Here is a 144,179-nt window from a genome sequence, read left to right on the forward strand (position 1 = left end):
GACAGTAGCTAAACTTAAAGGTCTAGAATTGTATCACCGAGGGCAAGAGTAAAAATAAAGAGGATAAGTTTCAGAGAGAATTGCAGGATAGTTTGCAAACCAGCCCAATCCAGTCACGGAATGACTATTAGCCTGGCAGTTTCTCTCAGGCTCTTTGTGGACACTGAAGCAAAAGATCTGACCTCAAAGAGTTCATGTTCTAGTGGAAGAGATAATTAATGAACAAGATATGTACACTAAAGAGGTACACAATGTAACTAGGTGATACCAGCAAGGAAGGGGAGGTCTTTACACTGAGGCAGGTGCTGGGGGTGCATTTCCAGCCCGGATCAGATGGCACTCTCAGAGTGTAACTTGAGGACTTGTGAGAATAGTGTATGTAGCAAAGTGAGAAACTATGCAGCAATGCAGCTGAGCCAGGCAAAGTCTAGCAAACCAACCAATGAAGCTAGAGTCCTGGCAAGGAGAGGGGAGCAATGGGAACGTAGCTGGAAAGTCCAGAGTACAGAATAAGAGAGACAGGAGAAGATTCTGGCAAGTTCTTTTAGCCAAGACCTACACATCAAGGACTTTGACTTGCTCTCTAAGGGAAATGTCCATGACAGCCCTTGCGGAATGACTGTCCCTTCATAACTATCCCAGAGATCTTTGCAGAAGCATTCACACCATGTACATAGTCATAAGAATTTGATTTAAGAAGGGGTGCGCAAGGCTGCCAGGCTAGGGCAATAAAGACAAACTGTGCTTCCTCCACCTCTCTCTGCCTCATTCCTTGTCCTTCACGTTGAAGTGCTTGACAGAAGAACTTCAGACTTCACCCACACCAGACTTCAGCTGAGTGACACTTAAGGCTTGGTTTTCAGAAGTCGCTGAGATAGTCAGGGCACTTTTGTTGTTGCAGCAGAGCTTGACCTGCCTGACTGATACCCAGAGTCAAAGGGATCAGAAAAGTCGGGACAAGAGACAGATGTTACCCATCTTCTGTTTTAACAAACTGAGTCCTACTGCCACGACTAGCCCATGAGATGATGGAAAGAAGAGGGGCAAATGGTGGAGAGAGCCCAGTGTGAAATAGTGCATAGGTTCAAGTAGGAAATAATGGTGTTTGATTGACATTGTGACGGAGATGAGATACGGGGAAATTCCATGTCCAGAACTATTGCTGAGAAACTGAAAGTCTGTGTGTGTAAGAGAGAGAGGGGAGGGCAGGGTGATGGGGGAGAGAGAGAGATGAAGGTTTTTAACTTGAGAAACAGACCTAGAAGGATGGTATTGTCACTTATTTAGAAGAGAAAGTCTGGGAGGCAGTTCCAGCTTTATCTGCAAGCAGGTACCTATTCTAAATAGTCCGCTGGAAATATCTGCTTGCAGTCCAGGACAGGGGCCTGAACTGGAGGGGAGTTTTCAGACCAACAGTACAACAATTATTTTAATCGTAAGACTAAGTAAGATTTCATTATTCTAAATAGTTACAGAATAAGAGGGAAACCTATGACTTTGGTGTCTAATGCAAAGAGACTAGCTTCAAGGTCAGTTTATGCTGATGGATTAAGTCTGAGTAGAAGCAGACAAATGCTGTGGAGAATACCTGCTGCTTCTTCCCAGTGTTCTGACACAGACGGGGTGCAGAGGGGCAGTGGAGTCAGGGTAATGAGCTTGAATCTGTCAACTAGAACTAGAGAAGAAGAAGAAGAAGAAGAGGAAGAGGAAGAGGAAGAGGAAGAGGAAGAGGAGGAGGAGGAGGAGGAGGAGGAGGAGGAGGAGGAGGAGGGGGAAGGGGAAGGGGCAGGGGAAGGAGAAGGGGAAGGGGAAGAAGAAGAAGGAGAAAAAGGAGAAGGAGAAGGGGAAGGGGAAGGAGAAAAGAAGAGAAGCAAGAATACTTGAATCCAACCTCGGTCTGATGGTGCAGGCCTGTAATCCCAGCTACTCAGGAGGTTGAAGCAGGAGACATGTGGGATTCCTCTTTGTATGCAATGATATGTTTTATTACCATTGGTTAATAAAGATGTTAATTTGGCTTATTTCAGAGCAGAATATAGCCAGACTGGAAAGATATAGAAAGAGAGTCGGTAGAGTCAGAGAGGTGCTATGTAGCTGCTGAAGGAGATATGCACCAGAACCTTGCCTGTAGGCCATAGCCTCGTGGTGATACACAGATTAATAGAAATGGGTTAATTTAAGATGTAAGAGTTTGCCAGGAATATACTTGAGCTATTGGCTAAACAGTGTTGTAATTAATATAGTTTCTGTGTGATTATTTGGATCTGAGGGGCCAGGAAATGAATGAGCAGTTTCCAATTATATAGGAGGATTACGAATTCATGGTTTGCCTGGGTGACTTAGTGTGACACTATGTCAAAATAACAAATTTCAAATCTTAAAAGAATTTGGAATATTGTTTGGTGGTAGAGCCTCAGTAGCTCCTGAACTCACAAAGTAGTCATTTCTGTAGGGAAAGAAAACATTTATTGAATGATACTGTCACTCACATCAGGAGTCTTAGCTCCTGGGTGCATACTCCTAGCCATCTTGTACTGAACACTCGGCTGTGTAGAGAAAAGGCCCATCAAAGGTGAACTTCTAAGAGAAGGGGCCAGGAGGAAGCAGGTAATTGTGAAATTGGGGAGGCATTAACTGCTAGGTGATGGAATTTCAATGTCATTCCATGAACCAAAAGGACCTGTGTGTTAGTTACTTTCGTGTCCTGGGGACAAAACACCTGCAATACACAATGTAAGGGACGAGGGATTTATTTTGACTTACGGCTTCGGCAATTTTTATTTATCACAGTGAGACAGAAAAGTGGAGTTCGTGAGAGTGGCGGAATGGAACACAAACCGGGAGGCAGAGCTAGCTAGTTTAGAACCGAAAGTGGGTAACTCCTTCGAAGGGCTGTCCCAGCGCCCTAATTCCACCAGCAAGCCCAGCTCTTCCCAGTTCCACAGTTTACCCAAGCAGTACCAGCAGCCTGGGTATGAGTGTTAAAACATGAGCCTGTGAGGGACCTTCCCGATTCAAACCACAGGATGGCTGGAGATGGAAAAGGGTTGCCTCTAGCGCCTTAGAAAGATTGCCTAAATAAAGGGGAACTGGAGATTGGAGACGGAAGGCACAGGGCACAGGCAGACAGTTAAGAAGCTACTGTGAGCACACGTGTGAAGATGAAGAAAAGGCGGGCATAATAAGTTTCTACCGTGAAATATAAAATCAATAGGCCTTAAAAATTGTCAAGGGAGGGGAGGGGGAGGCAATGGGAGTTTAGAGCTCATCACACTTACTTGGGTGTCCCTAATCCTTGGCGGGGTGCCTAGAATTTAGCAAGCATTGCTTTGTTGTTTCTGCCCAAGGGAAGTGGTTTTAGAAGAATTGAGAAGGTTTTTAGATATAACATAAATTCTTTTCTCCAAAGAGCTCTAAGCCTGGAAATTTGTTTAATAAGGATTAAGAGTCTTTCATTATAATACATTTTGTTGTCCAGGCAGTAAGGAAATGGGCACTCCCATACATCACCCGCGGGAGGGTAAATGGTTTCAGGACTCTTGGCGGGTGATTTGGCAGTATCTATTAGAATTACGAATGCATATACTCTTGGACCCCATGATTCTGCTTCTGGGAAAAATTCTCAAAGATAGATGTGCACATGTTCAAAATGGCTCCTGAATGTGTTCTTAGAATTCTTGCTTTAAAACTGAAGGCTGGAGTACGTCAAATGTCCATAAAGAGAAAAGCCAGTGGATAATTTATGTATGGTCATGAAATGGAATTCAATGTGGGTGTTAAAATGCAAGAGAATATAAGTGTATTTCCCATACATTCATAAAGACCTTCAAGATGCATAAGTAAAGGTGGTAAAATGTGAACAGCAGCCTCAGCGTGCTCTCTCGGGAAGGAAAGTGGAGATCAGAATCTATATCTATTCTTATGTTGTATAGTTATATTTTCTTTTATGAAAATCATTAAGTGATACCAAAAGGTTGGAGAATAATATGGATGCATTAACCTACTCAAAATATCAAATTAAAAATACTATCTCCACTATTGTTTAAAATGTAAGGCACCAAAGGGTTTCCCCACTCCGTCTTTGTCCCCCACCCTCTATTCCCAGGTGACATATTCATTTAAATTTGCACCATGATACACGTAGTAGCAGACTCTTCAACTGGATAACCATTCAGAGGAGAAACTTAAGCCACAGGGAGCAGAGAGGATGAGTCTTGAGGATTCGGAAAGTTTAAGGGACTAAGCTAAGGGGTTTTCATGCTTGGGATGGGAAGAGGAATACCTACCAAGAGGCTTACCAGTGTCACAATGGGGCACACGTGCGGTTTATTAGGATGTGTCTCAGGGATGCTCCTATTTAGGGCCCTGTTACTGATCACATTGCCATTAGCTAGTCAGAAACATTGACAGTTCTCTGGAAGAGAAGTATTAATAAAATCACGGTTTGTGGTTCTTTGAATTTTTCTTCTAGGTGTTTCATAAAAATTGGATTACTCGTAAAAAGTAATGCAGATTTTGTCTGAATTCTCTGGCAGTACACCAACAAGGGAAGGCTCCATTTGTGAAATTTTGATAGACAATGTACATTTGAACACGATATTTTCCCACTATCTTTGGACTCAATATAATGAACAATTTACACCAGACTGCAACCCATCAAGCCACAAGAGTCTTCATATTGCCCTTATTATATGGTCTACATTCCCAAAAGTCCCTCTATGATTCAAGAAGACATTGGACAGTCAGCCCGCCTCATCCCGTCATAGCCACAGGTACATTCTATATCAACAACTCAAAAGATGCTTATTTCCTAAACACTAAATTTCTCACTTTACTCATTAATAAAACTTAATGAGTAACAGCGTGGAATATATTCAAAAAGAGAAGGAAAATCAGTAAGAAAATGAGGGGTTTTTATTTTTACTCTTCTTATTCTTTATTTTGATTTTGAGATTAGAATATAATTACCCCATTCCCCCTTCTTTTACCTTCCTCTAAACCCTCACTTACACCAACCTTGCTATCTTTAAAATCCATGATCTCTTCTTTCATTAATTATTATTGCATGCAAAAATGAATATGTTCCTAAAAATTAATGAACATAATCTGTTCAGTCTATGTAATGTTACTTGCATGTATGTTTTCAGGACTGATCAGTTGGCACTGGATAACCAAACAACATGCTCTTACCTGGGAAAGTCTATTTCTCCCACTCGCAGCTTTCCTCAGGTGCCTGGCGTTCTCTGTGTAGAGCTGAGGCTTCCTGGGCCTTCCTTCATCTACTTTCACATGTCAGTTGTTGTGGTCTTGTTCAGCTCATATTTAGGAAGTTATGTTGGTGAGACTTTATGGATGTAGCTTCTGGAATTCCTAGGAGACACACTCTCACAGAAAACTACATGATCCCAGGGCCCTTACAATTTTTCTGCCCCTCTTCCGTTATGTTCCCTGAGCCTTGGGTGTTGGGGTTGTTTTGTAGATGTATTCATTGAGACTTGTCTCCCTAATTCTACATGTTGATTGCTTGGGGTTTCCTACAGTGATCTCTGTTAGCAAAAGAAGTTTTTGTGATGAGAAGTAAGGCCTATAGTTAGCTGTGGTTGTAAAGGTAAGTATTTAGAATATAGTTAGGGATTATGCTGCTTAAGTCAAAAGACACTTTAGGTGCTTCTCCAAGACTCATGACTTCACTAGCCTTGGGTAACTGGCGAGGTTTCCAATACCAGATACAATTTTCCTCTTGTTAAGCATGTTTTAAGTTCTGTTGGAAAGCTATTAGTTACCCCCAATGTATGAACATCACTTCTGCACTCTTAGGGTATCATGCCATTCTGGTCATTGTTGTGGTTCGTGGACAGCATAGCTTTCTAGGATTGTTGGTTACTTCTCTCCTTTGAAAGCTTGGTACCTTCTGGAACCATGAAAGCTAGTCTTTAGGGAGGAGGCATTCAGGTCAGTTCCATTCAGGAGCCTCTGGGTCCCATGTCTAAAGTACATGGTGTCTCAGTAATAGAGACTTACCCTACATTTCTGGGAGGCAGTGAAGAGCAATGAATAGTCAGGAAAGTTTTAAGAGTTTTTTTTGATGTAGTCTTTGACTCTTGGAAGACCTATTGTTATCTCAGATGAGAAGATTTTATTTAAACTATATGTGTGTTGTTGGGGTTTCTGTCCTGACCAGTTCCCTCAGTTGTTAAATTCAAAGAAATCACACAGAGGTCTGCATTAGTTATAAACTGATTGGCCCGTTAGCTCAGGTTTCTTATTAACTCTTATAAATTGTATTAGCCCATTATTCATATCTGTGTTAGCCACATGGCTCGGTACCTTATTCAATGGGGCAGTCACATCTTGCTCCTTCTGTGGCTGGGCCAGGACTCAGAGGAATGAGCTTCCTTCTTCCCAGAATTCTCCTGTTCTTATTGACCCACCTCTACTTCCTGTTTGGTTGTCCCACCTATGCTTCCTGCCTGGCTACTGGCCAATCAGCATTTATTTAAAATATAATTGACAGATTACAGACCATTGTCCCACACCATATGTATACATTTATATACAGACTTGTGTATATTATGAAGTATTTTAAGGAAGATAATTGCATGTATTATGACATAGTAATATATTAAGTATTAATATATCACTGTACTATAAAATATTAAGACAGGCTTATGTGTATTATGAAATATTCTAAGTTAGATAGTTAATAGTATGAGTCCTTATGAGTTTTTTAGATATCCTTACTACTATTTTACCCTCCTCCCTAATGGAGGTATTTTTTTAATAACTTAATTTATTAATTGATTCTTTGGAAATTTCACATCATGCACTCCAATTCCTCTCATTTCTCAGTCCCTCCATATCTGCCCTTTACCCTTGCAGTGCCCCCCTCCCCGAGGAAGGGTGAATATGGGAGCAGGGAAGAAGATATCTTAATTAAGGAAGCCATTTTAGGGTTGGCAAGAGACTTGACTCTAGAGGGGTTCCCAGGTGTCCATGGAGATGTCCTCAGATAGTTCCTTGGGCAGCCAAGGAGAGAGGGCCTGAAGTGGCCCACACTGATGAATATCTTGCCCTTCACCATAGAACCTTCATCTGGCGATGGATGGAGATAGAGACAGAGACCCACATTGGAGCACTGGACTTGGCTCCCAAGACCCAAATGAGGAGCAGAAGGAGGGAGAAGATGAGCAAGGAAGTCAGGACCACGAGGGATGTGCCCACCCACTGAGACGGTGGGACTGATCTAATGGGAGCTCACCAAGGCCAGTTGGAGTGGAACTGAAAATGCATGGAATCAAACCAGACTCTCTGAACGTGGCAGACAATGAGGGCTGACTGAGAAGTCAAGGACAATGACACTGGCTTTGTGGGAGCCTAGTCTGTTTGGTTGCGCACCTTCCTGGACCTGGATGAAGAAGGGAGGACCTTGGACTTCCCACAGGGCAGGGAACCCTGACTGTTCTTTGGACTGGAGAGGGAGGGGGAGGGGCATGGGGGGAAAGGGGAGGGAAATGGGAGGTAGGGAGGAGGAGGAAATTTTTTAATAATAATAAATAAAAAAATTAAAAGCAAACTAAACCAACCAAACAAAAACTAATTTGCTCCTCAGTCTTTCCCACATCTCCATCACCTCTTTATTTACTTTAGTGGCATTGGGAGCTACAGTGTGTCACGTAATATACCTTTTTGTCCTATCATCTTCACTTGCACATGTTCATTGCCGTGAGTTATTGATTGGTTCAAGAACTCTGATTTCTGTCACACCATTATCACTGGACCCTCAGCAAAAGTCCTCTCGTATATCCTGCAGCCGTCCCAAGTCATTGGAGATCCTGTGGGTATTCTTCCACAGGACCAGTACGGAGAAGTTCTTAATTTCACTCCTAGCTTACTAATCTTTACAGAATAATGGGGGAGACAAAAGATAATGACCCTAGAGTGACATTCAACACCGTAGTTCCCTGGATCCCGGTTTCTGTCACACAGCTCGGCTTTCCCATCATCACTGGCCTTCCTTCTGGAATTACAAAAGGCATCTTTGCCATTTCCCATCCATCCAGCACAACTTGGGCTCTCCTTGTCAATAGGACTTCTCAAATCTGTTTCCCTCACAAACAGCTTCCTTGCCATTTGTCTTGAGTTTCAGGAGGGATACACTTATCAACCGATAGGTGAGTAGAATCTGGCGTGTCTCCTCAAAACATACTCTCATACCACAGAGAGGGAGACAATGAGTGTCAGTTCCACAGAAGGGCTGGACGAACCCCTGGGCCTCACAAACACCTGCACCCATGACGTTCTGACAAGTTTTGAAGCCTGAGTTTTCCCTTGATATTTCAGTGTAGAAGCTCCCGCCACCCATCTGCCCGTCCCTCAGCCTTTGCCTCAGTTAGGAGGCTCTGCTGATCTAGGGGGAAAATATCGTTTCAGCATTATTATCTTTCTCCTAGAAAAGAATTTGATTCTGACCTTGAGGAAGGGCAGAACTGGGAAGAACAGCCTTTTTAGGCTGATGGCTTCTCTTTCCTGAGCTCCTGAGACTAGGACTCAAACCAGTGTCTACATGTGGGATTCTCAAGTAAGCTAAGTAGACTCGGTGGCTGCTGTTGACCACTGAGTAGCTCAGAAATCTCTTAAGTCTCTCTAATGGGGTCACATCTCTCATGCTCCCTAATTGACTTGGTCCTGTGTCGCTCTACCTTATAAACATTATTATATTCCAACCCGTCTCATTGACTGGATGGTGCTTTGCTTAACTGAGGCTTACTCCCCACAGCTCCCTCCACGTCAATGCAGTAGGCAGGCAAGGGGTCCTAATAAAACACCCACACACATTTCCATGCCTTCCTGCCAAGATCTTTCCTCTGGTACCAGCACTGAGATCTGAGAATGAATCCAGAGAGCATCATGCCTCTTAAAATCTGTCTAGTTTTGATTCAGATATTTCTGCTGTAAGTACCTACCTCACTTGCCAGCACTTTTGTGGCTTTAAACATGATTACATTGGCTTGTCATATTTACTTATGACATAGTTGTTAGCACTGGGGAGATGTTTGACACTGTTTCAAAAGCGAAAACCTCAGAGTTGGCAGACTACCCTTAACTGTTAGCCTTCTTGGTGGAAATGGGAAAGTTAACATTTCTCCCCCCTCCACTTGAGGCTGCTCTGACTGCTCCAAAACCTCTTGCCTTTATCCTGGAATTACTAGACTATCGCTAATGGCTCAGAAAATGACACCCCAAAGCATGAAGCTCTGGCAAGCCAACAGCTCTCAAACAAAGGCTTCTGGGAAAACTCTGCCAGCTGTCTGCGGACCTCCTCTTGTCATCATGTCTCCTGGTTGTCTTTCTCCCTAAAAGCAACACACAGAAACCAGACTTCTTCCTCCTCTGTGTGAGTCCCAGAACTGGAAACGCTACTCTAAATGCCCCTCTCTTTTCTGTGTAAGAGAAGGCTACGAAGAAAGTTCCCATTCCATCCTGTCTGTAAATAGCTATAAAACCCCTGTTCTAGAAAGTCTCCTAAATCATGGAGACAGGCACACTACACAGAAAACAGGAGGCGTGAAGCAGGCAGGCCTGGCTGAGTTCCCCATCTCAGTCTGGGACTCTTGAAGTCAGGAAGGAACTCTTGACAGGTAGACAAAATTCACCTGGATGCTCGGGAGATCTAGCAACCTCTGAGTCCATCATTTGAAGAATTTTAATAGAAATCTCTTTAAATAGATTGTCCAATCATGTTTAGACACAGCCATTTATTCTCCACCAAATCTAATACTAAACAATCTCTGGGTCTTGAGCCTTCTAACGTCTCCCGAGTCACATAAAACTGTGATTAAGTAAACCTTCTGTGCTTTTCCCTTAGACTGGTTCTTGTTGTAGGGATACATCGGGAACAGGAAGCTGGAAGGGCAGTATGTGTTTAGACAACATAGATGATACAGATGCCCAGTATGAGTCAGCTAAATCATGGCTGTCATCAGATATTTGGGAGTCAATGAGTCAGCACAAAATGGCTGACACCAGATGTGTAGGGAACCCCCAAGTAAATGGTGTCGTAATCTGTTCTACAACTATTTTTGGCAAAATGCTTCCTTCTTGTGTATTCTCTACATATGTGGCTTTGAGGTCAGAGACCTTAGCTTTCACCTCTGCCAGCTTATCTATGTTTGTCTATGGCCGTGCCTTTCTGCTCGACTCCAATCAGCTTGTGTGCCAGTCTGTGTGCCTGTCTTTGCCCACCTATGCTCTCTCTCTCTCTCTCTCTCTCTCTCTCTCTCTCTCTCTCTCTCTCTCTCTTCTCTCTCTCTCTCTCTCTCTGTGTGTGTGTGTGTGTGTGTGTGTGTGTGTGTGTGTGTGTGTGTTGGCATGTGCCTGGGTGCCTGCCTACTATCTAGGGTGCTTTTGAGCAAAGTCTATTTTATTTTCTTGTGACTCCCTTCATTTTCTTTCATCTCCCAGCCTCCCATGGCCCCCTTCTTTCCTGGCATCAGACCTCAGACCTCACAGGTTGTCACTCGTGATTTTTACAGAGACAAAAGATATAAAAGAAATGACCAGCAGAAGCATAGACCAGAGAGAGAACTCTGCCTGGAGGAAGCCAGGCATCATTCCAACGGGTTATTAGTGAGACGTATTATTTGCAAGAACTGTTTTTGCCTCAAAGAAACTTTGTACTGGCAAAAGAAATTGGCATTAATACGATATTAAACACATCCAAGCAAAGAAGGCATCCTCTCAAGTACAGCTCCCTGATAGTGAAAGGGTTAAACATGATCTACCCACTTGATACACTTCTGGCTGGTGCTCAGGGTCTGCTGGTCACCCTTTTCCAGGATCCTTGACTCCTTTGTTTTCAGAAAATATTTTGCAACCCTCGTCTTTGTTCTCAAACCCACAGAGGCCAGTTATGTAATTTATTGCAATTTAATAACTTAGATACATAACTCCACAAACCATGGGTGTGGAAAGGCTGTGTCTGTGAAAATGGCACGCATGCTACTTGAGGGCACAGCGAAGACAAGCTACTCAACTTGGTGCAGGCAAGGAAACTGCACAGAACTGGAGAGAGAAACGTCAAATAGAAAGGGTTCTGAGTTCAGGTGGGCTCCATGACATGTTTTATTATTCTTTACTTAAAAAAATAAAACCTTTTGTATGATAATATCAAGATGCAGGAAGATTCTATCATCAGACCTCAAACTCAAGCAAAGGGCTTGGGTCTACATCACAGCTTGGAAAACGGATGCAGATTTATGTTTGAACTAAAAATAGAGTTTATGCTTTATTTCCTCCTCTCATTTTCTGCTTTAAAAAAATCCTATTAGCTAAGTTCTAGAGTCAGACCTGACTCGGTGGGCTCTCATTAGGTTAGGTAAGCTGCATCAGTGGGTATCCTCTTCCCTATCGTGACCCCTTTGTTCTTATCCTCGCTTCTCCCTCTTTGACTGGACGTTGAGAGCTCAGCCCAATGCTCTTCTGTGGATCTCTGCACCTGCTTCTACCAGTTGCTGGCACCCAGTACTTTCGTAAACGGCCATCCATACAAAGCTGGGCTTTCTGTGACATAGTTGCCTTTGGGTTAACCATGGTTCTGTATAAACTCACAGGCTCAGCAAATTGGAGTTTAGTAAGTACTGTTACTTTGGTCTTTCATAGGTTTCCTCTCTTGGGGGTGGGGTGGTAGGCATTTGTTCACATATGCCCAGGATTAATGTCATAATGTTCTCAGGGGAATTTCCTGAGATGGCAGGATTAGGCTGTGGCTTCAAAGATGCATAGGAACCCCTGGTCCCATGTGGAAGAAGTAGGGGTTGGGGATGGCAGCATGTGCCAGTAGACTAAGGCGAGAAGAAACTGGTTGAAACTTTCCCATTTGGACCCTTTTTCTTTTATTTTAAATTTAATTTTTGTATGCAATGTATTTTGGTCATATTTTCCCCTAACCAACTCCTCTCAGATCTGTGTCATTTATGTACCTACCCAATATCATGTCCTCTCTCTTTTCTCTCTCTCTCAAGATATGCCATACATATGTCTTCCCAAACAAAAATCAGAACAAAGAAACTAAAAAAAATCAATAAGTAAAAAAAAAAATCAAAACAAGAAACACACACACACACACACACACACACACACATACACACACACAAATCCCATGGTGTCCATTTTGTGTTGGTTAACTCTGGGCATGGAGTTGCCTTGGAGTGGGGTTGATGCATATAACAGTGGTTCTTCATTTGAGAAACTGATTTTCCCTTACCCACAAGTATCAGTTGTAAATAGTGTCTTGTTAGAAATGGGACTTTGTGTGTCCACTTCTTTGCAGTGCTGGGATGGTGTCTGACTTCAGCCTGTGCAGGTCTTGTCTGTGCTGCCGTAGACTCCGTGAGGTCCTATGTGTATCCATCCTATCGTGCTGGGAAACAGTATTTCCTTGCAGTCATCCACCACCTCTGGCTCTTAGAACCTTTCTTCCTCCTCTTCCACATAGATCCCCGAGCCTGTTTAGGGCTGGGTGCTTTGAGTGCTCTGAAGTTTTTCGTTCTCTGCATTTTGCCACTTGGCCCCCTTTCCACCCGTGTTATTTTTACGCAACACCATACATCCATGTATCTACCAGAGGCACACAGGTCAAACATTAACGAATAAATCATAAAAACCTTTATTTTAAGCCCACTGTTTGGTAAGTGTATAATTTTACCACTTATTAAAGATGAAATCAAATTTGCATACACAGGTGAGCACTTCCCAAAGCACCTTGGATTCATCACAGCTTTGATTTTCAATCAGTTTTTTGATTGTTGTATGATCTAAAACCTCTACTCTTGCCAACTTTTTGGCAGCCCCCACATTTGTTACAGAACCCCACCATGGGGGCTATGATCTGGCAGTGAAGAAACTGGTTTAAGTGACCCGAATAGGCTGCGTGAGTACAAGTGGGAGCAGGAGGGGGATGAATGTTAATATCCGGAGGGATAAAGACTAAAGATAGAGGGGGAAAAAGAATGTTTCTCAATACTGTCACAAGGAGCAGTGGGGAGAGAGAAAACACCAGGCAGGAGTTGCCCTTTGCCGGTTGGGTTATAGACAATGTAATCATGTGATCAGCTCCACTAAATACAGTGAACCAGCAAGAGAAAGCCAGGAACTTCCTGCAAATGAGCTGACTCTGTTTAACCTTATTTCCTGAACTACCGGAAGTACGGTGCCAGTGCCGCCGTCAGTCAGTCCCACGTTTGAACAAGATTCTCCTGCCTGGAATTGAGAATTAACAAAACTGTTTAAAAAAAAATTCCAAAGCAAAATGCCAAATAAATAAATATCTCATGAAAAGCAAGGCAGCAGAAACAGTATTACCATTGTGCTAGGGATTACGGATGATCTAGCAATGACTGGAAATACACAGGAGGGGATGGTATGTGTAGGTGGGTTATAAGCCGATAGAGCGCTGCTTTGTATGTATGTGGGCCTCTGCAGATCTGGGCGTCCACAGGGGTCGTGGCAGCCGATCCCCCGCAGATGCTGCAATAGAGCCTCTCCGCAGAGAAGCTCTTCCTGTGGCTTCCCAATCTCCCCGCCGCTCTCCCACTTCCCACCCACACGAGCAGCGCCATTCTTTCAGCTACATCAGTGACTGCGTCAGCCCCACACAGCCCCTGCCTTCACCAAAACAAACCCATTTCACTGCCTCCGCTCAGTTCTCTACCCCATCCCTTCCTGGGTTCTGAGATCCTGCTGCTTAAGATTAAACACACACGTGCATGCGCGTGCACGTGCGCGCGCGCACACTCACACACACACACACACGCACACATGCACAAATTAATTTTTAAAATCATTTTTAAAAAGGAAGGAAAGAATCAGGCTGTCAGCCAGGAAAAGTTGTTAAACCCTGTCCACTGGAACTTCGCAGCACATTTGCTTTCTTACCAAAAGAGGATTCATCTTGGCCAATGAGAAACAAATGAATATGTAGTGATTCGTCACTTGCTATAAAGCCTTGCCAACAATTCCCACTGCTGTGTTCTCTTCTGTTTTTATAATCAATTAAAAAGGCTCAATCCGTTAGGGGCCCTTTCTCCCTCCTGGAAGTGGGGAGCGAAAGCGAGAGGCTCTCAGCAAAGACCCAGGCTCTTCTGAGAACTGTCTAGCAGGCGGCCTTCTTACAGTAACACTCCATTTTAACGGTTCTGTAATGTGAAATTGACAATGGAACCCCCACCGAAGCCCTCTCAGCAGCCTCACGCGCCCTATATAAAAACGATGCTACTGCCAGGGATAGGTCACAACAGAGATATGAGCCTCAGCAGCTGCTCCGGGGCTGAGAGCAGTGCTCCCCAGTTTCAGGAAGAAATCCACTCCTCATCCTTGCCACAGGCTATCCAGTTCTCCAGTTCCTCGTTTAGGTGAGCCTCAGTCAGGTATCGAGGGAATGATTCCTCCACAGAGAGCCGCGGTAGGTGTCAGCTTTCTGAGAGCTGAATTGTTCTTCCCAGAAGCCAAAGGAAGTCTCGAGTTGGTTTGAATGCTCCCTTGTGGGTGAGCCAGGGACATGGGGGAGGCAGCTCCAACTCACCAGCGTGACACCATTCACATAAGTACCCAGCATCCCCTCTTCGCTTGCAGCAGATTGAAGGTAATGTTTTAAGAGGGTTTTCAAGCTGCTGGGAAATTGCGGGCTTGAGAAATGTTCTTTAAACCTTTTGAAATTCAAATTCCATGTCAGCAGAGATGTTGAAATGGGAACCAGAGGAAGGGACAGGAGATTGACAGTTCACCCATTCACCACAGGCGCCCCTTGCTACCCCTGCCACCCACCAAGCCCTTCAGAAGGGCAGTTGGGTTGCTTTGCTATGCCCCTCCCCGGGCAGGGTGTGGGAAGAAGTCACAAGAGGCAGAGAGAATTGATGTCAGGAATAGCCTCACTCAGGGTCTGCTGATGGGGTTGCATGGCCCGCTAGGTCATGGGGGTGGGGTGCCAGGCTGCTTGGTAGCTGAAGCCAGAAACAAATATGGGTCTAAACCATGGTCTATGCAGTCTTGTAGAGACAGTCTAGGTAGACGCTATTCACTTAATTATGAGAGACCCATTCTACAGGTGTGGTTGCCATCCAAATGGTGATGACACTGGGAAATAAGGTAATAAAGATGACCGAGGAACTCACAAAGCTGTAAAAATGTCTTTTAGCCCAAATAAGTAGATGATAGCTAAATATGGAAATTCTGAAGGACAAAAGCAGACAAAGGGGTCACCCTACATGGAAGAGGCTGTGTGTTCCCTCGAACAGCAAGGCACGGTTCATAATCTTTTCCCATAAGTGAGTTACTTCTCTATTAACTGGAACCAATCACAGTAACATGTAGCTCATAAGGCTGCCTATTATATTAGATAAGACAACCATTGAAAATGCAAATCCAGTGCCTACTATAAATACTTAAAAGCATGTCAGAAATTATTGCTAGATAAAGAGCAATGTATAATCCCTCCCTGTCAGGTACATTGGTCCTCACTACCCCCTTGCCTTCTTTATTACTCCAGAGAGAGTGGGTTAATGATGCATGGGTTTTCCCCACTACACATGTGTGGAAGTTTCTGAACAGGCCCATTAGCATTCCTATGTACCTGCAAGGATTACATAGATTCCTTACTTTCTATCATTGATTTTTTTTTCCATTTAATTTATCACCCTCCAAATCCTTCTCAGTCTAGATGTCATCTGATATTAGCTGCTGATTGGAGAGAAAGTGGCTGCTCCAGATAAGCTGGCATTAACTTTTGGACTGAAACGACTGATGGATGGTCTGGGTTTGAGTCCAGTCAAGTACACCGTTCCATGATGAGGTAGCAATGCACCAGATCTAGGCTTATCCTGTCTCTGATTAAGCAGTCTGAGAATGGAGTTCATGGACTGAGAAATATAGTGTCTCTTTTTAGAGGGGAAAGGAGAAATAAGGAGACCATCTTCAACACATAAACTTTGAGTTCGTGTTTCAGAAAGGGCGTTCACATGAACACTACAGCGGAAAGCAATGTACAGGGCAAGTTTGCTTTACTTTAGTAACAACATCGCTAAAGTAAAAGTCATATTGTCTAATACCAACCTGGGAGAAATGCCAGTTTCAACAGCAAAGTATGTCATAATTATGTAATTATTTAACACTTTTCTTTGACTAACTCAAGTTGTTTATAAACAGACTGAAAACACCAAGGGAAATAGTTTACTCAAGTAAAGCCAAGTGCTGAATGGCTAACTCTTGACCCATCTCACCGATTTAGTATAGCAGTGCCTAGAATAAATCAATACTACCTGTCATCATAGGCTCCATTGAATCCTTTATCAAAGTCCCAACCCATTTGCTATGTGTGAATTTCCCACTCCATAAATAGAGTGCTCACATCGCTTTTCATTAGCCCTCTCAGTAGTGGTCGCCAAACATTCTTTTGTCCACTGCTGCATTTTCTAGAGGACAACTTAGAAAGAAATTCCAAGAGGGAAAGGAATGAGGCCAAATGCCAATTCTTAAGGCAGAGCTCAAAGAAACTGAGGTGTAAAGGAATGGTATTTATACATCTCGAGATACTCAGCTGTCCTCTGCAGAGGTGGACAGAGGGGTGAGAAACTGCCTCAGTCGGTGAAGCACTGGCTGTGCAGTCGTGAGACCTGAGTGCTATTCCTAGCACCAGAGATGCTAAGTGGCAGCCATGATGGCATGAATCCGCAATCATTGTAATGGGGGAAAAGACAGGTAGATCCTTGGGCTTACTGTGCAGGTGGCATAAATAAACTGATGAGTTCCTGGTTCCATGCAAGACCCTGCCTCAAATACAAACGTGGAAAGCAGCTAAGGAAGATACTTGACATTGACTGCTGGTCTCCATATGCAGGTTTCTACATGCCCATGTCCCACATTATCACATATATAAGTCATTATATACAAAACACACTCACCTGTACATACATGTGCACACACACATGCACACACAGCACATGTACATGCACACACACACACACACACACACACACACACACACACGGATGCACTTGAAGTGGGCAAGGCAGGATGTAAGAATCTAGATGGCAATTGAAGGTAGGGTTTGCCATATGGATTGATGAGATGTAAAGGACCCATACAAGTCATTCCTATAAAACATGGGATGATGATCTGAAATAATTTACCTCCTGATAATGACCCTGTGTACCTTGCTTAATGCTCAAGGCATTGTACCTCAGCAGACAAAGCACCCCCAGTGACTCCCCCACCCTCTACTTTTCTCTGTAGGACACAAACACTTTCTCTGCTTAGAGTAGTATTTCTCAACTTTCTTGTAGTTGGAGGCTGTTTGTTTGTTTCCTGGCCACTCACTCAGACCTGAAATAAATACACAGAAACTATATTAATTATAATACTGTTTGACCAATAGCTTAAAAGTATTTCTGGCTAACTCATATCTTAAATTAACCCATTTTTATTATTTTATATTTTACCATGAGGCTCATGATTTGCCAGCAAGGTTCTGATGGGTTTCCTGCAGTGTCTACATGGCTTCCCACTGATTCTACCTTCTTTCTCCCAGCATTCAGTTTAGTTTTCCCATGTAGCTCTACTCTGCCTTACCACAGGCCAAAGCACCTTCTTTATTCATTAACTAATAAAAGCAACACATAGACAGAGGGACTTCCCACACCATTTCCCCTTTTCTGTTTAAATTAAAAGGAAAGTTTTAACTAGAGCATAGTAAAATTACATATAACAAAACAGGTGTCAAGCAAGAATTACAGTTACAATATTTATATCTGCTTTATCTTTTATCATAACTAAGGAAAACTATAACTATCTGTTTTTCAACTCCATCAAAGACTCCAGAAGGTATAATATTGCCTAAGTAAACAGGAAGTGCATTGTAAGCAACTTCCAAAACTCTAGAATTGACAGAGACATCTCCCTGCATGGACAGTCACCCAAAGGCTCTGTAACATTGGGGCACCCATCTTTAGTCTACAGGCCCATAGAATCTGGCAGACTTTTCCAAAAAGCAAGAAATTTGAAGATCTCTTATGCCTTGTACTGGAAAAGTTCATCAGTTTCTTTCTTTTTTGTCCTGCAAAATGGCTGGCAGCTCTCTCATGAAGCAGTAACCCCAAGGATTATCTCACCTTCTTTAGGCAACTTTAGCAGTCATTTTTCTGTGGATCCTGCATGTCCAGTTCATATAGTATAACATCAAGCAGTCCAGGCAAGAACAATTTCTTGCCCAAATGGCTAGCAAACTCCATAAGGAGCCTCTTCAATGCCCATCTTTCTCGAACTGGTGCTTGGTGCTGTCAGGAGTAGATGTGCCTCATTGTCATGGGAAGTCCTAAGTTCTTAAAACATTTTAGATTTTATATTCTGTTAGTCTTTGAAAGGTTTGAAGAATAACTATCCATCTGAAATATATCTTTGTTCATCTAGAAAACCTAATTAATATGACTACAAACTTGACTATTTTAGATGACTATCTATTAAGTTGTATTTAATTACACATTACATTTTTAAATGAGTGGCACAACACAACACATTTTTAGGGCAGAAATATACATACAACAAAATTAACCTAAAATTTGTATCAATAGATCAAGATTCATACCAATGCAAAGTATTTATCTCTACAGCATATTCCTCTTTAAATGTAAATAAACATTTATAAATAATATTTCGGAATTTGGGCGTAGTTCTCTTCAAACTACTTCCTGCTGTTTATTCGGTGAATCATTTCTAGGGTTCACAGAGACCTCTGGGTGGGGATTGTTCCATCAAACCATGTTAGACTGGAAGGAATCCACAGGTTTCCATCTTCTATGAAAACAAAAGCAGAACTTCTTTTCTAAAGCAACATAATTTAGACCCAAATTTTGAAGTCAAGATATCTTTAAAAGTATATATGTTGGTTTAACTTAGCAATCCATACAATGAAATGTCTCTCTGTACTTAGCTCATTCACAGTTAAAAAATTTAAAGAAAGCATAATAAAATACACAATCCAGACTCTGTGTATATTCCATCTTTATGTGGTTTTTATTTTTATTTTTTTTACTTCTCTAATCTGTGACTGTCTATACTCCTTTACAACTGTCTAAACTCTTTTTCTTCTCTCTTAAGCCTATGTACATTTATCCAACAGCGTGACCCATTTGGAGGTCTTTTCCATCTGAATTTTTCTTTATTGTGTGAGTATGTGCAATGACTTTTTGATCAGGAATCATGTGTGAAGTGAGCATGGCTAAGACCAAAAGTTCTGCCTGCTTGCTCTGCCCAATTCAACGTGGCCAAGGCATCTTTCCTGCCTCTGAGAAACATCATTTCTGCTCCAGATCCAGGGCCATAGTATGTCTGTATCACCAGTAAGCAATATGTAACATGTTGCTCACAGACCCCATTTAAGTGATTGGCCTCCTGAAAGAGCCAGAGTTCATGCTGGCAACATAAACCAGAAAGCCGCTGGTTCAAAAATGCACTTTTTTTCCTTCTACTGCTAAATCAGGAAGACCTCTCTTAAAGGAGCTGTGGCACTCCTTGCTGCCAACAAACAGAGCCCATTCGGAAAGAAAAAAAATCTGCTAAACTTTGTTTTTGTTTTTTTCCATGTGTCTAGAATTCCTTTCCAAGCTCTCTCAGGTTTTATGTGGATTTAGCTGCACATGTTGGTGTGCCAATCTGTAGTTGGAAGCTGTTCCTTTGAAGGACTTCCCACACCACCTTCGTAATGTTGCAACCCTTTAATAAAGTTCCTCATGTTGTGGTGACTCCCCTAACCATAAAATTATTTTCTTTGTTACTTCACAAAGATAATTTTGTATTAATATGAATCCTAAATATCGGTGTGACTATGTAAATATCTGTGTTTTACAATGGTCTTGTGCGAACCCTATGAAAGAGTCTTTAGACCCCCAGAAGGGTCATGAACTACAGGTTGAAAGCAGCTAGTTAGAGCGATGGTATGTCCTCTTCTTACTTATGTTGTTCCTACTGATTCTCCCAACCCCAGTTTCTTCTTTGGCCCACTAATTCAGTGACACCATGTCTTTCTTACATGATTCTGTGCAAAGCTTGTAATCCCCATCTTAGTGTTTATCATAAACCTGTTAGTGGCCATCTAGTGAAACAAGCTCAAGGGCACATCAGTGAGACAGAAACATGGTGCTGCTTTACATGCTCCAAGGATAAGACTGAAATTGGGGCTCAGGAAAGTGCTAGAGCTGATAACTGGAAGTCTATAGTTCTGCTCACTTCTGCACATCTGCTTCATTCTCATCTGTTACTGTAAAGCACACATGGGCATATGGGAGAATGAGACAATCCACAGCTCCATCCATTTGCATGAAGCTAAATGTCCCTGGATGACATCCCCACATTTCTACCATAATCTTATCGACTCCATTTAAGTTAGGCGTCTGATAGAGGGATAAATTTAGAGATGAGATCAAGGACTAGGAGATGGGGTTTTATTCCCACAGATGAACAGGACAATGGGGTTTGTCATTTCTCATTCATGTGACTATAGGCTCCACTATAAGTAGGCTTTCTAAAAGTAGGTCACTCTGCCATGCCTATTGTATTACCATTGTAGTCTCACAAAATTGTGCCAGACACATAAAAATGCTCAATTTGTGATATAAAAATAGCTTGTATAATTCCCTCTACATCAATGACATCTTCCTAACTACCAGTCCATTTCTCTGTCTCTGTCTCTCTCCTTCCTTTCCTCCCTCCATTCCCACTCCACCTCCCACACACTAAGCCCTACCAGTGCCAAGTGCATTGGCTTTAATACTTTGTCCATATTAACCGCTACAAAAATCTCCTTTATCCTCCATAAACACCCCCAGAGACTTTGCACTTTGTCAGTCTTTCCATGTGGACTAGAAACAAGAAACATCAATTATTTCTAACTTGCAGGGTTGCGCATGGTGATAAGCATGTTACATATTTTATCTCTAATCTTCATGGCACTCAATATTTCCTCCTAGAGTTCAGACATATCTGAATAACTTGTTTGGGGTCGCAACTAATAAATATCGCTCCACCATCCGAAAGCAAACTCTTATCTCTTTCTGTTCTTTAACCTCTCCACATATGTGACTCAGTAGTCTATAAACCTCTCAATCTAAATGCTGTAGTTTAATTTATGTCTATCATCTCAGAATGTAGCACACTGCATATTTCATATGAGCGTACTAAGTATACTCAATAAATACTTGTGGAAGAAATAACAAATTGAGCAAATAAATAGAAGAATCCTACTTAAGGAAAGCAGGAGCAGTCAATAGAACTGAGGTTTCCCTCTATCCCAACAACTTTGTGGTCCTAAATCTATGTCAACAGAATGATTCATGGGAAGAAAAAAGTCAACTCCACATAAGCTGTAGACCTAAAAAGTGAACTGTTAGATAGTAAATGCTTCTAGAAAGATCCAACATTGTGGTATATACCTGTAACCTAAGCATTGGAAAGACTGAGGAAGAATGATCATAAATTCTAGGCTAATCTTGATCGTATAGTAAGTTCTAGATCAGCATGAGATATATAACATGATGTTGCCTCAAAACAAAGAAATGCCCAAACAAACTTAAAGACCTCTAGTAAAAAAATATCGACAACTCTTTGACCTTTGGAAAAAGCAAAATATTCAAAAAGGCTCTAAATAAAGAAAAAAAAGATTGGGAAAGTTTGCTGTTATATATAAAGGAGCCCCAAAAGACAACCCCCCCCAAGAAAAACCACAGGCTACAGCTATTACTTTTGGTTGTCTAATATAACTAGATGTTATCGCTGAAGTCAACACACTATTTTTAAAATATTTTTTGATTCATTTATGGGTGCAAATGTTTTACCTACATGCATGTGTATACACCATTTGCAAGTCTGGTGTTTGTGGAGTCCAGAAGGTGATACTGAATCTCCTAGAATCAGAATTAAAAATAATTATTAGCCATGCTGGAACAAAACTCTGGTTCTGGACAAGAATAACAAGCATTCTGAACAACTGAGCCATCACTCCAGCTTCCAAACACACTCTGATTGCAGAACATACAGAAATTAATTTTGAACTCACCAAGAGGCTTTCTCTTTGCTAGCTATCTTTCATAGGACTAGAAGGTACTATGTGGGTTGCTGAGGGAGAGAAGACATTAGTGGCCATATCTAGCACTGAACCTGCATGTTATAATCCCAATTTATGATGCAAAATCTGCCCACTGGTGCAATGATGGCAAAACCGTTTATGTGAGCAATCAACTGCTCTCTTAATTGAACTTGAGGCCTGCTTCACAGGGGAGAATTTATGCTGATACTACAAACACAGTCAAAATGCAATAAATTGAGAAGTCAGAGGTCCAAATGGGGAACTGACAGATGTTGTTTGGCTAAGTGGTTATGGTGCTAAGCTTCCTTTTAAATGTTTATGTTGACAGATTTGTGAAGTTCTCAACTTTAATCTGAGAAGTTTCTTAGTTCAGTGGGTAGTGGTCAATGAAGGGACTCCTTGCTGTTTGAAGTGATGAAAAATATGGGCATTTGAGTGTTCAGTCATAGATTGACGTCACTCAAAGCTCAACGATTGTGAGTGAAGTCTGCAGAATGGCAGACTCAGCCAGAGGGTAAAGGAGAAAACTATTAAATGCTATCCTCTGGATATGACAGGATTGTTACATGCGTTGAACACAAGAAACTCCTGTATAAGACCTGTACAAGAGCAATCCAATCAAAAGTTCCAGTACACAAAGAGAAGGAACTCCCAAGACCCCTCACCTAGTCAAGGAGCTACTAATAGTTGATGTGTGCATGGACAAAAGTTACTGGACTCAAGCAGTGATTCTTTTAAATGACATGACATAGAGAGGGAATATTTTGGGGGAAAGGTTGTCCCAAGGGGAGTTAGAGGCAGAGAGTAGAACAATGAATACGATTAAGAGACATTATATACATTTGTGAAAATTTTCAAAGAATAAACAGGTTTTTTTAATTAGGACTTTGTATATCTAAGTTCTCATTAAGGATGACCAAACACATGGGAGAGTAGAGAATAGTATTCAGGACTTACATCCAAAGAAAAAAAAAGTCAATCAATGTATTTAAAGATATGCTACACCAGAGAAATTCAAAGGCTATGGGAAGGTACACGGGATGGCTGAAGCTTTTGTGTCATATTGGTGACAATGTCAGCTGGTGCGCTTGCTCAGGTAGAGTGATCTTTCTGCAACCACACAGAAGAATATCTGCAAAAGATGGAAAATGTCTCAATAGTGCAGAAGATAAGTACATTGTGGTAGAACCGAATAGCATGCTGTAATACCCTCTCCTAAGCAAAATGGTCAAAGGAGTTAAGAGTCCAAGATATTTATTGAGAGTAATGGCTATGAGATGAATGGATCTGGTCAAGGCTTCAAACCACACTTCAGATATGATATTTGTGAAAAAAGGGAAAATGGCCCCATGCTATGTATGTGTCCTGAGAAATCTGACTTGGGCTAGTAGGAGCATTCAATACAAACATTGTCCATGGAGGAGCCCCAAATGTAACCAAAGGGCTAGGCCTCAATTATCCTTCCCAAACACATCATTGTGGGCTAGTTTTTTCTCATACAGATGATGTCCTGCACTTGAATGTTCTAGCAGACCCCAGAGTCCTCATAGTTAGAGTCTCCCGTGTAGTAGAACGTGGTAAAATCAACTCAGGAAAACACATTACTACAGAACATGGCAGCATGGAAAGACCATGCAATTACAACCCTGACAAAAGAACCCAGACTCCAAAGATTATAGAGGTCCATGCATATAGAACTCAAAAAAAATTTACAAATAATTTATGCATTAAAAGGAATACATAACACATAAACTCAGAGAACAAAAGCCTGGGAGAATAAAGACTTTGGAGGCATTTGCGGAAAGTTGTGAAAAGAACAAAATACATTTGGCACAAAAGACACAAATACATTTATCAAAATATTTCTATTATTAGTAAACTTCTATTGTTCATAGGAAGCAGGTAACAGGGTTCTTTCGTTTATTTGTATAAATAACTTTTGATGGGTTAATAACTATCATATTTCTAACCCAGAAAGTCCTGGGCAGACTAATAATAGCCTAACACAGCACTTCTCAACTTCTAGGTGACACAAGGAAAACCAAGAGAAATGCCAATTAAGATGTTCCTTTTAATTGGGCTTGCATTCTGCTTTGCATAATAATCCTTGCCTGTGTTTTTAAATATAATCTCCCTGTAGCTCGTCCCCACACAATGCTTGTCATTCTCCCTTTTTCCCTTGGTTGAGCCCAGCCTGCAAATATCCTCAGAATAATGGCGTAGTGGAGAGAAACCTGGGAAATGTTTAGACCACAGCACTGCAGTAAGGCAACGTGTTGGGGAACAGAAGGGAGTTGTCGAGGCTCGGAGAATCTAGGTGCTACTCCCACAATCAGCAAACAAAAGCTGGAAGAGTATTCACGCTGCTCACGGATGCTTTCCTCCGTGCACTGCGACACACAGCTACACATAAGCTAACACACACAGAAGGGAGCAGAGTGTCATAATGGAATCGGATGTGTATGGACTGAGTTTGATCTGAACGCTACTACTAGTTGGATCTTTGAAGTGTTTAAATGTTCTGGGCTTAGGTTTCAAGGTTAGAAGCTGAAGAAACTCAGCCACTTGATCTCAGAGCCCTTTCTGATGGTTTTTGCATTCTGATTATGAGCCCTGCGTATGTGTCTTGTGATTTTTTTTAAGCAAATTAACTCCTTTAAAGAAAAGATTTAATGAGGCAGTCATGGAAGACATTCTGCCAGGACATTTTCTTTCCTTTTTACCTGTTCCTTCTCTAACAGAAATCCAATTTTAGTCTCCACTATCTGTTCCTTGAAAGAGAAAAAAAAAGTCTCTCTATCCTAGCTTTGATTATGCTGCCTATTTAAACTATAGCCCATAAAATAGGTCCCTCACTTGCATTTGCTTTTAAACATGGACCCCTAGCAGATCCTGGGTGAGGGGAATGCATGGGGAAGGCACATAACAGATGGAGCCTTCTATGCTCCAGGTTGTGTTCTAAGTATGACTCCTGGAGCTGTGGAAGCTGATATGGGGCCCTCAGGGAGTCAATCTAAGATGAGGACAGTGCTGGTACCCTGTGGATGACAGGAGCTTGGTACCAAGTACTTGGTACTTGATGACATTCAAAGTCACAGATAGTACTGTTCCCTGAGCCTGTATTGTAAACTTCATATTACGTGAGATATATTTGTTCATTGTTGAGTCCAGCTTGACCCATTATTTTCTTACTTTCTGCCAAAGACATCCTGATCCAAGAGGCATGCTAATATTTACCATGCAGAAGGATTGTGAATACGCCTTGTGCCAGAACTTATGATTAACATTATATTTGTAGCAAAATACATAAAGACATTAATTATATTACTTGACACACACACACATTCTCACTCACACACACACACATATATATAGATAGAAAGATAGATAGATTAGTCTTTAAATCTACAAAGTTTTATTATATAGTTTAGAGTATCCAATACCCTATTAAATTCTGCCTTCTCCCTCCCCCATACCAAGGACAATGGTACTAAGGATGTTGAAAAGTCATTTACATATTAGAAATTCATAACCTACTGTATTTTTAGGTATCGAGAAAAGATAAAAGAAATGGGCAACTTTGGAAACGTATGAGCATGTGCAGTGATGAGGCACACCTGCTGGTAGCAGTCAAGTGACAAAGAAATCCCCAAACCCTGAGAAAGCACACCAGGCTGTATAGACTACACTCACTCCCAAAGGTGTTACAGTTTCTACCAGCTTCTAGATCACCAGAGAAATGACTATAGAGCACCAGAGAAACTCTAATGTGGCGTTAGATTCCTTTAGTCCTGGGACATGTTATCTCCTTCCTATCGGCTCTGCTGAGTGTCAGGTAGTTAGTTTATGTCAAGTATGATCCTCTGATAGTTCGGGCAGTGTAGATAAATGGCTAAGAGGACTTACCCTGGGCAGGGACATTTTCATCACCTGGTCTGTGCTGGCTCAGTGAGTGAACTGTGGCAGATATTGAATAGTAATGAGCGCTTCAATCGGCCATTAGATCACTGAGCTCTGAGACTACAAAGAATCCAGAGAAGAATCTAAACAGAAAAACACGGCTTTCCTGCTGATTTTAGCAAAGCCAAAGCCTTTCTGGCAGTGACTAAAGTCGAGATTATGAAAATGGTTAGGAAAAGAGATGGCTGTCTGCGACTGACGTGCCTCAACATCGGGAGTTATAGGAGAGACCGGAAGTCCTTCAAGATACACCTGCTACTACTAGCCTTTCACTTTCTCTTCAAAGGAAGTGGGTGGAATTTCTTTCTAATTCTCCCTTCTCTGTGGAAGTGTGGCTCTTAATTGGCTTACACTTTTTGAAGTCAGCATTGCCACAGTAAAAACTGAAAGCACGGAACGGGATATTTGGTGTCCTACAGTCTCACTTTCACATCATAAAAGACCGAATTATTCTAAGTATAACTGAGTGCCAAGTCTAAGTCACATCATTCCACAGTGGGGAAAATCAACTGATGATTAGTGATACCCATGCTGTGTCTTATAGAAGAGCTGAAATAAGGAGGTAGATGTGTAGGAAGAAGGAGGAGTCGGGAGAGTGGTAGAGAAGGGGGTAAGAGAGAGTTTCCGGAGTATGTGGCGGGGTGGGAGAGGTAGGGAGATCAGAATACATTGAACATATCTTAAATTGTCTCATACATTTTTTTTTAGTTCTAAAGAGATGCTGTAGTTGAGAGAGTAACCAATCAATATCTGATTTGATTTTAGGTCAACTCCATGAAACTGAACCCATATCCAAGGCTGTTTGGATGACCAAGAACCTGAGACTAGATAACCCAGGGACCTAAGGTAAAACCAAATACTTCTCTTCTAAATAATAATAATGATGATGATAATTTTAAAAGTAGCAATTATATGACTTCTAATGTCATTCTGCTATGTCCATAGATGAGTGCCTTGTTCCGCCATTACCAGAGAAGCTCCCTGTGCAGCAGATGGGAGCTAATGGTGAGACTCCCAGTCAGACAACCCACTTAGGACCGAGAGTTCCCTTCATTTTCTGCACATTGTCTGACTGAAGGGATCCTGGAACTCTCAGCCTTAAATGGGATGTCTCCATCAAATCCCTCTCTTTATGGCTCATTGAATCGTGCAAAAAGGGAGGTAGAAAGAACATATGAGCCAGAAATGGAAGACATTAAGGACACAAGGCCCTCCAAATTAACAAGACTGATGCAAACAGGAACTCACAGAGATGAAGACAGGCACAGGGCCTGCACAGGTCTGAGCTAGATGGAGTCTTAGAGCTGAAAGGAGAAAAAGGAGATGAGGACACAAATCCCCACCCCTAGTCCAGAAGCTCTCCCCAATTGATAACTGCATGCGAATGAAACTTTAGTTTTCTCCAAGTGAGTCTTACTGGGGAAACAAACTACACCACTTAAGGATAGGCCACATGTCCTGCAGTAGAGGCCAACAGAAAATAAACTCAACGGCATCTTTGGAGGTTCCTTTTTTTTAAATAATGTTGTGTCAACACTGTATTTTCATTTTGCTTATTTTGTTTATAAATTATATATATAACGTCGGATGAAGGTTTCCTCTGCTCTTGCCTTCTTTGTTCACGTTCTCCTTCCTTCTGCCTCTCCTTTGGACCTAGGGAGCTAGGTCCAGTGTTTCGACGTGGGTCTCCACCTCCATCTCCCTCCATCGCCAGATGAGGGTTCTATGGTGATATGCAAAATGTTCATCAGTATGGTTGTGGGCCAAGGCCGGTTCAGGCACCCTCTCCTCTGTCCAGAGAACAATCTGGGGATCTCTCCCTGGACCTGGGATCCCCTTTATACTCAAGTCTCTTGTAAACCCTATAATGACTCCCTTAGTTGAGGTATAATGGCTGGCCCGGAGTCTTTCTGAAAAGCCATTGACAATGACACTGGGACTTGTTTCCTCTGCATATACTGGATTTTTGGGATCCAGTCTGTTTGGATACTCACCTTCCTGGACCTGGAGGGAGGGGGGAGGAACTTGAACTTCCCACAGGGCAGGAAACCCTGACTACTCTTAGGGATGGAGAGGGAGGAGGAGAGGGAGTGGGGGGAGTGGGAGGGTGTTGGGAGGAGGGGCGGAAATGGAAACTTTTATAATTTAATAAACTTGAATATATATATATATATATATATATATATATATATATATATATATATAATATGGCTAATATAGCTTCCAGTTTTGAGTTTTTCTTGGGTTCCTGAGTGTGGTGGTTTGAATAGGAATGCCCCATCGGCTCACATATTTGAATGCTTGGCCATTCCTGACACTACCTGACAAAGATTAGGAGGTGTGGACTTGTTAAAGGACCTACGTCACTGCGGGTGGCCTTTGAGGTTTCAAATGCTCAAGCCAGGCTCAGTGTCTCTTTCCTTTCTGCTGCCTGCAGATACGGATGTAGAATGCTCAGTTTCTCCAGCGCCACGTCCCTGTGTGCAGCTATGCTGCCTGTCGTGACGACGCTGGACTAGACCTCTGAGCCTGTGCGTCAACCCCAAGGAAATGCTTTCCTTTGTAAGAGTTGCCTTGGTCATGGTGTTTCTTCACAGCAGGAGAACAAAGACAAAGATACCGGGTAGTTGAATGAGTGGGTCTCTGCATCTCTATTGGCTTCTGGTGCCTTTTCTTGAGATCTTTTCTTTGTCCTCTTCCACTGTGTTTGTTTTTGTTTTTTGTTTTTGTTTCGTTTCATTTTATTATTATTATCCCTCAGAAGCCTGTTTACTTTCAAATGAGAGACAGAAAGGAAGCGGATCCAGATGGAAGGGGAAGTGGCGAGAAACTCAGAGGAGAAGAGGGATAGGAAGTCATAATCAAGTAATACTATATGAGAAAAAAATGATTTCAATAAAAGAAAAAAAAATGATGTGTCAACTTCAGTGGTTCACAATGTGACCAGTTGAAAAAGTTGTCCTGGCTATGTCTGAAAAGGCATTTCTAAATGAGATTGGTATTTGAATCTGAAGACTTCGTAATACAGATTTCCCTTCCTTATGGGAGTGGGCATTAATCTGAATGTCTGAAGAGACCAAAGGACTGGGGAAGCCATGCTCAGTCCCTTCCTTCCAACCTCAGTGTAAGACCTGGGGCATCTTATGCCATTTTCTCCTTTCTTCCAGTTGAGATTTAAACCATGGGTTCTTCTGTCCTTAGGCCCATCTCCAGCATGAGAATAAAGACTGTGTACTTTCTGAGCCTCTAGGACAGCATGAAAGTCGACCTGCATGCATACAGTCATATCCCCCCTTTCCTTCTCCTCTCCCGTTTTCTCTCATCGCTCTTCTTCGCTTCCTTCCTCTCTCCCGGATATAGATTGCACTGGACTCAACCCAATAATTTTTTTTAAATATGTACAATTAAAGACCATTAGAATTCAAACATTGGTTCAATTATTACTTATAGTAAGCAACTATTTTCATGTTTCAGGTGTGATAATGACAGTTAACTACGTTAAAAATCTGTTCTCCTTGTAAGATAAAAGTTGATATATTTACAGATCAAATAGTTTATGAATGGGGAGCTATCAAAAATTAACGGGGGGCAAAAATAGAAGAGTGAGATCAAAGAAGACTAGTGTGAGCTGATCCATTATTGAGGCAGAAAACAGGTATATGAAGATTTTCCGCATATATCTTCCTATGCTTAAAGTTCCCCAAAAGAAAACATCTTTTTAAAAATGTATGTAGAACTTTAAAATTTAGTTAAAAATGATTTTATCTAGAATTTTGATATGCATCACAAACTTGGGTCCTGGTCTTAATCTTAGTCAGACAAACTAGAGCAATCTACAGGACCATCAACTTCTTGAAAAAGTAGATAAGAGAATGCTAGTCTCTCAAAACCTTACACCTACCAGAATTTATATGTTTAATAAGAGTACCAAAGTAATTATACGTTCTTAATACAAATGCATTTTCTTGTTTAGTCCTTTATGCTATGGAGAATGAATACTGGGGTGGAAGTAGGAACTAAAATGGGGAAGTTAAAAAAAATGTTGAAAAGCAAAACAAAATTATAAATTTTCTGAAAGGGGAATTTGCTCTTTGAATTGAATTGTTTTAGTATTGACAACAAGCAAGAGAATAGATGTGTGTAGAATCTCCCACATAAAATTATTTGACAGCATATTTTACGTTTGATGTAACTATTCATCAGAACAATAAAAATGGGTAAAATAATCACTGTTATTAGGCCCTCAATTTGAATTAGTATAACTAGGTCCTTGCCTGCTGCCACCCATGGTCTCTGAACACTGGTGACTTGTTCATCTGATCGTGAGTGTATGAGGGCTCAAAGTGACTCTCTGCCTGTGCCATGTTGGCAGAAACTGATGAGGACAGTTGCCAGGAGACAGGCAGTGACAATTGTCTTCAAACAGTTTATTACCCCTTTCAGAAGACAATCACCAAAAAAGGCTTACAATTTATTGTTTAATATGACAGAAGTTCATAGCATAAGAGAATTCTGTAGCTGTGATAATTTTAAAATTCAGAGAGTCTTGGGAAAGAAAGGGTGATCTTGGTGTGAGTATTCAATGGGCTGGAATGAAAGGCCAGTCATTCCAGATTTGGGGATACCCGGAATGATGCCCACAAGAATGGAGAGTCCACATAGTCAGTAGGAGCCTAATTAATGGAGTCAGGCTACAGTCAATGTTGGCTTTGAGTGAAAACCTACACTGGATTCTTCTCATCCTGTTAAGTGCCTTGTTCAAAAGCTGAAACATTAAGGCCACAACACGGCTAGCAGAGGAAACGAAATGGAAGCCCATAAACCACAGAGTGCGAACCAGGAAAGCAAATTCAGAGGATAAGAGGAGTTTAACTTTGGGCTTGTACAGTAAAGGAGCCTTAGGTAGACCCAAAGGCCAGGGATCTGTGTGTCTGTGTGCGGGCCTCTAGTGATCATTAACTTTTGAGAGGGAAAATATGTTACACAGCCCTGCGAGTAAAAAAATGATTACAGTATTCCTTGTAGCTATTTCTGTATGTCGTAAAACCAGCAGGATTTTTTCAGAATGGGCTGATATGTTTTATCCCAGTCCTCCCTGAAGGGAATTAAAAGGCCCGGACCTGTAGAGATTTATTGGCTTGACAGAATGAAAACAATACCAAAAAAAAAAAAACAAAAACAAAAACAAAAACGTGCATTCTCAGTGAGTTACTTCAATGCCTGGGCTTGCTGTTTTGAAGCCAGCTTCTGGCAGACTGTTTCCAAGGTAAAGGATTAGAAGAACCAGTCATTGATCTCTCGTTTCCAAGGCTAACAAAGAATTCCCCACTGCCACACCCAGAAGCTGCTTGCTACACCCACAGCATTTTAGCAGCAGGCTGGGGGGGGGGGGGCGCTTTGTTTTCTTTTTGATAATCTGAAAACCTCATGATGTCCTAAGTAGGGGAAGAGTGGGGAAACAAAATCTCTGCAAACATTTCCTTATGATCCCCTCGAAACTGGGCAAGTTAGAAATCGCTTTGGATGGTATGGAAAGCAGAACACAACCAGGGCTCTTTGAGGAGTGTCCTGTCCTCAAGTCAAGGGGTGTGACTTACTACACAGGGCAACAAAAACGCTGGCCCCAGACTGAACAGTTCCAGGTTCAGGATGAGGTATCTCCATGGCTCTGTCTGTGACGCCAAGTTGAATAAGCATTTCACAGCCTTTTGGGATGAAAGTTATGATTACAGGAATTACAGATCAAGGAAATGTGATGTTAACGAAGGGGAGGTATTTTGATATAAAGTCACCGAAATCATAAACAAATATGCCGACATCTCAAGGAGTGTGCATCTTGAGAAGCGGGAAGCATAAACAAGGTTGCTGCAATTCCTAAGAAGAGTTTCTGTCCCTTTTGTTCAGTCCCTAGGGATGGCAGTCTACTATTTTGAATATCCTTAAGAATCCAAATGCTTTGACACATGAAAACAGACTTTTTTGAAATATAAAATGAAAAATAAAAGTTTGTTGAAAGCAAATCTAAAGACTGTTCTAGTGAATTAAGCTGAATAATGCCCGTTTTCTTTAAAAATAGGTTGTAAACTAAGTGATAGCAGCACATGCTTTTATTCCCAGCACGTTGGAGGCAGAGGTAGGCTAGTCTCTGTGAGTTCAAGGCCAGCCTGGTGAGCAAAATGAATTTCAGGACAACCGGGGCTGTGCAGAGAAACCCTGTCTCAAAAAGTCAAGAATAGATAATATGTAGTAAACTGACTATTAAAAAACCTGATATAGTCAGTTTCGTAGGAGTGTTGCAGGGACGTGTTTTCTCACCATTACTCTTCAATATATTCTTGGAATTAATGATTGCAATAGCCCTGGAGGATGAGGAGATAGGCATGCAGATAGGTGGTGTGCGAATCAATAACTGCTCTTCACCAACGACACAGCACTACTTGCTGAAAGTCCAAATGAGCTGTAGATCATGGCAAATAGAGTGGTGGAAGTCAGTGACAACCTTGGTGTGAAAGTAAACATTGAGAAGACTGAGATGTAACACATATGGGAAGGGCACACAGGATTTTAGCATTGTAATAAAGAATCAGAACCTCAAGCAAACAGCCAACTTTGTCTATCTGGGAGGAAATCTCAGTTCAAAGATGGGAATTATTTCAGATGTCAAGAGGCAGACAGGGATAGTGAGGGATGCACTCCAGGTGTTAGGAAAGGTTTAGACAGCAAGAGACATAATGACAACAGCAAATTACAATATACGAGACACTTGCTTTGAGCTGCCTTCTTTTCAACCCTGAAACCTGGACAATGAAATGTTCCTCAGACCAGTGGCTGAAGGTGTTTGAGATGAATGTCTCAGGAGGATTCTAAGTGTCACCCAAAGGGATAGGCTATGTAACGAGGATATTAATGAACATCTCCACCTACAGAAGGATGTAAACTACAGGATATGGCAACAGCGCTTGAGATGCTTCTGCCATGTTATGAGAACGAATGGTGGCAGATACCCAAAGATAGCCCTGCTTGGAGGAGTGCATGGGGTGAGAAGAAGAGGACGGCTCAAATCCACTGGAGATACAGCATAAAGGAAGACTGCGGAACCTTGGGTATGACAATAACACAAGCATCTAGGACCTCTCAAAATAGGAACAACTGGAGAGCTGTCATAATATAAATAACTGTCCATGCATGCTTAATCATTGCTTGGGTGGTGTGGGATTCCCCTCTGTAAGCTATGAATATGTTTTATCGCCATTGGTTAATAAAGAAGCTACTTTGGCCCATTGCAGGGCAGAATATAGACAGGCTGGAAGAGATAGAGGGAGAGAGTAGGCTGAGTCAAGGGGGACACCATGTAGCTGCCAAAGGAGTAACATGCTGGCACCAGTAAGCCACAGCCTAGTATTGCCACAGCCTAGGCAATACACTAGTGGAATAGACATGGGTTAATTTAGGAGGTAAGCATTAGCTAGATATACGCTTAAGCTATTGGTCGAACAGTGTGGTAATTAAAATAGTTTCTGTGTTATTATTCAGGTCTGGGCAGCTGGGAAACGAATGATCAGTGGCTGCCTACAGCGGGGCGTAAATAATAATACTAATGAGATTCACTATAACAGGGTGAACTTTAGGTCCTTTGAATCTTGGTCTGGAGACAAATTTCAAAGAATTAAAAAAAATAATTTGGTGGAATTAGAATAAGGATTGTCTGTCACTTTGAAGGCAAAACAGATTGGCCTCACATTATTACAAAAATGTTTTATATGTAAACACACTAATATTGTATACCCACTGTCAAATGACAACATATACTAGAATACAAAATTTTATTTTATAGACCTATGTTAGTTTAGACACTAACTAAGATAGACAAGCAAAACTTTTCACTGATGAATCGATGAGAAATTAAAAACATATTTATTAGTTAGTACTTTGATTTAATATTCTTGGATAAGCAAGAATTTTCTCTATCAAATTTAACTTTTTACTGATTCTTTGTGGGTTTCGCATCTTGCATCTCAATCCCTCCCACTCCTTTCCCAGTCCCTTCCCATCTGTCCTCTACCCTTGCAACCCCGCCCCCAGTATAAAACAAGATAAAATTTAAAAGAAAAGAGAAAGAAAGGGAAAAATCTCTTTGTGGAAGCTGTAGTGTGACACAGTGAGTCACACAGTCCTTTAATCTATATTGTTACTTGCCCGTGTACATTGCATTGAGTAGTTGATCTGGTTGGAGGTCTCTGGTTTTTGCTACGTCATCAATACAGGGCCCTCACTGGGACTCCTCTTGGACATCCTTTTGTTGTTGTGTGTCATGGAGATCCTGTATCTTTGAGTCTGCAGGACCAGCCCCTTCACATGCTTCAGCAGCTCGTAGATGGGGTGGATGATGCTCTGGTTCTAGGTCTGGGTGGTTGCTGGGTTGCTCAGGCTGCCCGCTGTCCTCCACCCGCATTGGAAGGGTAAGCTCTTCAGTACTGCCCCAGCTAGCTCCCCTTATGTAGTAAGCAACAAGGGGAGGGACCAGTTCTTCTGTTCTCATATCCCTGTGGTCAAGTCACCCATACCTACACCGCCAGGGCCAGCTCTACTGTGTTACCTAGTTGAGGGGTAGGGGCCACTCTGCCTAATGCTGCAGCTGGGAGGTAGGGGCAGATCTCTTGCTTTGGTGACCTCAGGGATGGCTCTCCCACCTTTCACAGGCCCCTAGGGACATGGGGATTTCTCTTTCTTGCCCACAGCACCATATAGTAGGTAAAGGATGGTGCGCAGTCACTCACACTCACGTCCTCAGGTCGAGTTCCCCAACACCTCCATCAATAAAGTCAGCTCGACTCTGTGGCCCAGGCGAGGTGTACGGCCCACTCCTCCTAGTTCTGTATCTGGTGAGGGGCGGGATAAGCTCTCTCAAGAGGTGGCAAGGAGCAAGGGAGGAGGTCGTTTATCATTCTCCCCCACCCCTACATGGCAGAAAAGGGGTGTAGGATCAGCTTTCCCACCCTCACAACTTCAGGGCAGGCTCGCCCGTGTCCTCACCAGCAGGCACAACACTACTATGGTGCCCAGGTAAATGTCAGGGCCTGCTCTTCGGAGTGCTGCAAGCAGTGAGTGGCGAGGGGCAAAGAGGGGCATCTCTCCCCTGCCCATGCTGCATGAGAGATGAGAAGTGATGCCCCTAATCTGCTATATGATGGTGTGAACAAGGGGGAGATGTCCTCCCCTCACCCACCTCTCCCCATCTGTGGCTGGTGGGAGAGCTGGCCCCGAGAACGAGTGAGCTGACCCACCATCTCACCAGCTGTAGCACTTGGGAAAGCAGGTACTACATCTCATCTGGGCAACTCAGTAGCACCAGTCCTGCTGGTGATGGTGCATCTGAGCCTCCCCAGATGACGTAAGTGTGGGATAAGCAAGTCTTTATTTCATTTGTTGCTTAAAAAAATACACAGGCCGTGGAACAGCTTTTTGAACTTCCGTCTGGGAATGAAGGCCTGCTTACAGAACCAATAGCTACAGCTTATTATTTCTGATCATTGGGGAATGTTTCAAGAGACATTCAGCTGTAAATTCAATCTTGTCGAGTCATGGGGAGAAAGTATAGGGGGAGAATTAAGGGAGCAGACCTCTGGGTATCGGGGAGGCCTTTGAGGACACTGTGAAATAGTGTCAGAAAACGAGGGAAGTCTGGTGCTTGTCTCTAAGTTTGGGTGAGGAATAAAAGTAAAAACTGAAAAATAACTCCTTTCAGAAGAAAACAAGCAAAGGAAGCCATGGGATGCCATTGTGGTCACCACCAGAAGAGGGGTGTGGCTTTATGCTTGCCCACAAGTGCTGGGCCAGAATCCGTTCTGGAGTGGGCCAGGGGAGTTGGCCCAACAGTGGTTCATGATAGTTTTGTTTTGTTTTCCCCCAAGGTCTGCAAGTAATGGCAATTATTTAGGAAGACTAATGCCTGGCACACCACATTTTAACCCCATCTTTGCTTCCTGTCTCCTGCTCTTCGTTACATCAGGATATTGTTGAAGAAAGCCTCTAGATGCCCTGGATGACTGAGTAGGCCCAATGAGAAAATAATGCATAGTCTCCATATTTCAGTGGGTTTAATAACTGAAAATCGGTGATTTATAAGTAGTTTTCTTTTTTTTTTAAAGAAAGCTTCAGATGCTGGATAAATGATTGTTCAAAAGCCAATTTCTGCTCAAAGCTTCTCGATTAATGAATTATTATCAAGAATTTGAAATCCACTACTCTCAGCTTTTGAAGGGGCTTGAAGATTTATACATATCAGAATAGCCTCTGTTTTTATAACGCTTCAAGAAAACCCATTTAGGAGACAATCATGCTTTTCCTTTTTCTGTCATTTCTTTTTTTAAAATGCCCCGAGAGACATTGCTATGTAGGAAGAAAATGATACTTGATGCTAAATTGTGTTGAAGCAATCTTCAAATGAGTGGCTCACTCTGTATCTCTTCCTTAGCAAAGAAGGTGGAAACAGGGGGGAAAATTTTCCTCAGCTCTCTGAGTTCACCTATTGAATGGAACCTTCCGCAAGTCAACAAGAAAATTCTTTGGAGTTGAGAGCAGACAGCGTATGGCTGCTTTGGTTAATTTCCCATGGTCGAGCCCAGGAACAGAACCCTAATCTGTGTTTACTTGTTCTTCTCACAGGGCAATATTAGCCCCCACTCTTTCCTTGTTAATGCACACATGCATCCCACCGGGTACGTCCCAGTTTCCCTCACCCTCCTTACGGCACCTCAGACAAGCCTGCCTTCCTCTGAGCTCTGCCTTCCTGCCCTTATCACCCACCGGCAGTTGGTTCAGCTGCTGGGGCATGAGACTGAGTGACAAAGAGCCATAAACACGATGCTTTCTTTGGAAGGTATCAGTGAAATGTTACATTATTACCCCGATTAGGGACAGAAAAGGGAGATTCTTGAAAGGGTGTCAGATTATCTTCTTTTGTCAGAGGTTAAATGGATAATTAATTTGCATCTCTGCCTTTTCTGCAGCCATTTTACACCTGTCTGGTGAAATAAATTAGAGACCATGAAAAACCATCAGCTCCTTTGTTTGGCTTGTGCTCAGCAAAGTCTTAGAAAATGCCCGTGTTTTAAAAGAATTTAGCATAACAGATATCAGGTTCCTGCCACCAACGCTTTCAGACTCCACGTCGGTTTTATCGTGGAGGCTTGAGTGGTTCCCAAGGAGCCAGCTGAATGTGGCTTGTGAAGATGCTGAGCAGACAGGGATGTGAAGCAGAGAGAAAGCTAGAGAATTTCAAACCAAAGAAAGTAGGAGAAAGAGAAGGGTGTAAGTTAGCCGGGGGGGGGGGCGCGTTGGGAAGAACAAGCGGCCCCCTTCTCCAACAGTTACTATTAACAAGATGTCCAGAGATGGCCTTTGTCCAAATAAAATCTAAGCGTTTCAGCTGTTCTTTGAATTAGGAGTCGATATTCCAGTGTGGTAGGGAAAGAAAGGCAAGGCTAATGACCGGATGAATAAAGGGTAGAAAAGAGAGAGAAAAGTCAAAAAACAAGTCTGTGGATATATTGCAAAAGACTCTCAAAGGCTTCAAATATGGTTAGGAAGATGCTCCCGTAGGACAAATGCTTGTGTCATATATGGAGGCCCGAAGATGTCAAGTCATAGTGTGAGGGTCCGAGTATGATCCCCAGAATTTCTATGTAGAAGCCAGGATTGGTGGTGCACACTTAAAATCCCAATACTGAGATGGGGAGACAGGCAGAGCTCTGAGGCTCACCCACCAGCCAGTCTAGCCTACTCTATGAGCTCTAGACCAGTGAGGATTTCCGAGAAGATAATGTGAACGGCTCTTCAGGAACAGCACAGAAGGTTGACCTCTGCCCTCTCCATGTACACACACACACACAAACACGCACGCAAGTTTGCACAGGAATGCACACACCCACCCACATGTGCATCCACAAGAACATGCACCCCCCCCATGCACACACATGCACAAAGGCATAAAAATGTGTTTAAGAAGACTCTATAGAGAGAGCAGTACACATGTGCTTAAGCATGGAGGCATGACAGCATGGCAACTGAGCTGAACACAGAAAATTTCATAACCATATGGAGAACAAATTGTGAGGGCAGATACTCACAGTCAGAATCCAGTGAGGAGGACTGGGATGCCAGAGCTATGGGATGGTTCGGCTGGAGCTGAGGCAGCAGGGATGCCCAAGCAGAGGCAGGAACAAACAGAGGGTGGGCAGAATCTGGGGTCTTTGGAGCACGGTCATCACTGACAACGTCAGAGACAGGAGGAAGAGGAAGGCAACACTAAGTTTTAATGATGAGTTGTGAAGATGCTACTGCTATATCAGGAAGGACGAAATCAGCAAGGGGCTTTGAGAAGAGGAACGTTTAAAATGGAGCTGGAATATCACCTGCCAGACACGCAGAAGGTACCATGAGAATTCTGAACAGGGCCTTGGAGCCTTGGAGAGAAGATGGGGTTGAGGTGTGGTGAGGGACAGTCTTTTTGCTGCTGTTATTTGAGGGAGGGGGCTTCTCTGTGTAACCTTGGCTGAAATGTGTCTATGGCAGTGCTATTAGAAATGTTTAACGGAGAAAGGAAGACCCACTCTGAATATGGGCAGCTGAGATCTTAGATGACTCCAAAAAGAAAGGGAGTTAGGCGCCAGCATTTATCTGTTTGCTCTCTGGCTACAGACACAAAGTGACTAGAAGCCTCACGCTCCTGCCACCATGATGGATCCAGACCATATCCTAGTACCATGAACCACAATAAAGGCTTCTATGGGTAAGTGAGTCTGTTGGTATTCTGTCACAAGCAATGAGAAGCCACCAACACAAATGTGGATTTTGTGGCCCACTGATGTAAGGGTGTTAGTTTAAATACAGGAATGAAATAAACCCTCAAGATATCCAACTGGTTAGTCATATGGAATGTCTGCCCTTAAAGAAGGGGAGAAGAATATAGAAAGCTTGAGAAGATTCCTTTGAGTGGAGGAGGAGAAAAAAAAGTGCTCATAAGCCCACGGAGCATCCTTCTGCCACTGTGTAAGGCTTTGCAGGAGGAATGAGGGGTGGAAGGCAGAGGAATCCAATTGAAAACTCATAGTTCAGAAATGTAGCTGTGGAAGACGAATGAGGTGGTCAGTTGGATATGAAAGGCAGGCACGGTGTTTAAGGTATGCAATTGGAAAGGAAGAATTCCATAAAGATGAAGCCAGAGGAGAGATGTCAGAGGGAAGACCAGTCCGCAGCCGGCAGCTCAGCTCCACATTGCACAGTGCCTGCAAGGAGACAGAGTCAGGTCCCAGCACAGGTGTCGGCACACCCTGCGGGCTCACTTGCAACAAGTAACGTTCTGAGCCTGTCTCACCACTAGATTCACGGATCCTAGAAAACAACGTTACTCGGGCCGAGATGGTGCAGTCAAGCTGCGCAGAAGAAAGCAGGCACCTGGCAAAGATCCAAACACGATGCACCCGGAGAGCCAAACAAACTGACTTCGGGTCTTAGGAACCTGCGAAGATGTAAAGGCACTCGTGGAAGGTCTTGCCCGGAAGAAAGGACTCTCTGGGGAGGAAGCTGCAGCTAGAGCAAGCCTCAAAAGGAATTGTTCAAAGCAGTCCCGGTCCACAGTAGCCAGAGGCGGGGTGGGAGTGGGGGATCAGATGAATAACAGTTTCTGAGCAGTACTGAGACCGCAGTTTAGATCAGAGAGCCCTGATTTGTAGCGCATCCATTTATATATAAAACTTAGACCGTGTACACGAGGACTGGCTGTCTAGCCAAGAGTTAATGCACATATGCAATATTTTGTCTCCAGTAATGGTACTTACATATATATTTTTTAGTAAACTCCAACAGTCAAACACAATTTTAAATTGACCTCCCTCCTGGTGCTGGAACATTTAGCAAATGTGTTTAACTCACTCAGCGTTTCTTGTTAGCTCCTAAAAACTCAACAGAATTGATTTGTTTTCCTCGGCCACTCCAGAATCACTCCATTTAGGAAGCTGTGTTGGGAAGAAAAGAAATGGGGAGTAAAATGAGTTTTCATCATGAACTAGCTTTGATTTGGGGTCAAGAAAAATAACCTTTGAGAGATAGACTCTTGGATGCCATGGGTAGAAAGTAACTCGCTCTGTCTTCGTGAGTGGCACACGTAGGATCACGGGAACCAGGCTGGCACTGGGCCTCGGGAAGCACCTTCATTTGTCCTACGTCTGTGAGGGCTGTCAAACACCTACCTGCCTCTGAGCCCCTGCCCTCCTGTTGGAACTGGCTGGCATCCTATTGAAGAGCAACACACACAGAAAGGAGCATAACCAGATGGTGATTTGGAAAACATTTTTTCCCTAGAGGGAGTTTACAAAAAAAAAGATAGAAAGGAAAGAGAAAGAAAGAAAGAGAGGGGGAGAGAGAGAGAGAGAGAGAGAGAGAGAGAGAGAGAAGATTCTATTCTCTCCTACTCTTATATCCTATTCCCATATAATCAGCTAGGAACCTCCTGAGGTATTATATATAAGATAAATTGGTGGGAGATGGAGACCATTATTTGGGAGAAGGGGACGCTTTTTTTAAACAGTTTCCATTTCCATATATCTCTTTATAGAATGCTTAACAAGCATTTCCCAGTGAGCCTTCACTGCAGGCCCCAAATGACAAGCATCCCTTTGTATTAATGGCCCATTAGGGAAGGACCATTGGTTTCTAGTACCAAGATATTTGTCTTCAGGCCTCTGGTATTAAGCCCCGAGGCTCCGGCTCGAGAGGTTAGAGCAGTCACCAGTGAGGCTAATGTTGTTGAATCCAGTCCCAAAAACACATCTGACTTCTCGCTTTGCCTTTTCAGTCTTCATAATGCCAGCAATCGTAGTTCATATTCCTGGGCTCTGGGTCTGACCCCATCGCACGCTTATCCAACAGATCCTCCTGGCATTCAGGGGGAGGAGGTATCATTCCGGTATTCATGGGAGGCCATGAAACCACACAAGCATTAAATCACAATGCCTACCAGTGGCACTGAAAGAGAGAATCCAGACTTCAGGTCAAATTGGAGCCAGAATTGGAAGCAGAGAGTAAGGCCTCTTTTCCACATCACCCCAACCCCATTTTCTTTATCCTACTCCCAAGAATTGCCTTTTCCTACCTCTGTCCTAAAGGTTCCAATTTCTAAACTATAGTTACTACTATTATGTCTTTTTTTATTGATTTTGTTGCAATACAAGACGCTCCTGGTGCTATACTGTATCAAATGCGTTAGAGCTGATGTCTTATTCAATTTTCACTTACCCTGTGAACATGTGGATGTGTGGAGCAGTCTGCTAATGCAGTTTGAATGCAAGACAAGCCTTCATTCACACAAAAACTACAATGGGGTCATCATTAACTTCCTAGCCTTCACTCTACAGAACTGGTGGTTAGAACAAGAATATGTTTTTGGCTTCTGGCCACCAAAAGCTATCAGGCATACCTTAGACAGTGAAATACAAGAGGCTCTGGTATCTGTCTCCCAGATCACTATGTAGATACATCCTAACTTCCTCCTTAGCTTATTCTGCCATGGTTCAAAGGAAATAGCCAAATCCAATCCTTCTTTGAGGCCCACAAAATAAGAAGACTGACCAAGGGGTAATTCAGATTTCATTGTGGATGAGAGCCTTTTAATTATACAAATGTAGCATCCAAAATGCACCATATACATCAAAAATGGTATGAGTCATTCATATCCATGAAGGGTCTTTAGCTGAGAGCAGTCTATGCCTGACCCTCCTCTCAGCTGCTCCCTAATTGTCAGATTCTGCACTGATACCCACAATACTCATCAGCTGAAGAGAGTTCCGGATCAGTGAGTGTTAGACTATCATTCCTGAGGCTGGGGGTTCTTATATAGCATATTTGAGGCTCAGAATTTGAGTCCTTAGCACTGTACAAAACTAGGCAAGTCCAGATATACACTTGCAACTGGGATGTGTTGATAGAGGGATCAGTAGCTCACATGCATCTTTGGCCAGAACTTCAGGGTTTAATATAAAGACAAACACCTTGGTACCAAGAAGTAATATAAAATAAGGCTTAATAGCCAAAGAAAAAAAATTTAGGAAACATAGGAAAGGGAATCTTGTTTTGTTTTATTTTTGTTTGATAGGGTTTTGCTGCACTGTCCAGGTTAGACTAGAGCTCACTATGTAGCCCAGGCTAGCTTTGAACTCATTAGCCTCTTAAAGTAGGTATCTTAATGCAACTCTACCTCTCTAAATCAGCATCACATTTCTTATCTAATAAAAAAATAATACCCTGTTTTCTTATCAAATATTTTTTAATGCAAGTATAGCTAATAAGGTGATTCATTGAGTAAAGGTTCCTGATGTTAAACCTGATAACACAAATTAGATCCCCATAATCAACCTGATGGAAAAGAACCAACTCATGAAAGCTCCTCTGACATACACATGTACACACACACACACACACACACACACACACACACACACACACACCCCAAATAAATACAATAAAATCTGAAACTAAAAATAAAATCCTGAAAACTAAAATACCAGTGTCTTAAAATTTGGTATGCTACCTAAATGCAAATTATTGCTATCAATCTTTTTATGATATTATAATCCATACATTCTTATATAAAACATATCAATTATGCATTTAAGATTGTTCTTCTTAATGTCTGACTGAAAAAAGCAACATTTCCTGGTATGGGAGGTCCTTCTGTCTATGTGTTGCTTTTATTGGTTAATGAATAAAGAATTACTTTGAGCCTATGACAAGGGTAGAACAGAACTCAGCAGGGAAAGCTAGGCTGTATGCTGGGAGAAAGAAGGGCAGAGTCAGAGGAGAAGCTTTGGAGCCGTTAGAGATGGACGCTGGGAACTTTAGCCAGTAAGACACAGCCATGTAGTGATACACTGATGAATAGAAATGTGTTAAATTAAGATGTAAGAGTTAGCCAATAAGAAGCTAGAGCTAATGGGCCAAGCAGTGATTTAATTAATACAGTTTCTGTGTGATTATTTCAGGTTTAAGCTAGCCAGGCAGCCAGGAATTGACAAGTGTATTTCTTCTCCAATAATTTCCCTTTAGCAAACACATTAATTTTTTCCTTCTCTGCTATAACAATGGAGTACTGGACAGATGATATATGAGCATTGTGTCCTGACAAATTGGTTCATAGGGTGAAGGTATTTGAAAACTATGTGATCAGGTCAACTGTCCACTCTCAGCAGAAGAGTGTATTTAAAAAAAAAAGCTATCCTTTTATAAAGAATATGGACAGTGGCCAAGGATGTAGATCAATTGGTAGAGTGCTTGTGTAGCATAGACACAAAGCCCTGTGCTAGCTCTCCAGATCCTCATAAACCAGGCTTACACATCTGTAAGCCCAGAACTTGGGATATAGAAGTGGCAGGATCAGAAGTTCAAGTTTGTTATCATTACATAGCAAATTAAAGGATGTCTTGGGATACATGAGACTTTATCAAAAACCAGCCAAACTAAACAAGAATATGAACAAAGGCTGCCATAAATTATTCTTCTATATTCAACCTGGACATTGTATAGCCGGCTAGAGTCATGGAATACTCAATATGCTTGATTTTTTTTTAAACAATACTCTAAAGCCAAGAAAACAATACTCTAAAGTCAAGTCAGCTACAAGATGCTGCATTCTGTCTTCAAGGTCACACTGGTAGATTTTTGGTAGCTGCCAGGCTAGAGTGCTCCCACTCACAGGTCACTGTCTGGTACAGTCCTTACTTTATTGGACTGTAATTGAACATTCCAGTTTAGATGTTTCTAATGGCAGTCTGTCTTAAAAAGCATCAGTAAGACTCTGCTGATAAAGAAGGTTAATGTAGCTACAAATGGGTTGTTATTATTATTTTAGCTTAGGCTAAAGACACACATACATTGTGAACAAATCTCATTTCATCTCCTGAAAAACCAAGCCTCCCTCATCAGAGGCAAATGCTGGGAAGTCTGGAAACGTAAATACATTTATACAATAGACAATCACCCAAAGAGATGGGCTGCAAGGAAATTAGCATGTCTTCAATGACATTTATTTCTGAAATGTCAGTCAGTCATTACAGCATTTTCTCCTCTGGTCATATTCTCAAAATGGATTATTGTCTCTGAATTTTTAATAACAATTTGGTGGTTTAGAATACTGACAGTGATATATGACAACAGCTCGAAAGAAGTCTTCTGCTTTCTATATTACATAAATAGAATACAATTCTATCTCTGTAGGCAGTGTCAGAATCATTCCCAATGAAGACAATGTTGAATCCATCTGCCAAGAGAAGGTCAAAAACATATATAGAAAATAAATCACAGCTAACAAAGCATTGGCTAAAGGCTACAGATTTAAAGGACAAACACATATTTAGAAGCACAAATAACCCCTCCTAAGATAATAATTTAAACATCCCTACCTCTGGAGTGGTGAACAGCTAACTCAGATTGCTACCTACATTTCTGAAAATACTATAATGTTGAATAGAGCAATGATTGAAAATGTAACTGGTAAAGATGTTGGGAATTGAAAGTTCTATTGGAGTTTTAATTATTTTGATGGTGCCTCAAGGCTAGGTATTAAACCTGTTCATTTGCATTAGCAAAATCTAATCAGTTCTTCAGTTGAAGAGCATCTAGGTTGTTTCCAGGTTCTGGGTATTATCAATAATACAGTTGTGAGCATAGTTGAGCAGATGTGCTTGTGGTATGAGTGTGCACCCATTGAGTATATGTCAAAGAGTGGTATTGCTAGGTCCCTAGGTAGGTTGATGGTGTGGAAGAATTGTCATATTCTGTCAATTATGTTTTAAATAAATGCTGATTAGGCAATAGCCAGGCAGGAAGTATAGGCGGGACAACCAGACAGGAAGTAGAGGTGGAGAAATGAGAACAGGAGTATTCTGGGAAGAAGGAAGCTCTTCCCCCAATCTTGCCCAGATCATGTATGGAAGAAGCAGGATGTGAACTGCCTCGCTAAAAAAGGTACTGAGCCACATGGCTAACACAAATAATAATTATGGGTTAATAATGGATTGATGTAAGTTATAAGAGTTAATACAAAGCCTGAGCTAATGGGCCAATCAGTTTATATCTAATGAGTATATAGACGCTCTGTGTGATTTTTCTCTGGGAATAAATAACTAGGGGACTGGGTAGGACAGAAACCCCAATAAGCAGGCCCTCATGTTACAAAATGGCACCAATGTGTGGACAAGTGTATCCACATAAAGCCTGACAGAACTTGGGAAGTAATTTTAGACAGAAAAAAATAGAGTAAAGCATGACTTCTTGCTAGCAGCAATTTCTCAGATCTATTCTGCTTTCTAGAGGGAAGCAAGCACTCTCATTTAAGAGAGACTTCCTGACTCAGCTTTAGCTGCAAAGCCTTGTAACTCATTTATGAGGTCCGGCTATGAAACACTTAAACAGTGCTGATTAAAAGCTGACCACATGCTTTTTGGTTTTCAGCCATAGCAGAAAAAAAAGCTATGCCATTTTAAAATGTTGGCTTTCTGGGTCATCCTGCCAGGGCAAACTCTGACTCTTTCAGGCAGGCAGTCCAACTATGGATTATTTGAGTGTGGTCTGTGAGCACACTGTTGCAGCTTGCTTGCTGGCAGGGACCTTGAAACACCATAGAGTTGTAGCAATAAACATGGCTTCAGCTAGTACCTCAGTCATGAGGCTGAAATCTCAGAAAGCTAAGAAATGGCCTGGATCTAGCTGTCAAAGCCACGACTTTAATCCTCTCCATATTGCTTAGCAAATTAAAGACTTATATTGTCAGAAAAAGAGAGAGAGATACAGTAAAGATAGATTCAAAGATAAAAAACCCTCTAAATGGTTTACTATGTGTTAAAATATATGCTGGCTTGGGAGAGAAAAGAAAAAAGTTAAAGTCCTTAAAATAAAAAAGAAAGAAAGAAAATAGTTGCATGTGGTGGTACACACCTTTAATCCCAACACTTTGGAGATAGAGTTAGATATCTAACTCTATCTGACACAGAGATAGGTCAGCCTCTGTGAGTTCAAGGTGTGGTGGCACATGCCTTTAATCCCAATGCCTGGGAGGCAGAGGCAGACTGATCTCTGTGAGTTCAAGGTAAGGTAGCACACGCCTTTAATCTCAGCACTTGGGAGGCTCTCTATGAGTTCAAGGACAGCCTGGTCTACAAAGGGAGTTCCAGGACATCTCAGCCAAAGATATACAGAGATGCTGTCTCAAAAAGTAAAGTAAAAATAAAAGAAATAGAGGTTAAAATAAAGCCACGTAAGGATGAAAAATAGAGAAAGAATCTTGATACTGTATGTTATTTTGCTCTCTTTGAATTGTTTTAATGCTGAGGAAGGAGCAACCACTGCTAAAAGATATTTGCTTATAAATGCTGCTGAATTAATCCAAGATAGGTATTTTGAAAATATCTTGACTTCAGAACTGAAGTCAAAAGGTGTGCTACTTTGGAGAAGAGATTTTGCTTTTGTTTCCACAGGAAATAAGAGGCTGTAGATTCATTCTGAGTTAAGAAAACTCAGGTTTGATCAAGGAAGATCACCTGAGAAATCTCCAGTAGGAACAGATGGCCTGGATGTCTGAGTTCTACATCTAGAACAGGTTCAAGACTGTTGTCTGAGATGATCAAGACTCACAGGATACTCCAGTCAGGACTTAATCATAATCCAAAATTGTCTTTAGGTCTCCATAAGATTATCAGCTCCCTCAACCAGCAGTAAGTATCCTGAAATACTACACCCACATTTCCAAAAAAATGGACTATGGATATTTTCCTTTGTTTAAAAAAAAGGAGGGGGAAGTGGTGTGGGAGAATTGTCTATATTCTGTCAACTGTGTAAATAAATGCTGATTGGGCAGTAACCAGACAGGAAGTAGAGGTGGGGCAATGAGAACAGGAGTATTCTGGGAAGAAGGAAGCTCTTCGCCCAGTCCTGTCCAGACCACGGAAGAAGCAGGATGTGACCTGCCCCACTGAAAAAGGTACTGAGCCATGTGGCTAACATAGATAAGAATAATGGGCTAATATAAGTTATAAGAGCTAATACAAAGCCTGAACTAATGGGCCAATCAGTTTTATAACTTATGTAGACCTTTTGTGTGATGCTTTGGGACCTAACAACTGTGGGAACTGGACAGGACAGAAACCCCAACAAAGCAGGAAAAGGGAAACAGACAAGAAAATTGGGAGCATGGTGAGGAGGATGGTTGAAGGTGAGGGTGAGGGAGAAAAGGAGAGGAAGGAAAAGAACATGTGAGTCCAGAGTCAGTGAGCTTGCACTAGCTCAGGTCAGCTGTTTCTCTGGGTATCCCAACATGGTCTTGACCTCTTTGATCATATTCTCACTCCTCCCTCTCTTCAATTGGTTTCCAAAAGCTCGGCCCAGTGCTTATCTGTGTATCACTGTAACTGCTTCCGTCAGTTGCTGAAAGAAGGTTCTATGATGACAATTAAGGTAATCATCAATACGATTACAGGGAAGGCCAGTTCAGGCACCTTCTCTGCTATTGCTTAGGGTCTTAACTAGAGTCATCCTTGTGAATTTCTGGGAATTTCCCTGGTGCCAAGTTTCTTGCTAGGCCTATGATAGCTCCCAAAATCAAGATATCTCTTTCCTTGCTCTCCCTCTCTTCTTCCCCCATCATGTTCTTTTCCTTCCATGTGGGGATACCCAGAGAAACAGCTGACCTGAGCTAGTGCAAGCTCACTGACTCTGGACTCACAGTGGGAGAACCTGCATAGGATCGAACTAGGCACTCTGAATGTGGGTGACAGATGTGTGGTTGGGGCAGTCTGTGGGGTCACTGGCAGTGGGACCAGGATTTATCACTAGTACTTGAACTAGCTTTTTGGAACCTATTCTCCATGAAGTGATACCTTGCTCAGCCTAAGTATAGAGAGGAGGATCTTGGTCCTGCCTCAAAGTGATGTGTCAGACTTTGTTGACTCCTCATGGGAAGCCTTATCCTCACTGAGGAGTGGCTGGGAGTTGGGTGTGGGGTAGGTGGGGGAAGCAGGAGGAGGGGGGAAGTAGGACTGCAATAGGTAATTAAAATGAGAAAAGATTGTTTTAAAAAATAAATTTATAAAAAATAATCTAATCAGTGTGTATGTTGACTTTAGCGTCATTCTAGTGCAGTTCTAGAGAGTCACAGACAAATTAGTTATAACCACGTAGGCAGCTGTATTAGTTACTGTTGCACCACTGGGAATAAAATGTATATAATGCAATAGCTTGAGGTGTGGAAGAATATGTACTACAGATCAGTTTCAGAGGGTTCTGCCCATAGGTGCTTGCTCCCATACACTTGGTAGGAACGTATTGATGGTAGGAGCAGATGCAGGAGGAGAACAGATTCTTTCTCAATGAGACCAGCAGCCAGGGATTGTATTCTCCTAAGAATCCATGTGATTTACTTTCTCTAGCTTTGTTCCACTACTAAGTTCCCAGAACATTCCAAAACAGTACCACCTACCAAATACCAAACATTCAGAACACTAAATCTGTGGGGGCATTTCAAATTCAAACCATACACTGGCACATAAGATAGAAGCTAGTCATAATGATCGATTCTGGACCATGAGGACCAGAAAGATCCTTAAGACTTCATGGGCCAGTGTATTGCCTGGTCCTCTCACCAGCCACTCCATCTTCACAGCCTGCTGACACTCTCCTATGCAAAACCATCCCGTTAAGTAAACCACTAAGCCTGTGTGCTCATAGACAAGAGGAGGCTTAGGAAATCCTTTTCAGACAGTACTCGGAGAACGCCAAGTAACCATGACATAAACAAGGAAGACAAAAGCAAAGGGCAGCATTCTTTGCTTTGTATTCAAAGTCCCTTCCAGAGAGCTCTATGTTTATAAGAGCCACATCTCCTGAAGGACAACTTCACAAAAGCAGACCGTTAACACACAGCATGGTGTAAATGAACTTGGCACATTCCTTTTCTTGATCTCCATCTCTGTTGTACCCTCAGTCACACACAACCTAGGGGACATTTGCTGTGCAGCGCACATGCTCGCCACTCAGCTGTGAATTTGGTGAAGACAGAGGACTTACTGCTCACTCATACACCACACACGGGGCTTCTCCTTGTCACAAAACATTCTCAGTACCCTTGGTTTGTGCTATCCATTATCCACCTCGGGAAGATAATGTGCCTTGACCTCTGTGGGAACCAATTGCCCCCACAGAGCCAGGTACACTATAGTTATCTAGTAAATGATTGCTAAGTGAATAAATCAAGGAGTAAACCTGTCCCCCAAGCCACCTTCCATCTATCCATTCAGTATTTATAAATAAAAACAGAGGCATTTAGCATGAAAAAAGTTCTCTTTTCCTCCATACTTCCTACCTTATGTTCATAAGGTGAGTGGGCAAAATAAAATCTTGTTAGGGAATAATTTAATGCCAAGTTGTCTATCATTTGTAATCTCAGCACTTGGGAGGTAGAAGCAGGAGGATGGGGGGTTCAAGGTCAGCTTCATTATGTAGTGAGTTTGGGGTTACCCTGGGCTACTTGAGATGCGGTCTCCAAACAAAACAAAAGCAAAACTGTCTTGCTTAGAAAACAGACACTAAATGTGTAGTGCAGGCACAATATTCCATCTGTCTCTTCTTTGGTAGGAGTATCTTCCAAGAGTATTAAACTAAGCTAAAGTGCCCAAGAGCAAGCCCCATGATATCTATGCTTTGCCAAAAGGACACCAGTCTCAGAGAATTGACAAGGGTCTGAAACAGCACAAAAGCTATGGAAGAATGTATCCCCCAACAATTTCTAACAGGTTGCCAGCTACACTGGCTAATTAAGTTCCACTGGAGTGTGGTACTGTCTCAACCTGGGGGTGGGGAAGGGTGGGGGGGGTCTTCTCAGCTGCTATCTCCAATGGAGGTAGGAAGAAGAGGGCTTGATAGCTTTTGACAGCCTCTCCCAAAACTCCAGGCCCTGTGATACCCCTTGGTTACAATGAATGTCAGCAGGGAGATAGAAAAGTGGTGTCCATGCTTATTGCCTTCGTAATTTCCAACTTTGGCGCGTATTCTTGGGTTTTTCAACTGTCATATCTGGGTGAAATCATCTAGTCAGAGATTAGGTGCGTTGTCTGAAAAGGACTCAGGTTTTCATCCTGAGTGTCTTAATCCTGAAAGTGGCTGAGATTGTTTGCTGTCAAGGGCATCTCGATCTCTCTAACAGTAGTGTGCATTCCTTCTCTGGTGCTGTTGGTGATGGCCTATGATACAGCATTCTCTTCTGGTCTCTAGGCACTGGGCACATATGTGGTGCACATGCACACATGGTGGCAAAAATGCTCATATACGTACCATGAAATTGAGTAAATCTTTAAGCACTGGGTGCTTAATAGCAGCAGCTCCTCCAGATCACCCTTGGTATGTCTACATTTTATCATGAGTTTGAAATCCAGTGCTCCAGGATTTGAGTAGAGAATTGAGGATGGAAGGGGAGAATATGAATCACATCCATTGAACCTTGATATATTTGTATAATGTTGATCACACTGACTATTAACTGGATACCCATAACCAATCAAATTTTAAAACACATGGATTCTCTTCTGGTCGGTCATAACATCTTATAGAGGTCTCAGGTTAGGACAGACACCACGTCTGGAGACAATAAACTGTATGTGAGTCTGTCTCCGGAATATCACCAGCTCTGTGTCTCCTAATAATACCTGCCATGTGAGATGATTTCTGCTAGAGTAGGGAAGCAAATTGTGCATTATCCTAATAGATTAAAAAAATAATAGCCCATTTGGATCATTTCCTGGGCCTCTATCCAAACCTTGAGATAGCTTTGCTAGTCATTAAATGTAGAGGAGAAAGGTGGGCTTTTTGTTCATAGCTATATTGCATTTCCAAAGGGCACTGTATTCATTTCTTTATGAGTATAATCTAATCAAGAAAATAATTGATTCATAGGAGGATTGCTCCCTTGACAAGCCTGCCATTGTTTTAGACTGTGGTAGTAATCCAAGGCTTTAGTTTACACATGGACACTGATAAACAGTTATTTTCAGGAAATAACTACTTACATTTGCTCTTTTATCCATCCATCAGCGTTGGATCACATTGCACCATGTGTCAGGCTCATATGAATGAGGCCAACTAAGAGTAACTAAGGTTTGGAATGAGCAGGCACGCAACTTACAACAAAAGGAACACTCTTCAGGTCCAAGAGCAACAGAAGATAAAATGACTCCCATTGACGTGACATTAATTTAGTCTGTCCATCACTAAACAATCATGACAATCTTGTAGTGACTCATGAGCATGTATTGTGGTTTACTGTACCACTTTAATTTTATGTCCATGTGACAGCCAGTCCGGTGACAATAAGAGATAGATCCACCGGCAATGATACCAATGTTTAGCATGGAGATTTTTATATAATCAAATTCCTAACCAGAAGACCCTTGACTTCAGGCAGAATCATGCCTAATTCATCTATTTTGTTTGTTGCTTATATTTGTAGGTTTTCTTTTCATTATTAGTAAGAGTTTGTCAAAGGCCATGAACTTCAATTTCTACTTACTAGCTTTTCCAAAATGATACAGTATCTGCGGTAAACATCAAATTATGCTGACTTAATGTGTTTGTGAATTCATTATCCCAAACAAATGATTACTGCTTAAGAGGTCACTGAAAAACTGTTTTATATCATATTTTCAAGAGGGAAAGCTTTCTTCATCTTAACATGCAATTTTTAGATTCATTCAAACTCAGATTTTCAGACTTTGCAGCAAGCGCCTTTACCCATAAACCACATAAATGTCCCTTACATCATTTTAATTTTTGCTGCTAGTTTTTTCTGATTTACTTACTCTTCTGCCAGATATTACATCCAGACTGCAGTCACCTCTCCCTCCTCTCCTCCCAGTGCCCACCCCCACCTGCCCTGTGTCACAGTTTGACTCCTCCTCCTTTTCCTTCAGAAAAGGGCCAGCCTCTCAGGGACGACAACCAAACATGGATTGGGGGCTTCCTCTGACTCTTTTGTCTTAAATACATCTTTTAAAGATAAATTTTATACACGGTTTGATCTTTTGCAGTGCGTATCAAGTGGTGAGTCTCTGAATTGTTTTGCTGAGTCTTCAAAACAACCAGTGTATTAAGTATCATCCCTATGTTATACATGAAAAAGGTGAGGTCCAAATAGAAAGAAAACATGTTCAAAACCATTCAGTTAAAATGTGTGGAGCACTCAGGCTGTCAGATAGCAAACGATATGGGAGACATCACTATGAAGCAACGTACTGGTTAAGTTCTCAGTCAGGAGACAATTAGCATAGCACCCTTCCTCATCTAGAAAATGGTGGTTGCAAACTTGAGGCTCTTATTTCTTATTTTATTTTTATTTTCTGTTTCTGCATCTTGGCCACTAAACTAGCCTAGATTCTCCTTAAAATTACAAACTTCTACTTTTTCTTTTTTTTTGCTTTTTTCTTTAAATCTACTTCATAGTATCCAGTGTAAGCACTCAGTGAATGTTTTGGTTGTTTGGTTTGTCTCTGTTTCGTTTTGGTTTTTGCTGTTGTTATTTACTTTTTTTTCTGTTTTGAGATGTTGTCTTAGTAGGTACCCCAAGATGACTTTTAGTTAGTAGTGGCAACCCTCAGACTTCAGCCTCCCAAGTACTGGTATTACTGGTGTTTGCTACTAAATATTTACATACACACATGCATACACACACACACACGAAATCCCACACAAGCATGCACTAAATACTTCAAAAACATATTATAAGGTAAAGAGCTGCTTCTCTCAGTATTAAACACTTTCTTCCAGGTAACCCTGACTACCAGCAGCAATATTAGGAGTAGCGACTCAAGCTGGGTATGGTGAAACATGCCTGCAATCCCAGCACTTGGGAGGCAGAGACAGGTGGATTTTTAAGTTTGAGGCCAGGCTAGTCTACAAATCCAGTTCCAGGATAGACAGGGCTACACAGAGAAACCCTATCTCAAATCCCATCCTCCAAAAAAACTGTGACTCAAGGAACATCATTGGAAGAGGAGATGGGAAGAGTGTAAGGACCAGAGGTCAGGGAAGACTGGGATGCAGCGGTCTTCTGGACCAGACAGCTCTGCGTCACTCATGAACTCAGAGCAATTGCACATGTCTGTATAAGACTAACATAAGATCCAGACAGTCAACATACTAGCACGGAGAAAAGAATGGCTCACAAGCCTTCTTCACACATAGATGAAGAGCTACTGGCATTTGATGGTTTCTGGGGGAGGGAGAATAAGTTTTCCTTAGGAGTGTGGCCCCTAGAGGGTTGACCATGCTCTACATGATCCTACATCGTGTGTACATAGTAGCAATAACTGAACTCGTGGGTTATATTTTTTAAAGACATTAAGTTTGGAGAGGTTCATGGGAGGGGATCCAGGAAAAGTTGGAGGTGGCAGTGAATATAATTGAAATTTGTTGTATCTATGCACAAAATTCTCAAAGAATACAAAATACTATATTTTTTAAAAGGTATCTTTCTTCAGCAGAGAAACCCTAGTGGCATATGGCACTAGCCTTGATAGCTTGGATTCCCTAACTTAAGTCATGTACCCATTTCTTAATGGATGGCCCGCCCCAGAAATAAAGGGTATTTCAATCATGTGTGCTCCTTGAAATTAAGATATCAACTCTGAAACTCCAAGGAAAACTAGTTGCCACAGATAAGGAACAATGGCACCAATAAAATGAGCAGAGCCTGTGCAACAACAACAACAACAAAATTGGGAAAAAAAACATTTTACTATTGTGTGCGCTGAACTTTCAATGGAAGTTTGAGACATTTATTACAATAAATCATCAAGTCTGACTTGTTCCCCATGCAGACAACTTGCCTGAGTTCCAGAGAGAAAGTGATTTCCCCGTGGCCACACAACTTGATAGGGTCAGAGATACACAGTACATTATGCTGAACTAGCTCTGCTTTTATTGGATTTGAGACAGTGATTGCCAGAGAAAACGAAGATGATCATAGCCTTTATATAAGTCAACACTCTCAGCTGCTTCACGGAATTTAGTTTCTCTATATTGCTGAAAAAAGGAGACCGTCTCAAGGGAAAGCAAATTGCTAGATAAAAAGGAAAGCTACCATGTTCTCCAAAGACCATACCCTTCAAAGCAAATTGAGTCTGACACTAAGGTGGCCATCATAAAAAGGAAGATGATAACAAGGGGTAAGAAAATGGGAAAACTGAAATGTTCAGACCTTGCTGATGCAAATGTGAAATGATATGATATGCTCTGTTTGCATATGAATGGCCACAGGAGGATTATTCAAATAGTCAAAGACTATAACAACCCAAATGCCCACCAACTGAGGATTGGACAAACAAACCATGATATGTCCATATAAAGGAATACTATTCAGCTAAAATGGCTGTGAGGTACTAACACATGTTGCAACATGGGCAGACCTGGAAAATACTGCGCTAAGTGAAAGAAGTCAGTCATAAGAGGCCACATAGTACATGTTTTATTTTACATAAAGAGTCTAAAGTATCCAGAAAGCAAATGGGTGGTTGCTGGGGCCTGAGGGGAAAAGATCAGAAAAGCATGTTTGCTTGCTTGTTTGTTTGTTTATAATTTCATGCATCTTTTCAATGTGTTCTGAATATATCCACCACCCACCACCCCATTTTACCCCTTCCCATTCCTGCAGACCTTCCCATTCCTTTTCTACTTTTGAGTCTTTTGTTTTGATTTACTCCACTGAGTCTAATTAGGGTTGCTTGTATGAGCAAGTATGACACATGTTTAGAGGAAGGAACACAGGGGACTTGGTGACTTATCAGTTGGTACACTGCTGAAGAAAATGATAACGCCTTACTTGGTAACTATTAACTGCCAATAGCTCCTCATGAGGGGTAGGGCTATAAGCCCCTCCCCCACCCTTGACAGAAGGTTGAAGTGACCAGTCTTGTGCAGATTTTGTGAAGCATTCACAGCCGACGTGTGCTCATGATTGCAATGGCCAGACCATGTTCAGAAAACACCGCTTCACGGCACTTCTTCTTAAATGTTCTGGAATTTTTAAATAATGATAATGGCTCCATATTTAACTTTATTGTGTGTTAAGTAGATGGTTAAATACAAGCTGATTGACAGATGTTGAATGTTGAGTAGAGGACAGACAGGTAGATAGATGATAGATAGATAGATAGATAGACAGACAGACAGACAGACAGATAGATAGATAGAGAGACAGATAGATAAATGGATGGATGGATGGATGGATGAATAGAGAGAAAGAGATAGATAGATAGATAGATAGATAGATAGATAGATAGATAGATAGATAGATAGATAGATAGACAGACAGACAGACAAATAGACAGATATATGGAATTGCAGTATTAAGATCCCTTCAAGTACTACGTCTTAGATTGCCTTTGACTCTTGGAAATACAGACACATGAAAAACAGTTATAGGCCCTGCCATTGTGAAGCAAATCGTCCTAGGAAGGCAAAGAGTTTTCTCCACCCAAAAGAGAAGGCAAAGAGTAATAGAAACAAAAAGTAAAGTGGCATCCTTAGTTGAGAGACAGTTACCACCACTTCCTTTAGAGATACACCAAAGGTCTACTTCTGGTTTGTGTATTAGCTACCGTTTTGTCGAATCTTTAAGAGAGAGAGAGAGAGAGAGAGAGAGAGAGAGAGAGAGAGAGAGAGAGAGAGAGAATACTAAGCCAGAGGTGCAGTGGGAGTGCAACACAGCTGCAGGGAAGGGATGCTCAGAAGGACCCAGCATCGTACTGCACATTGTACCCTGTGGTATAGGGCAAGTCCTCGGAGGCACACTGCCTCTCACCCTCACCAGTATCACTCTTTCACTAGCAGGGAAACTCCTGTTGCTCTGTAAGAACATACATTAATTCTCCATAAGGACATATACTATGGATGCAGGAATACATAGGACCCACCCACTGGGCTTCAAGCAAACTGAGCCATGGGTTGAAAGAATATGAGACGGGCCTTAGTAATGACTATTACAGCAAATATCCAACAGAACCCATTCTAGACTCTCTTCCACCTATAGGTTCAGCCTATAGAACAACCCTATCTTTACCAGGAACTTCCATATGAACAACTCAATGGCAGCAAAAAATGACAGCCTAAGTAGAGATTGTTGATACAAATATTTGCTTCACAAACCCCAAATCTCCAGGCCAAAGCAAATAAGCATTGGCCTCTTCATATTCTAGTTTTCAATTCACATGCAGGAGCCGATTTCCCTTTCTACCCACTGTGCCAAACTCTCATGGGGATGAGGGTGCAACATGGAATTTTCTTGACGCAGCAAACCTCCCACTTTGTGCATCACTTTGCACATACCTGGCACATCTTTTCGGGGCTCCCTTCACTTATGAGAATTGTGTCATGATTTACTTAAAAGTCGAGTGAACCAAAGAAATGGGTGCCTTTGACATTTGAATTCAGAGAGCCTGCTCAAGTGGTGCCTGTGAAACTCGGTACTGTGGTTGGCAGTGAAGGATGGAGGCTCAAGTTACGAGACATGGGATGCTAAAGGAAGGAGTAAAGTGTGATAAAATGCTTTGCAGATAGACACATTTTTTTTAATCTGGAGATTTATATATTACGGTTTTGAAAGCTTATGGTATTTGGATGCCAAGTGCAAACACAAGACCCTAGTAAATAAATTAGGCACTTTGGGCTTTAGTGGCTGGCTTCCTGTTCAAAGTTTGTCTATGACAACTATTCAGAGTGGAATTGTCAGTTGTGACACGACTGTGCATTGTTAGAGACGGGTGAATGGTGGCATCAAAGTAAGGAGCATAGCTGACCAGTTCCTGGATCCCTTACAGGGGATCAAACATAAGCTGTCCGATTAAGAGGATTTAGCTAGCATCTGTTGTGCACTTACTATTTAAAAGTTTTGCTGCCAGCTAAGGACATTCCTGGGGAAGTTCACACTGAATCACAGTTCTGGGTCTTGAAGAGCTTGCTGTCTAGCTGGAGATGTGGAATGTGCATGATTCAAGCTGAGTGGAAGGCAGGCTTATTCTTGTTAAGTAAAAACCCAAGTCTGTTCTCAGCTTTGCAGCTTGGGAAACTGGTTTGAACAGCATCGAGAGTGACTTAGTCACTCAGAAAAATAAAGGATCCAAGAATAACCACGGCAGCTTTCCATCTGAAATTCTGATTTTCTCTACTTTGCTGCTGACTCATAGTTCCTCCGATCCCCCTACCCCTTCTTGGGTATCTGTGGTACCCAACACTCTTATATAACAACTTGAAGGGGAACTTTGTGCTTGGGGTCCAGTTTCAGTCATGGCCACTTGACTTTTTTTTTTTCTGGACTAGGGTTAAAGAGAATACTATGGCAAGAGGCATCTGGTGGGGAAAGCGGCTCACCCCCTCCTACCCCTGCAGGCAAGGATCAGAGAGGGCAGGAGAAGAGAGTCAGGAACAAGATGTATCCTTGAAGCCATGCTATGGTGACCTGCTTGCTTCAGCTAGGGTCTCCTTCTAGTGTCCACCACAATAAAATAATGTTATTAATGGACCCAATTGCCTCTCAGTGATTAACCTCTTGACATCAAGACTTAAACACATAATCACATAAGACTTAAACACATAAACTTTTTTTGGGGGGGTGGGGGGTCATTTCATGTCCAAGTCAGAACAGTAGAACAGAATTGTTTTGTGCAAGTCAGAACTGCATCAAGTAGAACAGAATTGTGACCACAGGTGATAAAGTCCAAGGAATTTGGGTTTATAGAGTTATTATAACAGATTCAATAGTGTTACAATTATTAGAACTGTTACCCCTAATAAACATAGATTAAAAAATTCTCACCAGGCGGTGATGGTGCATGCCTTTAATCCTAGCACTTGAAGGGCAAAAGCAGGTGAATCTCTGTGAATCTGAGGCCAGCCTGGTCTTCACAGCAAGATCCAGGACAGTCATGGATACACAGAGAAATCTGTCTCAACAAACAAAAAGCATAAACAAGCAAACAAACAAAAGACCAAGAAAAGTCTCAATTAAATACAAACTGAATACAAGCATACATATCAAAAAAGATCATCCACCATGATCAACATAAGTCAATAAAATAATAAATCTTACAAACTGACTCAAATTAGAAATAACATGATCATTTCATTATGCAGAAACGGTCTTTGGCAAAAATCCAACATGCCTTCATGGTAAAATTCTTAGAGAGGAAAGACCTGAGGGTGGGGGGAGAGAGATAGCACTACTTAGTAAAAACTGTCGGTATATGACAAACTCACAGCCAACAGTATCCAAAGTGATAAAAAGTTTCAGGCATTCCCATTAAAATCAGGAACGAGATAGCACAGTCCTCTGTCTACATATCTACACTCCTTTTCATAATAGTGCTGCAGGTACTGATTAGAGCAGTGAGAGAAGGGGGGAAAGTAAAGAGACACAAAAGGAAAAAAGGTCAAATTATCCCTATGCCATAATTAGGGTTTGCATTGCTGTGACGAGACACCATGATCACAACAACTCTTGTAAAAATAAATTATTTAATTATGGTGGCTCACTTACACTGAAGAGCCACATGGCAAAATATAGACTAATAGAAGCATGTTCATTTAAGTTTTGGAGATAGTTGAGGACAAGCCTAAGCTAAGGTCAAGCTTTTGTAATTAATAAGAAGTCTCCATGACATTATTTGGGAGCTGATGATCCAAAGAAAGTCTGACTACATATCCACTGCATGACCTAGCTATGTGATTCCCTAGCAGACACCCAGAGGACATCCCTCTCCAGAGATACTTGCTCGCCGATGTTCCTTGATGCTCTAGTCACAATAGCTAGGAAATAGAAAAAAAATCTAAATATTCTTCAACTGATGAATAGATAGTGAAAATGTGGTACATGAAAAAGGAACTGGGTGATTCTATAAAGTGACCTTCATTGACTGCACCAAGAACACTGCTGTAGAGAGGTCAGTCAATGTGCTGTTCCAATTCTTTCTTGTTTGGGCAGACTACAAGTTAAAAAAAAACACCAAGATTATCAAGCACACATCAAGAAGTAGAGCGCAATCAGACCCCCAAAAGTCCCATAATCTCCACGCAGATGCCCCAAGCAATGAGCCCTGTAGTGTGAGCTGCAGCAACACAGACAAAGAAACTAGGATACACTGCTTGGTGAGCTGCTTTGCCAATGTGCACAACGATTCTCACGTTCCAGCCTCAGCCTTACAGATGGAGCAGTTACACTTTTTTCAACAACTCCCATTACCTAAGACTTCTCTGAGGAGGGGTACTTATATTCCAAGAGATATAAAACAAAGGCAGGGATTATTCATGTGGTCAATAAAAGTGCGTTAAACCCCTGATGTAGCTCTAGCAATAAATAAAGCAAAGATTTCCTGTGCTCCTGAATTTTATATACAACCTGAGGAGATGTTCAATAAATAACTATATAAAAATGCATTCTGTTAGAGCTGAGGAGGAAGAGTGGAATATGTATAAGAATGTGGAATGGAATATTTTCTTAAAGTGGAGATTTTAGCTGTGTGAGAATTTTAATATGAGAACTAAAGGATATATTAATAATGATAGTCACTGTTTAGGGTATTTTTAAGGGAGGGTACGGAAAGTCTAACACTCTCCAAAAGCATGATTTCCAAATCCCTAAGGAAACACATTTATCTTCCTCTATAATTAATAGTAATTTGATGGGAATTTTTTGGAAAACATTGAGTAGAAATATCTTTGATCTGTTCAATCAGAGAAACCTGAAACAAAATGAGCAATCACTTTATTGACTGCAACCTATCTGTTTTGTCCTGTGTTACTACTGCAACCTTGACTTTTTGTTTGACTTGGTCCTCCAAACACACAAACATTTAACCAGTGCCTTATTTTGTGCTACCCGGCCCCTCAAAGTGTGTATGATTTTCAACTACCATCTTTTACATCTTGTGGGAAGCGCACAGTTCTCTCTGGGAATATTTAGACTCTTGAGGTTTCTATGACTCTAGTTACTTCTGGCTCCAATTTTCAGCTTCCACTGAAGTTTTTCCTCTTGCATTTTGTGTCTTTGGATCATGCCTCTGTTCTTTTTACTGGTGTCTCCTCGTTACCACATTTCCAACCTCTCTCTATACAAACATACACACCACCCCACTCACATAAAGCATCTTTTAAATAAACATTTACTGACCAAGATGGCACTTAGCTAGATAATTTTTCAGTAGATAGTCTAAAATTAGGAATTACCTTCTCTACCTTTGAGCTAGTTCTCTACGAGCTGTTGTCAAGTTAGAATCCAATTTTTATTTAAAGTTTTATTAATTTATAAAAGTTTCCATTTCCACCCCTCCTCCCAACACCCTCTCACTCCCCCCACTCACTCTCCTCCTCCCTCTCCATCCCTAAGAGCAGTCAGAATTTCCTGCTCTGTGGGAAGTTCAAGTTCTTCCCCCCTCCTCCAGGTCCAGGAAGGTGAGCATCCAAACAGACTGGATCCCAAAATCCAGTATATGCAGAGGAAATAAGTCCCAGTGTCATTGTCAATGGCTTCTCAGAAAGACCCCATGCCAGCCACATTCAGAGAATCTGGTTGGATCACGTGCTCATTCAGTCCCAGTCCAACTGGCCTTGGTGAACTCTCATTAGATCAGTCCACTTGTATCAGTGGGTGAACGCACTCCTCACGGTCCTGCCTTTCTTGTTCATGCTCTCCCTCCTTCTGTTCCTCATTTAGACCTTGGGGGCTCAGTCCAGTGCTCCAATGTGGGTCTCTGTCTCAATCTCCATCCATCAACGGGTAAAGGTTCCCTCTGATCTTGCCTTCTTTGCTCACATTCTCTTTCCTTCTGCTTCTTGTTTGGACCTAGGGAGTTAAGTCCAGTGTTCCAATGTGGGTCTCTGTCTCTATCTCCATCCATCACCAGATGAAAGTTCTATGGTGATATGCAAAATATTCATCAGTATGGTTATGGGCCAAGGCCGGTTCAGGCATCCTCTCCTCTGTTCAGCGAACAATCTGGGGATCTCTCCTTGGACCTGGGATCCCCTCTATAATCAAGTCTCTTGTAAACCCTAAAATGACACCCTTAGTTGAGATATATACTTCCCTGCTCCCATATCCATTCTTCCTCCCTACCCCCCCATCTCAATCCCCTGAGGTTTCCCCATTCCTCCCCTACTCCCTTCTCTCTAACCCTCTCCCCTTCCAACAACCCCCCCCACCCCCCCATGAACCCAAGGTTGCCTGGTACTCTTGTCTACTTCTCAACAGAAGAACTTCGAATGGCCAAAAGACACTTAAGGTCATGCTCAACATCCTTAGCGATCAGGGGAATGCAAATCAAAACAACTATGAGATACCATTTTACACCGGTCAGATTAGCTAAAGTCAAAAACACCAATGATAGCCTATGCTGGAGAGGATGTGGAGAGAGGGGAACTCTCATCCATTGTTGGTGGGAATGCAAATTTGTGCAGCCACTGTGGAAATCAGTGTGGCGGGTTCTCAGGAAACTGGGAATCAACCTCCCTCAAGACCCAGCAATTCCACTCTTGGGAATATACCCAAGAGATGCCCTATCATACCACAAAAGCATTTGTTCAACTATGTGCATAGCAGCACTATTTGTAATAGCCAGAACCTGGAAACAACCTAGGTGCCCCTCAATAGAAGAATGGTTAAAGAAGGTGTGGAACATATATACACTAGAGTTTTACTCAGCGGTAAAAAACAATGACATCTTGAATTTTGCATGCAAATGGATGGACATAGAAAACGCTTTACTGAGTGAGGTAACCCAGACCCAAAAAGAAGAATATGGTATGTACTCACTCATAAGTGGTTTCTAGCCATAGCTAAAGGTCTTTGAGCCTATTGTTTGTGATCCCAGAGAAGCTAAATAAGAAGGTGAACCTGTAGAATCCAAATTTTTTAAATTGGCCACAAACCCTTACTTCACCTCCCTATCTCATTATTCGTCCTTTGGTCTTCACTACTCATTCTCTCCATGAATTTTGTTCAGTTAGTTGAGGAAACACTTACCTATATCTCTTTCTTTTCCTCCTCTCAAAATTGTGCCAATGCATTATCTTTATTTCATAGTAGTCTATCAAACGATCCCTCCAGCAAGAAAATACAATTTATTCCCTTGATGGAAAAAATTAATAGTAAATTTTCCTTTCTATTTCCCTGTATCAAGGAGCTCTGAAAAACAAACCTCTAAGATGGTTTTGAATGAAATTTTGTGACCATCTCAGTATAAACCTCTCATTTTCCTGCTCAAGTGAAAAAGCACTGTGGCCATCCCATCACCGTCACCACTGCCACCACCATGGTGTTTGAAAACCAGACAGTCATCTATTCATATATCATGTTCCCCTGGTTAACTGGAAAATGGAATGGCAATGCATTTTCTTTAACTTGCATTTGGCCTAGCTTAAAACAAGGGCAAATTCAAAGGCAGGTCTGTGTGCTGAGTGGCATCTTCTGTGGGAAAGCAGTCAAGGCCAACCACAATCACAGCTAGTCGCCACTCTCAGGAAGTGCAGTGGCAGTGTGAAATTGGAAATGGGGTCTCTGCAACTGTTCTGTATTGTGTGTAAACACTTGGCATCATTAGTGGATAGAGCTGCGGTATGGAACAAGCTAGGAAAATGCCATTTCCATATGGGTTTAGCTTTCACTGTCTCTGAGAATTAAGCTCTTCCCTGACAAGGACACAAGTATGTGCTCGTGTGTTTATATGCATGAGCCAATGGTTACCCACACAAACTCAAGAAGAATTAGAGCTGTCTGCAACTCATACTGCTGGAAAACCCTTAAAGGAACTAAATTTAAATGCCCAGTCTATCTGAACCATGGAGAAAAGCTTAGAGCATCAAAGATCAAGAATCCTGTTCTATGAAAGTTTCCAAGACATCATGTCAGACTTATCAGCCCTAACTTAAGGATCTAGGATGATGAGAAAGGAGCTGATGAGGAAGGTAAGATGAAGAAAACACAAGTTAGTAAGAGGCATAATAAAAACATGTATGAAATTAAAGGATGCTATTATATATTAGAAAATAGACCCACCCATCCCCTGCAACCTCGCTGGCTCTCTGAGGCACAGACTACAGCTGCAGAGAGTAGAAGAAGAGGTGACTGACCAGCCTCCCAACTGGACAGCCCAGTCTCTAGGACCTAGACCCCCCCCGGGGGCATGCAAAACCCAAGGCCCCTCCCCAACCTGCCTCAGTTGCACAAGCCAGTCAGCAGGGAAGCCTCCTGCAGGCAGGTGACTTCAATTCCACCCTCCATTGGATTCTGTAATCTACAAGTAGTCACACTCCACTTCCGAAATCCACTCATTCCTGGATACCTCGATGGCTCCCTGAGACAAAAACAGCAACTGCAACTATCGGTTCAAGAAAAAGTCCCTGAGACAGACACTGACTGCAAGGTTTGGACCAAGAGACATAGATACTGCCAGCCAACACTAATTAGAGGAAGAGATGGGTAGGTGCTAATGCAAGACTACATTTAACAACCTAAAAAGCAACATGGTAGCACCAGAACCTAATGGTCCTACAAGAGAAAGACCTGAACATGCTAACCCAGAAGAAAAGAAGAAAACAACCTTAAATTAAAATTTATGAAGATGATAGTGACCCTCAAATAGGAAATAAAAAATTTCCTTAAAGGAAAGAAGGAAAAAACAAACAAAAAATTGGAAGAGATCAATAAATATCTTAAAGAAACTCAAGAAAAAACAATCAAACAGGTAAAACAGTTTAAACAATTTCAATCTTGAGAACTGAAATAGAGGCAATAAAGAAAACACAAACCAAGGGAATTCTGAAAATGAAAAGTCTGGGTAAATGAACAGGAACTACAAATGCAAGTATAACCAACAGAATACAAGAGATGGAAGAGAGAATCTTAGGCATTGAAGATATAGTAGAAAAAAATAGATCCATCAGACAAAGAAAATGTTAATTTCAACAAATTCTTAACACAAACATCCAGGAAATCTGGGACACCATGAAAAGACCAAGCCTAAGAATAATAGAGATAGAAGGAAAAGAACTACAGCTCAAAGGCACAGAAAAAACATATTTAACAAAATTGTTGTAAGGGGGGCTGCTTGTTTGTCCTGGCTGCCTGGCTAGCTTACACCCAAAATAACCACACAGAAAATTGTATTAATTAAAACACTGCTTGGCCATTAGTTCTAACTTTTTATTGACTAACTCTTGCATATTAGTTTAACCAATCTCCATTACTCTGTGTATCACCACGTGGCAGTGACTTACAGGAGATTCTAACTGGTGTCCATCTCTGGCGGAGGATCCACAGCTTCTCTAACTTTGACTCTGCTTTCTTTCTCCCAGAATTCAGTTCTGTATTCTCCACCTACCTAAGTTTTGTCCTACTAGGACAAGCAGTTTTCTTATTCATTAACCAATGAAAGCAACATATGAACAGAAGAACCTCCTACACCACAAAATCATAGAAGAAAACTTTCCCATTCTAAAAAAAAATATGAAAAAAAGATATGCCTATGAAGGTCTAAGAAGATTACAAAACATCAAATAGACTGGGCCAAAAAAAAACCCTTGCCAAATAATAATCAAAACACTAAACATACAGAATGAAAGAATATTAAGAACTGCAAAGGAAAAGTGTCAAGTAACATATAAAGGCAGACTTAGCAGAATTGCACCCAACTTCACCGTGAAAATCCTGAAAGTGAGAAGGTCCAAGATAGATGTGTTGCAGACACTAAGAGACCACAGATGCAAGCCCAAACTACTATATCCAGCAAAGTATTTAATCACCATAGATGGAGAAAACAAAATATTCCATGATAAAACCAGATTTAAGCTATATCTATCCACAAATCCAGCCTTAAAGAAAGTATTAGAAAAAAAAAACCTCCAACCCAAGGAAGTTAGCTGTACCCACAAAAACATGGGCAACAGATAACCTCACACCAATGAACCCCAAAGAAGGAAAACACACAAACACTACCACTGAAAAATAACAGGAATTAACAATCACTAGAAATTAATATCAATGGACTCAATTCACCTATAAAAAGACATATGCTAACAAAATGGATCCAAAATGAATACAAAAGCAGGATCCATCCTTCTGCTACCTACAAGAAACACACCTCAACTTCAAAGACAGACATTACCTCAGAGTAAAGAGTTCAGAAACGATATCCCAATCAAATGTACCTAAGAAACAAGGTGGTGTAGCTGTCCTAATATCTAATAGAAATAGACTTCAAACTAAAATCAATCAAAAAAGATGGAGGACACTTCATACTCATCACAGGAAAAAATCAATAAAAATAAAATCTCAGTTCTTGAAATCTATTCCCCAAATACAAGAGCACCCACATATGTAAAAGAAACATTACTAAACCTTAAATCGCACATCAAACCCCACACACTAAGAGTAGGAGACTTCAACATTCCCACTCTCACCAATGGACAAGTCTGACAGATGGAAACTTAACAGAGAAATAAGAGAACTAACAGATGTCATGACTCAAATGGACTTAACAGCTATCTATAGAACATTTCACCTAAACACAAAAGAGTACACTTTCCTCTCAGCACCTCATGGAACCTTCTCTAAAATTGACCACATACTTGGTAACAAAGCAAACCTCAACAGATTTTTAAAAAATGGAATAATCCCCTAGATTTTATCAGATCACCATGGCTTAAAGTTAGAATGCAACAACAACACTAATTGTCAAAAGCCCACAAACTCATGGAAATTGAACAAAGCTCAGTTGAATCACCCCTGGGTCAAGGAAGAAATAAAGAAATCAAAAACTTCCTAGAATTCACTGAAAACGAAAGTACAACATACTCAAACCTATGGGACACTATGATAGCAGGGCTAAGAGTAAAGTTCATAGCACTAAGTGCCTGCATAAAGAAAGTGGAGAAATCTCACACTAGCATCTTTAACAGCACACCTAAAAGCTTTAGAACAAAAAGGAGAAGACTCACCCAGGAGGAGTAGACAACAGAAAATAATCAAATTGAAGGCTGAAATAAATAAAATAGAAACAAAATAATACAAATAATCAATGAAACAAAGACTAGGTTCTTTGAGAAAATCAACAAGATAGACAAACCATTATCCAAACTAACCAAAAAGCAGAGAAAGAACGTCCAAATTAACAAAATTAGAAATGAAAAGGGGGACATAACAACAGACACTGAAGAAATTCAGAGAATCATTAGGTCATATTTCAGAAACCTATACTCCACAAAACTGGAAAATCTAAAAGAAATAGACAACTTTCTGAATGGGCACTACATACCAAAATAAAATCAAAACAAGATGACCAATTTAAATAGACCTATAATCTCTAAGGAAATAGAAGCAGTCATCAAAATTCTCCTATCCAAAAAAAGGCCCAGGGCCAAATGGTTTCAACACACAATTCTACCAGAACCTCAAAGCAGAGCTAACACCTATATTTCTCAAACTGTTCCACACAATAGAAACAAAAAGAACATTGCCAAACTCTTTTTACAAGGCTACAGTTACTCTGATACCCAAACCACACAAAAACTCAAGAAAGAGAATTACAAACCAATCACCTTAATGAATGTTGATGCAAAAATACTCAATAAAATACTGGCAAACCAAATCAAGAACATAAAAAAAAATCATCTACCATGATCAAGTCAGCTTCATCCCAGAGATGCAAGGATGGTTCCACATATGAAAATCTGTCAATGTAATCCAACATATAAATAAACTAAAAGAAAAAACCTTATGATCATCTCATTAGATGCTGAAAAAGCATTTTAGGAAATTTAACATCCCTTAATGATAAATGTCTTGGAGAGAGCAGGGATAGAAGGAATGTATCTAAACATAATAAAAGAAATATACAGCAAGCTAAGAGCCAACATCAAATTAAATGGAAAGAAATTCCAGAACAAAAATAGACTGTCCACTTTCTCCATATTTATTCAGTATAGTACTCAAAGTTCTAACTAGAATAATAAGACAACAAAAGGAGATCAAAAGGATACAAGTTGGAAAGAAATAAGTCAAATTTTTGCTATTCAAAGATGATATGATAGTATGTGACTCCAAAAATTCTACAAGGGAGCTCCTACAGCTGATAAATACCTTCAGTAATGTAGCAGGATACAAGATCAACTCAAAGAAATCAGTAGCCGCCTTTTATTCAAATGATAAAAGGACTGAGAAAGAAACCATAGAAACATCACTCTTTACAGTAGACACAAATAACATAAAATATATTGAGGTAACACTAACCAAAAAAATGAAAGACTTGTACAAAAAAACTTTAAGTCTTTGAAGAAAGAAATTGAAGATCTCAGAAATTGGAAAGATCTCCCATGTTCTTCGGTGGGTAGGATCAACATAATAAAAATGGCAATCTTACCAAAAGCAATCTACAGATTCAGTGCAATCCCCAACAAAATCCCAACACAATTCTTCATGGACCTTGAAAGAAAAATACTTAACTTCATATAGAAAAACAAAAAACCCAGAATAGCCAAAACAATCCCGTACAAGAAAGGAACTTCTGGAGGCATCACCATCCCTGACTTCAAGCTCTACTATAGAGCTACAGTAATGAAAACAACTTGGTATTGGCATAAAAACAGGTTGACCAATGGAATTGAATCAAAGACCTTAATAGTAATCCACACAAACACCTGATTTTTGACAAAGAAGCCAAAATTATACGTTGGAAAAAAGAAAGCCTCTTCAACAAGTGGTATTGACATAACTGGATGTCAACATGCAGAAGAATGCGAATAGATCGATATCTATCCTCATGCACAAAATACCAGTCCAAATGAATCAAAGACCTCAATATAAATCCAGCCACACTGAACGTCATAGAAGAGAACGTGGTAAGTAGCCTTGAACACATAGGCACAGGAGTCCACCTCCTAAATATAACCCCAGTAGCAAAGACACTGAGAACAACAATAAATACATGGGGCCTCTGGAAACAGAAGCTTCTGTAAGGCAAAGGATACAGTGCTCTGAACTCCTGAACCATCTCTCCAACCCTAAGACTTCTTTCTTTAATATATATCTATAGACTCATCCAATTTAAGGAGTGGGAATAAGATTCCTTTGGGAGCTGCAATCTCAGAGTTGAATTCTTAAGGACACAATAATTCTATCCCCTAATGTAGCAGAGAACATGAGCATGGATGAGAGTGAGATGCTGAGACTCAGCCTATTTCTGGTAGAAGATTCCAATGTCATTTAGCACATCATATGTCTCAGCAATGACAATGGGTGCTACAGGACACTGCATTATAATGAGTAGGATTAAAGAAAGAAAAGCCTTGTTTTATATGTATAGGTGATTTGCCTACATATACGTCTGCTTACCAGATGTGTGGGTGGTGATTAAAGAGCCCAGAAGGGTCTCCTGGGAATGAAGTTATAGACAGCTGTGAGCTGCCATGTGGGCACTAGAATCATACCAGGTTCTCTGAAAGAGAAACCAGTGCTCTGAACAGCTGAGACATCTTTATAGCCCCAAGACTTCTTTCTTTAGTACATATCTATAGGCTCACCCAATTTAAGGAGTTGGAATAAGAATACTTTGGGAGCTGTACTCTTGGAGTTGAATTCTTAAGGACATCTTGAGAGTCCATGCTGGCTATCACTTTTAATATTAATTTCGTAGAACAGTCAAGTGTTCTCCAACTAAGAAAACTAACATTCACAAGAGGCATTGTTGGATCTGGTGAGAGGGACAATGATAGCTTTTCAGACTGGGGATGAACTTGAGGGACAACTGGGGACAAACTTCTACCTGGTGTCATCTGCTGCTATTTTCTTGATGTGAAAATGCACAGGAGCAGGAGTCCAGTCAAACACTCTTGGGAACTCTGTTAGAGACAACATAGCTGACACTTTTGTTCTCAATGGTGAGTTCATGGCTTCAGTAATGAGAGCTTATTTCAGTATTCTCCATAAAGCGTTGACAGGACGTGATATTTCTACTATAGTACAGACAGATGCCCAGGAGGCACCTGGGAAAATGTCCAGGGTACAGTAGTGTTCATTAAACAGACCAAGAGTAGAGGTATCCAGGGCTCCACGAAAGTGGTTAACTTTTTGTGTCAAGGCCATGGTACCCAGGTATTTGACCCGCCAATATTCTAGATGTCCCCAGGAAGGATAAGATTAATGTTTCATTCTGAGTAAAGATGATCACCTCTCATAATGACAATGCATCTTCTGCCAAAACTGAAGCCTCTTCTGGGGGAAGAGGAGTTTGCCAGCAGACTGAAGTAATGCTCTAGCTCGGTGGTTCTCAACCACTGCTGCGACCTTTTAATGACATTCATCAAGATGCCATGACCCCAACCATAAAATTATTTTTCATTGTTACTTCATAACTGTACTTTTGCTACTGTTCTGAATTGTAATGTTAAATATCTATATTATCCGATAGGATTGGGTGAACCCTGTGAAAGGGTCATTTGACCCCCAATGGGGTTGAAACTCACAGGTTTAGAACTTCTGCTCTAGCTGTAACACTGCTTCGTCAGGGAGCCAACCTGCAGGTGGACTGTAGACATGAGGGCTGCTAGAGCCTCATCTGCCTCCGGCAACCATTTAAGTCTCTCCTCTCCTTTCCTCCCTTCCCATCCCCTCTTCCCTCCCTATTCCTCTCTTTCCTTCTTCCTACCTTCACCCCCACCCCATAATATCATTCTTTGTTCAGTTTTTATAAGATAATGCTGACTAATACTGTTAAGATCTTAAGAATGAGGCTGGAGAGAGGGCTTAGCAGTTAAGAGCATCTACAGCTCTTGCAGAAGACCCAACTGCAATTTCCAGAACCCACATCAGGCAGTTCATAATTTCCTCAACTCCAGATCCAGGAGATCTAACAACTCTGCCCATTGTGAGTATCTGCACTCCTATTGACAAACCCACATGCACACATGAATGCAATTTTAAATAGTGAAAGTAAATCTTTAAAAAGATATCTATATCTGTATTATGGTTATTCCAGTGAAACAATTCTAGACGTTTTATAAATCAAAAGAATGTGCCAATGTATACCTGCTATGAGTTTTCAAAATGCCTGCCTGAAAGAATACCCTTGAAATAAGAGAAATCTCCATGCCAGCCATGAGTCACACCATCACAGAGATTCCCCTGATCAAAACCAAATGTCATATTGCTGCTCCAGAAATGTCACATAATTAGATGGGGGCTGGATAAGAGTCATCCACCTGCCACAGCATGAGGGAGGGGATACGATAGAGAATGAATGGGAAGACAAAGCTGGTGACACACAGTGACACAGTTTACCTGGTGCAGGGCTTGGCCCTGGGGGCACAGCATGCCCCACAGCATTCATCCAGCACAATAGCAAGAAGCGCTGTGAGCAACTCATCCCATCAAAGCCACTTTACTGCCCAGAAATCATAGAGACACCACGGCATTCCTAAGAGTCAAAGAAAGCCCTCATCCCTTCCCACTCTTTCCCCACATGGGGACCCCCATGGCTCAGCTTAAAGACTAGACACATGAAGAAGGGCTATCCACCTATTGATCATTGATCTTTCTGCTTACTTGGCCAGACTAAAGTATTATACTCGTTCAGATGAAATTGGAATTGGCTTTTTATAAGAGTCTGTATGAGAAGATTATAATTTATCACATATTTTATCCAAAGCAATAATCTCTAAATCCTTTGATGAATGCATCCCTATAATTGTGGTTTAAATAATGCATCACAATGCACAAAATAACTGGGGTAAAATGGAATTTAACAAATATATCTTTCAAGAATTAACATGTGTGGGCTACAGATAAAACTTTGTGATAAAGTGCTTGCTTAGCATGTGCATGGATCTGGGTATAATTTCATATATAATATATATTATGCTTTAATGTGAAATATATATGAAATATATGTACATATATATTTAAGACAACTGGTGACAATGGGGACCTAGAGAGGAAGATCTGTTTCAAGAACACCACCCCAGAAGGTTCCCTGCTTCACTGGGTAGCCCTACCCTCATGCACACCCTCATGGCACTAAAGTGGACTTGGCGGTTCAGAAAAAACACATAAAGTTGGGAGGGAATAGTGGTGGGCAACAAAGTGGAAGAAATGGACGGATAGGAATAAGTGGTGAATTTGATTAAAACACATTATATGAATGTATAAAATTCTCAAACAATAAAAGCAAACAAAAAGAAAAAAGCCCAGCCAATAAGTGTATAGCCCAACCATGATTCTTTATTCATGAATTACATCCTTACAGCTTTTGTCACAAGTGCTATAAAGCTAATACAAGAATAACAAAGGGTAAAAGTTTGTGCCATCTTTAGGGTCTTACCATCTAGTTCTAGAGGACAACAAAGGGCCTCTAATGTTCTGGAACTTTCCAGGAGTCTCCAAGCCAGCAAGCAGGCATCCTCAATCTGCACTGGGATTTTCATTTAAAATTCTGTATGTTCTAGGAGCAGAAGGTATCTCCATTATAACTGCCTTGCTTAAAATCATTACAATTTGCATTCAGCATATGAAGTAGTATGTTTCTATATGACTTTTTCATCCATATAGTGTGCATGCTTACCCTTCCCCTAACCCTTACATGACCCAGGTTGGAGGGGGGAGTGAATACTATTTTTTTTTTTACTATGCGAACAGGTAGTCAAATAGCCTTCTAAGCATTTATGCTAAGACCGATGGGCTAATGCTGTTCTCGGTTTTGGACAGAGAGGCTCATTTTCAAAGTGGGTTACAGCGGATACAGACTCAACATTAGTCAAAGCACTGAGAATAAGCAATCTTGAGGCCTCAGTCCTACACTGAGTATCAATAACACTCTGTCCAAAGCCCAGAGAACATTCTAGGAAAGGAAACCGAAAGATTGAGAGCCAGAGAGGAGGAAGGAGTGCTGTGAGCTGTCTCTTGGAAGTGGCACAGTTATTATAACCTTGATGCAATGTGAAATAGCTACAGACAAACAACATGCATGCCTGCATGCAAAAATAAAAAGAAGAAGAAATGAAGGTAGAAGGGGAAGTGATTGAGAAGTGTGTGGGGATCGGTGAACATGGGAGGGGGATGTGAGCGGGCAACAGGAGCTGAGTGTGATCGAAGTGCCTGTAGATGTACCGGCAATTTAAAAAAAAATAATCTAAACTCTAAACAAAATAATTTAGAAAATCTAACTCTTTCTGTCTTTATTCTAATCGGTGGTCCCACATGGGTCCCACTCGAGGACAATGCGCCAGAAAGAACTCTTCAGTGCCTGGCTGTCTATCTGCCTAATATTAATCTACTGGAATTACAAAAGCAATAACCTCACTTCAGCTTGTTAAGTACAAATCAGTCCAATGAGGCCAAACCTATCAACACAAAAAGGATATCAGAGAAATTTCATTTTAATAGGGACATCATAAAACCCTCTGGCTCTTCTCCCTTGCGGTTCTGGGGAAAGCTGTCTTTCCAAAACCCTAAGGAAGCCACTTGAGCATTTTCTCAGAGCCTAGCCTTATACCTCTCCACTCAGTACACTCATCTTAGATGTTCTTTTAATTTTTAATAGCACATTAAGTCTACTCCCATAATTTAAATTTGTTTCTACTCTCCCTTCTGTAATACAGATTTAAACTTCCAAGGGCAGGCAGGGTCTCCTGCGCTCTCATCTCTCTCCACACTGCGGGTGATCCTTAGAGTCATGTTTACCTACTTCTTCAGAGGCTAATAATTCACCTCCTCACTCTGCTCCAAGAAAGCAAGATGAGTTTAGTGGTGTCAAACAAATCGTGGTGGTCTTTATTCATAATGCATTGGCTTGAAATGCCAGCTTGCTGCAAATATATGCCAGGGGCCTGGGAAACAATAAAATGAATAGGGGTTCATGGCACAGTGTCCCACAGAGTTTACTCATTGTATCTCTGAATCTCTACAAGGACAAGGACAGCCCACTCCAAATGCAAGCAGCCCGGTGGTGTGAGGAAGGACACGTGTGCCTTCAGCGCTTGCCAGCTGTGACAGACACACTCACTCGGTCACATTGCACAAAAGGAAGGTTTGGAGTCTCTGAATACTCCTTAGGGAACTGTGAAAATCTGAAGAGGACATCAGTCCACAGATTAACATTAAAGATTCTCAGAACTAAGCAATCCGGACTAGAATGGGATCACAGCATTGCCAGCCACATTGAACAAAACAGAGAGCTATTGCTGTAACAAATGCAGCTTGTGGGAGAAAGCATTGCCCGGCAGGACCATGACGCTGCTTGACTTCAGCAGGAGCACACACAGCAACTTGGAGCCAGAATGTTTACTCCAAACCACTTTCGATAACCGATAAGAAAGGTGAAGGACAAAATGACAGCCTGGAAATACATCACCAGCTAGTGAGAGCCAGGATTAGATTCAGAGCAGCAAAGAAGAGCCAATACCAAGAATGAGTTTGTTCTACAGTCTTTCCTTACATCTGTGAAGCAGTGTGGTTTGAAGTAACTGGGGAGGCAGAGGGATGAGAGTAGTTGATCTTTCTGAGTCATTTCAAGAGCTAAATTTTATTTGTTTGATTGCAAAATACTACACTCCAGTGACCTTAAACAACCATAGATTTACATTTTTAATTGGCCTATTTGTTGCTCTAAACAGCTGGCCAGGTGTCATTTCAAATATTTTTTTTTATTAGCCTAATAGAAACAGATTTATATGATGCCTTTATGGACAAATAAATAAACATATTTTTTGTTCCAAGATGGGCATGTATTAGTCATTCTGCTCCATCATGGGCTTTTCTTACTAACGTATTTTCCTATAGCGGTCTGCATAGACATGCTGGTTTCTTACTGTTTTCGTTCCTGGGATTTTATGATTTGTTTTTATTAGTTCTTTATACAGTCTGTTTTGATTTTGTTCATCCTCTCTCTTCAGCTCTGAAGACCCAACCCCCTTCCCTTTCCCATTCAATTTCACATTCTTCCCTGAGGCTGTCAAGGTCATTTGTGCTACCCGGATATTCTTGAATGTGTGGCCTTCCACTTGAGTGGGCTCTTCCACTCGGGGGCTATACTTTTAGAGAAAGCTGACCGCTCCTCTTCCAATGGCTGGGTATTGCCTACAGTTTCTTGGTTAGGGGTGGAGCTTCATGGCCAATACCTCCCTCCCTGTTGAGGTTTGGTATAGACTCGCACAGGTTTTGTGCATAGAGTCTCAAGAGCTGTGAGTTTATATTGCAGCTTCCAGAAGACACGGTTCCCTTGTAGTCATCAACTGCCCCTCCATGATGTTCTCTGGGCTACTGTCATACTCCAAAGTGTGTGTGTGTGTGTGTGTGTGTGTGTGTGTGTGCGCGCGCGCGCACACGCGCATGCATGAATTTATCGATAGATATTATGCTATTTATTCTGTTGAGGGGGAAGTAGACTAGTTTGAATTACTCATCCCTACAAAGAATGCTGTCCTAAACCTATGACCCTTGATTGGTATGCTATCCTTTGGGTCAGATTTATAAAGTGGGTTTGCTGAGCCATAGAGTGGAGTGGGAGGTCCTTCTATCTATGTGTTGCTTTTACTGGTTAATGAATAAAGAACAGGCTTGGCCTATAGCACGGAAGGAGGAAGGCAGAGTCAGGGAGACGCCATGGAGCTGCCGCTGGCAGAACTTTGCTGGTAGGCCACGACCTCATAGTGCTATACAGATTGAAAGAAATGGGTTAAATTAATATGAGAGTTAGCCAATAAAAAGCTAGAGGTAATGGGCCAAGCAGCGATTTAATTAATACAGTTTCTGTGTGATTGTTTTGGGTCTCACTTAGTCGGGCAGGTGCTTCTAAGCCTCTACTAGGAGTCTATGGGATATCTTTCCCACACATAATAAAATTTTTCAGAAACTACTTTTGATGGATGACAGGCTGCACCCTTGGTACAGTATTTCCTTTTCTTTAGAGCCTATGTTTAAGATGCCACACTTATAGGGTGATTTTCCCCATATATCTTGAAAATATATAATATAATATAATGAATATAATGAATATAATATAATGAATGAATAATGAATATATATAATGAATATATAATATATTGAATATATTATATAATGAATGCAAAAACTCACATGACAATGAATATTCATGATCTCCAGCACAAGTGTTTAGAAATGACTTTAATTTTTAACCCCTGTCCTTACAATGACCCTTAAAATAAAATATTAACACCAACATAAAAGACTTATATCACAGTCTATAAAGCAAAACAAAAGGTACCAAAGGTGACATATTTGGTGACACCAGCTGTCCCTGTGTTTAATCTCCTTTCTTCTTCCTCCTCCTCCTCTCTTGATGTTTCTTGAGCATCAAATGCCAAGTACAGCATATACTCTTAGACACTGCAATTAGAGGGTTAATCCCATCTCTAGTCAAACACTCTGCAGAAACTTTGATTTTATCCAATCAGCACTTTGTAGAATTTAAAGAAAAAAAAAGGATTTTAAGGCAAGAAAGAAAACTAATATTTATCAGAATGTTCACATTTGTAGACACACTGTATGTGGTTATTGTTCCTACCCACAGTAGGGATTACCCACAGTCCTCCCCAAATGAAAATTACTCAGATAGTTTATACAGTCAGCAAGTGAAGAAAGAGGTACTCCCAGCCCAGATCTTCCATCTCTAAAATCCATATGTACTGTTCCCCAATCTGCCTTTCATGCAACCTTCATTCCATTCTAATAGCAGAATTAGAAACCGGGCAGTGTCTACCACTGGTCTTAACTGCATACAGAGTTGTAGAGAAAGAAGACACCAAACTACACTCTAATTGACATTGACCCAGTGCTGCAGGACCTGACACAGTGATTTCACAGAGTATGTAGAAGCAGGATACTCAATTTCAGTGAGAAGAGAAGTCCAACAGGCTCAATCCTTTCGGACAGCCTTGTAGTACCCACTGTGACTGAAAAACACTCTGGAACTCTTCAGCACTAAGGGAAATAGCCACTGTTTTCTAGAACTTTCTGAATGGAACTTTTAATTGAAATTCAATGTCTTATGAGAAATCTTTTGCAGATAGCCACTAAATAAAAATAACCACAACTAAGATTTCCTGGTTTGATTTTTACCTTCATTTTCCTACTTTATTTGAATCAAGCAATTTCCTCATTAGATAGACATCCTGTATGGCTTCTCTCATTAATCGGAATTTATGGACTCTCAGAAGGCTTCCACTTTAACTCGTCATCACGATGTAGAAAACTGAGTTTAAATGGAATTTACTATACACACATCCAGGAACTCAATACCTGCCCTCTTTCCTCCAGTTAAAGGCAACAACACTTTAACAAGCACTGCTTTGTTTCCCAGTCAGTTGGTGATGCTAACTAAAACAGTGTTAATATTAGAAGAATACTAGAAATAATATCCAAGGAGGCATATTTTTGTTGTCTTTAGAAATTATCCGCTGCATATGTTCTCTACAAGTCCTCTAGGTTACAAAACCAGTTCTGAATTTTCTACTCAACCAAACTAGTCATCAGAGTTTCCACAGTGTGGGCTTAGGTAAGTCAAACCAGTAGTTGATAACTCTTTTCATTTAAATTTTAAAAGAATTACTCAAAGAACTATAATATCAGGGACTGTGTTTCTCATTGTACTTCTTCCCCTATGGAATAAGCAGAATGACTGATTGGGACCAAGTTCCTATACATACAGAAAGAAGCAATAACCATATTTTATGGTAGGAAAAGGCATGGTCAGTCTCCAACCTTGCAAAGCTTTTTAGAAACGGTTGCATTTTAATGAATTCAAGATAATAGAAGAGGTGCATGGCTTCTGGAGGTATTCCAGACCTTCTTCCTGGGTAGCCTCACTGCAGACCCACCACAGCAGAAGGCAGAAGGTGAGTAGGGATGGTTTCATCCCATTCATCCCACACTCCTAACTTCCAGCCAGCTCCAGCTGTCAGAGGTGCTTAGAGTTCACAGAGTCGTTTTTAGTTCCTCATTCAAATATTCATAAGAAGCAAGGACGGCAGTTTGCTCTCTGGTAACGACTTCATTTCCAGCTCCCACTCAGCTTGCCCTTGAGGACCGCCTCTGTCCACCCAGATTGAATTTTTCCCAGCCACACGGCCTTTCAAGGATAATGGAGTTTCCCTAGGAGGAGGCCCAAGAAACGTGCCCCATCTTTTATCTTTGCCTGGCTGGATGATGGAAATAATTGCTGGAGACAGTTATGGATTGTCAAAGGGGCAAGCGAAATCATCAGACCTATATCAAGCACTGCTTTGTGCTCCCTGGCAAGGCAGAGCCTTTAATTATTTACCTTATTAGACTGTCTACACCCCAGGAAATCCTAAAATAGCAACATATTAGTACAAATATTTACTCGGCAGCATTGTCCCTGAAAATAATAATGAAAGCATGAGGAAACTCTTGATGCGCCCTTGCAAGAGGTCCAGGGGCTGCGTCATCCCACTGCATGGGAGAGCAGGTCATTCCTTAGGGACTCTCAATTGTTTGACTAAAGTTGTGGGCAAGCAAATACTTTAGATAGAATTATTTGCTACTTAGTTAAAGGTTAATATTTATCACAAGAATTGCCCACCATAGCACTGCAAATAAGAATCAGTCTCATATATGAAGTGTATATGACTTAAATAGTGACCTCTACTCATAGCATCACCTGAGATGTACAAAAAGAAATCTAGAGAGAAATTTATCTAAAATAACTTTAGCTTTGATGATAAAACTCAGAATTATCCAAAGCATAATATATATGATATTTAAACGAAGGGGTCACTTTTCTCTCATATAATATTTGCATTAAGCAACACCATGTCTTTTGCTTCATTGGATTTGCAAGTCCTTTCTGTTAGCATTCGTGAGACATTTGTGAGTTTTTGGAAAGGCCAAACAGATATGTTCTGCAATACTCCTTTATACTGGGAGGAAAATATAGCCCTGTCTGAGGCACAGCAAAAGGAATTTCAATCTTGCAGCCAGTGTCAGATAAAAACCGGGAAAAGACCGTTAATCTCATTTGTTTTCATGATGGCATCCCTCGTTATCAAAATTTCAGTTAAGGAAGTGCCAACATTTATACCAGCGATTATATATCAGAAAAATTAGTTCTGAAAAAATGAAGCTTCCAGTACTATAAACTCTACATTTTTGCAAGGTCTTGCTGCATTGAGATGGAGAAAGGTGCGTGCGATAAATACTTTATAGAATAAACAGCTTTTTGAATAACACCTAGCAGGAATTACAATGCCATGTTAATTCTTACAGGAAGCACCAACATTTTTATGGATCAAATGGGATGTTTTATTCAGTGGGTTTCCCCGAGTCCCCAACAAGGTTCTTTCATCTTTGTAAGAAGAAAGTCTAAAAATATAAAGATTTACACCCATGCCTGCTAACTTTTAAGAATTCCATGAGCAAATGCCTTCACCATCATGCGGAGCTCAAGTGCCTATGAATCATAAGGGAGATACGCATGTTGGCAGTGGGCTGTACATTAACAGAGGTGGTGGAAATGAAGGCTCCGTTAAATCAGAGCATCTCACACGGGCAGGGAACCTGATGACTGACCATGTATGGAACCCAACCAGCAAATACCAGTTTTCCAGGGAACATGGATAAGAGATTCAAACCAATCATTTTTATAAGGATCTTTGTCACTAAAAGTCAATATTAATTTCAAGCAGTAGAGTGAATAATAATTAAAATTTGTAACATTTTACTGTTTTAATAATATATGTACTATGGCTACACCAAAGTCATTCTACCAGAGATAATTCTTTCTCCTGTACTAGCTACAAGATGTCCTCAAACAGACTCCAGAAAGTTCAACAATCCAAAGGTATAAAATTACTCTTGGAGATAAGGTCTCAATACCAAAGTTGTTCAGTGAATGCAAGATAATGACACACTTAATTACTGTGATCACTTCTTGAGACTTTGTGCCAAGGACTTTACAAATGTCATCCTACTTAACGGTCACGTGGACTCAGTAATGGAAAACTATCTCCATTTTTTAAATGAGAAGACTGAGGTTCAGAGATAGTGTGTGAAGTGGTCAAGGTCCTTTTCTTCTCAAGAGGTTAAAATAAAAATGCAATCCTAGGCTATGTAAGCACCACTTACTTTATCCCTTCATTATCAATACTCCGTCACTATTGGAAGTGATTGAATTAATAGTTAATGGACAATGTCCAGACCTCTGATACTTGTGGAGACAATGGCATAAAGAATACGGTACCCATCAAGGAGAACTGCTAAGGAAGGGTGACCTAACTGATGTTACAGAAACTTTTCAGGTTTATTTCTTTATGGGCATGAATGTTAGGCTTCATGTTTATAAAAATGTTCATGTTTATATATCCACCATGTGTGTGCCCGGTGCCTGTAGAGACCAGTTCCCCTGGAACTGGAGTTGTAGATGGTTTTGAGTTATCATGTGAGTGCTGGAAATCAAACCTAAATCCTCTCCAAGAGAAGCCAGTGCTCTTAACAGTTGAGCCATCTCTCTAGCCCCTATTCTCAACCAAGTGACTAAGCAGACAAGCTGGGTATGGCCCTATCTGCTGTAGCCAGTGATAACACTTAAGAATGGGAATGAGCAAACTAAAGGGGAAGAAAACATAAGCATACCCATAGGAACAGGCAACAGAAAGCATCTGAATTTGGTTTATGAAGGGGATGGAAGACCTTGTAAGTGTCAGAAGAAAATATGCTCTACTGGGTAGGGGAGACTTTGTGCCAAGGATTTTACAAATGTCATCCTACTTAATGGTCACATGGACCCAGTAGTGGAAATTTGCATTGATAAATCCTATTGAATGTAATGAGTTCAAGACCCTTTTGTTTTAGTTAACACAGTCAGAAAATTCTCTGCAGGAGCATATGACCAATCATCAATGAAAATGACCTACGCATTAAAGATTGTCAGAGATTCATTTAGAGTCACTGTAGTGGGGCAGATAATGCTGCTGAGCTACAGACATCAGTAGAAAGGGAAGCTCCCAGGAGAATCTGATGAGTTACCCAGCCATCATCATTGTCTTACTGCTCAACCCATCCAGGTCAATGTGAAGGAACTCGGAGTCACCATGCAGAAACTAAACCACCCATGATCCCCAACACCCTTCGAAGCTTATGTATATTTCTATATTCTAAAGAAAGCGAATATAAGTCAATTCTCAAAGCTTTGCATGGTTTACTCCAAACTATTTTTAGTTTTAGTTTTTATGAAGTCACAAGTTGAAGATTCCTGAAAGTATTATGTTACTGAACTAAACTTGGTAAAACTGATACTTGAGCTATCGCTCTTCTGATTCGCATCAAGGAACAGACCCCATACAATACCAGCTAACTCTGGAGTCAATGGACATCAGCTTGTAGCAGTTCTACTTAAAAATATCCTGAAAAGAGATATTAACTTCCTTCCTCATGTAGGAAAGGAGGCTAAGATTCAGTGAGCTCTAGAGACTTCTCAGGGTCCCCTGTTCACTATTTGCAGAGTCAAGACTGGGCCCCCGAACCAATGGTCTTCGAAGTCCAATTTCTAGTCTAGATGACAGTTAAGGATAAACTCCCAGGGAATTGTCTCAGCATTATCATTATCTATGTTTATGCCAAGTCCTACTAAAGAAGCAAGCCTAAAACCTTACCACAAGAATGTTTTAAAACATCATCATTTCCTAAGTTCTAGAATCATTAAAGGAAGCCAGACGATAGCAAATATGGTCAATGATCTTCAGAACAAAGCTGTGTTTAATGACACCCAGTCATAAAGGAAATGCAAATAAAAGCCACAGTGAGGTACCATGTCACTTCAGACAGAATGGCTATAACCACAAAATAACAAATACCAATGAGAAAGGAGGATTCTTATATATTGCTAGTAAGAAAGCAAATTCAGTCATTCATAAAACCATCAAGAAGAACCTCAAAAAAGTAAAAAATATATGCATCACAAGCCCAATGAAATGACAGAGTTCCCCATATTCCCATGTTCACTGTGGTAGCATTCTTAAGACCTAAGGAGTGGATCAGCAAAGCTGTCTATCAGTCAGTGAATGGACAAAGAAAATATAGAACATACAGCAACTGAAATATTACATATTTTTTAAAAAGAAAGCAACCATAAAGGAATATTGTCGTTTGCTATAACATGATGAAAGTTGAGGACATTGTGCTAAGTGAAATAAGTCAGGCACAGGAAGATAAATGTTGTATTTCTTACTCATATATTAAGGCTTGGAAAGAATAAGGTGGTGGTTAACAATGGCTATAAAGGCTAAAGAGAAGGATGGTTAAGAAATGTGAAGGGTTAGGAGCATCTTGCTGAGCATAAAGCCACCATAGCAACAAAAGTCAATCAAGAGATAAAGAATAGAGAAAGATTTTTTTTTACCAGCAGTAGGTAAGGTGATCATGGGAGAAATGTCCAAATCAATGACAACCCCAGTTGCTTTCATTCAGAAAAGCTTCCATGACCTTCCAAGGTTATGTTCACAAATAGCTATAGCCTCTTCCAGCTGTATGTTTACTTCATCAAATAGCCCATAATCTTGCAAAGAATTGATAGGAACATATATGATACAATGCATCACCACTGAATATTCAACCCCGAAGACCTAGACACATTCCTTTCTGGAGGCCTTAAGCCAGAGTTTTCAAACCCAAAATAGAAAATATAAAGAAGTTTGAGAATGTAACTAAAACATTCACATAGACAAAAGACAATTACCTTTCAACTTAGATGCAATGAGGACAATAGTTTACATATTGATGCTGCCCTACATTCACATAGACAAAGACAATTACCTTTCAACTTAGATGCAATGAGAATAGTTTATATATTGATGCTGCCCTGCCTGAACCATACCCCTTACCCTGTATGTTCATGATCCATGTCTATGGATGTGATGTGACGAGCCACCTCAAGCTCCTGCTATCATACCTACCCCAGCATGACGGACTATGCACTTGAACTATAAGTCAAAATAAATTCATGCTCTCTTAGGCTGCTTGTGTAAGTATTTTGTTGTAGCAACTGGAAAAGTAATTAATATAATGGATAAAATAAAGTCGGCATATGCATCTTGATTTGGGTCCAATTGTCCTTTTAAATTATTGTGTCTGCCCTCACCTATCTCATAGAAATAAAACAAAGAGGAAGAAAAGAAAGAGCAACAGAAGTCAAAGGAACGTTTCCCGGTAGGACTTTTCAGAATGTGATAAGTGGTGTGGATCAGCCTGGGTCACAGACAGAGAGAGCGGCACCCCCCATTCTGCTCTGCATGTCACTCTAAACCCAACAAGTGTATCAAATAAAAACGTTTTAATAAAGTAAGCTTTAAAAGGAAGGATGAGAAAACAACTGAACAGCACCATTGTGATCTGTAGTGGAACGCAGAGCTGGGGCAAAGTATGCGAGATGGTCCTCTACTTCTGTTGTAAACCAAGAAGTTTTCCTCTTCTAAGTAGCTCTCTCTTGTTAGGAATACGGGGGAAATCCCATTAGTTAGACTTTATGAACTTTAATAAATAGTTCAGAAAGGATAAAAGGAAATCTGGAGTCTTCTCAAAAAATCATGTTTTTTTGGTATTTGGCTCAGATATAAAACACATTTTATGTGCGAAGGCATCAAAAATCCCTCTAGTTTCAAACTGATATGAATTTGCCTGTTAAGGGCTGCAAGTTAAATGGGTATTGATAATGCACTCTTCATCGTTCACTTAAAAATTTATATTTTTGCTTTGATAATTCACTGTTCATTTGGAAAATTAAGTGTTGGACAATTCCATGCTGAATACTAAAAAATGCAGTGATTCTTTAAAAGTTTCTGCTCCCCTAAAATATGAAGACAAGCATAAGCTAAGAAGAAAAAACAATTCACATATTCAAATAGAAAACAAAATTGCTAGCATATTAATTTTCAACTCACACCAAAACCTTTGAGAATACTGAAATGACTTGGACCTTTGCCCAATTGTCTTGTTACATGCCACTGCCAAATTCAGATATTTTCCTCAGGGACATTAATTCAGATTACAGAATACACAGAGTAAAACTGGATATCCCATGTTCTACCCTTTCAAGGTGTTTTAAAAATAGAATTTGAGTTGGGCATGGTGGCACATGCCTGCAATCCCACCGTTTGGGTGAAGGGGGCAGGGTAATCAAAAGTTGAAGGCCAGCTCATTCTAACATTCAACAGCCAGTTGAAGTCTGAGCTCATTCTAGGCTACATGAGACCCTATCTCAAAAACCGGAAGCACACAGAAAAATAGAATCTGACTTTTAAACATAATTATATATATACATATATATATGTATGTATATATATATTTGTCTGTGTGGACATATGTGTAGTTTGTGCAGTCACACATACATGTATGCATATTGGCAATTTTATACATGAGTAATTGATTCTTATCCCCCTTTGGAGTTTAACTACTAATGAAGTCGGTAAATCTGCTGTGTACTAACATACTTATACCTTTATAACTCCTGGCCAGCACTTCTGGAGTTCTAACTGCACCTTCCATTTAGACTTAATTTTAGAATAAAATATGCAGCTGCTATCTTCTTTTAGCTCAGGCAATAAAATGAGGAAATGATATCGGTGCACTTCCTCATACCACTCACCTCCCAATTATATTCTAGTTCAAGTCATGGGAAAACCTCTCTCTGCGCGTGCACTGACTCCAGTTTTCAAAAGCACATAAATAAAAGACAGGTTTCAGGACTGGAAAGATGATAGAAGCTAAAATAAATAAGTCCTTCCTAGGACATGAGTAATAATTGCACTGAAAGTTATGTAAGACTTTGGTGACAGGACTCCAGCAAAGACATCCATTTATCAGTCTAAGCAAGTAATTCCATGTTATGTGAATGACAGAGTGAGACCAGCGTCGATTGATTTACGGAGGGATTTCTTTCTTTCTATCAAATGACTGAGACAAAGGGCCTGCAGGGATGCCGGTTCATCTTTTTCTGTTCAGGTGCCAATTCTTTTTATTACATGTGTTGCGTTTCTAGTGCAGACACAGTTGCCTTGTTCACATCCGCTCACGTTAAATAAGAAATGTTTAACTTTGGGCTATTCAAGATGCATTGCTCCCAGAACGTAATTGAATGCTTACTGACCTTCTTGCATGCTGCTTTGAGTGTCATGCAAGGGGAAGGATTCTGGTCTGGGAGCCAGCAGGAAACACGTCTTATCCATCTTCATCTACTCTCTTAAATCTATCGTGGTCTCTAGGAGTTAGGAGGCCTGAAAAGAAATTGTCGAGTTGAAATGCCCTCCAAGCCCTCTGGAGAAGGAACAAAGCATGATGGGAGTATACAGTTGCTCCAGATTCTGCCCCTGCCACTGTCCAGCCAGGTGGACTGAGGGTAAATTTTGTTTGATCATCTAGCAAATGGTAAAAGCCAACCTTGACCTGGTAGGATTACAGTGGAGAATGAATCATGTAGACAAGTAAATCGTCAGCTGCCAAATCAGGGAGGACGAATTGAGTTTCTCTAAGGAGATCTGGGAGGCCAAGGGCCCACACTATGGAAAGAATGGTCTAAAAATAAAAAAAAAAAGACACTGTCCTTCCTTCTCCACTCCTTAGGTTTTAGTTAGGCAAAAGAACTTCTAATTCTGCTTTTAAAGACACGTGCACAAACAAACACACTCTTGCACACACACACACAGGGGCCTCAAGGCTTCCTGAATCCAGAAAAAATACAAGAGTGGGAAAAGATGGCTCCAATGTGTTCATCTGTCTTGGTGATAAACACAGATCTTGAGCTGGATTCTGTGGTTTTACTGACGGGTTTTGGTGTCCCTCTACTTCTGCACTAACTTTGAGAAACACCTCTTCTCCCCTCCTGCACTTGTTCCTAACTCCGGTCTTCGGCACTCATCCTTACAGCTACATAAGGATTTTCCAAACCTCAAGGCTGAGGATATCTGCTCTTTCCCTCTCTTACGAATGTGGTTACAGTGTCTCCATGAAGATCATCACACCATGAGCTCAGAGAGCTTCAGAAAGAAACACACAATATCTATTTTATTTGAAAGGATTTGAGATGGAAATACAGCATTTTATACTAAGGCAACACACAGAACGTGATGTGGAGTGGAATATAGTATGCTCAGACAATTGTTTGAGAGAGAAAATGTGGATGGTAAAAAAAAAATCCAGGCATGCTGGGTGAGGGCAGGACTCCAGGTTAGACACTAAAAGATTCAGTTTCCCCACTGATGAGTACACATTCCCCTCTCTCCCCCACCTGCACACTCCCTCTCCTGGCCACAGAGAGGTTTGCAGATGAGGGCTGAGAAGCACTGCTTAATGGCCTTCCTCTGAGATTCCTCTAGATGCTCCATTAAAAAAGTGGGTGTCATGGGGAGAAAGGCAGTTATTCTTAAAGCTCTAACCCAGTGCAAAAACATCCAGGGAACCTTTGCCAGCTCCCTCTGCTCCTTCTTGCTGCCTGATTGCACATAGTAATGATGTTTATTTCAATATAACAAGAGAGAAGAGTGGGTAACAATGTGGTTGAGAAGCTGTGTGAGCTAGCTTAGAACAGAGGTGATACCCCAAAGAAAGTGAGTAAGAGCTTTGGAAACACAGACAGGCAAAGAAAGGACACCTGACAGAAACAGAGACAAAGATGGGTCAAGCAGACACAGAGTTGAGCTGAACCCAGCTTTGGCTAGGAAATTCCCTAGAGGGAAAAGAGACCAAAAGCCACTTCCAAAGACAGTTTATTTTGTCCCTGAGTAGAACTGGAGGGTGAGACTCCAAGAGTGAACCTTTCCGTTCTAGAAAAGGCAACCAGAACAGATATCCAAATCAAAGGGGCACCAACTGCAACACGGAAGTACAAGAAATTTGAAAAAGCAAGGCAGCCCGATTCCTCTGAAAGATCACAGCTCCTCAGTCAAGTCTGAAGACAGCGAATAGCAAAACTCCAGATGATGATTCAAGAGATTGATAGCGAAAATGACCAGTGACCTGAAAGAAGATGCAAACCCATCGATTCTACCCGGGATCTGGAGAGAAAAGTCTGTGTGCTAACTAACATGAATTGTCAGTTTAACAAAGCCGTAGAGTCGCCTGAAGCTCCAGGGAGCTATGAGGGATTATCTGGAGTAGGTTAAATGAAGAAGACCCGCCTGAATCGCGGCTGGTACTACTCTGTGGCTGGAGTTGTGAATGGAATAAAAAGGGAAAAGCGAACTGATCACTCACACTCATTACTCTCTGAGACGAGCGCATTACCACTGAAGACCTCAAATTTCTGTCCTGCCCCACACTGCTATCAGGGATTGTACCTTTGAACAAGAAAGGAAGGAAGGAAGGAAGGAAGGAAGGAAGGAAGGAAGGAAGGAAGGAAGGAAGGAAGGAAGGAAGGAAAGAAGGAAGAAGGGAAGACAAAGAAAGACAAAGAAAGAATGAAAGAGACAAAGAAAGAAGGAAGGAAGGAAGGAAGGAAGGAAGGAAGGAAGGAAGGAAGGAAGGAAGGAAGGGCAGTGGTAGTGCACACCTTTAATCTCAGCACTCAGGAGGCAGAGGCAAGCAGATCTCTGTGAGTTCGGGGCCAGCCTGGTCTACAGAGAAAGTTCCAAGACTACAAAAAAAAAAAAAAGACTACAAAAAAAAAGTTCCAAAGCTCCAGAAAAACCCTGTCTCCAAAAAACAAAAACAAAACAAAACAAAATCCTTCTTCTTAAGCTGCTGTTACAGGGAATTTACCACAGCAATAGAAAAAGGATACAACGAGCAACCCAGAGGGAAAAGTAAAACATTGGGTGAGGAAATCAGCAATAATGATAGATAAACCAGCAACACTGAAGAAAATTTAGCAAAGAAATTGAAATTTTAAGAAGAATTAAAAATCAAATATTAAAGACACAATGTGCTGGACTAAAGAGATGGCTCAGATGATAAAGGGGCTTGCCACTAAGCCTGATGACCTGAGTTCAATCCTCAGTTCCCACATGGAAGAAGGAGAGAGCTGACTCCATTGTGAAGGAAGCAGAAAACTAATAGACATTTTGTCCTCCATGTGTTTTGCATGGCACATTGAGGGTGTGTCTCCAAATTAAACAAATGTTAAGAAAAAAACAGTAAATTAAATAAAAAGCACAATGGAAAGCATCACCAAAAGTAGAAGAAAGAAGAGAAGGTAAGGTTAATGAAATACTGCACCCAAACTTCTAAAGAAAATAAAAATAAACAAGCATGACCATAGTGTCAAACATTCCAGGATGAAAAACCAATCCTAAGAATTCACAGGGGATAAAACACTAAGATAAACACAAAACAAATAAAGAATCTAGTCAATGACATTATGGAAGAAATTCCTCCAAATCCAGAGCATAAACATCCAAATACCAAAAGAATTTAGAAGCCCAAACACACAGGAACAGAAAAGATCTTCTCTATGATGTAGTATAATCAAGAAGTCAAAAGATATAACAGAAAGAAACAGTATTAAAATATGTAAGTAAAAATACAAACTCATCTATAAAGGTAGAAACAACAGATCTCTCACCAACCCTCCAAACCAGGAAAGCGCCGGGCAATGGTGGTGCACCCCTTTTAATCCCAGCACTCAGGAGGCAGAGGCAGGCAAATCTCTGTGAGTTCCAGGCCAGACTAGTCTACAAGAGCTAGTTCCAGGACAGGCTGTAAACCTACAGAGAAAATCCTGTCTAAAACAAAACTAAACAAACAAACAAAAGACCAGAATAGTGTGAAATAAGCCTGAAAGTAAATAACTGCCAACTAAGATAGGTTTATCCAAGAAGAAGGCTACTTTAAAAAAAAAACTGAGGGGAGAAATTAGGATATTTCAAGACAAGCACAAATTAAGGCAATCTGTGACCCCTCGAGCCAGCACTGTGGAATTTAAGGAATATTATACATAGAAGAAGAGGAAAGTCTCAATCACGAGAACATAAGAAAGAATGAAAATTGTAGCAGAAATAAACAAAGGGGAGCTAAGAAGAAATGTGTCGTGCCTCACAGAGTTAAGCAGCAGATTCCTTGTACTAACAGTGGAGAAAGCAATGAACAAGAGATAATCCAACCAATCAGAAAAAGGTTTCCAATAAGACTACAGGAATACACGGCATGTACTCACTCATAAGTGGATACTATACATAAGGCAAGGGATAACCAGACTACAGTCTACAGCCCCAGAGAAGATAGGTGACAAGGAGAACTCTAAGAGGGACATACACGGATACCCTGCTCCGGAAGTGGAAATAGACAAGATCTCCTTAGTAAACTGGCAGCATGGGGGAAGGGAGGATGGTAGGGGAGTAGAAGGGAATCAGGGAGGAGAATGCGAGGGGTCAGGAAGGTCAAGGTGGGTAATGGACAAACAGGGAGAGCAAGGAAAGAGATACATTGAAAGAGGGAGCCATTATAGGGTTAACAAGAAACCAAGCACTAAGAAAACTCCCAGGCATCCAAAAGGATGACCCCAGCTAAGAATCTAAGCAATAGTGGAGAGGGTACCTTAATTGCCTTCCCCTATAATCTGACTACCTTAATTGTTATCATAGAACCTTCATCCAGTAACTGATAGAAGCAGACGCAGAGATCCACAGCTAAGCCCTGTGCCAAACGACTGAGTCCAGTCATAGAGAAAGAGGAATGACCTTAGGAGCAAAAGGACAAAGACCATGATGGGGAAACCCACAGCAACAACTGTCCCAAGAAAGTAGGAGCTCACTGACTGAACTGACAGCAAGGGGACCTGCATAGGGCCTAACTAGGCCCTCTGAATGTGGGTGACAGTTGTGTGGCTTGGGCAGTTTGTAGCAAGATAACCAGTATTTATCTCTAGTGCATGAGCTGGCTTCTTGAAGTCCATTCGCTATGGAGAGATACTTTGCTCAGCCTAGACACAGGGGGAAGTAGAGGCAGGGGACTTGGTCCTGCTTCAAGTGATGTGACAGACTTTAATTCCCCATGGGAGGCCTCGCCCTCTCTGAGGAGTGGATGAGGGGTGGGTTTGGGAGAAGGTGGGGGAAGCAAAGGGAAGGATGGGAGACAGGGGGAACTGGGATTGGTATGTAAAATAAGATTGTTTTAATTTTTTTTTAAAAAAAGGACATTAAAAAGAAGTTTAGCTGTAAATGTCACCAAGTCACTGATTAAGCAACACAGACTTGCTGACTGAACTAAAAACCACACGCAGCCATCTCCTGTCTCCAACCACACTTCACTGATACAGAGTGAGAGTCAAGGGATCAAACACAATCTGTCACTAAGAGACATAAAAAAATAGCTGACATTGCTCTTTGCTTTCTGATAAATTTGACTTCAAACCCAAATTAGTCGAAAGAGATGAGGTAGGTATTTAGATATTAATAAATGGATAATTCGTCAAGAATGTATAACAATTGTAAATATACACACAATAAACAGTAGAGATCCAAATCTCATAAATAAATAAAACAAAACACTAATGAAAACCAAAGGTCAGATACCACAGTAACAGTAGGTGGTTTCAGTACCTCATACTCATGTCTACATAAACAAACAATCCAAAAAGAAAAAGAAAAATTCAGAATTAAACTGTACTCCGGAACAAATGGATTTAACATATACCTTTAGGAGATCTCATCTGAAAGAAATACAACACACTTTTCTTAACCTTCCATGGAGTATACTCAAAAACAGACTATATTCTAGGCCACAAATCAAGTCTTACTTATTAAATGCAAAAATTCAAAATAGCCTCTTCTACCTTCTCAGATCATATTATTACAATTCTCTAGAAGCTGGTAGCAAAAATCAATCAATAAATACACAAACTGTACAATTGCATGAAAACTGAACAGTATGCTCTTGAATGGCCATTTGGTCATTGAAAACATCAGGAAAGAAATGAAAAGGCTTTTAGACACAAATGAAAAAAAACATAGCTTGCCAACCCTGTTGAGATACAGCTAGGGCAGTTCTAAAAGAAAGGTTAATAGCTATGAGTGCTTACACTTAAAACACCAGCTAGATCTTAAATAAATAACCTCCTGATGCACCTCAAAATCCTAGGAGTACAAGACCAACCCAAACCACAAAAGAGCACAGAGCAAGAAATAAAAATGAAAACCTGAATGAAATGAAGACTAGAGAACAATTCTCAGAATCAAAGAGATGCTCCTTTAAAAAATAAGAAAATAATATTGACAATCTACTAACCAAATAACCAGAGGAAAGGCAGGATTCAAATTAACAAAGGTAGACATGAAAGGGAGATGCTACTGCATATTCCCATGAAACCCAAATGATCATTAAGGAATACCTTGAGCATTTTTATTCCAAATGACTGAAAAAAAATAAATCCCCGGAGACAAAAATGACCTACTGATATCAAATCAGGAGGCTATAAACAATATAAAAAATTACTAGCAATCAACTAGATTGAAGTAGCCATTAAAAGTTTTTCAAGAAAGAAAAGCAAACACTGGGGTTTCTCACGGAACTCCATTCCACTAAAGCTGTAAAATGTGAATACCAGGCTTGGGAATGTAGCTTAGTGGGTAGGGTGCTCACCCAGCATGTGCTGGTCCCCAGGATTTGCACAATCTGCTGTTCCAGTTTGTGTCTTTAATTCCAGGTGTAAGAAGATGGAAGCAAGAGGTCATAAACTTAAATTCAGCCTTGGCTACTTTGTGAGTTTGAGGCCAGCCTGGACTGTACAATAAAAGCTCTGAAGTAACTAAAAGTAAAAGCTATACATGACAAATCTATAACCAACATCATAAATGGTGATTAAAAATCTGAAAAAATATTGGAAAATTCTAAAAGCTGGAATATGTCTATTTGTTTTTAACTAGTGAAGGATGAGACAGCTTCATCATCACCCTTTGGAAGGGGATAGGCAAGAGAGGGGGCTGGGGATGCTTTCATCATCTCTGGCAAGATATCACAGGTGTCAACTGTGAGCCCATACCCAAAGGCAAGCCCTTAGCACATGGCTGAAAACAAGCTAGACCTGCAAAGCAAGATTAATGTAGTAGAAAAACTGCACACTTCAGTCAAGGAAGAGACCCTAGTCTTTGCTGCAGCTTTACCATTGACCTTGGGCCATTCCTAACTTTGGGTATGTTTGCTCTTCTTGACTTTACAACGAGAGGCAGAGCAAGAGGTTCCTGAGGGTTTTCAGACTCTGAAGTTAACTGAGATATCAGGACCAAATGAGAGTTATCTTCTATGTTTCTGACCTAAATGAAAAATGACCAGACCATTCACACTGCAAAAATCCTGCACACATAGATGTCATGGAAAGGAAACTCAGATAAAAGAGCAATTCCATGACCCTCTGGCAAACATGCAGGGGTTAATCATGATGCTTTCAAATTTGCCCCCCAAAAAATTATGAACAAAATATAAAGAACTACCTTTCCCAATGTTACAGAGAGCTCCAAGATTGTAGTTGCTGTTAGCAGTCAGGCATTTGTACTGGTCTGCATTTGGGGTCCTGACAGGACATGTCCTCAGCTGCAGCCCCTAAGAGCAACCCCTGTGTACATTCACTAGGTTCCCTTGTAAAAGGTTGGCCTTGCAGACCTGTCTTTCTTTCTCTTTCTTTCTTTCTTTCTTTCTTTCTTTCTTTCTTTCTTTCTTTCTTTCTTCCTTCCTTCCTTCCTTCCTTCCTTCCTTTCTTCCTTCCTTTCTTTCATCTCTTACTCCCTCCCTCCCTCTTCCTCCTCCTCCTCCTCCTCCTCCTCCTTCTTCTTCTCTTTCTCTCTCTCTCTCTCTCTCTCTCTCTCTCTCTCTCTCTCTCTCTCTCTCTCTTCTCTCTCCTGGCACTCTCGTTCCCAGGGACCAGTCTGCTCCTCTGCCCCCTCTCTGCTCCCTTCTCTGCACCTTGTCTCTCCTCTTCCAATAAACCTCCTGTGTGAGCCCCGCTGTATGGCATTCTTCTGCCCGGCAGTTTTTAAATTATAACAGTTGCTAAAATTGATGCTTTCTTCTTTGTCTCATAACATCAACTGTACAGATAAAAGACAGATTAAACATTTGGGTCAAGCATGTGCACTTTTAAATTAATAAATAATATGAAGTACTTCTTTTGTGTTCCATTATAATAAAATTTACTGTTTCTTCACTCTCATTTGAAAAGGTTTTATCCTGTTCTGGAAAACCCACTCAAACATTCCAGCACTTCTATGAGTTAAGAGGATTCAGGGGGACAGGTCACTGTTTCTGCCCCTGTCACATATATGTTTCTCCATGAAAATTAGTTTAACAAGTCAACAGCACTATCATTTCACACAAAGAGTGAGACCTCATTTCCTATGTTTCTATCCTCACGTCAATGGGAGGCTGGAAATAGTATATGCCCAAATATTTCAGAGGACACAGAAAAATGTTTTCCTAGTCAGGATAAACTTTTAAGAAAGAACTTAAAAGATCCCCTTGTCAAAGTTCAGGATCCAGGGGGGGAAATGTATTAGCTAGTACTTTGATGTAACTTTTTATTTGATCATGTTAAAAAAAGAAGTGCAAATTGCTAAAGAGAGAAGACAAAGGGAGTGAAGGAATATGTTTGACATATATATCTGTAAACATTTTTCCGTACTAGAGGCAGTATTTAATCCCCAAAAGCAAGCCAACATCACAAACATCCCTTCCTTTCCCTTCCCTTCCCTTCCCTTCCTTTCCCTTCCCTTCCCTTCCCTTCCCTTCCCTTCCCTTCCCGTCCTTTCTTCCGCTGCCTCCTTTTAATTCTTTTTCCTTCTCTTCTTTCTTCTCCTTTGCTTTCTTCTTTTTCTCCCCGTCCCCTCTCTTTTCCACCTCTCTATAACCTGCTCAGCCTGCATAATGTTTCTTGTGTTTATGCTTTCTGGGTTGAAGGTTTGTTATTGGGACATCAGTTGGTGTGCTCTTCCCTGGGGAAGACTATTTATTCTGCCCTTACTCTTGATCCCCTACTCAGCATCTCAACTTTAGGATGAAAGTCATAGATCGTGATAGCCAGCAGCAAACGTCTTATGTAAAGTGCCAAATGGTTACTATGTTTGGCTTTGTGAGTCAGGGTTGTCTTTGTCTTGATAACTCAACACTACTGCTGTATTGTACAAGTAACAATCAACAATGAGAAAGTGATCGTGCCTGCTTATGCTCCATTATGACCTTATTATAGAAACAGATGGAAGAACAAAACTGACCAGTTTTCCATCCCTTATTCTAGAGTCCATCTGCGTTCGATTCCAAAATTAGTCTTTTTGTTTTGCCATTGCTGTAGATTTGCATGTAACATCTTAATAACCTCATCAGTACTCATATCAAATAATAACTTTGGGTTTTGCTTCTTCTTAGTTTTCAAATATTTTTTTAATCCCCACTGTTCTAAAATGAAATTTGGTGTGCTGAGGCAATAAATCAACTTTTTACATTAAATTTTCTCAGATTAAGCATCTATATGTTACATATCCATTTCTTTTTTAATTTTTTATTGTCTTTATTGGTCTATACATTTTTCTTCACTCCCCTCTCTTCCTCCCCTATCCCCTTCTGCCCTCTCCCATGAACTTCATGCTCCCAATTTACTCAGGAGATTTTGTCTTTTTTACCTTCCTATGTAGACCCATTTATGTCTTTCTTAGGGTCCTCTTTGTTGTCTAGTTTCTCTGGGATTGTGGCTTGTAGGCTGATTTTTTTGGGAGGGGAGCTTTATTTCTAAATGACGCTTACGAAAGAATACATATTATATTTGTCTTCCTGTGTCTGTTACCTCACTCAGTATGTTTTTTCCTAGATCCAACCATTTGTCTTCAAATTTCAAGATATCATTAATTTTTTACCACTGTGTAGTTCTCCATTGCGTAAATGTACCACAGTTTCATTATCCGTTCTCCAGTTTAGAGGCATTCAGGTTTTTTTTCAGGTTCTTGTTATTACAAATAATTCTGCTATCAACATTTCTTTTTATGAAGAGAAAAAGTTAATATATTTTTGCATTATCTATGCTATTCTATTATACAGATGGGTGTTATCACTTTCTATTATTTTCTTAGTCTTTATAGTTAGATTCTTAGGTTAGAGGCAATGAGAGTTACAGTGACTGTCCATCCAAATTGATATCTTTTATTTCCACATCTTGATTTTTTTCTTTTATATTTCTTTTATTTATTTTTAATTGTTTTATTGAGCTATATATTTTTCTCTGCTCCCCTTCCCTTTCTATCCCCTCCCCTTCTACCCTCTCCTATGATCCCCATGCTCCCAATTTACTCAGGAGAGCTTGTCTTTTTCTACTTCCCATGTAGATTAGATCCATGTATGTCTGTCTTAGGGTATTCTTTGTTTTCTAGGTTCTCTGGGATTGTGAATTATAGACTGATTTTTCTTTGCTTTATGCCTAAAAATCACTTATGAGTGAGTGCATATGATATTTATCGTTCTGGATCTGAGCTACCTCATTCAATATGTACCTACTTTGTCCTTTTAACCTTAAGCCTTATCTTGGTCATAGGTTCTATTAAGTTAGAATCTATTTGTTCGATTCTTTCTTTCTTTCTTTCTTTCTTTCTTTCTTTCTTTCTTTCTTTTTTAAAACAATCTTTTCTCTTTTTACATACCAATCCCTGTTCCCACTCCCTCTACTCCTCCTGTTCCCCTCACCTTCCCCCCACCCCACCCTCAAGAAATTTTTTAGCTTGAAAAATATTTTAAGAATTTAAAAATACTAAAATTGCTGAAATCGCAGAGCCATTGCAGAAATTACTCCTTCATCAGTGTTCAAGCTGTTTGGCTGATAGGTAAAGCAAAAATATCAGGACTTTGGCCATATTCAGATTGTGATGTTGTTAACAAGAGACTATATTAGGCTATTGTTTAAAAATATGTTCACCTAAATTGAAGCCTGTTCAACTTCTTATTTGGCACTAGATTCCAAGATTGGCTTCTATATAATCTTATTCACTATAATTACTGAAGTGCTGAGCCATGCTGAACAGGCTTCTTTTATTTATCTTCTAGAGAGTATTGGGTAACTGGCTCAGTCAGATCAGTAAATAAATAAATCAAACACTTGATTCATAGTTTTCTAAATGAATGCAACAAGCAAACTCTTGCTCAAACCGTGCTATCAATTTTCCCTTAGTCTCATTCATTCATGTCTTTACTTAAAGCATACAGCTCAGGCAGCTACAATTTCCTGCTTTTCATAAAAAATACTATGTTGCATAAGACTTGCTAAGAAAGAAATTGAAAGCAGATTAATGCATGTGTCAATAGTGCAAAATGGGTACAGATATTTTATTGAATTATTTCCTTCTTAATTGTCACAGAAATCTGTGTACTGACAGCATCCCTGGGTGTCATACTGAGGCCCCCATACATTCATGGAACTCTAGAAAAGGATTCAAGAAAAAGACCTAGGTTTCCAACATGGGATGCTCCTAAAGATTCCTTGCTAGGAATAGTGGTCATGATTCTGCTTCATCATTAGCCCAGCCATGACCTGATAGGAGAAACTTGTATTCCATCATTTCTCCTGATGACTAAAGTCCACACGAAACCCATCCCTCTACCTCCCCCGAAGAGGCTGCCTACCCCACTTCTCTGTGTGTTTTTATGGATCGTGTGTGCGCATTTTTACATTAACTGACTCTGTTGCATATAATTGTGTTAGAGGCTGACTAAAACATAAAGTCGAATCAATTAAGAATGTATAATGTCCTACTGTAGGGAATAGCAGCTTCTAAGAATTAATGTCTTTAGATTATCATAAATAAAGCATGAAGAAGGATATTTGTGCATAGATCTTTGACTGCATCTCTAATTTTTCTCTAGGATAAAACTTGTGGAAATATTTCTATCAGATCAAGAGGTAATGAATCCATACTTACATAATTTTAATTTCTCTTCTCCCAAGAAGTTAAACACTGCATACTGCTATTGCCTTATGCATTACCCCTATAAAATAGCTATTTACATCCTCTGACTATTTTTTGGATGTCTTCAGTTTTTACCATCTCATTAAATTGCATGTCTTACTTGTAATTTTAAAAGTGGTTCAGAGAAAGGCGGCTAACAAATGTGTCATCAGCATCATTTACTTATTTCTGTAAATTTTCCCATTGAAACCCTTCTTAAAACATCTAAAATTTTCCACTGGCACTGAGTAGAGAATCAGGCAAGACTCCTCAGCACCAAAAGGCAGTGCTGGGCTGCCATCTAGTATTTATGTGTGGAACTGCCCACAATATGCATTGAAAGCTTGTTCATATTTATGACATATGGAATTCTGTAAACATAAGAATGTCGCCTTATGTACCAAAGCATTGACATAAGCTTGAGGCTAATGTCAATGAATGCAAGAACCAGGGTTCCCACCTACTCACAACAAGGAATGCTGCATATGTCCTCCACAATTAATACTTGTTCACCTTGACTGAACACAAAGAATACTACACTGGATACCAAGAAAGGCAGGGTCCTTCTGAACTTACTGATAATGAATGCACCAACCTTCGTGTGCCCAGGACTCAGTTCCTATACTCTAACAAAGGGGCACTGTCCGGTCAATCATGCCCCCAAGGGTGCATGGCAATGTACTCTATTTTTCCCTGGGACTACCACAATCATGTCAGTTTGGTGGTTTTCCCTCCTACCACTGTGTCTTCCTGTCTCTTCTGCTCTCCCCTCCACACGTGGAGATGACAATCCTGGCTTAGATGGCTTGGTCACTAACCCTCAAAACTCTGGTTCAGTGGAGAACTTCAGTAGAAGGAGGGATGCAGAGTGATGGTAATTAATGACAGTGACAATGGCCAAAGTCCCATCATCACACAGCATCTGGTGACTATAAGGACAGGAACTATTTCCAATGCCTCCCCATATTTCCAGTGTCTCCCAGGGCCTTTTTTCTCTACCTATGCCTCTTCGCTCTTCTTTGGGGAATAAATAAGCCCCAGAGTTCAGATTGTCATAGCTCATCTCTCCCCATATGTCACCCCCAAATAGAATTACATATTTACACATTTAAAACTCTTAGGGTTTGATTTTAAAAGCTTAAACTTCAGGACAGAATTCCTATTAACATGTGTTCACTCCTGTTGGAGTTTTTGACAGAATTTCCCTTCCCTAACACAATTCTGCATGATGTACAAATATACAAATATCCCCCACTTCCTGTTTAGGTGTTGATCCTACTTGCTCTTTCCTTCCTATCAGCAGCAGCTCATTGAGGAGTGATAAGATTATTTCAGTCCTGTTTCTTTGGTTCCTTCTTCTCTAAGTCTAGATCTCCCCTACTGTGCAGTACCAGCATCATTTTTCACATATGCCCTGACAGGACCACGGGTTAGTAAGCTGGATGCGGCTCCACCTTTATGTGTCTAACAAATTAGGCCTCTTGAGCATGAGCCTCCCTGGTGAAATCCTGACTTCTAATTGGGTGCTCTAGACCCCTCAGTGAGATCCAGATCTTCCTCTTTACCTTCTCTTTCAAGCTTCCTTCCTACCCTGCCCTACCAGGATGCCTGTGTTCTGGCCATCATTTTATCCCTGGATCCTCAGACCATGTTTTATAAAGCTTTGCCATTCCTACTGGCATAGGTAAGAAGGCTCTCATGCCACCTGAGGTTTTTTATTTAATTTTTTTTGAAAAATATATTAATCTTATTAACTTTGAACCTGGAGCCCAATTTACAAGTTCACCAATGCCCATTGAAATGAGCTAGATTTTTTTTTTGGGGGGGGGGTGGGGTGGTGTTCCAAAACAGGGTTTCTCTGTGTAGCCTTGGCTGTCTTGAAACTGACTCAGTAGACCAGGCTAGCCTTGAACTCAGAGGTCTGTCTGTCTCTACCTTCTGAGTGCTGGGCTTGTACTATCGCCACCCGCCTTGAGCTGGGTTTTTTCTTTTTCTTTCTTTTTTTTTTTTTGGTTTGTTTTTGTTTTTTTTTTCTTTGCTATGTTATTAACTTCGGGATCACATGCTGTAGAGTCCTCCTGAGACTGCCCACTATATGTATCAGTTGTGTCTCCTGCAGAGGTCGTGCCAGTTACTTTAGATTCTGATGCAACACTCATTATTCTTATTCTCACTGCAAACTTTAGGGCTCATCTCATACATTAAATCAAAATCTAAACCTTAACAAGATGCTGGAAAATTCACATGTGCATTAAAGTTGGAAAATACCGAACACATATCTGCCCCACGTTCCCTGGCTTTCTCTACCATTGTACCTATTAATCCCCTTACATGCAATTCACTATCTAAATTGGTCTTGCTTGTTTTGCTTTGCTCCTCCATCACATTGAGCTTTGGGATAGCCAAGATCTTGGCATACCTTGCCATGTTTCTTAGTAAGCACCCAATCACTCAGTTGTTGTTGCTTATTATTTCAGTAAGTTGCTGCTTCCTGAAATAGTCCTAAATTCATTTCCTCTTGCTCCTTTTTAGGTGCACCACGGCCCACAATCCATCTTGTTTCCTCTCCTTTTCAGGTCTTATCAGTTCATCAAATCACAACATTTTAAATCAACAACCTTCCCTCAGTATTTCAACCACATTGCATCTCCGCCCTCCTAGAACCTCTAGGATCCATCCCGACACCTAATTACACTGTCACCTCAGAGATTCCTCCCATCAGGGAAAAGCATGATGCGGTCTCCCAGTACCACAAATTATTCTTTTGGGTTTCCCACACTTGGGGAAACCACAGAAGTTGGCACCTACATGGTGATATGGATAAGTCTCACCCTGGGAAAACTGCTTTATGATCATGGTATCTCTCCTGCCTGGTAAGGTTATTTTGTTTGGTTGGTTTTTTAAGACATGGTTTTCTTGTGAAGCCCTGGATGTCCTGGAACTAGTTCTGTAGACCAGGCTGGCCTTGAACTCAGAGATCCACCTGCCCCTGCCTACTGAGTGCTGGTATTAAAGGTGTGCGTCACAATGTCTGGCAACCTGAAAGATTTCTTGCTTGAGTATCTTGTCCTTGTCTCTCCAGCCAAAATATGAAGTTCAGGAAGGCAGAAGCTGCAGAATTTTTCTATTTCCCAGTGTTTAGACTGTTTGGTACTTGTATCCATTCTTTATAAAAAAGAAACAAGCTGGCCCCAAAATAATGAGAGAAAAAGACTAGAAATTTGAAGTTCTAGCATTTTTGAAAACCCATTTTTTTGAGAATCCTTTCAAAAGAAAGGGTCTCATAGTAAATCACTGTGTGCTTTCCTGTTCCATTGTATATTCATAATACCTATTTTTTTATTTGTGTGTCTCTGTGTGTGTGTGTGTGTGTGTTCTTGTTTGCACACACATGTACCAATGCCCATGGAGGAACTCCTGGGGTTACAGTCACAGGAGTCACTAGATGTAAGTGCTGCGAACCAAATCCAGATCCTCTACAAGAGCAACAAGTGTTCTTAACCACTGAGCAATCTCTCCAGGCCCCTATATTTAATTTCTATAAGTTAATCACATCAAATTTCACATTACATTTTCCATGTTAATGTTATTTTATGGTCTCATCAAGATTACTTTGAAATAATCTCTTATCACAGAATGAATTCTGCATCTCAATGTGATATTTGTGGATTCCACAAAATATTCCTATAATCCCTGCATGTTGCAAGCCTACATAAAACTTCCATTAGAAAAAAACAAGCATGAGGTAATGAACGGTTAAAAGTTATAACTAGCTATAAATAGCTTTAATTTGTTATCATTTTCCTACTTTTGAATTAACATAGAACTGATTTTTAACAAAGGTGTGATAAGCCGTCTCTATTGTAAGGAGCCCTGATTTAATTTTTCATGATGTCAGTTAGGACTGGAAATGCTAGGCATGAACGTCTCCAACCCTGACCATGCTCACAATCACTGCTTGCTGCATACATACCAAGAGGGCTGCTTAATCAGTTCATCCATCTTGATAAAATGCTTGGAAACACCCTGAAGAATTACACAAAACAATAGGCACAGATACAGGGCCAGTTTAGAAATCTTCTAGTCCTTAGATTAAACACTCCCTTGTGCCAGTTATCCAACTCTATTATGGATTCCCACCTTCTTTCCTGTCTTCAGGGTGACATTCAGAATGAAATATCCACAGATTTACACAGGATCAAGTAGAGAAAACCTTTGCATTTATAAACTGGAAAAAAAGAGTTGCCATGAATTCTTAGTAAAAATTTTTCTAAAACCGAGATACGAGGTTGAGGTTGGAATCCTCAACCACTCACGGGTGACAGGCGACAGAGGCAGAGAACAAAGGAAACCAGCACAGTCACATGGTCCTTGTTTCTAAGGGGTGTGATTTCAAGCTCAGGTGAGAGCAGCGCACACTTTATTAGGCACAACCCTGCAAAGGGAAGAAAGATGAATGTGGACTCTTTTGTCTGGACTTTAAACCTCAATGAAACTCATCAAGGAAAGTTGAGTCAGCCACCCAAAGACTCCGATGTCTTCCTTTCTGATTCTCCAGACTGAAATAGGATTTTGTAACGTTCTCATCAATCATACACCTAATTATAGCATTGCTATAATTATGAACTGGCAACGCTGGTTCAAGTTGCTTTAAGTCTTGGTTGACTATGGGTGCTTCTATATTTCACTATTATCCATTTATTAACCAATGTTTATTATTAAAATCTCAGAGACATGCTAACTTCTCAGGGTCACGGTCTCTATGACTTCCAAAGAGGCTGTAAAATGACCTCCCCGCAAAGCCATGGCCACCCTATCCTCAGTAGTCAAGTGATCACTCACTACCTTGTCAAGACAAGCAAGTCATGTGATCTGGCTTAAGGTCATTTTCCACAAGTACATGTATTTCTCTTGTCCCTGTGGTACTCTGAACGATCTAAAAAGATTCTAATTATTCAAATCCACTTACTCTTTGGCCTCATATCCTCTCCTCTGGATTTTTCTGCATACCGTGGGTCCTACAGGGGATCCTTAGGCCAGAGGTCCCAAACCAGCACCGGGTATCTGTGAAGTATGGGGTGGTGGTGCTTATCTGTAACCCTAGCACTTGGGATGTGGAGGCAGATTCAGTCCAGGAGCCAGCAGCCCTTCCTTCAGCTCCAGCTAGCTCAGAGGAATAGTGGGGAGGAAGTAGGCAAAAACTTGACTCATCTCCCAAGGCTCTGGAGCTTCTTTTGGCTTCCAGTTCAACTGAATGCCCTGCTGCCTTCATCTTGGTGTCAGTGCGAGCTCCCTTCTACTCCTACCCTTTAAGGTCAGCACCAAGGGACAATTTCAAGGCTCTCTATGTGTGGCTCCTGACTGCAGGTCACAGTTCATGTTCTTGGTTCTAAAGCAGTGGCTATGCAGTATTATGTTAGAGACGTTGTTATTCACAACTGGTTTTGAGGTTTATTACAAATAACTTGTTACTCCATAAGAACTGAAGGTCAATGTTCATAAATTATTTTCTTGTTAACAGATTATATTGCTTTTTACAGTAACAAAGTCATTATGGTAGCTTGCATTCTGATGGACACCCTTGAACTAGAGGGGAATGGGATGGGGATTAACACATAGAAAATTAGAAATATCCTACCTATAAAATATGTGCCGCATGCTAACATCGTTTCTTATGTCTACCATGACAGAATATAAAAAGGCTGAGAGCAGTTGGTTTAAAATTATCCCTGTAAGAGCATGTAATGTTTTCCATTTAACTGGGACTAGCAATTTTAATTACATATAAATTTAGCCCCATTAAATAGAGAGAAATGCCTTGGCTTGAAGTCAAGTCAGAACACTTAGTCTCAACTCTAAGGTCGCTGAGAAAACATCCCCCTAATACTTTTCCATCTTCGTCTCCTGCTCTGGACTTCGGATTTCCTCCAGCAGCTCACAGGCTGGGCCTTTCATATTTTTACATCCAAGCCTTTGCCCATGATATGTCTTACTCACAGAATCCATTGCCCCTTTCTTCACCTCTAATTTAAACTCTTTGGAGGTGAAAGCCTCACTTTCATTTCAAATGCAAACCTTCCTCCATCACTGTGGCCCACAGTGATCTTCTGTAGATGTTCTGGAATTATGCTTTACCATCAAGGGTGGGTGGTCTTAAATAGGCATCTGTCTTATTGTGCAGCCCACAGGACCTCGTAGACTAAACGTTGAGTCTGAGCGTTTCTGGTAAGTATGAAAGGTGGACCAATATAGATGTTACTAGAATCTCTTATACAGCTCTTTGACTGACCCCAGAGGTCTCTTTCAACTTGATAAGACAGTTCATAAATCCTAGCACTTCCTTAAAGTGAGAAACCCATGGATGTTTGGGAAGAAGACTTATTTATTAAGGGGTAAAATGAGGATCACACACTCACAAACACAGGATGAAGCTAAGGCATTGCCTCTTAGCCCAACATGGAAGGATGGGGAAAGCTCCTGACCAGGTCACAGAACCGTGGGTCAGGAACCCTTTTCCCCTACTTTCCACCCCCACCACCTCACTTCTTATTCGGTCACAAATCAGAGAAAACCATGCCCGTAGGACTAGTTACCCCAAGTGTCATTGATTGAAAAAGATCAAATTCCCACAACACTTCCTGATCTAGAAATGTCAACGAGCTAAGCCTCTTAAGATGAACCTTCCATCAAGGATGGGTGACAGTTAGTAGATCATACCTCATCTCCCTCTCTTCTTAGTGGTAAAGTTTCAAGATGTATTGCACACGGTCCTTCAGAAGATCCCCACCACCGTCCAACCCTAGCTACTCACAGAAATGCCATATTTGGCTACTGTCTTTTCTTCTTCTGTAGAGTTTACAGGATAAATGTGTCTCCAAAGTTCATACACTCCAACATCTGCAGAAGATAAGGGTCACTGGATGCCAACAAGCTGCCCCTGTCACAGTTGTGTCTCCAGAATGACACTGAAATCTCCCCACATCAGAATCTGAGGCTAGGAAACAGTATACATGCACAGAGGTGAGAAGTAGACATAGGTCCTCAGACAATGTCCTCTACTTTCCCCTGAGAACCTCAAGATCAGCAAGCCAGAATAAAAGAATGGATTTTTGAAAGGTAGATTATCAGAATCCAATTCAAGAGTCATGTATGTGAATCTTTTTTATGCCCGTCACCCAAACAATCATACTGAAACTAGAAATTACCAGAATTGAATCTGATGTGGCTTAGATGGGGTAGGGGGAGGGGGTTGGATGGAATGCTTAGAAGAATCTATCTAGAATATTCTAAAATTAAAAGAATTTCAGCATTCTAAATAATACACTGGGTTATACTAGGTTGGAAATCTATAGCAATTCAACTAGATTAGAAAGCCTGGTAGACCCTAGCTAAAGACCTGTTGACTTTGGTGGTTGCTAGGGGACAGAGATTCTTTTAGAATATGGCTTCTGGTAGATAGGCCATGTTCGAGTGGATGGCTCCATATTCTCATGTATGTGGGCAGTACTAATTAGACTCAATAATCATAAAAAATAGATATGAAATTTAGAGGGAGATATGGCACTGAGGAAGTCTTGGAAGAGGAGTTGTTGGTAAATATGATCAAAATATATTGTATACATGCATGCATGCGTGAAATTCTCAAAGAACAAATTATATGGATAACTTATATACATATACAAATAATGAATATTCATACCCATATACACATTCATACATAGCCTGGCAGAGACATTAAAATTTTGCCGCTTAAACAACATAGCAGCTGGGGTTGATCCTTAGTTATCCTGCTTCCTGGTATCACACTGAAATCAGCATGTATGTTAGAAATCGCTTGTCCTCATGCTGTGGAATGCCAGCCTCTTCACATGCCAGTATGGCCTGTGCTTGTCACCCCCGAGCACAAAGCCACCTGGATGACTGTTCTTTGAAAATGGTTGCAAAGAATGCAAGGAGGCAGGATGGTGGTGGAGATCTGGAAACTCTCAGGAAGGACGGTTCTGCTCACTTGTTGGTGTCAGTGTCAGAGCGTGTGGAGAGTGAAAGACTTTGTGACACTCAGTCCTAAACTGGGTGTCTTCAACAATGCAATCCCCTCAAGACCTGGAGATGTATGAGGAAAGATTGTAAGAACCACAAGAGATGGATGACTCCAAGGAGACGGTGTCTTTCAGACACAACAGTACTGATACACATGTAAACTCAAAGAGACTATGGCAGGATGGAGAGGTTCAAACCAGACCAGGTCCCAGTGTTGAAAGGGATAAATGGACATGGGTCCTACATATAACCAAGAAACTGCCTGCAATTGATATTCACTCACAGAGGAAGAATTAGCCTTCTCCAGTAGAGTCTCACTAGGTTTATCAACTATGCTGCAGGCCAGGTCCTACGGCCAAAAGTAGATGACCAACACAAAACAAACTCAATGTTATTTTTGCAGACTTTTGTCTCATCTTACTTTGTTTGACCATTGTTCCCCTATTGGTCTTTTGCTTTTTTTATTTTTATTTCCATTATTGTGTTTTTGTGAGGGTATTTCTTTCTGTGTGTTTATTGTTTTGTAGTTTTAAAGAAGAGAGAAAAACACAGAGGATAAGGTGGAGAAGATCTAGGAGAAGCTGGGAGACAGGAAAAACACGATCAAAATATATTGTATTTTTTAATTAATAAAAAAGAATTCCTTTAGCACAGCTGCTGGGCCGCAAAGGCAGAGTAAATGTTTCCTCTGGCCAACGCAGGTATGTTGGACTCAGATTCCCACAGACCATTTCCTTTCAAATGCAAATAGTTGCTTTACTAAGTTAACATAATCCTTATTTCTACAGGTTAAGTGCAATTCTCACCCCTCATCAAGAAAAATTCTCTTTGCAACAAATGGAGACAGGAACAGAAAACCACAAAGTAGATCAAAATGTGAAATTACAGCGTCTAGTCCCAGCTCACACATCTCCTCAACTCCTGCACCCAAGACTCAGTGACCACTTCAGAAGAGGAAGTGGAAAGACTACATGTTCTGTGAGAATGTGTTTCCTAGAAACAGAGGCACTCCACCCATGAAATCTAACCAACACGGTCGTCTTCACATGCTCTCAGCAAGGATGTCAATGGGAAAAAGCTTACCAGGCCTCAGCTCTAGACCAAGACAGGCAACTCAGAAATGCTGAGAGAGGATAAATGGTCTTCCCCAGGGAAGAACACACCAACTGCTTTCTCAATACAAAGCGATCAACCTTGAACAATACATACAAGTAGCATATGGTTTTATTTATATATTTAGAAAAGACTATATATGTATGCATATACACTCACATATGTAACAGCAATTAAAGAAGAATTTGAGAGAAAGAAAGAGGTGGTGCATAGGAGAGGTTGGAAAGTGGAAAGGGAAAGAAGTAAATGATGCAGTTATTTTATACTCTCAAAAATAAAAAAATTATAATAAAAAACACATTAAAATGAAAAATATGGTGAGCTACTTAAATGCCAACTTCTTGGCTGCCTTGGAGAATTCCGTGAACAGAAACATGATAAAAAGCCTGGGAACACTCTCATTAAGTGTTTATCACTTGCTTTAGAAGAAATGCAAAGAAAAACTTTTTACCAAAAATACTGTTAATAAATCACTAACGAACAAGCTTTCGCTTTCTTTCCTCTTAGAAGTTTTGCTTGGTCAGCCTGTTAAAATACCCACCAGTAGGCACCGCACCAGACTTTATGGGGTTTCCTTTCCTTTTAATTAACTTTAAAATCTTATTAGCCAAATTATTAGCAATATGTTACAAGACACCGAGTCTACAGCTGTGAATGTGTCTTTATTAAGAAGACACTGCCATGAGTTAAGAAACTTCCAGCATTATTATAAAGTCCATCAAGGCTAGGGAGATAATTCCGTTTGCAAATTGGTCCCAATTCAAACTTGGCAAAGGAATGCAAATTAGGTTTGAATTAATTTGCTGCTCTCCTCCCATTCTTTTCTCAAAACATGTAATTTCTAGCGGCAATTAGCTTCCGCAGGCTTTATGCTGGTACTTAGGAAGGTGTACCAACTCGTAAAATGAGAACCAAAGTTGGGATGTTATTTCAACTTAGAAAAAGATGTGTGGAGGAAGAGAAATATGCCTTCAGATGTGTTATCCTTCCTCGGGGATTCATAAACAACTCTAAGCTTTGCACAGTTTGCAGAGCTAGAATACTGGAGGCCCTTCTCTGTTTTACAAACCAAGGCATTTCGAAGAGGGGTAAGAATGAATTTGTTGTAGACTCAGCCCCACACAGCATTCTAAATATAGGCTCAGCTTGCCTCTGTCCACAGCTGCTTCATTCTAACGGTTTTACCAAGGGCTCAACAGCGGCTGCCTTATTGAAAATGGAACGATAGCTTCAGGAGCAGAAAATTTTGCAGGCCTTTTGCAAGGCGAGAATAAAAGCCACTGGCAAGGCAAAAAGCTCTGGGGATCTATCCATTCTAATCCGGGTTCACAGAACGTCTGATCAAAAACAAAACCACGGGACTGCAGCTCTGCCTGCCTCCTTTGACAGCTCCGCCATGCTCTCCGGCCATTCTCAATGCTAGAATGCTTTAAGCCATTTGCAGAGTGCTAGAAAATACAGATTCTCTGGCGTTACCTGGGGGTTCAGCTGCAGTATGTCTCCAATTGCACACCAGCACTGAGACTTCGGGACTGTCTGAGGAAGGGATCTTTAGATACCACTTCAACAAAGGCAGTTAGGCTGGGGAGAGAGTTCGCTGTATGTAAGCCTGAAGACTTGAATTTGATCTAATTATAAATCAAGTCGGATGTAATGAAGCTTATTCCACATCGTTTTTCTTTTTTTTTCTTACACAGAATATCATGTCCTTCTGCTTGTGAAGTTGTCCCCTTGGTGTGTTACTTTCTGTTCTTCTTTTCTTTAGGATGCCGGGCATGGGGTGGAATGCTTGTATAGTAAGTACCTGTTTTGAAGAGAAATCCAAGTAGTCACAAATATTACTGTTATTTTCATTGCATCGCCAGGCTTAGGAAGCTGCACGCTAAGTCACAAACGTATGACTTAAGCTACACTATGCTCCCAAATTTTTGACTGCTTTGAACACATCTTTTAATCTCTACAATCCTTAGTGTTTTCATTTACAGAAAACAACTAATGATGATTAAAGGATTTTAGGTATAATGTTTTTTTCATGCACAATCATAGGCTTGTCATATAGTATCCAATGTGTTTGCAGAAGTAGCAAATCAACTCACTAAGATAATGTCATTGAGACAATTGGTAAGCGTTGCATGAGCATTAGGGAAGAAAAGGCAGCAACAACTCTCCACTGTGTTGATTGTCGAGGTCCAGCCTTGATGGATTCCTAGTCATACATTCCAGAGTAGGGGCGTGTGGACTAGAAATGTTACGCAGAAAAACAGAAATACAAAAGAAATACACAGAGACACAGCATAGATTCGGAAGGGCAACCCACTGAATACTGAGTCAACCGGTGTTTATCTCTCAGGAGCTTTGAATACTCGAACCCAAAGAGCATGGGAAAGACAACAGATTGCCTTACCAAGAGACACAGAACAAGTAATGTAATCACCTTCTCAAATATCTAAAGCATCAAGTAACCACACCCTAGGTCAAAACATCCTGTTGATAGTCATAACCTGGGTCAAACCTCTTGTCAAAAACCTCGAAGGAGCAAGAACAAGTCTGAACTCTCTGACCTTTGGTCAAGGTGTAACGAATCCACAGTTGTGGGCTCTGACAGTTGATCTTCCCCACGGGGAAACATGTAAGTGTGAAAATAGTTTGACTGTACAACTAGAGCACTAGGAGGCTGTCACTATCATCTAGAACATAGGAACTGGGCCACTGCTTACAATGTACAGAATTGTTTCTAACTGCAAGAAATTATCCTGCCCTGATTGCCAATATTGTCAAGGCTGAAAAACTAGTTAAGGTGTGGAGACACATGCAGAACATGCTACAGGAATTGACAAGTGTGGCATTCAACTGCAGTGCAGTGCAGGAGTTAGATTTTTCTGGATTTGTGTGTATTCACAACTAGAATTTATAATTCAAGAAGGAATTGAATGCAAGAATGGTTATAATACTCAGGAAAACAAACAGCATTTCCTTTTAATATACATACCCCCCCACACACACACACAATTTAAGGTATAGTTTCCGTGAGTGAGTGCAAACATGTATTACTTCTTCTTTCGGTCTGAGGATTCAGTAGAGGTCAAAGGTCTCTCTAGTGGCTGGCTGCACTGCTTCTCTGATCTCCAACAAGCCTGATAAACACAAACAAAATCTCACTACAAAGGGAGGCTTCTTTTTTCCTCAGAGACTAAGAAAACTCTTCCCCAGTGCCAGGGAAGGAAATCTCCACATTCATCTTCAGCGACCATTTGTAACTGCCCTTCGTTGACCAGGTGGACGTTTATGGAGTAGCGGGCTTGCATCTCTACTTTCGCTCTACAGAAGCGAAAGAAGAACCCAGGGAAAAGATGTGATTTCAGGAAGCTTCTTGCAAAACATGACATTAGTTCCTGGTTGATCACAGATATTTTTGACTTTAAGAACTGACTAAAATGGAGCTAAGTGTTCTTGTACATTAAGGCCTGGTTGATCTTATTTTCCATCACTACCCACTGTAACCTCACGGTCCTGGCGTGAGCCTCCTGATGGAAATAGTCATCCAGCTATGAGGTTCATTTCTTTGATTCGTCCTCTATTCTTTTCTCAAGTTCCTTCTCCCAAGACAGAGAGCTAGTACAGTCATTCTGCTGGAAACCCACAAAGATGCTTCTACCATCCCAAAGGCCTTTTGTAGCATCAAACTTACCTGGCCTTTCACCTTATCTTCACTGTGTCTCACGTGACTCAGCACACACCCTTTCCTCCAGTGTCTTAATATTTCTCACGCGGGACTCTTGCTTCTGCCTAAATGCATTATTGTCTGTGCTTGAGTGCTGTGGCGCATGCTCATTCAGTCTCATTATCTCCCAGCCTAGCCGAAGCCATTGCTTCAAATTCTAGAAAGGTACATCACAGCCTTTCCTGCGGTCTTTCATTGTGTTGGGTGTGCTTCCCGGGAGACTTGTCAACTGGTGGCCAAGGCTAGCTAGGGATGCAGCTCAACACAACATCATGAAGTTACATGAATGCTTATCAGATTTTTCTTCATTTATTGTGTGGTTCTCTAGGGTGAATTTCATAGACAACCAAGTTGTGTCCCAATGTCAAAAGACCGCACACCCGTAGGACCAGGCAAGGGAGGTGGGGCAGCACCAGGGATGGAGGTTGATCTCCGACCACTAGCGCTCAGTAATGTATCTGTAACTGCAACCCACGGAGAGAAGTGGGGCTAAAAGGCATGCGGTGTCATTAGAGCTGAGATCTGGCTCACAGTAGGAGACCTGTGGGCAGGCTTGGGGGAGCGGAAAGAAGCAGGGCTGTGGGGAGCAGTATGGGCAACAGCCCAGCAGCAGTGGGGAGCAGTGTGCACAGCAGCCCCAGGGCGTAACTATGTGCCTCCAGAAGTCAGAAGGAGGCCCGTGTGCCTGAAGGAGATGAGCTAGGAGGGAGAGCAGTGTGAAGACACAAACCTGTAAAGCCTGGTGGGCCCCAGAGACTCACATCTCTATCTTAGGAGCAGTCCGGAGGCATCGAAGAGTTTCATCACTGGGGAGCAAGAAGGTTCCATTTGCGTTTCATAAAAATTTGAGCTTCTGTGTTGAAACTAAATTAGAACAAGGCCAGAGGGGATAGGGGGGGCTCCGAAGAGATGATTACGTATGAGAGAGACTGAGCCAGGGAGAAGCAGAGCAGATGGGGAAATAGGAACAGGTGCCAACTGAAATTGTTTCCAGGACTTTAAGACCTAAGAAGACCAAGCATTCCCATGGTCGGGTGTATGAAAAAATAGTGTCATCACAAATTTGTGATTACTCTATGGAATTTATGATAAAATTAAGTAGTTCAAATGAAACTATGCAAGAAAAAGCAAAGGGCTGAAATACATCTGCTCAGGGCTTTCAGCAAAGTTCTTAAACCCAAAAAATAAACGTCACAAAGTTTTACAATCAGACTACTGTCTTGTAGTGGCCTTTTCCATATGCATTACACAGAACACACAATCCATCCCTACCCCCACTGATTTACACACACACAAACACACACACTCACACTCACACACACACACACACACACACACACACCACAGAGTGCCATCTTGCTTCTGTCTATTGTCAATTTGTGTTTCTTCACCAACTGTCCCTAGTAGACACAACTGTAGAACACAAAGTGTCAAGCTTGGTGACCAAGTTCACAATTTGGCCATGTTAGTTGCCCATATTTATGTTGCCGTCATGATCAACTACTTCTTGACCATTTTCACCACCCCAAAGAGAAACACTAAGGCCATTAGTACTCACTGCTTACCTATTTCCTACTCCTTCTGACATAGACAACCTTTTAATCTATGTACAAACTATGAATTGACTGATTTGGGAAATATAAATAGAGCTAGACAATATTCGGCCCCATGTTTTACTGATCCTTTGTCATCACATCTTCAAGGTTCATTCACGGTAAAATACGTACCAGGTTTCCACCCCTTTTATTACCAAATATCTTTATGCTGCTTGTATTTATTCGTTTAGCAGCTGATGGACATTTGAGTCTCTTCCGCTTCATAGGATTATGAAAGAAGCCGAGAACTCTAGTGTGAAGGTGCATGCTCATTCTCTCTCTTTTCCATTCCGAGGAGTGGAACTGCTGGGTCATGTGGGAACTCTGAAATCTTCTGAAGAGATGCTGGACTGTTTCCCGGAGCAACCACTCCCGTCTCATCTTTATTAACAGTAAACAGGTATTCCAATCTCTGCAAAAGCCCGTCAACATCTGTTGCTCCCTTCCTTTTTATTCTAGTCATCCCAGTGGGCCTACTGGAGATCTCGTCTGGGCTTGGATTGCATTTCTCTCATGGCTCCTGGTGCTGGCTTTCACACACTAACAAGTCATTTATGCTACTCCTGAGGAAAAAGCACCAATTCAGATCTGTTGTGTGTTTTTGCTATTTGTCTTTTTGCTGTTGAAGTTGTGTTGTTTACATATTTTAGATACCAGATGTATGGTGTAACCATCTTTCTCACATCCCATGAGCTGTCATTTCACTGTCTTGATGAGGGACCTTAATGAGAAAAAAAAAAGATATTTCAAAAGTCCCATCCTGGATATTTTAACTATTTTGTTTCTTCTGCTCTCCTTCATTATCTTTTATTTAAAAAATAGCTTTAATGAAGCTGTAGGAACATACAACTGAATTGCATGTCAAATTCTTTTATATTTTCTCCCTCCAATCAAGAGGGAAACTCAACTACCATTTCTCTTCAGAAATTTGTAGTCATTTTCCTGAACATTTGTGTTCCTTCCTCCGAGCTAAAAGACTGTAACTACTGTCAGCCACTCTATCTTTAGCAAAAGCAATTAGGGAACATTATTCAGGCTTATCAGTTCTATGTCATTTTATTAGCTTAGGCAATTAGAAGAACTTATCATTTTTAAAAATCACATAATTATTGACTATCACAGCCCTGTTACTGAGAAAGGTGATGGCTTGTAACACTGCTGGGAGGGAAAATGAAAATACAGGGTCGAAAGAAAGCCTGAAAGATGGAGGTTGGAGGAGAAGATGCATAAATTACAATTAGGGGAATGTGGTGGAGTCTTAATGCATTTTTTAAGACCCTTTAAGCCACATTAATAAAAAGGAAAGAGACAGTGTTAGCGCTGATAGAATTTTGGTTTTAAACATTGTTAATTTACTTCTTTTTAACAAACACCCCTAGCTATTCTTTTACACATGAAGGTGCTTAAGAAGTAAAGTTGAAGTTAGGGACATAGCTTGGTAGCAAAGGGCTTGCCTAGCACGCATGAGACCCTAGGATCAATGACCAGCAAGCCACACACTAAAAGAAAGGGGGTGGCGCAAAGTAAAGTATTTTCAAGATTTTAATGGGTTGGAAGGACAGTTCAGTGGTTAAGAGTGGGTACTGTTCTAAAAGATCAGAGTTTGGTTCCCAGACTCACTTTGGGCAGTTAACTAAAGCTCCAGGAGACCCAATGACTTTCGTAGACACTGACAGTCTCATACAATTACATGCCTCCTACATACCTGTAATTTAACAACCATGACTGCAGGCATGACTCCAGTAGAGCTCACGTTCACTCTTGACTTGGCTCATCCTAGGGGCTGCCAACTTCAGCCTGAGGAAATGACCACTGCTAGTCAAGGGGCTGCTTCACAAGCTTTGAGGAGCTGAGTTCAGATTCCTAACACTTGTGTAAAAAGCCATGGGGTGGCATCCTCCTATAACCCCAGTGCTGGGAAGGTGGAGACAGGATTCCTGAGGCTTGCTTGACAACCAGTCTAGTCTAGTGGGCCAACTTCAAGTTCCACGAGAGTCTGTCTCAGAAAATAAAATGAAGAGCAATTGAGGAAGATACATGGTAGAGACCTCTGATCTCTCTCTCTCTCTCTCTCTCTCTCTCTCTCTCTCTCTCTCTCTCACACACACACACACACACACACACACACACACACACACACAGAGGCACATACAGGCACACACACACATACACACACAGGCACACACACACACACAAGCACACACACACACAGGCACATACACACATACACACACAGGCACACACATACACACACACACAGGCACACACACACACATACACACACAGGCACAACATACACACACACAGGCACACACACACACATACACACACACATACACACACAGGCACACATACACACACACAGGCACACACACACTCCACCATTGTGCTTCTGTCTACTCTCAAGTGATGCTCTCTCACCATTTACGTCCAACTGTAAGCACACAAAGAGTCAAGCTTGGTAGTCTACTTAGCCACACATTCATCTCTTTCTTCCCTCCTTCCATTCTCCTTACTTAACCCAGTTCATACCAGCTTATCCCCTCTCCTTTCGTCATTCCTGTAAAATGACCGAGACCTCTGATTCTAAGTGACCTCACTCAGCCTGCTTTCCTCTGAGGTCCTCCACTCAAGTAAGAAGAACAGAAAGTGAAGGAATTGTATCCACCCGGAGTTCAGAACCCCCAGAGCCGACCATACTCCAGAAAGCCTGTATTTGTTGCAGAAACCTAGCCCCAAGTCTACTTCTGAGATCTGCACAGGTCTATACATGAGTTCTAAGTTTGAGACTATTTATGAGGCAATTGGTTTTAGACACAAATGTACAGAGATCAAACACATGGGATAGGATGATCAAGTGTGTGGTCTCTTAGGGTCCTCCATGCTACAAGATGGAGCAGAAGGCAGGGAAATAAGGGTATGGGCTGCAAACATGGTAGGGAGCAAGGGCCAGCTTTGTCCCTGCCATCAATTTCTGGCATGTAACTCAGAGCTGTATCGAGTTCTGGGATCCATTTTTACTTGATTGTTACCACTCATTCAGCAGATCCCAGTGGCCAATCTTGGCTGCAGGCATTTGAGATGTTGATCAAACAGACACGAATCCCTGGTTTTGAAGTATATAACACTAATGAAGCAGGGATAGAAAATGAAAAGGAGAAAATTGATAATAGTAACAGAAGAAATCATTGGTCCACTGTGGTGATATTTTGCTCGTGCTATCACAGAGAAAGCTTGCCCGAGGATCAGAGTGTGGAGCGGGCCACTAGTTAGCCGTTAAGGTCAGGCAGCAGTGGCTCACACCTTTAATCCCAGCGCTTGGAGGAGACAGGGGCTCATTCAGCATTCAGTCTGAGGACTTACAGAGACAGGCTATCCCATTTAGTCTGAGGATTTCACAGAGGTAAGAACTGCTTACCTCTTTTCTGATCTTTTAGCCTTCACCCCCTAATAGTTGACTCTGGGTTTTTATTATTAAGACTAATTAGATTGGTCCACCAATTAGATTGGACCAATTAGATACAGTCCACACGTGTGCTTGTCAGGTAGATCTCATGATGGGGCCTGTCAAAATGGAGGATGCAGGAGTGTAAAGACACTAAGAAGAAAATCTTTCTATAGACAAAGCGGAAAAGAGCAAGCATGGGGTCACGAGAAAGGAGTGTGGGGTGTCCGCACGCTGACGTAAGGCATGTGGCATGCACACGGGGGATGAGCCGCAGGGCTGTGCAGAAGGGGCTGCAGCAGGATGAATATTCATGTGTGCCACCGCTGAGTGTTTGCAAGAAGATCAAGACAGAAACCAGCAAGAGCTCTCTCGGTCTGTACCTGTGACTGTCACCCTGCCTGTCCACACATAACTTGTCAGCCTGTGGCTCACCACGGTGTCGCCCCAGAGTGGATGCTTCCCTGCAGTGAATTCTCACAGATCAATGATAAGAGGCACTGAACAGGGGAAATGAGGATTTTAACAGAAGTACCCCTCTCAAGGATCATATCAAGAAGTCACAGGGCTTTCTGCTTGGTCTGGTGCTGCCTTCTTCTGGAGTCATAACACAGCATTGACTCAACTTTTTACCCAAAAGAAGAAGTGTTTGACTCTGACGGAAAATATTCATAAACTCCCAGGTTAATCACTGTGCTATTGTGCAGACTTGGATGAATGTATTTATGCCTCTTGGCCTCAATTTTCTTCTCTGGAAAATAGAAATAATCACAGTAATCACTTAAAAAAATGTTGGAACATAGCACATGTGATGTGGCTACACAGAACCTGGTCAGAGCTCTAATATTACCTGGTAACACTGTTGCTTTCTTCCTGTTCATTGTCTACTGTGGAGTCCCAGTTACTAATCCCCCCCCCAGGTGCTCTTTGTTCGGGGTTGTTTTCGGGGATGTTTTGCTGTTGTTTCTTTGTTTTGTTTCTCTAATTCTAAGCACCGAACAAAGAGCCTTGCATGTGCTAGGCAGGCACTCTATAACAGAGATAATCTATCTCTCTATCTATCCATCTAATTATCTATTATCTATCTATCATTTGTTTGCTGAGACAGAACAGGGTCCTGCTAAATCATCTGTGCTGACCTCAACCTTGTGCTGTTCCTGCCAAAGCTTTCCCAACTGCTGGACTTACAGGCCTAAGCCACTATGCCCAGCATTCCCATCCTATACATTCATTGAACGTAGGTATTCAAGATTCATAGATCTTGAAATATGCCCAACTTGCAACAAGGTGCTACAAATAAATTATGAGCTATGAACTCTCTCTTTGGGGGAGTCAACGTTAATGTACACAGCACAAAGGTGAGACTGTGAGGTATTAGGGAGTTAGAAGTGCTTATCCTCTGAGTGCTCCAGCCTTCTTGGAAACACAAATTGGTTTTGCCAAGAAGCCTGAGCCCCAGTAGAACACCTTAGTCTACATAGCTGCCTTTCTTTTCATTTACTAAATTAGCCTCCTGGGTGGATCACCCCCTTTGAGCTCTTCAAGAATAATTAGAGAAAGCCCCTCTCAGACTACTAATGGAGAATCCCGATCTGCTCTGTATTTATGTCAGCCTGACTCCCAGCCTGCTCTGAGGCTCTGGAACCATTTCTGTGGAATCCAGAGGATTGAATTTATTTAAGACATTGAACGCATATTTGGCCCAAGGTAGAGAACACTTGATGCAAACATAGAAGGTAGGTGACCCGCTCCGTACTGCACCCTACCACTCATGCACACCCACTGCAGGGCTGTGCCCAGCACAGGCACATTGCTCCTTGCTTTAGTTCTGAGCCTCCATTTCCGACATGCTGTAGCTATGTTTGACATAGTGCACAGACTGTTGCCATCCTATAGGAGACCTGGTCTTTACTCAGGGAATATCCAGAGTACTTTAGGAAAAGGGGCTCAGGGTAAGTTCAAGGTGCTTGGTATTGTTACTACAGAATCTTAATAACAAAACAGAGAGAGATGTGGGCTCAGGAAACACGTCCACTTACAATCGATAATAAAAACAAAATAAATGTGTAACTTAATCTAACAACTCAATAGTTGCTCCCAACATAGAATATACCCCTCCTAACTACCTTATACTTTGAGGTTTTGGTTCTCGGTCACTCTTTTTTAAATATGAATCGGATGGCTTTTTGACTAATGGCTCATAATCTGTCCTTTGTAAAACACTGGTGAATATTCGGGAACATACATTTATTATGATCTATTCCTTTGCACTGTGTGAATATGTGTCACTGTGCTTGGTTTAATAACAAGATAAATAACCATTAACTCGGCAGGAGGTATAGGCCAGACCTCTGGACACAGAGAGCTCTGGGCAGAAGAAAGGGGGAGTTTCCAGCCAAATGGAGAGGAAGCAGGGTGGGCAGTACAGAGAAAAGATAAACCAACACTACCATCACTTCCCTGACGATTCCCATGAAACCAAAAAAGAAAAGATTCGCTTATTAAATGGTGCATTTCTGTCCATCCTCAGTGTGTCGTTTTTATTTTAGAACTGCAAAGTGCACAAAGCACGAGGCTTCTGGGAAATATGCATACTTATATGGACTTCTGGTCAAGAAGAGTTGATCAAGCAGAATTTTTTCTCCAGAATTCAAATGGACTCATTTCCTAATAGAAAATGCAAAGGTTCTCATTTTTAAAGCAGTAAGGTTATGTTTCATGGCGGTAGTGTGCTATGGGATAATGCTCCTACACACTGTAAAGATTTGTCACTCATATTGGTTTAATGAAGCACTGATTGGGCAGTAGCCAGGAAGGAAGTATAGGCTGGGTGGCCAGGCTAAGAGGATTCTAGGATGAGGAAAGGCAGAGAGTCAGTTATCATCAGATGCAGAGGAAGCAAAATGAGAATGCCTTACTGAAAAAGGGTACCAAGTCACATGGCTAAACATAGATAAGAATTATGGGTGAATATAATTCATAGGTGCTAGTTAGTAATAAGCCTGAGTAATAGGACAAATATTTTATAATTAATATAAGCCTCTGTGTTTATTTGGGACTGAATGGCTGCTGAACAGAAATGGAACAAGGCAGAATCTTCTGTCTACAAATGGTACCCAACTACATCCACATAAAACCTGAGAGAGCTTTGGAAGAAATTCTAGACACTAAAGAACCAGGTTAAGCATGGCTTTTTGGTAGCCGCATTTTCTTGGGGGGGAGGCTCTGTTTGCTAGAAGCAAGGAGAGGCACAGTTCTTTTAAGAGAGGCTTCTTGATTCAGCATTGGTGGCAAAAACCTCACAGTTCTTTTAAGAGGTCATATTATCAACCCTTAAATGGTGTTTATGAGCAACCAACAGCATGTTTCTTGGTGGTAGCATGGATCTAGAAACTCCACAAAGTTGTGGCAATAAGCATGGCTTCTGCATGTACCTCCTCCATAAAGCTAGACTCTCAGAGAGCTAAGAAATGGGGCTGAGCCAGCCAACAAAGATGAAGTTTTAATCCTAGTCAAGACCCTTAGCAGATTAAAGCTAATATGTTTAGACAAAAATAGATATATACAGTAAAGACAGAGACAGATGAAAAAAAATTAGATGGTTTACAGGGTTTTTAAAAATATATGTAGGCTTGGGAGAGAAAAGAAAAAGAGTAGTTGGGTGTGGAGGCACATGCCTTTAATCCCAGTGTTTGGGAGGCAGAGACAGGTGGCTCTCTGTGAGTTCAAGGTCAACCAGGCCTACAGAGTGAGTGCCAGGACAGTCAACACAGAGAAACCCTGTCTCAAAGAAAAAAAATTAGAAAGTAAAAATAAAAAATAGAGTTAAAAAGGTCACTTAAAGATGAAAAATACACAGAGAATCTGGATACTGCATGTTATTGTGTTGTCTTTGAATCGTTTGATTGCTGAGGAAAAAGCAAGAGATATTAAAAGACATTTGAGTATAAATGATGCTGGCTTAATCCAACCTATATATTTTGAAAATTCCTTGACTTCAAAATTTAAGTAAAAAAAATATGTGGATTTGGAGTAGAAGTTCTGCTTTTGTTTCCACAGAAAATGAGAGGTTGTAGATTCACTCTGAGTTAAAAATAAATCAGGTATGATCAAGGAAGACCCCCTGAAAAAATCTGATAGCAGAAGGCCCAGATGATTAGAGCACCTCTGTTGCGGTTTCCTCTGAGTTCTATATCCAGAACAGCTTCAAGATTTCTGGCTGAGATGATCCAGTCTCGCAGCATATTTTAGTTAGGACTTGATCATAATCCTAAATTTTCTTTGGGTCCCCATAAGACTATCAACACCCCTAATCAACAGGAGGTAGCCTAGAAAACTATGCCCACAAACCTCTCCCCACCACCGAAATGGATTATGGATGTTAATCTCTGTTTAGTGTGTTGGTTACAAGTTGTTACGGATAATGGTCAAGAAAAAAGCTAAACAAAGGAAATTAGACTCAGTGTCTTGTTTTGAAACGGAAAAACAGGTAAATGATGTGGGATAATGTTCTTGTACACTGTAAAGATTTGTCATGCAAACATAAGTTTAATAAAACACTGATTGGTCAGCAGACAAGCAGAATGTACAGGTGGGGCAACCAGACTAGGAGAATACTGGGAAGAGGAAAGGCAGAGAGTCAGTCACCAACCAGACACAGAGGAAGCAAGATGGCAATGCCTTACTGAGAAAAGATACCAAACCACGTGACTAATCATAGACAATAATTATGCATGAATTTGACTCATAAGAGCTACTTATTAATAAGTCTGAGCAATAGGTCAAACTGTTTATAAATAATATAAGGCTCTGTGTGTTTATTTATGAATGAATGCTTGCAGGACTGGGCATGACAGAAACTTCTGGCAACAGTGGTGGTGGAAGAGGAAGAAGAAGAGCAGGAAAGCCAGGGAAGGAAGAAAGAAAGAAAAAGGAGGAGACAAAGGGTGGGAGAAATGATCCAGAGTTAAGATAAAGCTTATTGTTGGGGCTGGGAAAATAGCTCAATTAGTAACATGCTTACCTTGTAAACATGAGGCCATGATTCAATCATTAGCATCTATGTAAATGCCCATCATGGTGACCCATGTGTATAACTTCTACTGGAAAGATAGAGACAGGCGGTTCTCCAGACCTTCCCAACAGTCAACTTAGTCCCCTAGTTATCAGTGAGAGACCCTGTCTCAAAAACAAGGTAGAGAGCTAAGGAATGACACCCAAGTTTGACCTCTCCTTCCACCCACACATGCACAAAGACACATGTATGTGTGCACGAAAGAGATAGAACATATAACTGGTTAATTGTAAATAATATTAATTAAATTTTCTAACTTAATATTATAATACCAGTTATAGTGTAACCTAATAATGCTGCTTTCAACTTGCAAAGAGAATTCACAGCATGTTTACACAGCATACCTTGCTTTCTAAATCCTTTCCCCCTTAAAACCAGAAGACTTGAGGGTGAAATATGCAGAGAAGAATGTATAACGACAGGTACCCACTATAGTAGCATCATGCAGAGCTGTCTCATGGCCTTGAATTTCCCCTGTTCTCTGCCTGTTATTTCTTCTCTTCTCTGGCAGTCAATGATTCTTTTGGATTCATCACAAGATTTCCTTCTCCAGAACTTCATATTACTTGAACCATATAGTACTTCATCTTTTCAGAACATCTGTTCTCATTCATTAATATGCATTTATATTTCCTTCATGTCTCACCATGGTTTTATATGAATTTCTTTCTGTTTAAGACAGAATAATATGCCATTGCCTGGATATACCATCTACTGAATTTGAGCGCTTATGAATAAAGCTATTATAAATGCCCAATCCATGTTTTTCTGCAAACTTAAGTTCTCAATTATTTGTGTAATTAATGACTGTGATGACTATGAATTTTGGATCACAAGTAAATAGTATGATTAGTTTGGAAGAAACTGCCAAACTCTCCTACAAAGTGATGTGGCATTTTGCATCCTCTCAGGGATTGAATGGGAGTTTCTATTGCTCTGTGTCCTTCACAGCACAGATATTGACAAAGTTTGGGACTTGAGTTATTCTGATGAATTTGCAATGGCTCCTCATGGTTATTTTAGTTTGAAATGCCTCTATGACATAAGCGATGGTAAGTCTTTCCTGTCACATTCCCTGGTCTTGAAGTCACATAGGAGACTGATGGGATGTTTCACCTGCATGTGGGTACCACTGTCTCATGAAGTAAGATGGGAGATGAGCACCAGCAGCTCACATTTCTCTGCTTCTTGGGCCACCACGACACGAGCTGGTTTGTCCCACCATGACTCCCCATCATGGTGTACTGAGCCCTCTGAAACCTGAAACTGTGGACAAAAGTCAACCCTAACTCCTTTAAGTGGATTCTGTCAGGCATTTTATCGTACTCTCAAGAAAAGTAATTGAGACATTTTCTCAAAAGCACACGTGCCAGCTGCCTGTCCTCTTTGGTGAGGTGCCTGCTCAGTCCTTTACCCACACAGTGAAACCATGTTGAGGGGTTTTGATCTAGTTTTATTTGTTTTTTGTTATTTGTGATCACATTCTTCCATTAAATAAGGTTTTTGCTAATCCTTTCTCTAATCTAAGCCTGTTTTGCTCATCTGCTTGGTTGTTCATTTTAGAACTGCAAAATATATTGAGTTCTACATCTTCCTAATGGGAAAAGAAAGCTTTCTCTAGTTTCTACATTAAGTTGTCAGGTAAATTAATCTCTAGTATTGTATTTTTATTATAAGTGGCTCTAGGGTCTTTGATAAAGCCATGAGCCTTTTAGAAATGAAAGATGTCTTTAGAAAAATGCATTTGTTTTCATCTCCAAGCTACTTTTTTTTTTAGAACTTTAGCTATTCATAGTCAGTGAAATCTCATTTCATACAAATTACTTACCATCAGGAGAAAGGACAATTTTTTTTCAATAAAAGAACTGTGTATTAGAATGTTTGTATGGTAAGCCTAAGAGTACACTTGATGAGAAGAGCAAATCCTTTTATGTGCATATAGACACATTTCTACAAGTGAAAAGTATTTCCCCATTCTTCATATTTATGTGTGTATATAATTTAGTTGTATACATATATATGTATATAGCTAAAAATAGAAACACTTACATCTATTATGTTGTATCAAAGCATAAGGAAACACTTCACAGATACCTCTGTGTTTTCATATTTATCTAGATGTCATAAATTCTGACTTTAGGCATGCATGAATTGTCAGGTTGATTTTCAACCGAACAGAGGAAACCATCCTGGTGGTTAAATTAGGTTTAATATTTAATGACTATTTTCATGACTCTGAAATATTTTATCGACATTAAGCACTGAAAAGAAATGTGAATCAATGGGTAATCTTATCTAATCCTTCGCCTAAAACTATTTTCAGAAAGAAATGATATCAGGTGTATTTTGCAAATTTTTAAAAACAGGGAAAAAATTTTCATTTGGGGACTCTATGTCGACTTCCTGTCCTGTGTTGTTGAAAGTCTGCTTTTTCTCATTGATGTGACTGCTGTCCTTGGAGGTCATATCTACCCATGCTAACATGTATTCCCAGGGCAGGCCTACTGTTGACAGTACTCATTTATTTACCAGCACAGTTTGGACCCTGTGCAGCTGACATTCTGGAACTGTCTAGGGAAAACTCGGGCATTGTACAAGGAGAGTTTGAAGTAGGATATAAAAGCATTTGAAATTCTTAAATGTTCACAATATAGTTTGAGCTTAAATTACTCAAAGTTATAGGCATGAGTACCCAGATCTGGGGTTTGGGTAATTGAAGCTGTCAGGTATACCTAGAAGTGGTTCTGAATGAATAACCCAGAATTGAGACAAGCAGAAGCTGAATAAATCAAGTGAGTTTTCCAACGGCGGTATCTGTGTATTTCCATTATTCATGAGGCTTCGAAAGCAGAAGCTTGACCTGTAAAATCTTAGAGGTCAAAAGACTTCACTTCTACCCAAGACTCCAATAACAACCCCCCAATCACTTTCTTTACTGCCCTGCGCATCAGCTGGAGTTCCCAAGCCTCTTCGTACCTCTTACTCAGAAATGCAGAATGGAAGAAACAGGTCACCATTTAAAACATATATTGATTCTGGCCAGGCGTGCTAGCTCATGCTTGATCCCCAGCACTCAAGAAGTAGAGGCATAAAGACCTTGGTGAGTTCAAGAAAAACCTGGTCCACATAGTGAGGTCCAAGTCAGGGAGAAATTTTGTCTAGTCCCCCATTTCTCTGTCTCCCCCGCCCCTTTCCTTTTCTCCAGGCCCCCATTTCTGTCTGCCTGTCTGTCTCGTATGCACATTTCCACTTGAGCAAGTGTGTGTGTGTGTGTGTGTGTGTGTGTGTGTGTGTGTATGTGTGTGTGTGTGTGGTGTGTGTGTGTGTATGTGCGTGTGGTGTGTGTGTGTGTGTGTGTGTGTGTGTGTGTGTGTGTGTGTGTGTGTTTATGTGTGTATATTTACGTCTAAAAACATCTGGTTCTGGTTTTGGTCCTGGTGCAGAGGACCTCTATGGGCCACCAAGAGGCAGGCTGTCCAACACAGACCTAGACTTGCATGACCTAGGTCTTCTAAAGATCTTGAAACATCAGTGTCTTCTCTTTGTAAATCCAAAATTAAGAGCTAATGAACAACTCTGGCAACATGTAGAGTAGGAGGGAAAGGGGAAAGCCTGAAGGTGAACAGAAAGCCAAGGGTGAAGATGACAAATGAACAGCACTGTGTAAACCATCCACGCAATGAATAAACCGTATACATACTGTTAAGTCAGCTTAGACCTTCTGCAGGATCTGTTAGTGTTCATAGAGACATGGCCATCAGAGAGGAGAAAAAAATTAACTCAGAATGACACGGGAAAGAAAATAGACCAGGACAGTGCCTCTCAATGCTTGTTTTTCCTCTGAGAACATCCTACTGTGATAATCACAAAATTAAAAACTAGTACCTGCAAGGTACTTATGAACCAGGCACTGTTTGGAGTTTCCTATAGTCACCATGCCTCATACACATATGGCCATTTGATTTGAAGAGCAATGCCATGCGCAGGACACAGCATGACCCTTCAGAGGCCCACCCCATTCCTGTTCTGTGTCTTTCTCGGTGCTCACTCAATTCTTCACCAGAAGCCAAAACAAGATCTACATGCAAATGCAATCTATAACTTTCAGAACAGACCTCGCAGAGAGATGGGAAAATATACACAAGAATCTCCATTTCCGTGTTCTGTACAAGAGCTCTCTTCTGCCACCCTCTTCTAATTTATCCTATAAATTATCCCCTGAATTTGGAGCCCACTGAAAAAGGCAACCCGGGCACAGAAAGCGGTTTAGGGACCGTATGTTGTTGCTCACACATGTCTCCAGGCCATTGTGACTATTCACCAAATTGCTCACCAACCAGTGGGTCTTTTTCTTGAGGAAAATTTTGTTATGGGAGTTTGGTGGGGGGTGGGGGATGAAGTATCTGAAGTATCTGTCATGTCATCTTATTCCATGTCCCATATCATGTTTGTGGTCTTGACTGTTATTCATTCTTCACTGTGGCATTCTTAGGTAGCAATTATCATTTTGTGCAATAAACGTGAGAAACGTCGGACTTGGATGTCACACAGTATCCTAGAATCGCAACTAGAGGAGCTACTTCGCCCGATACAGAAAGTTCAAGGTCATAGAAAACTAGAATCCCCACCATTGGTCACTTTCACACTAGTAGAGTAGTGATGGTTTGCTTGCAAGCCAGATCTGCCAACTGTCCAAGTGGCTATTCAATCAGTATTTGCTAAACCAAGAGCTGGAGACGGACTAAAGTAAAAAAAAAAAAAAAAGAGGGGAAGGAAGGAATAGAGGTAAGAGAAAAATAAAATGTCAGGGAAGTAAAAGCTTTTTGTGGCTGAATGTCTCATGGATGCTGTTATTTACTATTTCTTTTATACATTTATCTATTTAGTTGCTATTTCAAGAGCCCTTTCTAAAGATGGATAGCCCGTGATGGCTACATGGCATTTGAGCCACAAACACTTGGCATAGCTTTGCCTAGAACGGCCCTGCAAGCACTGTTCATTTGCATAAAGGGTACTAGAAATCATATTTCAGCGATGAAATGGGCAGCACTGAAACTTTGCGGATCAAGCACAGGCACCTAGCACTGCTCACGGCCACTGTTCAGTCCTGAGTCTTACAGTTTGATGGAGGAGTCACCCATGTATTTTTGAGTGGCTACTGAGCTGTTGGGAGAGCGTTCAATCTGCCTCCAGAGAGCCTTTCATGCCTGCAAAGAACCTGCTCCCAGGTGGTGTGGCACAATTGAAGATGGGGTTGGGGGGACGGAGATTGGGACTCTACTGCCTGACTTTGCAAAGGCAGTAGGGATGGCACTCGCATGAGTGGATACCCGAGTGTGAGACATGCTTGCATTGTAACACAGCGTAGCAAGGCTCCAAGAAGGGAAACCTATAGCCTGCACCTGCCTCAGACTAGTGAAGGCTTCTCATATGTGCCACAGGGAACGCTCTACTTAATATAGAACACATTCTTACAGGTCTGTCCCCATCCACAGTCTTCTCTCTCTCTCTCTCTCTCTCTCTCTCTCTCTCTCTCTCTCTCTCTGTGTGTGTGTGTGTGTGTGTGTGTGTGTGTGTGTGTGTGAATATATGTCTATGCAGAGGTTCATGTTGTGCAAGTGCATGTCCAGGCCACAGGCTGACATCAAGGGTCTTCTTCACTTGCTCCCCACCATATTTTCCAAGACAGTCTCTCTTGTTGAACCTAAAACCCATCGATGTGGCTAGACTGAATGGCCGGCAAGTCACCAGGATGCACCTGTCCCCACTCCTATAGTCCTGGGAATACAGGTGTGTGCTACTGCTGGTAGCTTTTTACCCAGGTGCTGAAGGATTCTCAGAGCCTAACGCTTGCGTGACAAGTACTTTATCAGGTAAGCCATGTTCCCCAACCCCAGTAGATTATATTTTGGGGGTAACTAATACACACACATACACACACACGATTAAATCTTCCTATGGTGAACAACACATATAAGCTACCTGTTAGCTAGCATGGCTTTAAGCAGTTGTCTGTAATAAGACTTTCATTAAGGCTTTCACACAAAGCTGTAAGGCAAAAGCTCTTGGCGAGAGAACGGGATGAGCTATGACGATAGTTACTCAGCATCTAATTAAAATGGAAGAGCCTGAAAATGGATTTCTTATTATTAGTGGTCCTATTATCGATGACAGATTGTTCTCAATGCTCTGCTCCAACCGAGGACATCCTCTTTGCTTCTGGGAAAAGGAGAGCTAATCAGAACAAAATATGACTCTTAAAAATCTCTCCGGTGCCCACACTTGGAGATTTGTGTCTCATCCATCGATTCTCCTACCACCTCACTTGCTTCTGACAACCTAGTAAAACTCATGCCGGGCCAGAAATTTCACTTCTATAAAACGGCAGCTCCTCTTCGCTATAAAATATGTAATTGAGTTAATATTTCAAGGTTTTCATTACCATCATAAGGAAACATAAATGGGGAGAGGAAAAGTAATCACTCAGCAAAAATTCTACTGCCTTTCCTTCAGTGGGGACGCTCATTACATCCGGCCTCAGGAAGGTCCAATTTCCTGAAGGATCCCAATGATGATAAGTGGGAAGTGATGACTGAAACATAAATGCATGATCCAAACAGAGCCAGAAGCGACCCGTAGCGAGCTCACCACATCTCCCCTCTGAGCAGACACCCACCCAGAAGAAATGAGTAAGTTATTCCCTCCTAACAGTTGGCCATTTGCATTCTTTTGCACATTAAACTTCGGAGTCAATTTAAACCACTTCAGCTTTACATGTTTAAGGTTTTTTGCATGCTTAATATTTTCAATCAATGTCATTCCCCCTGCTGGAGTGTGGTGAACACTTGGGTGCTTGGCAAAATTGCTGTCTTAAGAGAAGCAAGCCCTCTGTAGAGATATTCTTCAAATGATCCATAGGGCTGAAACCCTTGTCTCCAATGCAGGGAATCTTTTTTAATCTTTTGTTATTTATTTATTTATTTATAAAAATTTCTACATTCTCCCCTCCTCCCCATACCCTCCCATTCTCCCCACTCCCTCTCCTCCTCCCTCTCCAGTCCTAAGAGCAGTCAGGGTTTCCTGCTCTGTGGGAAGTTCAAGTTCCTCCCTGCTCCCTCCAGATCTAGGAAGGTGAGCATCCAAACAGACTAGGATCCCAAAAAGCCAGGACATGCAGACGAAACAAGAACCAGTGCCATTGTCAATGGCTTCTCAGTCAGCCCCCCATGTCAGCCACATTCAGAGAATCCGGTTTGATCACAGGCTCGTTCAGTCCCAGTCCAGCTGGCCTTGGTGAGCTCTCATTCAATCAGTCCCCTTGTATCAGTGGGTGAACGCATCCCTGGCGGTCCTGACTTCCTTGTTCATGTTCTCCCTCCTTCTGCTTCTCATTTGGACCTTGGAGGCTCAGTCCAGTGCTCCAATGTGGGTCTCTGTCTCTATCTCCATCCACCGTCGGATGAAGGTTCCCTCTGGTCTTGCCTTCCTTGCTCACGTTCTCCCTCCTTCTGCTTCTCATTTGGACCTAGAGAGTTAAGTTCAGTGTTCCAATATGTGTCTCTGTCTCTATCTCCATCCATCACCAGATGAAGGTTCTATGGTAATATAATGCAGGGAATTTTTAATTTGCAGTCAAGCTGGCTCTGGGCTTCTTATATCCAAAGGTATGGGGAAAGGGTGTTTTCCTTCTTCCCCTATGCTAAAACCTAAAACCTAGAATTTCTCGTCGGAAGTACTCAATATTAACTTTAAAGATACACTCTTTATAGAAATAATACCAATACTTGGAATGCAAACTAATTTAAGTGAAGAAAGAGTCCACTTAGGCGTGACTGTCTTTGTTACTTTTCTTCTTTCCATCCATCCCCCGAAGCGCACCCAATACCAAAACAAGTCCCCCATATCCCTCTTTTCAGCTTCGCACCATTCAACCCACCTCCATAAGGCATGAAAGTAGATGGGAGACTATTAGATGGGAAGATAGGACAAACAGGGAGAGAAAAGGGTAGGGGTAACAGGGGGCAATGGGGGTTCCTGTGAGTCACGTACATGAGATGCCTTTGTGGAGATGTCATAACTAAACCCAGCCAATTGTTTATTCTTTCAATCCTTCTGACTTCCATGATGCCGCTGCTGTATTCTGGCTGTCACTGTCCCCTGTTTTTTAATCCTTTGCCTCTGTTAATTTCTCTTTATATTCCCAGTCTCCAAGTGTTGGTATCCTCTCCAGTTTCTTCTCAATCCTCCATCCAGGGGAGAACGCTGGTTTTACTCAGCGCTGCCTATTCATTGCCATTGCCAAACATACACACCCAGACTCCCAGGTGTCTCTCGGAGGCTCCTGCCTTCTATCCACGCAGATATGTGAAACCTGATACCCAACCAACTCCCACACATCCTCCAGGATTCAGCTTGGGCATCAGCCCCTCTCAGAATAACCCCCCTCCTCGCTTCTCCTGTTTGTTGACTCTCTGTGATGTAGTCACCTCCATCAAAGCAACCATCACACGGTGGAGGAACTACCTGCCTTCAGAACTCTCTCTGAAGACAGCAGGCTCCTCAAGGCAGTAATTATGCTGTATTTATCTTTGTGACTGTCACATAAAAGGCAGTCAATAAAGGTTTACCAGATGAATAAAGGCAAGGTGGCTGTTGATTATTGCAGCCTCCTTGTACCCTGGACTGTTTTGTGGGGTAATGCAGCAGAACAACAGTCTAGAATTTCTCCCTCATAAATCTGTAAGCTGAGAGGGCATCTCGGAGCCTCATTTCTAACACGTATCTGTTCCTGAGATAATATACAGCTTGCTGATGTTTACTGCACAACTCACATAATAAATATTATCTATATAAAGTTTTTATGTCTTTCTGTATAAGAATCATGTTTTGCCGACTCTTTTATTCTTATGTTGACATTTGATTACTCAGGCACGGCTCCTAGACCTCTGGTGAAGAGAGACAGGAAGCTCTAGAAAGGGGGGGGTGTAAGAAATGGGGTTGTGTTTATTAGCTTCTTGTGATAGTTATCAAAAAGTGCAGGGTCTGGACAAGGAATGGGCAGTATCCTCTTCCAAGCATCTGTCACAGTAGGAAGTCACACCCAGAAGACTGGAGAATGAAGCAGGGTAACAGGAGACAGACAGAGGGAGCATGGGTGACCGTGGAAACCACTGCTGAGCAGAACCTCTTGGAAATACAAAGGCCCCATCTGAACTGTGGTAAGGGAAAAAGGGTGAATTCTCCACCTTCCCTACCTCTGTCCCTTCTCCCATGGGTGCTGTCTCTTAGCAAAAGCCACCTGGAAGCCAGAGGGCAAGGAAGTGTGGACTATGTGCTCTGAAGATGAAATCTTGAACTCAGAACAGATCCGGCACAGGAAAAAAGACGTGGAAGACAAAGTGGCTTACAAACAGCCTCTCCTGGTCCCCTCTTGAGTGTGTTGTAGAAAGACACTAGATGTTTCTAATGAAGAGAATGACTGCAGCTCCTTGTTTTTATTTCCATAAAGGAAGCAGAAACTTTCCTGATTATTGAACTTTAAAGAATTTTATTAACAGGAATTTGAGAGATGGCTCAGGAGTTAAGAGCACTGACTGCTCTTCCAGGGGACCCAGATTTGATTCCTGGCACCCTGTCTATAACTCCAGTTCCAAGGGATCCATGCTCTCTTCTGGCCTTTGTGAAACTATATATACTTGGTGCAGACACATATGCATGCAAAACCCCCAATAGACATTATATTTTTTTAAAAAAATCTCATTAAGATGTACTAATTGCATGTATCAGTACAATTTGGTATAATATTTACGTCCATTCATACAGCATCCACTGATAGCATCCAATATCCTTTACCCCAGCTCTGTCCTCTGCAACCTAATCTCTGGTAATGATTTACTTTCTGGTGTCTTTTTTGTTGTTTTTGTTTTGTTTTGTTTTGTTGTTGTTTTAGAGACAGACTCCCTGTGGAGCCCTAACTGTCTTGGAACTCACTATATAGACCAGGTTGCTCTTGAAGTCAGAGATCTACCTGTCTTTCCCTCCTTAGTGCTGGGAAGGTATGTGCCACTACAGCCATCTCTGATCTTAAAATATAAGCTTCCACATATTAGAGAGAGCAGGCGGTACATATCTTTCTGTATCTGGTTTATTCCATTCACCATGTCCCCAGTTTTTCTTTTATAGCTCAACAACCCTCCATTGTGTGTCTTTGTAAATAGACACACACATAAATACATATTCATATATACTTAAGTACCTTGATAGTCCATAGGCTGATTCCATACTTTAGTTACGAGAGGGTTAGAACAACACAGATCTGACGGGATCTCTTTGGCTCGTCAGTCTCCTTTCATGGGGGTATGTGCCGGAAGGGATGCAGCTGCATCGTAGGGGAGATAGAGTGTTAGCTTGTTGAGGAACCTCCATACTGTTGTCCATAAAGACTGTACTAACTTACACAGCACCAACAGCATATGCCTTTCTACATTACCATGAGCAATAATTGACCCCTCCCAGCCCTCCAATGAGCCAACTTCCTGCTCCCTCTACACAATGCTGGCTGGTACCCAGCGACCTCTCTAGCAGACCCATTAACTCTGCCTTCGTAAATCAAGCAGTCAACATCTTGAGAACGGCTGTGTTGTGACATCTGCTTAAGCCAGTTGTCCTTGCTCATGTTTGAAAGTTCTTTAGTAAGTCAACTATAAATAAGACGATCAAATGGAAAGAAGCCCCCCTCACTTCTGCTTCCCCCATTCCTAAGGTTGCCTTCACCCCATCTCAACGATACTCCTGGGTGTAGTTGCTATTTATATACATAGCATTTCCAAAGATAAATCCCCATCTGCATCTAATGTCTAACAGACATCACTGTTCTATGCTCTCAGACATGAGCAGTTGAACCTCGCCATTGCCTGTCTGTCACATGTAGAACCTGGCCTACTTCTGTGAATGGGAACGCCTCCCTGCTACTTGCTTAGACCAAACATCTCAGATTCATTCTTGATTTCTCTTTTGCTTTCACATTTTATGTCCAATGGGCCAGAAAAGCAGTCTTTGTTATCTCCAAAACATGACTGATTTTAATCACCTCGGCTATCGTGATGTTGGCTAGGCTACCATCCCTTCTTCTCTGAATGTCACAAAGCGTTCTTAACAGGTAAGGTCCTTGAAACTGATCGTGTGTGTCATGTCTCTGCTTAAATCCACCCGTCGGTTCCTCATTTCTCCCAGAATAAAAGCTAAGGTCCCTACAACCCAAGACCCTCCATAGTCAAATGCCATGAGTCCCTCTCTGAGTGCATTCCCAAGACTCTCCATCTCCACCACTGTGCTCCCACTACATGGCTTCCTAGTTGTTCTGGAACATTCTGTGGAGAGACCCAAACAGGGTTTTCGAGATCCAGTTTCTCTTTAGACCTGGATGCTTCTTGTCCAGAATTCTCCAGGGTTGCTGGCTGCCTTCTCCTCTTGGTTTTGTCTCAGATTTTAGCCACCTTACTAAGAATAACGAGAACATTTGGAATCCCACACTTTCCCCACCCCCAGATCTTTCTCCCCTCACTGTTCTTCCTGCCATTGAGCTTCCTAACAATCTGAGGGTGCAGTGTGTTCACATTTAATTTTCATATTTAATTGAGTGCAGGGTGCCCCTAGGTATTTAACTGTGGTTCTTTTCTTCACTGATATCTTAACGGCGCTTAGGGAAGTGACAGGTAATATTACAGTGACTCAAATATTCATTACAATAAATACACATTGTTCAAGAATTTTGTAAAAAAAATGAGTAAATAAATAATTTTTAATAAAAAGTGTTTTAAGAAATGTAACATTTTGGCAGGTCTGACAGAGCATGTTTTTGCGTAATTTCCTTGGTAATGTAGATTTGCCCTTCATTTTGTATTTCTAAATAACCATTATTATAAGATGCTATTTTATAGACTTGGCCCAACAAAAATTAAAAAAGAAAGCAAAGCAAAAGCAAAGGTTATGGAATTTCTAGGAGGCAGAAAGTTTTACAAGCTCAGACTACAGCTACACTTTGAACTACTGAATGGAATAAAAAAAATGAGTTTGCTCATCAGGACATAAAAATAAAATAGGAGCCATCTTTTTTATGTAGGCGAGTCCTTATAACTCTTTTTAAATACTCCATAAAATGATCATCCTTTCAATCCTGGGTCTGGGACGTTTATCCCTTTTAAAATTCTTCTGTTTTTTTTTTTTAAAGCCACAAATTTAATAGGATAGGATCTCTTAAAACCACAGATATGATTAAGACTCAGTCCCCTAATAAATGTGCAAGGAGACACTTGTCGACTCTTAAAATAATGAGCTGTGATCGGTGATAGATGTGCCAATAACACACTTCCCAGGCCCGCATGTTTCAGGCTGGCAGGAAATAGGTGACTCACAGCATGATCTTATTTTTACACAGATTACTTTGAATCTCCAAATACATCGAAAATTAATTTCCTTTATCACATTAACACTGGGCTGTTAATCACTGGAATGTGCTGTTGCTTGACAGACATTAAAAAAAAATGGATTTACATTTGCAAGCGAGAATGGCACACATAAAGGAAACATGTTCCCTGTGTGATACAGAGCTGTGCCATTCCAGCCCATAAACCAGACTTCCTGTTTACCTGTCAGAGATGATTAGCAAGGTGAGCACAGTCATCGCGCGTGAAAGCCAGATGAAAAGAGCTGACCCTTCGGTGCGAGAATGCATGAATTGGAAAACAATATCTAATGGAATAGATCTGCAACAAAGAATTGCAAAGTGCTCTAAGCCTCTCTAGTTAATTTCCTAGAGCCTATTTTATAGCTTCATCCAGTCATGAACATCCACTCAAAACAAACAGTGGGTTTGGGTGATTGCCTACACATGTGGATATCCGAGCCTAAGCGGAAAATAATTCCAGTGCATGATGCAAGCCTTGAATGAGATGTATGGGCTGCTGAGGAAATGTGGGAGAAAGGCAAGCTGCCTAATCTTCAAAATGGTAGTTCCTGTCACTGGTGTTAGAGATGAGGATTAGGATTAAACAAGCAGGCGCCTATGGAAGAGTTTAAGCAGGGGAGAAGCTGGGGTGAACACTGGGTGCAGGTCATCCTTCATTACAGAAAGCCACCTACTAGTTACGTCCATGTCTGACATGCCATTGTACACCTAGAACACATCTGTGGATACAACCAAGCATGTTTCTGCCCATCACACCATGCTTCTGGCCTGCCACAGTAAACTGAAAAATGTAACGAAGTATAGCAGGAATAACACTGTGAGAACTTAGAGCCAGACCCCTACCAAAGCTAGGAATGTAGGACAATCCCACAGATTCTGTGTTAGAAAGAGAAGCAACAGGCGCCCTCTCATGATCCTTTCAGATTTATGGAGGGGATTAAGTCTTGGCATAGCTCAGCTAGAGGTGTGCTTGTGTGATAAGGAAGAAAGAACCATGGTCCCAAGGAGTTGGCATGCTTTGATTAGGGGAAGCAGAATATAAGACTTGATAGAGATGAATCTGTTGTTTCAACTGAAATTCCAAGAGATGGGATTTAACATCCAGGCAGTGAGGCCAGAGAGATAGCTCACGACTTGCATGGTCATTTCAAAGACTAACGCTGACAGATGGGGGAGGTAGGGATTGAACATCTCAGGAGAGTGAAGATGGCGGCATGGATTTGCTGTGCAGAAGCAGAAGACCTGATGTGGTTAGAATTCCTTGGAGTGTCCAGAGACACAGCAATCACACATCAAAGCCATGAGAATCTGCGGCACAAGTTCCCTCGTTGTCACTCAGGAGGGCCTTTGTGGGCTGACAGTGCTAAGGGCTGTCACAGAACTGCGTCCATCAATAGCAATCAGATGACAGGAAGCAAAAGCAAGAGGCTCAAATGCCACAACCTAGGCATCTCAGAGGGGTCGTCAGAGTTTGAGTGGCAGCCAAGGGACCACACTATAAGTTACAGAGATGGCTGAGAGGCTGCAGTAGCTCTGTGGGGGCTGATCAGGTTGACAGTTGACAAGATCGTCACTCAGTTGATAGCAAAAGAAATCAAAAGAGGCCATGCAGCCAGGGGCAGTTATCCCAGCAAACGCAGCAATCCCTTTCACCGATTCCAAATCTGAGTCATGTTTCAGACATGAGAACCTCCGGTTACTGAGGCAAGCTTGGCGTTCCACCATCCTTCTAACTATACAATGTAGAAGTCTTCAGGACCATTACAAAGGAACCGAGAACGTCTTACATGAGTAACCAGACAGTGGAGGACACACACTACTCTGACATCTCAAGGACAAGGACGACTTCACACACCGCCAAAGCGAGCCTCAAACCCCCAACACCCAAAGCATCATCAGGCCTCCTCTCAAGTTAGAGTGAGCACGCATGGAAGCCAAGTCAAACATGGACTCTCTAGTGTGATTGGTGTTTCGAGCATCACAGCAGGTCCATAGATCCCCTTAGTGCATTTGCCTTGTGCCAAAGGTGTTGTCTAGCTCAAGATGCTGGGAGAGTGAAGGCTGCTCTGTGGAGTAAGAGCTACCAGAATGAAGAAGGTGAATGGAGTCTCTGAAACAGACACCATTTGGCCAGGATAGCAAAGTAATGAAGAAGGAAAAACCGCACCCCTGTTGGAGCATATATATGCATGACCTGCTCAATGCTTGGGAGGATGTAAGGTCACAGTGCCCATCATACCTGGTTATATGACAGTCAATCCTGAGGACAACTACAGGCCCCTGTCGGCTCAACCTTGATTGCTGGCTAGCGCAACTTTGGCACATGGAAGGTCACCATGGCTTTGGTGAAAGTGATCATTTCTACCGCTGCCAGAAAAGGGGTAAGAAGCAGTCTGTGGTTTCATAAAATAGCAATAGGATGAAAAAATGCATGCAGAAAGGTTGGCCCCTTTCTGAACTGCATTGACTGCCTATCTTTTTGACATAATACAGGTTCGAACAAGGCACTGACCACTCCTCCAGCCTCGCTATGTTGATCAGGCTGTATGAGAAACAGGGAGCTTACATGCTCCAGGTCATATGTGTATCTCCTAGAGGGGGTGAGAAATTATCTTTGCACGAATTCTCATCTGTCACATCTACACAACGGTTAGACATTCCGAGATCAGGAGCCAGCCATGACACCCACGGCAAAGTCAGAGGCAGTTTGATGTACGTGATTATCTGTAACATAGAAGCAGAAAGAAGAGGCACTCTCTTCCACACCAAGGGTTGCTGCTCCAGCCCATGAGCTAGGTGATGTGAAGGGCTGTGAGTGCTGTGTACAACCTGGAGCAGGAGAGGACTCAAAGCAGGTCTAAGTTTCTGCAGCACCTACCATCGAGGATCGATGTAGGTACACAGGTCTTTCCCCATTTTGTTCGTGGCGATTTGCAGGGCTGTTTGACCTCTGACTACCTGGCTTTTCTGCACTTGCACCGGCCTGAGGGTTTAACTTAGGAAGAACTTGGCCCTCTTTTGTTATGGTAATTCCACCTGTAAACAAGGTTCCAGTTGTGGGCCCTATACGCCTGCCATGCCTGCCTCCCGCAGCTGCTTCTGGCCTTGGGCGCCAGGCACCTGTCATCCTCTTCCACTGCTCCTGATGGGAGGGGGCTTTGCCCTTTTGCCCCCTTGCCCACTAATATATATACCCGACTTGAGTTTAATAAAGTGGCCATTTACTCTTTGGTGAATGAACAGGTCTCTTGCTGTCTTTGTGCTTCAACCCTTAGGATATTAATCCATTCTCGTGGGCTTGGTTCGGGAAAGCGCGCGCCTGTTCCGAGGTCTGGGTATTCACAGAAAAGTGCGACCAACAGATCAACAATCCAGGCGATGTGTAATTGTATGGTATTCCACAGTAGAATAAAGACTCCATGTCCTATCTGTAGACTCCCCCCAATGGAGACTCACAGCACATGATCTGCATTGGAGCAAGACCTCAACCATGCCTCTGGTAGTGGAGAATCACACTTCGGAAAAACCATTCCTATCATAGTGCTTGACTCCCGAAGAAGTGAGCCCCTCGCCCTCGCTGCCGTGACTAGGATCACATATCAAGAGCTGAGTTTCCTCAGACCTGCCATGAAAGAAGAGACCCCAGTAACATTCTATCCAAGGGTAGAAATGGTGCAGCAAGTGCTGAGCTGAACGGAGCCAGCGAGACAGGCATTTCTGTGATGCTGTAGCTCAGACCTCTGCGGGCTTCACCAATAAATCCCCTACCCATCTCCTACCTCAGCAGGAAAGACCTGCATGACCACCAGGGGAGGGGTTCTCACAGGTTGGTCTCAGCTAATGGAAGTGGGTATCAAGTTCAAATAGGTGGCGACGTCACCTCACTCAAGTATAGCTTTTAAAGATAAAGCAAACGATTCTCACAGGCAGAGGGTTCCTTCCACATTATACCAGCGCATCTGCAGTAGGAGCAAAAGCAGACGCTGTGCCCGTGGAGGGGAAGATGATCTGTCTAGCTTGGCAGACCCCTAAAAGGACAAAGCCTAAAGAATTGTGGCCCCGGAGTGAAACCAAGCACATGCTCCATGGGGACTGGCACACAGTAAGGTCCTTGCTACTTCACAGTAATGCCCATCAAATTGATTAGAGAGGGATAGCTTAGTATATCTATAAATCTCTGTTTTTAATATGATTTGTGTAGCTTGGGTTTGCACAATTTTATAGACATAACATAGTATTCAAAAGCATAGGTAATTTTTAACCAACTCTTCCAATCATGGCTTAAGTCACTTGACAAGCATTCATGCCGTTCATATTCACAACAGTTCTGAGTTCTGGAGAGTGGAAAGACACAATAATGCAGGCCAGGGCAAAGACTAACTAGACAGCTTACTTTGGAGTCTGATTTAACTACTTCACGCTATGAGATCTTGGGTGAGCCAGGTAGATTTTGGGGGGGGCCTCAACTTTCTGACCTGTTAAGTGTGAGTTTTAATAATAGACCTTTCATTTTTAAAATGGCTTGGTAAGTCCCTGCAAATGTGGCATTCGGTTCTAGCATGCCAATTGAGTCAATACGCTTGAGAGCTGGAGGTGACCTAAGTTGCTCTTTTGTCTATTGGCTAAGAATGAAAAATAAAAGGACCCTCAAATAGGAAACAAAGATCATTTTCACTTTTGAGTGTGGGTGGGGTTGGGGGTGCAGATAGGTCTTCCGTAGCCCCCACATGCTTGGTCTTTATTGATAAGTCCTCTGGCATACAGCTCAGAGCATTGCAGAGTTGTGTTTACGATTGGTTCAAACGACATAAGCCATCAGGGATTCCAAGTGTGCTAGTGGGATTAAATCCCTCTCGCTATTCTGAATTTCTTACAGCATATTCATCCCTCTGCCTGTGTGTGCTCACTAGGGTCAAGGTCCTCCATAACTCCCACAGTAGACCACCTGGCCCATAACCCTGATGGTTGAGGTTCTTTAATTTCAAATAAAATTAAAGCAAAAAAAATCAAGACAAGTTTCTAGTTAGCACTCGTGTGACAATGGGGACTTAAAAAAAAATACACCTGGTGAGAATAAATTGCTCTGATCTGATTTTTGTTTTTCCTTCAATGCCTTCAAAAGTTGGAGAAAGGTGAATTACTGTAAGACAAAAACAGCTCATTTGTAGACCAACAGAATCTAGTAGTTAAGAAAAATAAGTGAGGAGAGGAAGCATTGATACAACAGGTAGAATAAAGTCATACCTTAGAGGCAGTTTCTTGGTCCGTTTCACTTCTGTGTCACTAGAGGGCGAACTTTCCCTTCTCTAGAAATTCCATCATGCACCCTTTCGAAGGGCAAGAAGGGGTTTTGTAATTAATTTTTCATTTGTTGTGTTTTGCTTTTTAATGATTGATTTCCAAGAAATCTGCAAAGGAAATCTGCAACTAGATTATATTAAAAAGGTCAGAGTTTTCCCGAAGCAAGCTGTATTACAAAGTGCAGGTCCGTTTCAAACCAACAATCAAACCACCACAACCCTGCCCCCCTATGATCGATACATTTTGGGCTCTGCACTTTATAATGTGCGCTATGAAAATTGTCCCTCCCTGCGCATGGATATTCTGTTACTTCTCAGTCCATATTTTAAAGGAGGAAGTTGAAGCTCACTATTAAAGTCGTCGGGGACCATCTCCAAGTCAAATGGGTTTAAGTCAAGAGACCGAATCGAGGCATGATTTAAACCAATTTCTTTCTTCCAACTTCAGCTCACTGAACACCCCACAGTGCTCTGCGGCTTTTCATCAAAGAACTTGAGACATCCCAGGGCAAAAGTCTGGCTAGACATTCTGAAATGAACAAACTCGACTCTGGCTGTCCCCGTGTTATCCAAACTAATGAGCAGAAACCTTCCATGACATCCGTTTCTCTCCTACGGCTATGATTAAATCATTGACTTAAAATATAATTACAAGTATGACACGTCTATGAATATTATGCCCCTGGGAAAATATTATAGGATATGCACTAATTTATTTACTCTTATTAAGAAAAAGATGGAGAAGGAAGCTCTTCAAGTTACAATCTAAATTAAGAGAAAATATAAATTAGAATGTGATTATTGGAGTCGCTAAGGAGCTCTTGCTTTCAAAGACTTCCCTCCAGGGTTCCTTTGAACCGGGAGCTGCCCAGCTGTATGTTAAACGATCCCACTTACTGTAGGAGGCTCAATTTACATGGAAATGCCCAGAAACGGCACTGTTCCACCGAGGGAGCTGCATCTGCACTGTACTTTGCATTGGCAAGAAATTAGAAGCTTATGGAAAATACCACACGCAAGAGCAGCCAAGCTACGGCCAGAAGCGGCCCCGCCCCCTAGCCTGTCAATCTTTCTGCAAGAAGTGAGGCTGGAGATGCATCTGGCACCTCCCCTTACTCCCAGTTGCAGACCTGAGACTGGGTTATCTTAAAGTGCGCCTTATCTGTCCTAGGGTTAACGGTCCCCATCTGAGTGGAGGGGCAACCTCAGCAAACCGCCTGGAGTTGATTAAAGCCACATTCTCTCCCTTCCCGCAGTTTAAGCTCCCCGTGCGCAAGTGACCCTTCTCAAGAAAAACACAAGCGAGCCACCCACACCGGCTGAGCAATAGCAGGTGTGAGGATCTGGTCACATGCTTCTCGGTTACTCTTTGGCAAAGGCCCACGTGCCAATTAGGCAGCATATTTGGTCCCTGTTGCCTTTCCTCCCTTTCTGGGAGATTTGTGAAACAGGTGCCAGATGGGAAGGAAATTCAGAAACAAAACACGGCAGAGGGGTTCCAAGCACAGGAGAGTTTGCTTTTCACTTTTGACTTATCTTTGTATCTCTTTTTGGTTTGTGCATTTATACCTTTGTCTGATTACACGCATGCGTGGCACACCATTCCTAGGACTGGGAAGACAGCTCAGCCCGTAAAATGGTTGCCTCACAAGTGTGAGTGCCCAAGTTTGATTCCCAGGCCATAGTGAAACATCAGCTATGCTAGGAGCATCACTAGGAGGCAGAGGCAAGCATCTACCTGGGGCTCTCTGACCTGCCAGTTAAACCTAGTCTGCGAGAGACTTTATCTCAAGAAACAAAGTGGGCACCTCCTGAGGGAGAGCTACAACCGAGATCGCCTTCTGGCCTCCACCTGCACGCAAACACCCACAAACATCCACACCCACGTCCACACCCCATGGATACAGAGAGGGAGAAAGTTAAAGGATCAGTGGCATAAGCATCACCATCTAAAATTAGGATGTTGAGGGGAAACGGGGAGAGGCATCAAAGCACCAGCGAGGTCCGTGTAACTTGAGACTAAGCACACACCTGCAACAATCCAGGCAGGGTTTTGAAATCTATCGTGAGTTCAGGTCTTAACAATCCATGCCGAGGTCAGTTACACAATGAACATCAAAAGCAGCCTATCTCCACCGGAGGCTCTGATGTTCAGGATGCCAGAGCCTTACCGGTGTGACTGCCTTAGCGTTCCAATGCTTGGGTGGCTTATACACCCTCTCCAGGTAGGCGGCAAATCCCCTGGAAAGGAGCTGTATTAGGGGTAAAAGCAGTGGAGACATTAGACAGGGATGCTCAGGGGGCGAAGGGCAAGGGGTGAAGGAGACAGAGGGAGAAGTCGGGTAGGCAATAGAGGCAGAGTTCCATCGTCCAGCTACTGAGCAGGAAGAAGACTGGGAAGGGGCATGTGGCTTTAATACAGATTCACTTCCTCTGGCTGCTTCTAACACTTTTGTGTCGTGGCCTTGCTTCTGGCTCAAAGATACCTCCACGAAAGGCAATGAATCTGTAGAAACTGTAAGGAAATTCAGGATGGGGTGGGCATGTGAATGCTGTCTCAGGCTCCACCTGACTGTTTCCTGGGTACCTGTGTTTCTTTCCTACTCCCGTGACCCCATCATAGAGTGTGGTTCCCTGGAAAGCACTGATTACTAGAAAAAAACATCCCCTTCCTGGACAGGAAGTTCTGATTGCAGGCCACATGGTCAGCCGTGAAACTCTGCTCATGTCCCTGAAGAAAGAGTGCAATCAAGGTGCTAAGACCAGCAGAAGAAAGGCATCATTTAAAATTTAAAATTTAAAATTCAGGGCATCACTTAAAAATATCCTGCGTGTAGTTCCAGGACCCAGGAGGCTGAGGCAAGAGGATCTCAAGTCCAAGATCATCCTAGGCTCCATAGTGAGACCTTGTCTCAAAAAAGAAATAAAAGAAAGAAATGAAAGAATAGCACACACACACACACACCACACACACACACACACAGACACACACAGAGACACACACACACACACACACACACACACACACACACACACACACATTGACCTTAAAGAAATGATGTTATATTTTCTTAAGCATTCAAATGTGTCCTCAAGGAATAGGGCATTCTGGACACCCAGGCTCAGTACCCACCCCTGGGCACTGTATGTGACTTAGTAGCTGTGACTGACTGTATAACAATTTCTCTCTTTTTCAAGTGGTGGCCCAGGTGCTGTCCTGATGGTGACCAGAAACAGAACTATACTGGCCCCCAGCTTGCAAGTACCTTGCCCTCCAGTTACTGTTCCCTTGACACTGTCTCGAGGCCCATAATATTTGCGACAAGAAGCTCTGGGTTTTGATCTCCACTAAGCCTCATAGCCAGCGAGATCACTCTAGACCAAGTCTTCCAGCGAACAGTGAACTGAGCATGCCACAACTCCTCCTCCACCGTGAGCTTTACCTCTCGCTGGACCCCTTTGGCCTGCTAAAGTCCCTTGGTTCACTCTCCTCATTGCTTTGAGGGCAACCTTCTTCCCAGGTCTCCAGTCATTAGAGGCAAGCTCCCTGAGAGGGGGAAGCTGCGCTGTCCACTCCCTGCTTTTAAGGGGTCATGTGCGTACAGCGATTACTCATAACACTAAGACCTTGCCGTTGCCTCCTCCTACATGCCAAAACCCTTCCTTGTAAGTCATCGTGCTGGGAGGTTGCCGCAGTCCCATGAGTTTGGCAAAGACAGTGTTTTATCCTCCTTACCCAGATTAGGAAATCAGAGGTCAGAGGCAAGTCAGCAACCGCCTCTATGTACACCAGTGACTCCCAGATCCAGATTCCTGGTTCTGAATCCCTCAAGCGAACCCTCGAACTATTGATCCTCCCTTTCTGGAATCTCCACTTGGATGCCTCAGTGTCATGTGCCACTCAACACCTACCAGGAAGATGGAGCCAAAGAGTCCTCTGTCCGCCCCGCCCCGTCCCGCCCCACCCCACCCTGCTCTGCTCCAACCTGCCCTTTCTTTGTTCCATTCCTATCATCACCTTCTTCTATACTGCCCAAGCTAGATGCCGGGCAACCACACTCCACCCCACCCTAGCTCTAGCCTGCCAGATCCAAATGCCGCTGACACTTCTCTCTGCTCATCTTTCAGGACACTGGTGCCTGGCCCAAGTTCCACCAACTGTTACTGTCTTTGTGCATTTTAGTTCAAAATAAAGTCCCGCTGGGTGACACTGGGACTTCCTGGGTCGTTGCTCTCTGGCCAGAGGAATATACACATTTCTGAGTCTCCAACTTCTCTAAGAAGGAGAGATGGGGGTAAAGCTGAAAAGAGGCAGCATTTCTTCTCCTCTGCGGAGCGACAGGAGGAAAAAGGAAATGTCTCTCACAGTAACCCCTGCGTCCACCACTGGGCCTTTTTCACTCTTTGCCGCCCCACTTTTGTTATTGTTGTTTGTACGTGTTTTGGTTGGCAGTTCAATGATTCTACTGAGCCATGGGGCAGTCTGGCTACTCGGCAGCCTCAAAGCAATCTATGGCCAAGAGTTTGGGGACAAAACAAATTAGACATACTTAATACTTAGGAGGGTGAAAACCCCCAACCTTGATAGCCATGAAGAAACCAACCTAGAATAGATCCCAGGATATAGAACTTTCAAAAAAACAAACAAACAAACAAACAAATAAACAAACAAGCAAACAAAACTCCTGAGCAGTTCACTTGGATTATGCTAGGAAAGAGAATCGGAGGCTGCATGACTGAGCTGAAAAATGTAAGTGACAAAGATTCTGAGTGAGCAGCCTGGGCCAGGGTGAACAGACTGTGTTCAGTCTAAAGAAACAGAGGAAGGAGGCAGAGAAGGAGAGAGAGGCAATGGCGGCTTCCTACTGCAGTTCAGTGGAGGACAAGCAGGGAGGAGGGGGTAAGACGGGCCTGCCCTGCTGGGCAAAGAAAGGAAATATCACGCATGCAGTATCCTTTCACTTGGGGATCCGGAAGTCTTCATTTCTCTGCTCTCCTTTTCCTGTTTTTTCCATTGCTTCTTCTCTAGTCTATGTTTGTCCCTTCCATCTCCCTTTGCCACACATACATGGGAATATATAAATACATATACATATGTGCATGCTCGCACTCGTGCACGCACACACACACACACACACCTTACACAGCCTGCAAAAGCAACTTAGCCAAAACCCAACCAAAGACATTTGCCTCAGTGAGTTGAACTAGGGCTGAAAGCAAAGAAAGAAAATTGCCTGAGAACACTAGTCAAGAACCACTTTCTGGCCTGCCTGTAAGCCTTTCTTCCACGTGAACCTGTCTCCTCCTTACCTTCATCCAGCATGGGAAGGAAGTAGCAGGTGGCAGTAACGAAGACCTTCCAACAAAAGACAAACAACAACAAATTTCTCCCAGGGAGAAGAAAGACAGCCCTGCTGCTTGGCACTGACAGGAAGATGCCAAATTACTGACAGGGAAGAAGTGGGCTTTCGCTGCAAAAAGTCGGGCACCCTGCTGAGAGCGTCCAAGTGTAACCACTATCAAAGAGAAAATGCATGTTGGCGGGGTTTGGCCAAAGTAAGACGGCGGTGGGAGAGAAACAAGACGGGCTGCAAAGCTCCATCCCAGACTCAGAGGATCCAGGAGTCTCTAAAATGAGCTATCAGCCTCACAGCTGAGTGGAAAGGGGGGGCAGGGGACAGAAAATCATATAATTCACTTTCTTGTGAGGCTCAAATGCAAGGCTTTTGGCTCTGATGGCTTTTATCTGGGGAATAGCAGGAAGTGCCTAAAAGCTATAATTTGCATGTTGTAAAGTTCACAGTGGAACCCAAGGGAGACAAGGACTCAAACACTTAACCACAGTTTAGGTTGGAGCTAAGCAGCTCATTTGCTCATGTAACAGAGAGCGACCATGCAAGAGGGCACCATTTCAACAGCCTCATGTCCAGGGCCTGGCACAGGGTAAGGTTTTGTTTCTGCCAGGGCTGTGTCTCTCCCTGTGAGGCGGGCAGACATTCTCAGGCAGGATTCACTCTAGCTAGCTGAACGGCTGCCCCCTCTGGCCAAGAGGATTTATAATAGCATGCTTCTGCCTTTACAGAAAGAAAGAGGCTGGCTGTGGGGTATTTTGAGAGAGTTCAACTGTTGTGAGCCTCAACAGCGGCCTATACGTACGTTACCGTGACCTACCCAGAAGCTAACAGAAAGGACAGAGCTGAAATCTGTGCTCTACTGTCTAAGTTAGCTGGTCTGTGCCCCTTAGAGCTGGTCAAAGGACCAATCCACAGATTCCAATACCCTTTGGTCAGCAACGGCCGCGCAAACAGCCAAAGCCCTGCACTACCATCTGGACTTGTGTAGGAGCAGAGAAAGTTCATGAACATTACCTGTCCTGGAGCATCAGGGCAGAAGGCAGGTGGACAGACAGACCTTGGGCAAGACACGGTCTGATCACACCCTGGAGAAGATAGTCGGAGCTCTATTGGACATGGTTGGAGGGAGCAGCCTCTAAAGTAGTGTATAGGGTGTCACATATAGCTTTAGTGACCTCTTCTTTTGTAAAAAGAAAAAGACATTTATTTTTATTTTATGTGTACATGTGTCCTTCCTTTAAGCATACACGTGTATCATGTGTGTGCCTGGTGCCTGTGGCGCTAGAAGAAGGTGTTGCATCCCCTGGAACTCAAGTTGCAGATGTTTTTGAGACACCATATGGATGTTGGGAATCAATCCAGGGTCCCCTGGAAAAGAAGAAAATGTTCTTAGTCACTGGGCCATCACCCCAGCCCCCTAATGACCTTTTCTTCCTCAAGCCAAGGCCACACTCTTCCGGTTTGCACTCCTCCTCTCGTTAAGGTGGAGCACTCACTCGATCTTGAGTTCTTCCTCCCTTGGCCATTACTCTCTCTCCCAGTGGCCCTTCTGTGTTTCCAACTGTTCCCGTCACTGGTGCCACGTCTTTCCAACATCTCCGTGTTCCGGTGCTCTGGGACTCAATCCTTGGACATTTTATTCTTATTCAGATGGAACCTCTAGGGTCACGGGATTAAGCATGATCTCTAAGCTGCAGAGTCTCTGCACTGGAGTCCTCCCCACTTCAGACTCCAGGATCAGTCAGTGCAACGCTTCAAACCCAACGGGTCCAGAGTGAAGCTATTGGACGACCCACCCACCCCACCCCCAGCCTTGAAAGAATCTACCTCTTCTTCAGCTGTTGATGGCAAAACAGTTCACACCGGTTCACAGGTCAGCACCTCCAGGTTGCCGCCACAGGCTCTTTCATTGCAGCCCTCCTGTTTCTGTCTAAAGCTGTCCCTGGAATCTGACTGCTGTGCGTCACCGCCCACCATCATTTCCGTCTCAGC

At 41.7% G+C, this 144,179-nt stretch overlaps 1 long non-coding RNA gene across 1 annotated transcript; it reads left to right on the top strand.

Annotated features, from left to right (window-relative positions):
- The first annotated feature begins 14,280 nt into the window (after positions 1-14,280).
- On the top strand, positions 14,281-105,765 carry LOC125416395 (uncharacterized). The gene is made up of 4 exons (XR_007236873.3): positions 14,281-14,408; positions 26,852-26,932; positions 104,647-104,820; positions 104,908-105,765. It is a non-coding gene; the product is annotated as an uncharacterized LOC125416395 (long non-coding RNA).
- Positions 105,766-144,179: the final 38,414 nt, after the last annotated feature.

The sequence above is a fragment of the Myodes glareolus genome, chromosome 1 (assembly GCF_982192425.1).
Source record: "Myodes glareolus chromosome 1, mMyoGla1.1, whole genome shotgun sequence".
NCBI lineage: Eukaryota > Metazoa > Chordata > Mammalia > Rodentia > Cricetidae > Myodes > Myodes glareolus.